General features: G+C 45.4%; 1 protein-coding gene, 2 long non-coding RNA genes and 1 pseudogene across 5 annotated transcripts; 2 read left to right on the forward strand and 2 right to left on the reverse strand.

The window, feature by feature from the left end:
- The first annotated feature begins 607 nt into the window (after positions 1-607).
- On the forward strand, positions 608-81,441 carry ITIH5 (inter-alpha-trypsin inhibitor heavy chain 5). Its single transcript, NM_001102516.1, is given in 14 exon segments — positions 608-757; positions 12,186-12,230; positions 25,581-25,744; positions 26,944-27,045; positions 29,246-29,496; positions 45,451-45,620; positions 46,333-46,449; positions 64,199-64,367; positions 68,877-69,186; positions 69,931-70,496; positions 74,198-74,251; positions 76,220-76,336; positions 78,066-78,443; positions 80,560-81,441. Coding segments are annotated over 14 exon segments (2,823 nt in total). The 5' UTR covers positions 608-667; the 3' UTR covers positions 80,850-81,441.
- On the reverse strand, positions 41,977-42,949 carry LOC107133028 (uncharacterized; annotated as a pseudogene).
- A 4,048-nt stretch (positions 81,442-85,489) lies between the features above and the next one.
- On the reverse strand, positions 85,490-105,710 carry LOC101903501 (uncharacterized). 3 transcript variants are annotated; one of them, XR_009496842.1, is made up of 4 exons: positions 105,624-105,697; positions 100,730-102,240; positions 95,927-96,082; positions 85,490-95,829 (listed from the first exon to the last, which is right to left on the reverse strand). It is a non-coding gene; the product is annotated as an uncharacterized lncRNA (long non-coding RNA). The 3 variants fall into 3 exon arrangements; XR_009496841.1 differs by having other exon boundaries at positions 100,298-102,240; XR_236903.5 differs by lacking the exon at positions 100,730-102,240 and having other exon boundaries at positions 105,624-105,710.
- A 192-nt stretch (positions 105,711-105,902) lies between these two features.
- LOC112449255 (uncharacterized) lies at positions 105,903-110,341 on the forward strand. The gene is made up of 2 exons (XR_003037722.2): positions 105,903-106,665; positions 109,110-110,341. It is a non-coding gene; the product is annotated as an uncharacterized lncRNA (long non-coding RNA).
- The last annotated feature ends 24,974 nt before the right edge of the window (positions 110,342-135,315 follow it).

Consider the following 135,315-nt stretch of genomic DNA (forward strand, 5'->3'; position numbering starts at 1 on the left):
GGAGCGAGGTCTGTATAGCAGGTGAAGGGGGCGGACTGTACATGGAGGGTCAGGTTGGCCCTTACCGTGTCCTCCTGCGACAAGAATGGCGCGAGTTCACGAAGGAGCGGGAGAGGGGCATGCAGGTGGTGGCAGGTGCCCGCAGAGCTGGTTGGAGAAGGCGAGGGAGGGGCGGGGCAGGAGTGGGGTTGCTGAAGGTCCTGGTGGGAAGGCGAAGAGCGATGGGGGGCGAACCGTGCGCTCTGGGCTGGGGGCACCCGGCGTGGATGCAGCGGACCCAGCGCTGGCCTCGCGGGAGTGAAGAGTCTGAAGCCGCGAGGGGTGAGGAGCCGCGACAGGACGCCGGGGGCAGGGCAGGAGGGGCGCAGGGGCCGGAGGGGCTAAGGGGCGGGGCCAGAAGGGGCGGGACCGAATAGGCGTGGGGGCGGGACAGAAGGGGCTAAGGGGCGGCCGGAGGGTTCAGGGGGCGGGGCCGGAAGGTGCAGGGGCGGGACCCGAATAGGCGTGGGGGCGTGGCCGGAGGGCTCAGGGGCGTGGCCGGAGGGCTCAGGGGGCGGGGCGGGGCGCGAGGCGGGGCCGCGCGCGTCTGCAGTTCGGAGCGCAGCCCTGAGTCCCGCGCTGTAACCGCGCGTCCCGCAGCGTCTTGGTGCAGCCGCCCAGCCTCACCATGCTCCCGCTGCTCGGGCTGTGCTTTGCGCTGCCGCTCTGCGCCGGGTTGCTGGAAGAGGCGAGGAGCTGGGAGGACACATCGGATCAAGTAAGTGGAGTTCTAGGGGGCCCCGGGTGGGCCCCGGGCGCCGGCTTCAGTCTCTTCCCACCGCCGCCTTCGGGCGCGTGGCTGCGGGACAGGCTACTGGACGCGAGGGAGGGTGGGATCACCCCCATGTCCTGGCACATCGTCCCCTCTTCTTCTCTCCGTCCCTGGTCTTCTGCTTGGGAGCTTCCCCATCTACTGTTCCCTCGAGGAGAGAGTCTGGATGACGAAGTTTCTTGCAGAATTGTGTCTGCACTTTAAAGTCCTGCGGAACCAAACCTCTTCGGCTCCTGTTACCTGCGCGGGTTTCTGCTGGTTTTGTTCATTTCTGAACCAGAACCCTAAGTTAACTGCAAGGTTCTTTCAGATGCGCCTGTGGGGTAGAGTGTTGGCAGGTTGCTGTTGGTTTCCAGTTGTTCCAGAGAGAGAGCACGTCTAGGAAATGTTCTAAACTCGTGGAAGCTTCCACTTTTCTCATCTGAAAACCGGGAGAACACAGTTTTCATATCTTATTGCTTTAGTAGCTTAAAGATGGCCAAATGATGGGCGGAGGACGAAGAACCAAAGGGTCTCAGTTCCCCTGGTTAATACTCTGTGTATCTGCCAGGATTTTTTAAATGGCTTAACCTCACAAGTGAATGAAACCTGCGAATATGAACTCTCAATACAATGTCTGATGGATAGGAATGCTCTTGAAAGAATATAGAACAGGTTCGCACAAATATCAGTGCATAGACCTTATAGGGAGAAAGGGCTCTGTCCTGATAAACGTAGACGGTGCATTTCTGCATCTTCTGGTGCTGTTTGCACACATGTATTTAAATTGTTTAGCTGAAAGCATGCTTTTGCAGGATGAGAAGAAGAGATAAGACCCCTTTCCCAGTGCCTTGGTTTGAAGGCAGATCTGGAAAACAGAATCTGCCTAAACATCCCATGGTTACTTTCACGTCAACTCTGCCTTAAGGATGTGCTTATCTACAAAATGGAACGATTCTTCTCTTGTAGGACTGCCATGAGGAATAACCCATAAAAATTCCAGGAGGCTGTGTGGTGGAGGAGGAATGTGCAAGCTTGGCATACAGAGAGCAAGGCTGGTCTCTCCTTTGCCCTTTACAGCTGTGTGGCCTGGACAAGCTCCTCTGTGCCTCTCTATGCCTTCTTTTCCTGTCCCTTACAGCAGGGCACACACCTCCTCCTGAGCATACTACAGGATCCAGCTGCTAGTTTGTGTAAAGGACCTCGTATACTGTGGTATATGAAATGGCAGATGTTTTGGTTACGGACAGGGACTTGATGCCGGCTACCAGGGCTCAATTCCTGATTCAGGCGCTTTTCAGCTCCGTAATGCTGAGCATAGTCCTGAGTGCTTCAGTCTCCAATTTTGTACAAAGTGGGAAAGAACAGAGTTATGAGGGTTGGGTAGGTAGTACATCAAAAGTGCTGGGGATGGTCAGCACTTGATGTTGGAGCCCGCTGTTAGGCTTGGGCAGCTGAAGTGCTGAGGGAAGGAATCTAGGGTAAAGATCCGAAAACTTTTTACGGGGCGGAGGGAGAAGATGTCGGGGCGGAGGGAGAAGATGTGGGAAGCACTGAAACAAAGATTCTGTTTATGAGCTAAGAGGAGGGATTAAAGCTCTGACATCTGCAAGTCCAAGTAGGCTTAACACGGAACTTTCCTGCTTGTAAGAACATTGGTTTGGCCCATGTTAATGATTTCATGCTGTCGTCAGCCCAAGGCACCGTTTATTCTTCTGGAAAATGACTAAATCAGGAGAAAACTCTGAATATAAAAGTTTTTGTGAAAATTTGTGATTTTACCTTCTTATCCCTATCCTCTTAAAAAAAAAAAAATTATGTGTATAAGATGTAGGACTTGAGAGCACAGCCTCCAGAACCAGACTTCTGGGTTCGAACCCTGTCTCTGTGCTTACTGGAGCGTTAGTTCACATCTGTGTGAGTGCTAAGTCACTTCGGTCATGTCTGACTCTGCGACCCTATGGTTCGTAAACCACCAGGCTTCTCAGTCCGTGGGCTTCTTCAGGTTTGCATAGTGGAGTGAGTTGCCATGCTCTCCAAACCAGGGATCGAACCTGTGTCTCCTGCATTGTCAGGCAGTTTCTTTATCACTAACGCCACCTGGGAAGCCCTAATTCACATCGAGCCTCTATTTACCCATCTCGAGGATGGGGGTGACTAGATTACTTAATTAAAGGATTTTGAAGAGTAATTAATGTGCTTTGAACAGTGCCTGGCAATGCAGTTAATGCTGTGGTCTCAATCATTATGGCCTTCAAAATTATATGTGAACCATTTTTTAAAATTTGTTTTTATTGTAGTTGAATTACAATACAGTTGTAGTTGTATTAGTTTCTGCTGTATAGCAAAGTGATTCAGTTATATATATGTACATTCTTTAATTTGATTGGGTCACTGTACTGTGACTTATTTGTATTTTACTTTTTTTTTTTTTTTAATCTTTTGGCCACACCACAAGGATCCTAGCTCCCCAACCAGGGGATCGAACCCACACCGCCTGCATTGGCAACACAGTCTTAACCTCTGGACTGCCAAGGAAATCCCATATTCTTCTTCCATATTCTTTTCCATTATGGTTTGTTACAGGGTATTGAATACAATCCCTGTGCTATGCAGTAAGACCCGTTGTATATACATTCTATAGCTAATAGTTCGCATCTGCTAACCCCAAACTCCCAATCCAACCCTCTCCCACCCCCCTCCTCCTTGGCAACCATCAGTCTATTCTCTATATCCCTGACTCTGTTGGTGTTTCATGTAGACAAGTGCATTTGTCATATTTTAATTACACATGTGGTATTTGGTGAACAGCTGTCAGAGCTTTCCAGGTGGCTCGATGGTAAAGAATCTGCCTGCCAAAGTAGGAGATGCAGGAGACTCGGGTTCGATCCCTGAATTGGGAAGATCCCCTGGAGTAAGAAATGGTAGGAATGGCAACCCACTCCAGTATTCTTGCCTGAGGAGTCCCATGGACAGAAGAGCCTGTTGAGCTACAGTCCATGGGATCGCAGAGTCAGACATGACTGAGCAACTGAGCACAAACAATTTTTAGATGTCAGTGAACTTGTGAATTTTAATGTACCTGAATTTGCCTGTTAGCCTGTATTGTAATTCCTATTACTTATCTTTAACTGAAAATATTACTAATATATGCTAGATTCAAGATGCTTCTTCCCCCATGCCTCATCTATAAACAGTATTACCCATAGTGTAATAAACCCATTATCTGCAGTGGTTTTCAAACTTCATCTTGCAGAAGGACACTCAGGGGCTCTTTAAGATTCAGATTCCTGAGCCTTACTCCCATCAGTGTCCATCCACTAGGTTTGGATGGGACCCCGATGGTCCTGATGCGGGCAATGCATGGACCACATTGAGACTGATACAGCTTTGAAAGCATCTTTCAGGAAATTAATATTAAAAAGCAAGTCTTGGTCTTCCCTGGTGACTCAGTGGTAAAGAATCCACCTGCCAGTGCAGGAGATGAGGGTTCCACCCCTGATCCGGGAAGATCCCACATGCTTTGGGCCACAACTGTTGAGCCTGTGCTCTACAGCCTGAAAGTTACAACTACTGAGCCCATGTTCTGGAACTAGTGAAGCCCGCACTCCCTAGAGCCCATGCTCTACCACCAGCGAAGCCAACACAATGAGAAGCCTGCGTACCGCAACTAGAGTCGCCCCTGCTTGCTGAAACTAGAGAAAAAAGCTTGTGCGGCAATGAAGACCCAGCGCAACCATAAATAATTTTTTAAAATAAAATTAGCTACATTTTTTTAAAAAAGCAAATGTCTTGTATAAAATCCATCTTCTTTCAAATTGATATGCTTTATTTAAATAAGGATGGGGCTGCATTCCCATTATTGCAAAAACAGTTTTTAATTTACAGAGTAATAGTAGCTACCAGGTATTGAGTGTTACGGAGAGTTTTCTAGGAGCTCTATGTAAAAATTATAAGAAGTAATAAAGTATATAGTTAACAACATTCCAAGTGGAACCAGGCTGCTTGGGTTCAAATCTGGATCCCGCTGCCTACTGGCTGTGTGTACTTGGGCAAGTAACTTAACATCTCTGGGTCTGTTTCATCATCTGCAAGATAGCATTGTTAATGGTTCCTACCTCATAGGCAGGGGTGGATCTAAATTTTTGAGAGGGGAATCAAGTTTACATAATTGGCAAAGCCTTCTCGACAAAATTCTGTGCTAAAATGAACAGTTATTTATTTTTAATTAATTAATTAATTTTAATTGGAGGCTAATTACTTTACAATATTGTAGTGGTTTTGCCATCCACTGACATGAAGCAGCCATGGGTGTACATCTGTCCCCCATCCTGAACGCCCCTCCCACCTCCCTCCCCATCCCGTCCCTCAGGGTTGTCCCAGTGTACCGGCTTTGAGTGACCTTGAACAGTTGTTTAGAATGATAAATCACAACAAATGACACATTCTGACAAGCAACATAATTTTAGAATCGTTTTTTCTCAGACTTTTTTTTTTTTGTAATTTATTTATTTATGGGTCTTCATTGCTGCTCAGGCTTTTCTCTAGTTTGGTGTGAGGGCTTCTCACTGCAGTGGCTTCTCTTGCTGCAGAGCATGGGCTCCAGAGAACAGGCTCAGTAGTAGTAGCGAACTGGCTTAGTTGCCCTGTGGCACGTGGGATTTTCCTAGACCAGGGATCGAACCCGTGTCTCCTGCACTGGCAGGCAGATTCTTTGCTAATGAGCCACTGCTGCTGCTGCTGCTGCTGCTAAGTCGCATCAGTCGTGTCCAACTCTGTGTGACTCCATAGACAGCAGGCCACCAGGCTCCCCCGTCCCTGGGATTCTCCAGGCAAGAACACTGGAGTGGGTTGCCATTGCCTTCTCCAATGCATGAAAGTGAGAAGTCAAAGTGAAGTTGCTCAGTCGTGTCTGACTTTTCACGACCCCATGGAGTGCAGCCTACCAGGCTCCTCCGTCCATGGGATTTTCCAGGCAAGAGTACTGGAGTGGGGTGCCATTGCCTTCTCCACTGAGCCACTAAGGAAGCCCAGTATCATCATTGTTAAGGGACTGTGCAAGTGAGGGATCCTGACGCTTACCTTTCATCAGCTTCTAAGTAATAATAAACTACTAAATAAAAAATAATCAACCCACTCTGTCAGGTAAAGCACTTATATATATAGTAACACTCAGGTCTCATGAGCCATTTTTATTATTTATGAACAGCCTGGTTGAATCTTTACCACTGCAAGGAAAGCCTCAGCAAGCTTCCTCTCCAGGAGAACCTTGGAAATCCCCCCAGGGGGAGTGATGCGCCCAAGGGGATATTTCAGAGCCTGAATTAGAACCCAAGTGCCCTGAATGCCAAGCTCGGCTCTCAGTGACTCCTCCAAAGACTGCAGCACTTTCATATTTACAACTCGATGTGGTCTGTTTAAGGACGACTTTAACTTTTATCTCCTGGCACACAGATAGTGTTGAGCCTCTGCTTCGGGTAACACATTCATTGCGGTGATCTGTTTGTAAGTCCCTGAACTGAGCATTTCTGCACTTTTAACTTTTGTAATCTACCGCTTTGCATTTGGAAAAACACAGAAAATCAAGACAATTTTTTTTTTAATTCTTTGAAAAATAAAGTCAAGGCAAGATCTTGTGAGCCCCAGACCACTCAATCATATCTCCTTTATGTGCATGGCTGTGATTGTTTCAGTGGAGTTGTAAGGCTGGATGGGGAAGAAGGATATTGTGGGAGAGATTCCAGAGATTGGCTCACTTCTGAACTAGCCGTGTCTGGTTTCTCTGGGGGTGGGACTGGGGAGAAGAGCGGGGAGTCCTAAAAGCTGAGCAATGAGTCCTGTGTGACCTTGTGTTCCTAACACACACTCTCCCAAAGTCCTGGATGCTCTAATGTAAAGGAGCCCTGCCCACATGCTGTCAGAGGTCCAGCTGGAAGTCCTGCAAGCTTTCTCTTTTTAAGTTTTTATTGACTTTATTACCATATTGCTTCTGTTTTACGTTTTGGTTTTTTGGCAATGAGGCACGTGGGATCTCAGCTCCCCAACCAGGGATTGAACCCACACCTCCTGCATTGGAGGTCTTAACCCCTGGACCACCGGGGAAGTCCCCTCGAAGCTTTCAGTATCTAAGGAACAGATGATCGGTTTAGGAAGATGGAGCCATTGGATGGAGACCTGAGCTTTTTTTTTTTTTCCTGCTGGGAGGGTCCGCGACCTCTTCATTATCTTCCCACAAGCCAGGTCCATGTCCCTTGTTTCTCACAGATTGAAAGCAACAGGGTGATTCACCTAAGGCTGGTTGGTTTGGGTTTTGTTATTGTTATCCCGGATGCCTGGAAATTGTTTGAAATTTCAGCCCACCCAACCCCCAACCCAACCCCAGATGAAGTTTCTTCTTCCATTGCTGAGGTTATGGGCAGCGCACATGGTGCGTGGCACGTAGCTGAACAACATGCAGCCCCATTTCTCCCAAAGAAAACTTTTGTGCCGGTGATAGAGAATTCCCGGAATGGGGCTCTTCGAAGACTAACTGTCCTGAGCCCAGGTGATGGGTAGTGTCTCCCGTGCTGTCCAGCCTGTTACCCTGGGATCAGTGTCAGGTCCTGGCCAGGTCTCTGAGGCAGCTGAGGTTCCTGGTCTTGGCTTCAGAATGTCCTCAGGAGATGCAGGCCAATGGTAGATAAATTCCTGGCACAGAGCCCACTAGGAGCTCATGTCTTCAGCCATTTGATGGTGCGTGGCTGAGACTGGCCTCAATGCAGCCACTCCTGGCTCTGTGATGGAACCTAGAGCGACAGAGCTGGTGGCAGAGCTCGGAAGGAATGAGGGCTTGAATCTGGCCTTTCTGTCTCTTGTTCAGTGGACCCAGGTCATGAAAGCACCCATCCCTAAAGGGAATGTGTGTATTGTTCGTATTTCAAATACCCCTCACTCCTCTCCTCCCTTCCCACGCTCTTCCCCATCTGTGGACTTTCTGGAATGCTTTCTCTTCCTTCCTGATCCTGATCCAACCCTGTGATTGATCCTGGGGGGAAAATACCATCTCTTTTATCCAGATGATGAACATTAAGTTGTTTTTCACCTGTGGTTGGACCGTCTGATGGTGGGATAGATGGGGATTCCAGTCCCCCAGCTCTGATGGGGTTATTGCTACATTCTTGGTGCAAAGGCAGTCTTCAGCCACCCATGCACGTTCTGGTAGTAAATGCTGCTTGGTCCATGTGAGTTGAAGAGGCAGATAATGAATGATTTCTCAGCATGGTTCTCATGTTGAACCTGATTCTCTTTAAATTTGTCTTCCCCCTTTATTCCACTCCAACCAACATCCTACACACCAACTTCAAGCCATCCCTCCATCGTAGAGCCTCTTGTGGTCACTTGAGAGTGTAGTGAACTCTTCTTTTTTCCCCCATTGTCTTTGTAACTTATAAAAATTACCTTATCTGGTAAGTTTCCCTGAGTGTATTTTCTTTGAATTTAGGTAGTATGGTCGGTCCTTCATGGCAAAGATTGTGGCTGATACTTGTTATTAAATACTGTGGTCTGGACATCTGTTCTGGCGCTGGAGAAGTAAGCTCAGCCTGGAAGGAGTAGAAAGTCTTATCTGAGCCATCTTTGGGGCCCATGCTCTGAGGTTATTTATTATTCAGAACACTCCTTGACTTTAAGCTGGATTCGGTTACCTGTCCTTAACCCCCACTTCCAGGTTCTTATAGGGGAACAGGAAAGCTCTCAAACAATAAAAGGGGTCAGGAATTCCTAACTAAAAACAATGAAGATGACATGAGTGTCATTTCCACTTCTAATCCTAGCTGGCACCAGGAGTCTCTGTGTACCAGGAAGTTTTGATTCTGGTTTGGTCCATGTCTAAATCTGGACTCGAGTGTTGCCATGGTGATCCCCTGAGCTATCAGATAGCCACCTCAAAAATGAAAAACCAACTTCTCTTGTTCTCCTGAATACTTGTTTATTTTCTTGGAAAACCTATTCTTCAAAGGAGGAGACTTCAAAGAGAATACTTTAGATCAACCAGAGAACATAATACCTGAGCAGGGCCAGGCTTCCCTTCTGACCATGGTTAGTTATTTTAAGTGGTCCCCAGCCGATTCCACAATTTTAGGAAGGGAGAGGCCTGAGATGAACCTGCAGAACTGGTGGAGACCTTGCCCAGGACACTGATTCTAGTTTCTTTTGGACCATTCATATAATTCCACCTCATTTTAGAAATAGAAGCCAGCGGCCTCCTAGTGACAGGTTCTCATTTGGCGTCAGAGCATATGTCAACTGAAATCCTTTACTAATTCTTCCTATTCCACGTTCTGTAGCATAGGAGACTCTACGATGGCTTACAATTGTAATTTACAGTAGCACATATCTATTTTCAGAAGGGATCAGAAGAGGATCATGATTAAACCAGTTTTTTAGTTTACAGAATGGAAATAGCTTTATTGTTTTTTCTATTTGCAAGTGATACAAAACTAAGGTACTACAGAAGGGTTTAAAGAAAAAAAATTCAGACATCCAGAGGTAATTGCCATTAAAATTTGGATGCATTCTACACATACAGACACTTATACTTAAAAAATGAGATCGTTAATGACAGCATTTTGTTACCTGATTTAATCATTCAAAGTGTGTCTGACTGTATCAGTGAGGCCAGGCCAGGCTGAACTGGGGTAAGAACCCCCAAACTGCAATGATTTAAATGACAAACATTTATTTCTTTTTTTAAAAACTTTTTGTTTTGTATTGGAGTATAGCCGATTACGGAGAAGGCAATGGCACCCCACTCCAGTACTCTTGGCCTGGAAAATCCCATGGACGGAGGAGCCCGGTAGGCTGCAGTCCATGGGATCTCGAAGAGTCAGACATGACTGAGCGACTTCACTTTGACTTTTCACTTTCATGCATTGGAGAAGGAAATGGCAACCCACTCCAGTGTTCTTGCCTGGAGAATCCCAGGGACGGGGGAGCCTGGTGGGCTGCTGTCTATGGGGTCGCACAGAGTCAGACACGACTGAAGCGACTTAGCAGCAGCAGCATGGCCGATGAACAATGTTGTAGTAGTTTCAGGTGGACAGCAAAGGGACGCAGCCATGCATATACAGGTATCCATCCTCCCCAAGATCCCCCTCCCATCCAGGCTGCCACATGACATTGAGCAGAGTCCCCTGTGCTATACAGTAGGTCCTTGTTGGTTCTCCATTTTAAATACAGCAGTGTGTACATATCCATCCCAAAGGCTCTAACCATCCCTTCTCTCCATCCTTCTCCCCACTACCTGGCAACCATAAATTAGACGAACGTTTGTTTCTTGCTTGTATGACATCCATCTTGGGGTGTCAGTGGAGCAAGTGTGACCTTAGGCTTGATGGAACAGCAACCTCTCAAATGTTACTACTTACTGTGCAGGTGAGAAAAGGCAGTTCTGGAGAATCTCATACCTTCCGTCGAGTCCTTGGTGGAGAAGTGACAGAGGCCACTTACATTCATAAGTTATTGGCTAGAACCAGTCATGTGGCTCTGTCTTCCCACCAAGGGCCAGGAAGTGCAATCCTTCCAGCAGACAGCTAGAGAAATATTTAGTGAACAGCTCAGAAGTCAGGTAAAACTAACATTTGATGTCAATAAATATAGGTCCATACCATTATTTGTAATAGCTGTATTCTGATTAATCACTGTATCATAATACATTTAACCAAACCACTTTTAAAGGATATGTTAGGCTCTTTCCAAGGATCAACAATTGTTTTAAAAGTTGCAAAGAAGTCTTTTCATGCTTTCATTTTTTTTGGTATTGATATTCCCCTCCCTCCCAATTGATAACTTTTCTGAAAGTAGGATTTCTAAATTAAAAGACCTGCATACTGGTGGGAATATAAAATATTACAGCTAGCTACTTTGCAAACTGGTGTATCTATTTCCCAAAAGTTAAATTTACAATATGACCCAGGAATTCCACTTATAAAGGAAATAAAAACACAGACATCTATGTGAATATCCACGCAAGTTCCACAGTATAAATAATAGCCAAAAGGTGGAAATAACCGTAGAGTCGGACAACTGGGAAGTGGATAAACACAATGTGATGTATGCACACAATAGACTATTATTCAGACGTAAAAAAGAATGAAGTGCTAATAAATCTACAAGATTATGCTAAGTGGAAAGGGCCAATAAAAAATGACCACATATTGTATGATTCCATTTATACGAAATGCCCAGGATGACTAAATACATAGAGACAAAGTAGATTAACTGGTACCTAGGACCAGGGAAAGGCTGGGGTTGGGAAATGACAGGTAAAGCAGGGTTTCTTTGGGGATAAAAATGTTCTAAATTGATTGTGGTGATGGTTTGCCCAGCTCTGTGAATATATTTAAAAAAATTGAATTGTGCACGTTAAAAGAGCAACTTTTATTGTTTGTAAGTTATACCTTACGAAGCTGTTTAAAAAGGTTTGTGTAAAGTCTAAGCATATTTTCCAAGGTTTGGATCGACATTGTCATACTGCCATCCAGGAACGGCAACTTATTACTCACAGCAGTGGAGTCCACACTTCTGTTCTTTAAACAGTGATTTATCTTGAGAAATGGTTGGCAACCAGCTAGGACTTCTACATGAGTCCGGAGGGGCTGGTTAATTATTAGGTGAATTTTTAAACTAAGGATGCTATCACCTCCCCATGCCCCTCCTGTGCCTGTGGGAAAGTATAGCAAATCATCCAGAAAAAACACAGTAAGAAAGTTCAAGGCAAGTTCAGTTTTGCCTGCAGAACTTCCTGGGGTTTTGAGCGGAATGAATGAACCCATCAGAGGCAAGCGGACATGTTTACTCATTGTAACAGACACAACAGCAAAGAGTTGATTTTCAAGCCAAAAATAAATGGAAACCAAATACAAATACTCTTTTTTTTTAAAAGATTTTTCTTTTGATGTGGACCGTTTTTCAGGCCTTTGTTGAATTTGTTACAGTATTGTTTCTGATTTATGTTTTGCTTTTTTGGCTGCAAGGCATATGGAACCCAGCTCCCCGACCCGGGATTGAACCCCAGCTCCCTGCATTGGAAGGTGAAGTCTTGCCCACTGGATGGCCAGGGAAGTCTCTGAATACAGATATTCTAGTGAACTCTGTTCTGATCATTTCATCTGCTCCCCTAACAGATATAAGAACCCTCAGATGAGAAGGTGGTGTGATATTGTGGGTTAAGCAGCCAGCCAGGTCTGAGAAGCATGAATTCTAATCTTGTTCTGGGTGCTTCCTGGTTCAAAGTCAAAACTGCTTCTCAGGTGGTGGATAATCCTTCGTGTGCCTTCATGGGCCTTAACCCTCTTCGTTTAACTAACTCACATGAGAATGATCTCACAATCGTATTTCACGTCTTTCTTCCTTCTAGGTTGGACTCAGGATCCCAAGACAAGTCAGGCTGTTGCAAAGGCTGGTATGTATATTCACATAAATTCTCTTAAAAGTCTGTACCCCTCACGAGTCTGTGGATTTGGAACCAGGTAACAGCTATGCTCGCAGCTACTCCAAACCTTACAGTTGCATGTAGAAGAAATTGAACGTGAAACAGCATAGCTTTTTAAAAAATCTTTATTATGATGATATTGTCATGTTCTTTTTTTTTTTTTTGGCTTCATAACATGGGGGATCCTAGTTCTCTGACCAGGGATTGAACCCTCACCCCTTGCATTGGAAGCATGGAGTCTTATCCCGTTGACCACCACGAAGTCCCCAGTGTAGCTTTTATAAACCTTTCTTTGATAAACTTTTTCTTTAAGTGGATGTTTTTCTGAAAAGAGACCTGATTATTCCGGTAAAAGTATAAGGACAAAGCATGAAATTTTCAAAGACCTTCTTAGAAAAAAGCTAACAGCTAAGTGAACCTTTCCTTTTTTTTAATAATGTTCTTACACAAGAAATAAAGATGGTGTTAGGAAATAAACAGTGAAAGCAGAGTATTCCCATTTGTAGACTGAAGCTTTGTGTGATGGAGGTTGGGCCAGGCTCTCAGTGTATGATGCAGGCTCCCAGATGGAACTTGGGAAGACGTTCAGGATTCTAAGTGTTTATTTGAAATGACCTCAGTCCTTCCTTCCCACGGTGTGTACAGTGATGTATCCAAGTGTGGGGACACGTCTTCAGGCTCTGAGGATACGGAATCCTCTGCACACCCTCAGGGATAAGCCATAAGCCCAAGCTGTTTACTCCCTGCTCCTGGCTGGTGTCTGAATTCCTGCTGAATTGCTCATGACCAATGTCAAAATCATTCCCACCTTTATTTGGACTGGGACTTTGTATTCTCATCATTTTCTGCATGGCTTCCTTTTCCCTGCCCACCCCCATCCTCCCAATCCTGCCTCCCCAAATTTATTACCCTCAGTCTTTTTCTGTTTCTCTGCATGTTCACATAATCATAGGCAGACATATGTGTAAGGTATAGTTCGGGCTGAGGCAGAAAAGAAGGAGAGACGACCTCAACGCAAGTAGGTTACCTTTATTCAGGCAAGGAGGGGCGACAGTCAGCCTAACAACCAGGCTGAGCGCCCAGAGAGATCAGGGAGGCTCCATATTTATAGGGAGGTTTGGGGAAGCGATAAGGAAAACATTAGTCAGGTGGGATGTTTTGGGTATTCTTTAGTTGAGATGGCATTTGTAGTTGGGCAGGGGTGATAAGTCTTCTGGGCAGGTGTAGGAGGTGGAAGGTTTCTGGACAGAGGGTGATAAGTCCCTGATAGATACAACTGGCTTGGAGCCTCAGGGCGGAACCTAAAGTTCGGTTTTGTTTTCTCCAAAGTTAGATGATTCAGCAAGGGCCTTTGAGACTGTTGTTTTCTTTTCTAGGCCCAAAGACTCCTTCAATATGTGAACATAAATGGGGGGCCAGGCGACACCTACACACCTGGTACCTGGTTGGTTTGACCACAAGAGGGGTGCTGAATACTGAGGGGGTCGCCAACCTCTAGGATCTAATGTCTGATGATCTGAGGTGGAGCCGATACAATAATAATAGAAATAAAGTGCACAATAAATATAATGCACTTGAATCATCCTGAAACCATCCCTCAGCCTCCTGGTCCATGGAAGAATTGTCTACCATGAAATGGGTTCCTGGTGCCAAAAAGGTTGGAGACTGCTGCCTTTTTGAGCACAGGGAACTCAATACTCTATAATGACCTATATGGGAATAGCATCTAAAAAAGAGTGGATATATGTATGTATATAACAGCAGAAACTAGCACATCATTGTGAATCAACCATACTTCCATTCAGCTCAGTCGCTCAGTCACGTCTGACTCTGCAACCCCATGGACTACAGCACGCCAGGCTTCCCTGTCCATCACCAACTCCCGGAACTTGCTCAAACTCATGTCCATCAAGTTGGTGATGCCATCCAACCATCTCATCCTCTGTCGTCCCCTTCTCCTCCTGCCTTCAATCTTTCCTAGCATCAGGATCTTTTCAAATGAGTCAGGTCTTTACATCAGGTGGCCAAAGTATTAGAGCTTCAGCATCAGTTCTTCCAATGAATATTCAGGACTGATTTCCTTTAGGATTGACTGGTCAGATCTCCTTGCAGTCCAAGGGAGTCTCAAGAGTCTTCTCCAACACCACAGTTCAAAAGCATCAATTCTTCAGTAAAAATTCATAAAACAGGGAGGAGCCCTTGCTCCAAGAAAGACATAGATGCACATATTCATTCATTCAAGGATTTTGTTGAGTCCTCACTGTCTGCCCAGCACTGTTCAAGGCATTGGGAATCCAGCAATGGACAAACAGGCAAAAGACACTATCTTTCATAGAGCTTGAATTCTAAAGAGGGCAGAGATAGGCAAAGTCTATAAATAAATGGTTAAATGTGTTAGGAATGGAGAAGATAAGTACCACTGAGAAAAAAAAAACAGCAGAGGAAGATGGGGACCCTTGTATATATTTTGAGATTTTTCATATTTGCTATCAGACCGTGTAAATACAGCTGCTGTTCCCTGCATGCTGACCACAGGCCAGGTGTTGTCCTGAGTATCTCTTATGTCCTAGCTCAGCCAAATACAGACACATTTTACAGACAAGAAAACAGAGTCACTTATCCAGGATTACACTTTCCATAAGAGGTGATCGAACATGAGTTTTGAGTCCCAACAGCCTGGCTTCTGAGTTTGTGCTCATCACTAATACACCCAACTGCCTTCTCACCTGAATGCATTTGTTTCTTCTTATTCTCACTCAGCACTGCCTCAGCTGGCCTAGATCTGTCCCTTCTTCTAATGATGAAAAATATACCATGTCGTTGGCACACCATAGCTTATCAAGCATTCTACTCTCGAGCTTTCAGTATGGTTTCAATTTTTTTGGCCTCTGTAAATGCTGCTGCAAGAACCTTTTTGCTTTTTGTCGTAAGTAGATGCTTTTAATTCTGTGGCCAAGATTTTCAATAGGAGGGTTGCTGGATCAAAATGTACATACATTTTTAAAAATTTGGTAGATGTAGTCAGACTAGTTTTTGAATACTCCTAGTACTTTGTCTTAATTCCATTTCTATCAGCAATGACGAACATGCACATTTCCGCCAGCAACAATAGAATTACTCTCTTTGATTTGTCAGTCTCTGAAATACAAAGTGATATCAGTCCTTCAGCGTGTACTCCCCTGACGTATGAGTTTGGATTTTTCTCCATACAGAGTCGTTCTTCCATGAATTGTTTTTCAGGTCCTGCAGCCATTTTTCTACCGTGATTTCTTTTCAAATTTTTCTTATTGCTTAGTCCCTAAGTCACATCCGATTCTTTGCAACTGCCTGCACTGTAGCCCACAAGGCTCCTCTGTCCATGGGATTTCCTAGGTAAGAATACTGGAATGGGTTGCCATTTCCTTCTCCAAGGGATCTTCATGCCCAGGAGTAGAACCCGTGTCTCCTGCATTGGTAGGCGGATTCTTTATGGCTAACCCACCAGAGAAGCCCTCTTTTGTGATTTTTATGTCCTGATTGTCAGTATGGGCTTCCCAAGTGGCGTTAGTGGTAAAGAACCCATCTGCCAAGGCAGGAGACAAAGAGAAATAGGTTTGATCCCGGGTCGGGAAGCTTCCCTGGAGGAGGGCATGGCAACCCATTCCAATATTCTTGCCTGAGAAATCCTGTGGACAGAGGAAGGAGCCTAGCAGGCTACAGTCTACAGAGTCGCAGAGTCGGACATGACTGAAATGACTTGGCATGCACGCACACACTTGTCAGTACGTGGGCGATCTCCGTGTGTTTGGATACTCTGTATTCTGAATTGGAAGAGTTCTTCCCTAAATCTGTCATTTGTCTATTAACTTTGTTTATGAAATATTTGTCGTTATAAAGGCTTTAAGTTCCTGAGTAATAAATAAGTTTATCTTTTCTTATTTTCATTCGTAGTTACAAAGATTTTCTTGACCCTTTGACTTTCATATAATCTCTCAGATTTTTCTCTAGAAATCTAGGAATGTTGAAAGCCTCTCTTTAACAAGTATCATATAAGTTTGTTAATGTTGACTTCATTTACCCATCCAGACAGTACCAGAATGATCTTTCCAGCATGGGTCTGGTGCATCACTCTCTTTTACAAACGTCTTCAGTGGCTTTGTGGCTTCCCTGGCGGCTCAGGGGTAAAGAAGCCGCCTGCCAATGCAGGGAACTTGGGTTTGATCCCCTGGGTCAGGAACATCCCCTGGAAGAGGAAATGGCAACCCACTCCAGTATTCCTGCCTGGAAAATTCCACGGACAGAGGAACCTGGCAGGCTACAGGCCATAGGGTCGCAAAACAGTTGGACATGACTTAGTGACTAAAATGAAAGCAAAAAAATCAGTGACTTTGTATCATGTGTAGGATTAACTATAAAGACGTCTAAGCCCACCCCCCACCCAACCCCCGCTCCGTGATCTGGCTCCTGCCTGGCTCTGTAGCCTTAGTTTACCCAAAGTTCCCTTGTATTTCACGTTCTAGCTGTGCCACACTAATCTGAACGTTCTCTACTCTGATTAATGAAGAGGATGTGGTGGCAACAGCTGGGAATGTCCTATCACTGCCAGCTCATGGACCCGCCCCCCCACCCCCCCCACCCTGGGACATGCTTTGATTTTATTCTGAATTAATTAGATACCCTTTTAAGGAAGCGCTCTGCTATCACAGATACCAACAGTGTTTACCTTTTGAAAAGCAGGAGTATCTTTTTGTTGGAGTCTCCTTGGTGCTTCGCAACTACTGGCCTGGTTTTCCTAGAATAATTCGCTGTCATACTTTAACCTCCCAATGGCAGATTCATGTCTTGGCATCCCCTTTGTAGCAGAGATTCTAAAATTTGCAGCAAAGATTTGTTTTGAGCGGATGTGGTGAGACACGCAGACACAGAAATGACCATCAGGAAGGAGGAGGTTTACATTCACAGGTCCCCAGGGACGAGTGGCATGCAGGGCCACGTGGAGAAGCACCAGGTCACTTGGGGCAGCAGGGTCAGAGGGGAGAGCATGGCCAGGAGCCTTTATTGGGGTTTTTGCAGGAAGGAATTGATGAGTCAGGTTAGGGGTGCCGAGTAACCGTAGGACTGGGTGCTGGTTTAGTCACTCATTGTGTCCAACTCTTTGTGACCCCATGGACTGTAGGACTGGGTAGCTGAAATAATTTTGGCAATCTCTGGGCTACAGCATCTGGCCATGGGGTGATTTGGCACAGGGGGAATATCGGCTGGTGTGCAAGGGCTTGGCAAAGTAGGTGGCTGGGATGGGGGTGGTGCTGTTACTGATTGGTTGTATCTTGAAGCTGTGCTCACAGGGCAACGTTTGCTATCTCCAGGAATCAGCTGACCCTGGGAGGGGCGGAGTAACCTCTCCAAGATCAAATCCCCAAATGCCGGAGCATCAGGAATATAGAAAATACTATAACAACGTAAAATTGATGTCCTGTGAATCAGGCACACAATCCCTACTGCTACCCCAGAAGACAAATGGAAAGGACATACAACAGACCCACCCCACCCCTACTGCCACCAGCATAACTCATAACATACTCAGCAGAAACCCCTACCTCTTCTATTGTATTAAGTTTTTTAAAAAATATTTATTTATTTGGCTGTGTTGGCACCTGGGATTTTTCATTGCAGTGCACAGGCTCAGTTGCCCCTAGGCATGTGGGATCTTAGTTCCCTGACCAGGGATTGAACCCACATCCCCTGCGTTGAAAGGCGAATTCTTAACCACTGGACCACCAGGGAAGTCCTTGTCTTATTAATCTTTAAAATTACACTCAGCCTAAACATTCACTTTTTTTCTTTAGAAGGTAATGTCAATATAGGGCTTCCCTGATGGCCAAGTGGTAAGAATCTGCCTGCAATGCAGGCGATGTGGATTTGATCCCTGGGCCAACAAGCTCCCTTGGAGAAGGAGATGGCAACCCACTCCAGTATTCTTGCCTGGAGAATCCCATGGACAGAGGAGCCTAGTGGGCTATAGTCCACGGGGTCGCAAAGAGTAAGACACAACTTAGTGGCTAAACAACAACAGCAACTATGTCAGTATACACAGCTAATAAAATGTAGTAACAAGCACTTTATAATCTATAAAAGTGACCTATATACTAATATTTGTGTGCTGACTACAATCCCAGTTTTCAGTAATTTAATTTTTCTGTAGTATTTCTAAGTATTAAAACATTACTATTTTTCTTGGTGTTAAAAAAAAAGGGATATAGAAAAGAAGAAAATACAGTCAATTGAGCAGGTAGCATGGTTCTGGCACTTTTACTTCGCTGAGAGCTAGTAATGTATGTATCTGTCTCCCTACTCCCAACACTGGCCATCTTGGTTCATCTTTAAAATTTTTTTTTTTTATTTTTTGGCCACAAAAACATGAGTGAGTCATTTATGTTTTTAAACGACTCACGTGGGCATGCAGAATCTTAGTCCCCGATCAGGGACTGAAACCTCGTCCCCTGCACCGGAAGGTCAGAGTCTTAACCACCAGACCGCCAAAGGAGTTCCATCATGGTTTATCTTAAGAGATTATAGAATTTTTTTTTTTCTGAACAAAGGTGATAATTGCCTGTTGTGTTTCGTCTCTAAATAAAATGAAATATCACGCCATAGAATGTATTACTGCAAATAGGCAATTCAGAGCTGATGACATCCTCTGTCTACAGAGGGGAAATTATTTCCCCAAGGTGGTAAATACAGTCCTCAGGGAGGTGCCGTGTCTGGAGGTCTTCTGCTTCATGTAATAGCAGCATGAACTTTTTCTAGATAAGAAGAAGCATTAAAAAAAAAGAAGCAGCAGCATTGAGGTTTATTAATAGTTAAGATCTCTGGACTTGGGGATTCCCTGGTGGCTCAGATGGTAAAGAGTCTGCCTGCAATGCGGGAGACCCAGATTCAATCCCTGGGCTGGGAAGATCCCCTGGAGAAGGAAATGGCAACCCACTCCAGTATTCTTGCCTGGAGAATTCCATGGACAGAGGAGCCTGGCAGGCTACAGTCCACAGGGTCGAAAAGAGTCAAAAACGGCTGAGCAACTTCAGTTTCCTCTCTGGACTTGGAACCAGCCAACTGCCAAGCTCCATCAAGTGAGGGGAGAGGATGAGGTGGTTTCTGAGGTTCTCTTCCACCTCTGAGATGATTTATTCTAGTGGTTGAGGAAGAATTGTTAGCCCAGAATAAAACAGCAGGAGGATAATCCTCTGGGAAGCGGCCTGGCTTCTGGCACTGCCCGTGGCAGACACTCCCGGTCACCTTTCCAATGGCATCGTGGGTGATTTGGGATGTCTTCTGTGTGGCTTGATCTTAAACGGCTCACATGAGTCACACGGAAACCTCTGATCCCTGACTAATTAAGACCCTCCCTGCCTCAAAACACTTTTCCATCTGTTTAGCTTTTGTAGGAAAAAATAATGAAGAAATGATTATGTCACAGGAAGGCTTGGTTTCTGCCCACATCCCTAAACAAAATACTGAGTCGAATACAAGTATGGAAAGCATGTTGGATTTTTAAGCACTGTGCTTTGGCAGAGGTTGAGGCCACTGTTTTATATCCTTTCTTCTACGACACATTTTTGTAAACCTCTGCCATTCCAGGTTCTGTGCTTGTCTTTGGGGTGGTTCACCCCTCACAATTTTATGTACCTGGCCAATATTCTTCACCCCACGCGCCCTCCTCTCTAACTAAACCGCTCTATTCTTATGCCAGGAATGGGCTCTGGTTTACTCTTGTTTCTACGTCTTTTACATTTCTAGAATTTCTTTTTGTTCTCTTTCACTCCATACAAATTCTATATCTCTTTAAAAAGCTTTTTCTTACTCCTACGGTCTTCACCGTTTTTCTCTTCCTTCTGGACTGTGGAAAGTCTTCTAGCCAATAAATAAATACATATGCCTCCTTGTATCTTCCTGTGTTTCTTCCTATTTTTTTGCGCTTTCTTCCCCCCCCACCCCCCCCCCCCGCCCCCGCCCCGCGCCTTGAGAGAACAGATTGTATGTTAATATTTCTTCCCGATCCATCCTAGAATGTAGAGTTGCACTTAACCAAATACTACTTCTTACCATTTCCTGTTGGGGGGATTTATATTTTTCTTTAATTGTTCGAGATTCAGAAAATTCAGTTTTGTAATTGGTTTTGATTTTGACTCCATGCTGAGAGCTGTGCATGAAAAAAAAAGAAAAAGGTCACGAGCCCTCTTTTCCACGTGTTTGCAGTCCAAGAGGGCAGGGAAAGCTTTCGGGGATGGGGATACAGGAGTGCATAATTGATGTTAATGGATTTTCAGCAGACAGTGCCATCACGGCCAGACAAGGGGTATTCGTGTCAATAACACAGCCTCCTATGGGAAACCAGTAACAAGGCAGGCGCAGAAACACTAAAATAGTTTCTTGAAACTTTTTTCAGCTCATCTCTTGGGGCCATGAGCCATGAACTGTGCTTTGTCACATTTTAGTCGCAGTGAAATTCTAACTGATCATTATCTCATAAATGAGAACAAATCAGTGTGACATCAAAGATAAGTCTCAAGGGTACCGAGTGTAGCCGATCTTTCATTACATCAGAAACAGTACAGGGCAGAGACCTTCTACAAAAGAAGCTCAGCTTTGTTCGGAATGCTAGAACTGTCCTCTGCTTATCAAAGACGTAAACTTAACAAGGGTTTTTTCTATGCTAGTACTCAACTTTTGTGTAAAGAAGTGATAATTGATAAGAAAAAAATGGGTGGGGGGGAATGTCAGAAGATGACACCAGTGCAGAAGGCATTCAGGTCCCTGCCCTGTCTGGAGTGCTCATGATCTGATGGGATGATAACTTTGAGGTTCACAGGTAACTTTTAAATCAGCGTTGTATTTACGATGTTTTGGCAGTTTTGTATTTTACTGGCTGTCTAACAGTGACCGCTGTGAAAGCCTTGAGCGGCCAGCTTCTGCAATCCTTTAACAGAAGAGGCAGGATTAGAAGTTAGGGACTCCCGATTCTTACACTGGGTTTTGTTTAAAGTATCGTTAAGACTTTGACTTTATTTTTTAGAGCAGTTTCAGGTTTAAACCAAAGTTGAGAGAAAAGTGCAGATTTCCTATATACTCCTACCCTGACACAGGCATCACCTCTGCTATCGTCAACATCATTCTCTAGAATGGGACATTTTTAACCAAGATGAACCTGTATTGGCCCATCATAATCACTCAAAGTTTATAGTTTACCTCAGGGTTCACTCTTGGTGGTGTACATTCTATGGGATTGAGCAAGTGTTCAATGACATATATCCATCATTATTGGAGCTTCCCAAGTGGCCCTAGTGGTAAAGAACCCACCTGCCAGTGCAGGAGACGAGGGAGATGTAGGTTCGATCCCTGGGTTGGGAAGATCCCCTGGAGGAGGGCACGGCAACCCTCTCTGGTATTCTTGCCTGGAGTATCCCATGGACAGAGGAGACTGGTGGTCTACAGTCCATAGGGTCGAACAGAGTCGGACACAGCTTAAACGACTTAGCATGCATCCATCATTATCATATCAGAGGAGAAGGGGGCCGTAGAGAATGAGATGGTTATATAGCATCACTGACTCAATGGACATGAATTTGAGATTCCCTGGTGGCTCAGATGGTAAAGAATCCACCTGCAATGAAGGAGACCAGGGTTCGATCCCTGGCTTGGGAAGATTCCCTGGAGAAGGGAGTGGCTCCCCATTCCAGTATTCTTGCCTGGAGAGTTCCATGGACAGAGGAGACTGGTGGGCTCTAATCCACGGGGTCACAAAGAGTTGGGACATGACGTAGCAACTGAACAACAACAACAAAATTGAGTATCTTCACTGCGCTAGAAATCCTGGACTCGAGTGTTCACAGACTGCCCCTCCCTGCAATAGTTGTACTTTTGCCATCTCCAGAACGTTATAGGGTTGGAGTCATACAGTACGTAGCCTTTTCATATGGACTTCTCTCATTTAGGACTATGCATTTATGGTTCTTCTGTGTCTTTTTATGGCTTGATAGCTCATTTCTTTTTACTCTGGATTTCTTAGCTCCCCCTGTGTGACTGGAGGCAAGTACCCTATCCTGATCTTACATTGGTTAAGTGATGGGATTGGACTTGAGTTTCTTCTTTTTTTCTTCATATTTGTCTTTGCAGCTTACACTATAACTTCTTCATTTCAGGGGTGTTTCTAATATGCAGAAGTCTAGTTCCCAAAACAAAACCAGTAAAATGTGTCATGATGAGACAGAGCGTAGAGTTTGGAATAATTAACCCAATATCTAAATGCAGCTCAAGGGCAACTCCCAACTAAAGCAGGGTTGTAAACTCAAACATCTAAAGAGACGAAGAGGGTGTGCAGTTTTTACTGTTGTATCAATTTCTCTCCAGACACCGTGGCGTCATGCAGCAGATTTTGTCCTAAAGAGACCAGATGTACATAAAGAATATTTTGTCATCAGTTATTCCTGATTTCAGGAATAATTTCTTAAAATCCAAAGCTTTATTCCTTACTTTTGGCTTTGCTTTATATTCTTGGATCTCAAAAGAAGACATAATTTTGGTGATTTATTCAAGCCCTCTCAATTTATATTGTTGTTTAGTTGCTAGGTTGTGTCCAACTCTTTGCAACCCCATGGACTATAGCCCACCAGGCTCCTCCGTCCACGGGATTTCCCAGGCAAGACTACTGGAGTGGGTTGCCATTTCCTTCTCCAGGGCATCTTCTCGACCCAGTGGTTGAACCCATGTCTCATTCTTGACAGGCAGTTTCTTTACTACCGAGCCACCTGGGAAGCCCTCTCAATTTAGAGATATTATAAAACTATAGCAGAAATACATGAAGTGTCATCTAGCAATATTAATTTTAAAAAGTGTTTCTCAAACATCAGAGTCCCTTAGAGTGCATGTTGAAACATAGATTGCTGGCCTGGCCCCTGAGATTCTTGCTCTGTGAGTTTGGGGTGGAGTCCGAGAAACTACATTTCTTCTAAAATTTTTTATATTTTAATCAGAGGATAATTGCTTTACAGTGTTAGTTTCTGCTGTACAAGAACGTGAATCAGCTGTATGTATACATATATCCCCTCCCTCTTGAGACTCCCTCCGACCCTCCCGGCCCACCCCTCTTCTCATCACAGAGCACCAAGCTGAGCATCGTGTGCTATTCAGCAGCTCCCACTAGCTGTCTGTTTCACGCGTGGTAGTGTAAATGTGCAGGCTAAGTCGCTTCAGTCGTGTCCGACTCTTTGGGACCCTATGGACTGTAGCCCACCGGGCTCTTCTGTCCATGGGGATTCTCCAGGCAAGAATACTGGAGTCGACTGCCATTTCCTCCTCCAAGGGATCTTCCCAACCCAGGGATCAAACTTGCTTCTCCTGGGTCTCCTGCATTGGCAGGCAGATTCTTTACAGCTGAGCCACCAGGGAAGCCCGGTACAGTATATAGGTCAATGCTAATCTCTCAGTTCATCCCACCTTCCCCTTTACCCACTGTGTCCACAAGTCCCTTCTCTGTGTCTGCATCTCCATTCCTGCCCTGCAGATAGGTCATCAGTACCATTTTTATAGATTCCACATATATGTGTTAAAGTTTCTGCATTTTTAACAAAAGTTTCTGGGTAATACTGTTGTTGCTGATCTGTGGACCATATCTTGAGAACCATTGTTTTGAAATAATTCCTTCTCAGACCAAATGAGAGAACTTCTTTTCTTTTTAGGTGAAAATCTTTCAAATGCAGTTAATTTTTTTTTTCTACTTTAAGTTCAGCCACCGGATGAATAGTCTCCAAAACTCTGCCTTCAACCCCGCCCCTACTCTGGCTTGGCTCAATGCTTGTGATGAAGACACTTTGCTGAAATTATAATACAAAGAGATAGAAGCATATACACGTATTATGGATGCACAGAGATCAGTGAATAATTTTAACCAGCCTTTAAATTTGCACTTTCTAGCCACTGCCCTTTATCAGAAGCTTTAGGGATAAATGTAATTAGCATACACTTTCCTTTTTGGGGGTTCCAATTCCCCAAATACTTTCTTGAGCTCAGTGTTGATTTCATTGTATAATAGTGGGATTGTCATCTGAACGGAAAAACCCCACAGTATCATTTCTCTAAGTGGATATTGAAATTAATTTGGAAGTATGAGAATTTCTTTAGGCATGCTGTGATCTTGTGATCAGTTCAGTGATCCTAGAAATGTGATCTAAAAATTTATAAAAGTGTTATGTGCTTCACATATTTATAAAATCCCAATAATGTATTAAATTCTTTAAGCAAAGTTAACTCTGTTAAATTGGAAAACTTGCATGTGTCTGTTTTTTTTTTTTTTTTACAGTTAAAAAAGTGTTTTTTGAAGTAGATTTACCATGTTGTGTTAGTTACAGGTGTACAGCAAAGTGGTTCAGTTACATACATGCATATATCCGTTCTTTCTCAGATTCTTTTCCCATATAGATTATTAGAGAGTATTGAGTAGAGTTCCCTGTCCTTGTTGATTATCTGTTTTACGCATGTGTGTGTGTGCTAAGGCGCTCAGTCGTGTCCGACTCTTTGTGACCCCATGGACTGTAGCCCTTCAGGCTCCTCTGTCCATGGAATTCTCTAGGCAAAAATACTGGAGTGGGTTGCATGCCCTCCTCTGAGAAAATCTTCCCGACCCCAGGATCGAACCCAGGTCTCCTGCGTCGGCCAGCAGGTTCCTTACCACTAGTGCCTCCTGGGAATCCCTATTTTATACATAGTAGTGTGTATATGTTGGGTTTCCCTGGTGGCTCAGCTGGTAAAGAATCCGCCTGCAATGCGGGAGACCTGGATCCAATCCCTGGGTTGGGAAGGTCCCCCTGAAGAAGGGAAAGGCTGCCCACTTCAGTATGCTGGCCTGGAGAGTTCCATGGACTGTATAGTTCATGGGTTCGCAGAGTTGGACATAGCTGAGCAACTTTCACTTTCATTTTCATGTATATGTTAATCCCAGTCTCTAATTTATCCGTCCTACTGGGTTCATTTCTTAAAGCTGGGCTAAGCGGGTTGTTTCTCTGTCGTGTGCTTGTTCAGCTGTGGTTTTCTTACAAGTGAAGGGGGAAATCACAGGAACTCAGGACAAGACAAAGAAAGAAATCAATCACAAGTTCAAGGACTCCCAAATTGAAGATGATTTTCTCTTACAGAAAAAAAAGACCATCCCTACCCCCAAATGGTTGAATCATGCTTTTGTGGGCTATGTGTGTGGAAAATACTGTGTTTTTTAAAAATTGAAGTATAGCTGATTTACAGTGTTGTGATTCTTTCAAGTGCACAGCATACTGTGTGTTTTGATTCCAACAGAAAACGAAACCCTTGATGACGGAGTTTTCAGTGAAGTCTACCATCATCTCCCGTTATGCCTTCACCACAGTTGCCTGTAGGATGCTCAACAGAGGCTCTGAGGACCAGGAAGTCACGTTTCAGATGCAGATTCCAGCTGCAGCTTTCATCACTAACTTCACTGCGTAGGTGAACCCTGGAATGAAGATTTCTCTGTAGAGTGGTCAGGGGGAGCCTGAGATGCTGTGAGGACCACAGCCTTTGACCCTGAGAATATATAAATTCTCAACCCAAAGGACTGTCCATGGGAAAGAAGGTTGATTCCCTCCACTCTGCCTTCTTCTTTCCATCCCCATTTCCCCCTGCCTCCTTTTTATTATCTCTTCTTTCGTCCCCTTCATTTCCTCTTTCTTTCTCTCCAACAAATGTCTCCCCACCCCGGGCCAGGCACACTTGGGTGATTGGTCTACTTCTTTGAAAAAGATGAGTGTTGTTCTGCTCTAGAAATTCCTCTGGGGAGAAACAAATAAGCAAACAGATGAATAATGAGATTGCCTTCAGACAGTAGTGAGTGCTATAGAGATGACAGGTAGGATTGAGGGGGCTCTTTTAGGTCGGGGAGTTGGAGAGGTGGCTCAGAGGAGTCAGTTTTGAAGCTGACATCTGAAGGACCAGCCAGCATGATAAACCTTTGATAACTAGACACCATATATTTCTTCTTTTCACCTGAACTAAGAGGTAAAGAGATGCAAAATAGGTGTATGGGTTTAATTTTAGGTCTGGGCAGGATTCTAGTTGGTGCATCTTCTTGGAAGTTTGTTTGAGCAGGTCTTCTGTGTCCCTCCTGGAGAATCAGAGACACCATGGGTTGGCTCTTAACACATGGACCTGTTGAAATTTGCCCTCGAACGAAATGAGTGATGCAAGGGTAGTGCCCTAGTCTGGAATGCATTCTCAGTGCATATCCAGGAGGCAAACAAAAATATTTTCTAGGGTTGTCATGGTTATGAGCTCCATGCTTGAGTTTGTCTTGGCAAGCTGGCAGCACAGCTGTCTCTCTTTTTTTCTTTTCAATTAAAGATTTTACTTTGTATTGCGGTATAGCCGATAAACAATGCTGTGATAGTTTCAGGAGAACAGTGAAGGGACTCAGCCATACATATACAAGTATCCATTCTCCCCCAAACTCTCCTCCCTTCCAGGCTGCGACATAACATTGAGCAGAGTCCGCTGTGCTATACACTAGGTCCTTGTTGGTTCTCCAGTTTAAATACAGCAGCATGTACATGTCCCCTCCAAACTCAACTATTCCTCTTCCCATCCCTCCCCCCGACATCCATAAGTTCGTTCTCTTAAGTCAACACAGCTGTCTCTTGTGTTTCAGGCTTATTGGAGACAAGGTGTATCAGGGAGAAATTACAGAGAGAGAAAAGAGAAATGGTGATAAGGTAAAAGAGAAGAGGAATAAAACCATAGAAGATAATGGGTAAGTACCATTGAATTCAAGAATTAAAAGTCCACTACAGCCAAGTGTCAAGTTTTCTACCTCTTTGACTTCTCATCTTGTTTTCACCCTGTTTCAAGGATTTATCTTTTTATTTTTACCATATTAAGAATATATAATATAACTGGTTAACAATATAGTAGCTGAGGGTTTATGATCAAAAACCCACTCACCCCCATCCCCCAGTTCTCATGCCCTAGAAAGATCCACTTCTGATATTTCTGTAGTTTTATGGTAGTTACTTCCCTTATTCTAAATATTATGATTGTTGTTCTTGTTCAGTCACTTAAGTCATGTCCAACTCTTTGCGACCCCATGAACTTCAGCACACCAAGCTTCCCTGTCCTTCACTATCTCCCAGACTTTGCTCAGACTCATGTTCATTGAGTCGGTGGTGCCATTCAACCATCTCATCCTCTGCTGCCCCCTTCTCCTCTTGCCCTCAATCTTTGCCAGCATCAGGGTCTTTTCCAGTGAGTCAGCTCTTCTCATCAGGTGACCAAAGTATTGGAGCTTTATCTTCAGCATAAAAGTCTTTTCAATGAGTATTTCCTTTAGTATTGTCTGTTTTGATCTCCCTACTCTCTGAGGGACTCTCAAGACTCTTCCCCATCACCACAATTTGAAAGCATCAATTCTTCAGCACTCAGCCTTCTTTATGGTCCAACTCTCACATCTGTACATGACTATTGGAAAAACCATAACTTTGACTATAGTCTTGCTTTTTAAAAAATTTCTTGATAAAAATCAGATATTGATTATTGATTCTCTGCTGTGAAGAAAGAGGATTCAGCAGATTTATAATACTCCCACTTCCTCTCTGCATTCCAAATTTTTGTATTATTTCTTTTTCTTCTTCAGTATAAGCAGAGTTATACCATCCTAGATGAGCCCTGATATCTTCAATGGTAGTATTCTCTCTCCTGCATGTCACCCTTTTCTTTTCCTACTTAATCATTTACTTTTGCTTTGTCAGAATTATCAATATTTAAATTCTGATCTGTCATGGTATTTGAATTCTTTGTCTATAAACTGAATCCAAACATTGAAGACCAATAAGTCAATTCACTTTGAATGACTGTAAATAACATTAACTGCAGAGCCACCTAGTATACTGAGATTTGTTTCCTTCTCTGCTAGCCCAGTTGAAAAAAGTATCTCTTCCTTTTGAAGAAAAACGATCACAGGATCTAGAGAAAATAGTGTGGGCTTTATGAGGATTATTATTAATTTTTTTTACATTTCACAAATTGTTCAGAATCATGCCACAGTTCTGTTCAGTTGGATCACAGCATGTATCTGCTTTCCTTTTTTTAAAAAATGTTACTTTATTCATTAATTTATTTTGGCCACGCCTCGTCTGGTATGTGGGATCTCTGTTCCCAGACCAGGGATCAAACTGGCAGCCCTGCGTTGGCAGTGCGGAGTATTAACCACTGGACCACCGGGGAGGGCCCTGTGTGTTTTTCCTTGGGGTCACCTGTGTCAGTCGTCTTCCCCTTTGCCCCCTCGGGTCTGCGTCAGGGAGAAAGAAGTAGAAGGTTTCCGTGGTCTTTGAACTCTCTGCTCTTCAGGATTCCTCGAACCTGTATAACGTTCCTTTAGTGCAGGCGTTTGCTTCTCTTCCCAAAGCTAAATTCTAGTTTTTCTTTATAATATCGACTGAAAAAGTTACGCGCAACCTGGAAGTCGAGGATTATGTTTTCTTGGGGGCATTTTTGAGGACCATAGCCCTGGAGACCATCTCTCAGGTAGCTCTGAGGGACTGTTCCAGAGAAGTAAGGGAGGACTAGGATATGGAGGAGGTTCTACTGAAAAAATAAATGTAGTTGAATATCAGAACATTCCTACTAATCAGAAAAAAATCCAGATGTCTCAGGTGAATGGTTTTAGTGCTTTTCTGTGTATGGGAAGGTGCAAGAGTCTGGGCTCTTTGAAATGAGTCCTTAGGTATGTACCTTAGCTACCTCTAAGTATAACCTATAACTAACTATAGGTCAGGCTCCTATTTCCCTCCATCCTGAAGCCCTTCAGGGTGCATCGTGGGGATGGCTGCAGTGGCTGGTGGCTTGTTGGTAGGGAATGCTGAGGGTTCTCACTGAGAGCGCTTGGCTGGGACCATCTTGGACTTTAGGGTGCCTGGCTTTCTCCGATCCCCCATCGCCTTTTCTCTTCCTTCCAGGGAGAAGGGGACGGAGACATTCAGAGCTTCTGCGGTGCTTCCCAGCAAGGACAAGGCTGCCTTCCTCCTGAGTTACGAGGAGCTCCTGCAGAGACGGCTGGGGAAGTACGAGCACGTGGTCAGCGTGCGACCCCAGCAGCTGGTGGGGCGGCTGACGGTGGAGGTGACCGTGCTGGAGAGGCCAGGCATCGCGGAGCTGGAGGTGCTGGGGCTGCAGAACAGCCGGCAGAGGGGCAGCGGCCGGGGGCCAGGTGAGAGGTGCCGGCAGGTGTGTTCAGGTGTCCCGGTGTTAAAGCCGATGGCGCCCCTGCCGTCCAGGCCCAAGGTGAAGCGAGGATCTGAAGGACAACAGCCAAGCAAAGACAGTGCCCTGTGCATTTTTAAAGAAAATTTATTTATTTGGCTGCATTGGGTCTGGATTACAGTTCAGGGGATCTTTTGCTGTGGCACAGACTCTAGTTGTCCCGAGGCATGTGGGGTCTTAGTTCCCTGATCAGGCAGACACTTTACCATTGGACCACCAGTAAAGTCCCAGCAATGCCTTTTGTTAAAGCCGTGCTCTATCAGGAGACTTTACAATGTTCTCATCATCTCTCACTCTTGTGTCGCTTCTGGGACTCCACCCTTGGTGAGGCATCTAAAATGTTGGGATGGTTATATATACGGACGTGTTTGATAATGTTTGTAGTAGCAAAAGCACTCCTTCATCCTAAATATTCAAGTACATGGATGTGATTAGTAAATTGGGGTTGTAAAAACAATTCGTCATATGATAAAGAAAAAAGAGACACATTTGTATGTACGCTTTAATGTTAAATATCGTAACTGAGAAGTTGACCAAAGACTAGGAAGTCATATAAAATAATCATTTATGGGTGAGGGATGATGGGGTCATTTTCTAATACTGTTTTATTTTACCTTATTTTTAAATACTGTGTTATCAAAACAAACATTTAACATTAACAGAAACATCTAACTAATGTGCTATATTCTTTCTAAAAATAGAGAAAGATATGTACTGGAAATTTGATTTAGACGCAGACATTTGTGTTCATCAGCAGGATCACTTAATTTGAGTTTTTCTCAGATTTTAATTTTTTTAAAGTTAACTAATTGATTAATTTTGGACTGTGCTAGGTCTTCATTGCTTCGTGTGGGCTCTATGTAGTTGTGGTACTTGGATTTCTCTTGTAGATGGTAAACTCTAGGGTGAGCGGACTTCAGTAGTTGCTCCTTGAGGTTTAGTTGCCCCAGAGAATGTAGAATCTTCATTCCGGGTCCAGGCATTGAACCCATGTCCTCTGGGTTGGCAGGCGGGTTCTTAACCACTGGACCACCAAGGAAGTCCCCTTATATTTTAATTTTTTAAGTAGCACTCTTTGCTGAGATGATCATGAAAAATTCAATCTAATTTAATTGCTATATTAACATCAACTAATAGTTTATATTTAATATTCACTTGCATTCGGCCTTATCCTAAATATATCTGTAAGGTCTAACGTCAAGTTGGATAACGATACAGATGTGCCCCCAAAATTGCACCAGGGTTAAAATGACAAGGCTTTGGGGTACCTGTGACCCTGAGGTCAGGGAAAGGCTGAGTGATAAGAGATCGCAGAAAATGCAGAACCTGAATTCAACCCCTGTGACTGCAAGGAGGGTGCAGAGTCGCCCAAGAAGCCTTCTCGTACGAGAATATTTAGGGATGAGTTTGCAAGGAGACGAGAGAAATGCCTTGACATGAGGAATAAGAGAATGTTGTTAATCTTACTTGAGGGGAAAATAGTGAAGACCTGGAGCTGTTAGTGGGAAGAGTAAATGGAATGGAACCTGGTTGCGCCCCCAGCATGCAGTTCAGTGAACGACTCTGGATGAGAGAGGTAGTTTGCTCTCAAAGACTGGAGCGTGGATGCAGGTCTTTGTTAGAAGTTAACTCCAAGCACTGAGTTTGCAGTCCGTCCAGATCTCATCAAAAGTTAAAGATATTGTCAAGAGACCTGACATTCAGAAATGATATGAGATAAAAGACATCATTCTTAGATCATTGAGGTCACTATAGGTAGGGTTAATGGATTTGTGATCAGTTAAGAGTTAATATCCTTGAAAAAAATGACTTGGGCCCTGTGAGATCAGCTTACACATCTGTAAATAGGGATTATAACCGTCTCTCAGGGTCATTGAGAAGCTTTCATGCCAAGTAAAATCTTAATCATCATCATTATTACAATTACCTTCTATTCAGTTTTTCCTCTCCAAATCGTATCTCTCCTATTAGATCATGAATGATTTGGAAACAAGACTTTGTCAGATTAACCTTTGTCATCTTGTATTAGTTTTTTTAAAAAAAATTATCATTTATTTATTTAGCTTCATCCAGTCTTAATTGTGGCATGTGGGATCTTAGTTCCCTGACCAGGGATGGAACCGAGACCGCCTATGTTGGGAGCATGGAGTCTTAGCCAGTAAACCACCAGGAAAGCCCCTCCGTACGGTATCAAACACTATGCCTTTTAAAGAGTAGATAGCTGATTAGGTGTCTGCAAAGTAGAGAAGAAAAGGGAAAAAAGAAACGAAAAAAATACACACCTAAACTAATAACAAAGAATGTTTTAAAATTTCATTTTTTCCTAATCATAATTTATCAGGAAATTATCCCACATGGGAAGGATGGTTATCCTGCTCTAGAAATGAAGTGCCTGTGTGCCCTGCCGGGTTCAGAACCACCAGGACTCTTCCAAGATGTGTCTGTGTGGTGGTGTGTGGGTCATCCTGTAAGGGCTAGGTCTGAATCCTGATGGTTGTTTGTAAAGTTGCTCACTGCTTATCAGCAGGGCCTGTGGGAATCTCTGAGGAATGTTTCCAGACCATTGATCTCCTGGGAATTTGTTTATTTTTAAGAAAATTGTTTTCCTGGCTCTTTGCACCAGACCAGATATCTGGCCTTGCAGAGCGAGAGATCTCACGGGCCGTTCCCTGGGCCAGGTGCGGTGGACTGGGGCCCTTTTTGCTCTTCAGTCCGGTCCAGAGCTCAGCTGCTGCTGTTCCTGCAAAACAGCCGCTGCAGGAAGGAGCCAGAGGCACAGGATGCTGTGATTGTGCCTGGATGTTGTTGCATGTGTTCCAAAAGCACCCGGGCAGAGATGCAGCTAGAAGAGAACTGAGACCCGGACGTGGGCTGCAAGCGTGTGAATGTGGACTGGAGCCAGTGCAGGCCGCTGAGGTCAGACTTCTGGATGTTGTCTGAGCAAATCTCTATCCACTGGACCCTCTGATATTGTTAGGGAAGCAGTTCTAGATAAGAATGACTGTGTGCTAGCTACTAGACTCGGCTTGTGCACACCAGACTTCTAGGACAGCCCTCCCTGGGAGCTTTTGTAAAATACTTAGGGTGTGAGTTCAGATTCCATGTCTCCCCCTAGGTCCATAAAAAGAAGAGAAAGCCTAAAAGCTGTGGAACCTACTTTTGCCTCAGTTTCCTTGTCTGATGTGTTCAGCCCATGGCTATTGAACCATAAATGAATGAACTTTGTCTCAATGTGAAAGCCAATGCTGTGAGACGTAATTTGCAAGTCAAAGCATTCTACTTTCTGGATTATTAAAACAGTTAACTTGTGTGTGTGGTTCAAACTCTAACAGGTTACAAATTGGTGTTCAGTGCAAGACCACACTCCCTCTCTTCCTTCACCCTGCTTCCTTCTCCCTCAGTGACTTGATGATTTGGGGGCTCAATGGAACAAGAGTATTTGAAATTCATTCTTTTCTGGAGCATCCCTGGATGTCTGACGATCTTAAGTTATAACCTGGATAAATATTCCATCTATGTGATTGGTTTAAAGCTGGTTACTTCACTCTCTAGGTTAAAATCTCAAACTTCTTGTGGTCCTGTGGCACCTATTGCCCTTTCCATGATTCAAAAAAAAAAAAAAAAGCAAAACAAAAAACTGGTTGGGGCCATAAAATTTTCTTTTATGATCAGATCCCTGATGGCTCGGAGTAAAATAAAATGAGATAAACAATATTAGAAATAAGGTACCTAAGGGCCTTTTTCATCTCCTTTGGCTTTATATCAGTGATGCTCAAACCTGGCTATACCCTAGAGTCATCTGGAGAGGTTAAAAAAAAAAACAGATGACTGAGTCCTCATTCAAACACTTGAATTAGAATTTACCCAGGTTAAGGCCTTGATAACTGTATTTTGAGGTGTGATATTCTGAGTCTATTCCATGAGAAACTGAAAATTTTATGAGTGCTTTTAATTTATTTATTTGTAATGCTCAAGAATAATGCTCAAAATTTTTCCTACCATTAAACAGATATGGCTCTGTGACTTGCATAGTTTATCCTTTATATTCTTTGCTCATTTCTTTTTAAAAATTTTATTTATTTACTTTTGGCTTTGCTAGATCTTCATTGCTGCGTCTGGCTGTCTCTAGTTGCGGTGGATGGGGTCTGCTCCCTAGTAGGGGGTGTCCGGGTTTCTCGTTGCTGTGGCTTCTCCTGCTGTGGAGCACGGGCTTTAGGCATGCGGGCTTCAGTAGCTGTGGCTCACCGGCTTAGTCGTTCCGGGGCATGTGGGATCTTCCCAAACCAGGGATTGAACCTTTGTTCCCTGCATTGGCAGGCAAATTCTTAACCACTGGACTACCAGGGAAGTCCTGTTCTTTGCTTTTTTTAAAAAAGCAGTTTTATTGAGGCTAAGTTTGCATAGCATAACATTTACTCATTTTAAGTCTTCTAACTCAGTAATTTTTGTACACTTGCAAAGTTGCGCAACCATCAGCCCAATCCAAGTTTAGAACATTCCTATCACCCCGAAAAGCTGTTTGTGCGTCTTTGCAGTCACTCCCTGTTCCAGCCTCAGCCCCAGGCAAACACTAATCCACTTTCTGTCTCTCTTTTCAGACAGCTGCATTTTTCAAAGTACCCCAGGTGGTTTTGACAGTTGGTAAATGTTAGGAGCCTTACTTTGGACCTCCCAGCAGAATGTATGGACATGAACTCTATTAGGATCCTGACCCATAGAAGCAGCTTTTTTTAGATGAATTGTTTTATTCATTTATCTTTAACCATTTTAAAAGTTGAAGTATAGTTAATTTACAGTGTCGTGTCACTTTCAGGTGTACAACAAAGCGATTCAGTTATAGGTACACGTGTATCTATTTCTTCAGATCCTTTCCCCTTATGTACTGTCTGTGCTTAGCCACTCACTCGTGTCTGACTCTTTGCGACCCCATGGACTTTAGCTAGCCAGGCTTCTCTGTCCATTGAATTCTCCAGGAGATAACACTGGAATGGGTTGCCATTCCCTTCTCCAGGAGATCTCCCTGGCCCAGGGATCAAACTGGGGTCTCCTGTATTGCTGGCAAATTTTTTACTGTCTGAGCCACCAGGGAAGCCCATATGTAGTAGTATATGTTAATCCCAAACTCCTAATTTATTTCTTCCCTTACCCCACCTTCCCCGCTTTGGTAACCCTAAATTTGTTTTCCATGTCTGTGGGTGTATTTCTGGTTTGTATGTAAGTTAACTTGTATCTTTTCTGGAAAAAAAAAATTATGCTTTAGGTTTTTAGAACCCATACCCGCGCCACCCCCCCCTCGCCCCGACCCCGCCCCCACCAAGTGCTCTGCAAGGAATGTGTGCTCATTACCCTTTACCTGCCCAGGAACTCAGCCTACAGCGTGCTTTTTAATTGTATCACTCCTAGGTCAGGTTCCCATAAAATAATCCTAAGAACCAAGAAAGCTTCATTAGAAAGAAGAGAAGCACTAGAAACACAGTTTCATTACCTTTGATGTTGGAAGATGAGATTGTTGACTCTGCGGGGGTCTTTGAGGATAAATTAATGACTAGTCTTGAGTCCTGCAAGCTCAAGTCACCTTTGACTGCCGGCTAGACTTGTGTGTATCTACAGTGTCTTGTGTATCCGTAGACACCAGTGAGGAGTTGGTTGAATCTGTTTAAAAATCATATTTTTCTTTTCCTTTGCTTGGTCTGGTAACCTCCTGACCCTGCCATTTGCTGTAATGGCTCTCGGGATTGTAATGGAGGCAACTAGCATGCTGCCTGCCATAGAATGGGTGCTCAGTAAGTATTTGTTAAAAGAATTTAAGAATAAATAACTGTCAGCAATGAAGATGCGATTGGGTTTTCAACACCTTCCTGGTTTGTTGTTGCTCAGTTGCTAAGTTGTGTCCGACTCTTTGTGACCCCATGGACTGACTGTATATAGCATGCCAAGCTTCTCTGTCCTTTACTACTTCTTGGAGATTGCTCAGACTCATGTTCCTTGAGTCAGTGATGCCATCCAACCACCTCATCCTCTGTCACCCCCTGCCTGGTTTAAGTTGGTTAAGTTCTCCAGATCTTGGGTATGGCTCTTATTCTGTTGTGAAGGAGGGATTCGGAGGCAGAGTTTGGTTCCAGAAGACTTGTTTCCAGAATTGCCAGATAAAAGAGGGGATGCTGGGTTTAAATTTGAAACTCCAAGTAAACAACGTGTCCCATGCAGTATCTGAGACATGCTTATCCTAGAAAGTCACTGGTGGTGTATCTGAAATTCAGATGTGATAGGGCATTCTTTTTCTTTGCTAAATCTGGCCACCCTGCGCTATTAAAGCCTGCATTGTGACTAACGGTTCACCCCCAGCTCCGGTTCCCTGCTGCCGTGTGTCCCTCCCCGGGATCCAGTCTCCAGGCTGCAGCTGGAAGGGTATGGCCCCGCTTGGCCTCTGTACCTTTGCCAGGAAGCAATCTGGCTGTTACGTGAGGGTTTCCAACATTGTTCGGTGCAGAAATCACTGATGTATGAATCATTTGGCTCCAAGTCGGGTCTGTTTTGTTTTGTTTTTAATGCTAATAGGAGGACCCACGCTATCTCGTCTGGTCATCGGCTGTAGCTGGGTGGGGGTCAGCTGTGAACAGGATGGCTCGGAGCCACCCGGGAGGGTGACCTTCTCTTTCACTTAATACTTGTAAGCATCCTCCTCTTCTTCAGGATGGCTCACTCTGCTTCTTCCTTTTCCCTGCTGTGTTAGTTTGCTATACGAGGTGGGATGTTGTCCGGGCAAATGGAACTGTCTGCCACAGGTGTGACTGAAACCAGAGGTGGAAGCATGTGCCATGATTTGACTAGAGCACTGCCACACCCATCAAAACACTTTCAAGATGGTCCTCTTGAAGGGCCCCTCCGTCCACCTGCCCGAGTATGTGCTGACCTGTTGAGCCGTGTCCACGTTAAACGTTCCAAGAGCTCACAGTGAGTCCTCACCGTGTTCCTGCTCTGTGCTACGATGTCCACGGCCCTTGTCATGGCCCTTGAAGAACTTAGAGTGGGCAGTTTTTAAAAATTCACAAAAGTGTTTTTCTTTAATTGACATGCATTTGATTTGCAACGCTGCGTTAGTTTCAGGTGTACGACGAAGTGATTCAGTTTACGTATACACGTATCTGTTCTTTTTCAGGGACTTCCCCAGTGGCTCACTGGTAAAGAATCCACCTGTCATGCAGGAACCATAGGAGATATGGGTCTGATCCCCGAGTCGGGAAGATCTCCTGGAGGAGGACATGGCAACCCATTCTAGTATCCTTGCTGTGGACAGAGGAGCCTGGCAGGCTATGGTCCATGGGGTCACAAAGAGTCGGACATAACTGAAGTGACTTAGCATGCACGGAACCTTCTTTTCCAGATTCTTTTCCATATAGTTTATTACCGAATATTAAGCAGAGATCCTTTTTGATTATTATTTTATATATATTGTTGCTATTTAGTCATTAAGTCGCATTTAACTCTTTTGCAACCCTGTGGACTGTACCGGCCAGGCTCCTCTGTCTGTGGGATTTTCCAGGCAAGAATACTGGAGTGGGTTGCTATTTCCTCCTCCAGGGGAAGCTTCCTGAACCAGGGATCAAACTCGCATCTCCTGCATTGCAAGCAAATTCTTTACTGTTGAGCCGTCGGAGACACCCCATTTTATAGTATATATGTTAATCTCAAAAGCCTGATTTATCCCTCTCCCCGTTCCTCTTTGGTAACCATAAATTTGTTTTCTATGTCTGATTTGATATTTATATATGATGCAAAATGATGATCACAGTAAACCTAGGTGACATCCCTCACAGTTACAGAATTTGTGTGTATGTGTGAGATGAGAACTTTTAAGATTGGCTTCCTTGCTGCTGCTGCTGCTGCTGCTGCTAAGTCGCTTCAGTCGTGTCCGACTCTGTGCGACCCCAGAGACGGCAGCCCATCAGGCTCCCCCGTCCCTGGGATTCTCCAGGCAAGAGCACTACTGTATTATTAACCTTAGTCACCATGGCGTAATTATATCCCCATCACCTTTTCTGTTAACACTCTGCCGATTGGCCTGAATTTGTCTTTTTTCGATGAAGGAGGGTAGTTGCCCAATTCTTCATTCCCTCTGTTGAAGAAATCTCCCCACTGGAGCCCAGGTGAGCAGGTGACATAAACAAACACAGGCAGTTTGACCTCTTTTCCAAGGGGAAATGAGGTGTTTGGAAATGCTTTTGTAAAATCCCCGGGTGTTGGCTGCTTTTCCCTGACAGTGGGCGAACCCAAGGCCCACAGGAAACAGAGGCCAGGAAATCCCCCATCAGTTGACCGAAAGGGGAGTAGCATTCAACTGATGCCCTTGACTGTGGTTCTTTGCTGTACACCTTTAGACACTGTGCATAGCAACTGGCTTTCCTTTCCTCCCATGTGGTCGTCTAGGAGGGGAATGTTTGTCTGTAAATAACATCCTGTTCTTTTCACCCTTTATGCAAAATAAACAATGTCTTATCAGTACAAGATAGAATCGGTGGGGAAAATAGGAGTTTTTAAAAATTATTTGTTTATGTGGCTGTGCTGGGTCTTAGTCATGTCGCATGGAATCTTTAGCTGCAGCTCTCAGACTCTTGGCTGTGGCATGTGGGATCCAGTTCCCCGACCAGGACTCGAACCCCAGGCCCCATGCGTTGGGAGTCTTCGTCACTGGGCCGCCAGGGAAGTCCCAAGAACAGGAATATTTCATACCACTTGTATGTGTGGTTCTGTGCCTTAAGAGGGCTCCTTGGAGAATCTGGTGAAAGCTATAGACATCTGTCCCGAAAAAGGTATACATGTACCGTTTCATGCCAAATTCTGTATGTAATTTCAGGGAACTCTTGAGAAACCACTGCCTCCACAACCTTTACAAAGGTTATTCCCTATATGTGAAGTGAAAGTGAAAGTTGCTCAGTCGTGTATGTGTCCATGGAATTTTCCAGGCCAGAATACTGGAGTGGGCAGCCTTTCCCTTCTCTAGGGGATCTTTCCAACCCAGGGGTCAAACCAAGGTCTCCCACATTGCAGGCAGATTCTTTACCAGCTGAGCCACAAGGGAAGCCCAAGAATACTGGAGTGGGTAGCCTATCCCTTCTCCAGGGGATCTTTCCAACCCAGGAATCGAACCCAGGGTCTCCTACATTGCAGGCAGATTCTTTACCAGCAAAGCCAGACATTGTTGAATTCCCTGTTATGGATGTTCCACATGATGTGCCTTTTTTTCCTCCCAATAATGAATATTTTTTTTACTAAGTTTTCAGTGGTATAGAGAAACCTGCTATTGGAAAATGTAAACTATATGTTACCAAAATGTCTTTTTTTTCTTGTGAGTTGCCTTTCATCCTAGACAGAATAACAAAGTGCTTCTTGAGGGAAAGAGGCTGGGGGCTAGTATGTATTGAGCATTCATTGTGTGTCTGGTGGGATTTCCTTAGTGGCTCAGACAGTAAAGAATTCACCTGCAATGCAGGAGCCACGGGTTCGATCTTTGAGTCAGGAAGATCCCGTGGAGAAGAGAATGGCAACTGGCTCTAGTATATTTGCCTGGGAAACCCCATGGACAGAAACCCCCTGGCAGGCTACAGTCCAGGGGGTTGCAAAGAGTCTGACACGACTTAGCAACAGCACCATCCTTAGTTCCTTTTAGATGTGATGTCATTTAATTCTGACCATGATTCTATGATGTGGATTTGAAAGATGTGGAACTAAGGCTCAGAGATGATAAGTCAGTCTTTTGAGTCTATCAAACCCTGGAGCCCACTTCCCTTGATATTGTATGGGTTCTAAAAAACACATATTTTCCAGTTAAAAAATATGGGACTTCAGACAGGAAGAAGGCCTTGTGGGGATGCTGATGACCTGAGAAGCAGGACAGAGTGGGTGGAGACAGACCAGTCGGTGCATCTTCAGGGGCTGCCCTAGAGGCAGTCCTGTGCCCGTGAAGGTCACCTTGCAGGAGATCACTCTTGCTTGGCTGAAAACAGGGAGATGGCATGAGAAGACACAGCTTCCTCCCATTCAAAGTAATCACGAAGTTCACTGCTAGCCCTGACCAAGTGGGTGTGAAGAAGGGCAAGCCAGGATATGTGGGTTCTCATGAGAAAAGTGGGTCAGGTTCTCATTCTCTTGGTCTGCTCCCAACCTGTTCCCTTGCACTCTTCATTATGTTTAGGACACATCCCATGATTGCTGAGGGCCCTGCTAATAAATTAGCTCATTGTGCTTCCGATTTTGTGGCAGGCAGCAGGACCCCTGTTCACGCGGAAGAAAAGCTAAATAGTATTATTCTGCTTTTCGATCTTGGTCAGTCATTAGGGCAGCCTCATTGATTTTTTTCTCTCTCTAATAAAAAGAGGATTTTATGTTCTACAAATACTTCTCTGGAATTTTTCCCAGTGGGCCTTTATATTTTTTTTTTTGATAGGTAGTGGAAAATTCTTTGGGTCACATTGACTGTCTGATACTTAGTGGGTGGAGGTCAACCTCAGGAACTGGGCTTCTTGGTGAATAACCCGGTTGGGGATCAACCCACTCTTTGAGCACATAAAAGAAGCCCATTTATAGGAATCTCATGAATTTTCATCACGCACTAGCAAACATCAGAGGTCAGTAGGAAACTAAAATAATAATACACTATCCTTTCTCATGGCTTATATCAAAGAGGCTAGTCAAATTGATTATGAAGAGAGAAATTATACTTTTTAATCCTTGGTGCTTTCATTCAACTATGAATGGTATTAATTCAGGGTAATTGTAAAGACCATTTCAACAAGAAAGACTTGGAACATGAAATGGTAGGTACATCCTGACAGTGTTGTTGTTCAGTCACTCAGTCGTGTCCGACTCTTTGCCACCCCATGGACTGTGCGTGCCAGGCTTCCCTGTCCTTCACCGTCTCCTGGAGCTTGCTCAAACTCACGTGCATCGAGTCAATGATACCATCTAACTATCTCATCCTCTATCGCCCCCTTCTTCTGCCTTCAGTGTTTCTAGCATCAGGATCTTTTCTAATGAGTTGGTTTTTTGCATCAAGTGGCCAAAGTATTGGAGCTTCAGCTTCAGCATCAGTCCTTCCAGTGAACATTCAGGGTTGATTTCCTTTACAATTGATTGGTTTGTTCTCCTTCACAGTGTAAAGAGAATAAAATCTCATTTGTGTCAACTTTGAAGGTTAGAGAGAATCTAGTGCCGCCCGCTCACAAAGGCACACCACCACTGTCTGTGCAGGAGCCAGAATCACCTGGGAAGCCTTGTGAAAATATGGATCCCTGGGTCCCACCTGCAGGGTTTCTGGGACGAGCCCAAGAACTTGTATTTCTAGCAAGTTCCCAGGTGATGGCTGCTGGTCCAAAACCACAGTAGAGCTGGTCTGTATCACCTGGCAGATGACGAACTCATCTAGGGTTTGCTAGAGCACTGCTAGAGAGACGAGTTGTGAAACTGCCTCTGCCAACAGGACATCTTTCTTAGAGCTGAGGGATGCGGAGGGCTTCCCTGGTGGCTCAGTTGGTAAAGAATCTGCCTGCCAAGCAGCAGACTGCCTGCAGTGCAGGAGACCTGGGTTCAGATCCCTGCGTCAGAAAGATTCCCCGGAGAAGAAAATAGCAACTCACTGGAGTTGGACTCAGTCCAATTCCCCAGAGAAGAAAATGGCAACTCACTCCAGTGAGTTGCCTGGAAAATTCCATGGACTGAGGAGCCTGGTGGCTACAGTCCATGGGGTCACAAAGTCGGACACAACTGAGCATGCACACTTAGGGACGCTGCACAAGGAAATGTTTCCCTGGTCCTCGTTCTGCCAGCTAGTACACTGTGTAATGCCACCAAGTATTACCCTGAGTGTATAAACGGCCACACAAAAAGATTTACCCTAAGGCAGAGGTCCACTTGACAAATAATACTATGTTCCATCCTGGGAGTTACTATTCAGTCTCTTGTGCTATGCAACTTTCAGCAAGTTTAAATTTTTTTTAAAAAATTGGGGTATGCATAGAATAAAGTGTATAAACCTTATGTGTGTAGCTTAAGGAAGTTTTACATATATACACACACACACACACACATATATATATATACACATATATATACACACACACACCTAGCAGTTACTTTCAAGTCAACACGTAGAGTATTTTCAGCACCCCACAAGGTCCCCTTATCCTCTTTCCCAGTCAGTGTTTACCCTCCCCAAAGGAACCAGTATGCACTTCCTTTTTTTTTTTTCCTCCAACAGATTTATTTCTTTCAAGGAATGGATTTTGAAAAGAAAAACCATGGGGCAGACAGGCATGAAATAGATGTAAGCTGTTCTGCCCATTGCTTTATAATCCCAGCACACTAGTACAGAGAATGCCCGGTACAGAACACAATAAAGGGTCAGAGATGGAGGGGTTCCCTTAGGCAGGGCTGAAGACTTCAGTCTCTGGAATTTGGAGTTGAGGCTGCAGTCCCGGTTTTTGGATGGACCACTGGGTGTGTGGTACAGTCCATGCTTTTAACCAGATTTGAACAGAACGGCCACTTGGCCCGGGTAGAAGTGGATGAAGTGTTCGGTGTCATGTGTCACATAACTCGTTCCTCCCCATGATGCAGCACCAGATGGGGGTGTGCTTCTTGCCACACTCCTTCTTGATATGGGCCTCGATGCCCTTCTGCATATTATATATCTCCAGTGCCTGAGTAGCAAGTCCTCCGAGTCCTGTCGCATCTCCTCTGACATGTCAGCATTCTTGATCACGGCCTTTGGGTCACCAAGAAGCAGGGGCTGGCCGGCTGCGACGGTCCCTGCGGGAGGGGTTGGTGAGGCTCCCACCCGCGGAGAGGGGCCCCAGTATGCTCTTTCGACCACTGTGAGTTTTGCCTGCTCCTGAGCTTCGTGTAAGTGGGAATAGTGAATACTTTCTTCTGTATCTTATGTTTTCACTCAAAATGACTCTGATTCAACCGTGTTGCCAGTAGCAATTGTCCTTTCCTCTTCCTTGCATAGAGTGTCCCAAGTGTGACACGATGTATTATTTCATGCCTGTTCACATCTATTCACTGTCACTTCGATTTTGTACCTGTTTCTGGTTGATGATAATGTTAGCAAGCATGACTGTTCCCCATGAATCAGAATGGTGCTAAGTACATCACATCACCACCATGTCAAGAGTGAGTTTGGTAGACCACAAATCCATTGTACCGATGAGATAACTAGGGCTCAGTAACCTGCCCCAAATCTCATAGAGAACAGGTGGACCCGGTATCAAGTGCAGGTCCGTGTGACCCTCCTGTGATCTCAAGTGCTTAGCTAGGGTATTTTCATACCTCTCACTCTTGGTGCCTGACCAGTAATCATCCGTGAGAGACGACTCCAGAGAACACAGGCTGGTACTCTTCATGGTCCCCTGGAGAGTTTCCCAGCACCTTTTTCTCATGAGCAGTTCTGTTGGAAGTATTCTCATACCTACACCTGACTTTCTGCAAGAACAGACTTCCCTGTTTACTACCTCTCTGGTCAGTCCTGAAATTCCTGCCCTTGGTAAGTATTAAAAATAGAAGAATCAGTTCTGCCTTGTGGTTCCTGGTAAGGTTACACCTAAATGGTGTCTTAAAATTAATTGTCTCTTTTGGTGAAGGAAATGTTTAAAGTTCCTTTGGCTTTTGTCTAATAAGTCCTTAGCAGAAGGAAGTTTATTCTTAGACACAAATTACCATGGGCAAATGATGCCTCATTTCCTTTTTTGTTTTGCTAATTAAGGATGGAAAATTGTTGGTCAGCTTACTCCATGGTATCAACTTGAATAGACTTAAAAAGAGAATCTGATGCTTTGCAGCAATTTCAAGCCAGCCTTTGATTCAGTATCTGGATTAAAAGTCTCCACATACTGATGTTTAGGAATTCCTCATTTTCCTATTCTTCATAATGCATGCAAATCTCCAAAAGCTAGTTGCTCAACATATAGACACAGTTTTGATTGGATTTACAAAGGTGGGTAGTCTGTGAAATAATTCTCCATAGTGTGTCTTACTGAAAGAAATGAAAGTTAGGAGGAAAACGAGATTGTTCTTTACTTAGTATATCATCTCACTCGTTTTTCTTAAATCACAGAAAAAAATCATTTATCTCTTCCTCTTTCTGGAATTTTAATTTACATCCTAAGTTTCGTGCTGGGGAAGGCTTTGGGCAGTGTTTTTTTAAAAGAGTCATAAACCTTCTGGACAAGCAGCACGTAATGAGCGCCAAATGATTGATGGAGGAAAAGCACCCCTTATGGAAGAATTGCGTATGGAAGGAATGAGAGAATCAGAAACCGCCGTTTTGCGACTCTGATGAAACACTGAACAAACATCATCAGTGACTGATAAATCTGTTAAGGGAAAGACTGATGAGGAATTTCATCATGGGCGATCAGAACCGTCCAGCGCTCTTACTGAAACTAAAAGCAGACAACTCGATATTGCGTACTACCTGATGTGGTAAAGAAGTAAGGACTCAGCATCACCAGGAGTGTTCTTGTCCACAGCACTGAACCTGAATCTAACCAGCCTCCAGCTCTACCCTCCGAACACAAGGAGATGCAGGGGACTGAGCTGTGAGCCTCAAGCTTGACTGAGCATTAGATCACGGGGGGAATTGGAAAGACCCGACACCCTGACTGTGTCCCAGAACAGTTAAATGAGCTCTTGGCCTGGGCATTGGCACGTTTTCTGCTCCCTGTGACACTACGTTCAAGCCAGAGTTGGGGACCAGGAGAGCAGGGGACCAAAAGACAGGACAGAAAAACCGTCATGACGTACAGAACGTGAGAAGCTCCACGGAAGACAGAACCGGCGTTTTACAAGATGTGTGTGTAGCACTAGTAAAAGGGTAGAGAGAGGACATTTGTGGATTAAGAGAGATTTCAGAAATATCGGTCAAATGTGATGTAGGGACTTTCTTACGATCCTGAGTCAAACAAAGCTGCCATTCTAGGACATTTTCCAGAGAATCAGGAAACTTTAAATACAAGCTGAGTATCTGATGATATTAAAGCACAAAGCATTAACTTTGTTACATTTGATACCAGTTTTGTGGTTACGCTGAAAAAAGTTCTTGTAGAGATACATAAAGAAGTATTTGGGGCTTCCCAGGTGGCCCTCGTGGTAAAGAACCCATCTACCAATGCAGGAGACTTAAGAGATGTGGGTTCAGTCGCTGGGTCAGGAAGACCCCCTGGAGGAGGAAATGGCAACCCGCTCCAGTATTCTTGCCTGGAGAATCCCATGGACAGAGGAGCCTGGTGGGCTATAGTCCATTGGGTCACAAAGAGTCAGACACGGCTGAAGTATTTTTGTGCTTCACAAATGCACTCACGCACAAAGAAGCATTTATGGCTGAAGCATGATGCCTCATATTTGTTTTAAAATTCTAGCAAAAAAATGGTGAGAGGGAGATTTCCCTGGTAGTCCACTGACTTAAGACTCTGTGTTGCCAATACAGGGGGCGCAGGTTCCATCCCTGGTCAGGGAACTAAGATCCCACATGCCATGTGGTACATCCAAAGGATTAAAAACAAATGGTGAGAGGATCCATAAAAACAGATAAAATAAAACTGGTGAAATGTTGATAATTGTTGGGTCGGATGATGGTTCCATGAGAGTTCACTTTACTATTTTCTCTCCTTTTGTGTGTTTTTTAAAACTCTTGTAAGAAAGGATTTAGAAGAAGACATAGAGATGAAATGCAAGTTAACATATCTCATGCATTGAGATATATTATCAGTACAAAGTTTTGGGAGTTCATCTGAAATGCAGACCTGAAATAAAGGCTAACTTTCTGTGTCCATGCAAAATAGATCTTGTTTCTTTTCAGAAAAAGTTATAGGTTCAGTTATTCATTATGTTTCTATCTTGCCTACAGATGATTCTGGGCCACCTCCTTCTACTGTTATCAACCAAAATGAAACTTTTGCCAAAGTTGTTTTTAAGCCTAGTGTGGTCCAGCAAGCCAAGATCGCCCAGAATGGCATTTTGGGAGATTTCATCGTTAGATATGATGTCAATAGGGAACAGAGCATTGGGGACATCCAGGTAATGGGTTTGTTGTTGCTGTTTCTCATTAGTTCCATGACACTTTTAGTTAGACCCAGAATGAGGGATTTCAGTACTCACCTGAGAGAGTGAGAACTACCGAGTCTTAGGAAATCTGTTTTAACACCAAATGTGTCTCCGAGTCCACCAGGGATGTTCTCTTGCTAGAGGCTGGGGATATCTATTTCCTGCTTCAGTAATCTGGAGGCAAATGAAACCTATAACCTAATTTTCCCTGAGGTGCTTTAGATGAAATTAGAACTTAGTCTGTCTTTTTAATTTAGAGAAACTGGCCCATGACTCAATTTCCTGTAAGTCATATTTGTCCAGAGACAGGGTAGGATTATCAAAATGTATTAACGTGCATCCAGCATGCAGGCAATCTTTATGTCGGAACATGAAAGATGCTTAGGAAAAAAACAGATCATGCAGGAAGCAGGATTCTTGAGTGACAAGGGTCGAGAAGAGATGAATGATTTAAGTTGAGTCAGTGTAATCGATATATTTTTAAGGAATGATTTTACCCTTATCCAAATTAAATTAGCAAGTAGTTGGAGGAATCAGGACCATGGATGCTTTTGCTCTGGCGTCTGGCCCGAGACTCTGTTTCATGCTGTCTTTGACTTTTAGACGTTCCGTGGAATCTCCATTTTGGTTTGTTTTGCTACCTAACCTGGGCACTATCCGTTTTGCTTTCTCTTCCCTCCACCAGGTTCTAGACGGCTATTTTGTGCACTATTTTGCCCCCAAAGACCTTCCGCCTTTACCTAAGAACGTGGTGTTTGTGCTTGACAGCAGTGCCTCCATGGTGGGAACCAAACTCCGCCAGGTGAGTCCAGGCTTCTTTTTCCTCTTTCATGTTCGTCCAGGACAGCGATGTTCTCGGTGAACAGGATTCAACTGACGTGAAATGTCTGCTTTACCATTCATCTGTCCCTGCCTGTGGGGAACATTCCTGAACAGGTTCAGGGAAGCCACTGACATGAACTGTCATTTCAGCATGGGGGTTTTAGGAGAGCAGAGGGCTGCAGAAACACCTTGAAATAAAGGGAACTGGGGGATAATGCGAGTGAGATAAGAATACAATGAGGAGGCCACTGAATAGCACCATTGTGGATGGAATAATTCTGTTCAGTGATGGTGTCCATTGAGAATAACAAAATAAAGTCATTGGCAGCCGCTTGGCCTATGATTAGAACCAAAGACCTGTGTCTCAATAATTCAGGACTCCCTGGTAGCTTAGCTGGTAAAGAATCCTCCTGCAATGCAGGAGACCCTGGTTTGATTCCTGGGTCGAGAAGATCCCTTGGAGAAGGGATAGGCGGTATACCCATTCCAGTATTCTTGGGCTTTCCTGATGGCTCAGACAGTAAAAGAATCCACCTGCAATGTGGAAGACCTGGGTTCGATCCCTGGGTTGGGAAGATCCCCTGGAGGAGGGCATGACAACCCACTCCAGTATTCTTACCTGGAGAATCCCCATGGACAGAGGAGCCTGGCGGGCTACAGTCCATGGGGTCACAAAGAGTTGGACATGACTGAGTGACTAAGTACAGCACAGCACAATTCAGGACTCATATTCTCACAGTACTTAGGAAGAATCTTAACATTCTAGGGATGGGGGACATTAAGGGGACATGTAGTCTATGCTGAAAAATTAAGTTATCACCTGAATGCAGCCATTTACATTTTTTTTCACAAACCACAGGAAAAGGCTATGCCTTGTTTTACTCTGATATCAGAAATGTCATAAATTTGCATTTATATTTCCAACTTACAGAGTGGAAAACAGAAAGCACTGCAGGTTGCCATACCAACAAATATCTCAATGGTCAACAAAAAATTAGGCCTCTTAGATTTTCTTTCTCAATTCATTATCCGTTTTTATCAATTAACAATAAATATGTGGTCTGATGAGTAAAACAGCATCTCATACCTCCTACAGACCCTCTGTCCCCCCTGTTTTCCCCTTTAAGTGCCCCTCTACATAGAATTGAATTTGATCTTAGTTCATAAACCCTTGCAAATATTTTCTCTCAGTTATCAGTTTGTAGTTACTTTGGCCATTTATATGTAAATATTTAGTTTACACATTTTTTAACGTGTCATATATGTGTATATATGTACTTTGTTTCAATGTGCTGCATGGTTGTTCAGATCTTAGTTCTCCAGACGCAGATTGAACCTGGGTCCCCTGAATTGGAAGCCCAGAGTCTTAACCACTGGACCACCAAGGAATTCCCACTATAACATACTGATCTTTTTTCCATGATGTCTGATTTTGCCCCACCCCAATATAGTGAATGAAGAAGGCAATGACACCCCACTCCAGTGTTCTTGCCTGGAGAATCCCAGGGATGGAGGAGCCTGGTGGGCTGCCATCTATGGGGCTGCATAGAGTCAGGCACGACTGAAATGACTTAGCAGCAGCAATATAGTGAAAACTACATTCCAAAATCTGATGCAAGGATTTGCTTTAGCCCTTTTTTTTTTTTTTTTTTTTGAAGGATAGATAAGTATAATTTCTAACTGGCATTAGTGGAGGATACTCTCTAAGCCAGATTTTCGTCATTCTTCAGCATTGCATTCTTGTAGTCAGCCTGCCAACTCCTTCGTCTCCTATTTTTTTTTTTTTTTTTTTGCCTGTGCTGGGTCTTCGTTGCTATGCTCGGGTTTTTTCTAGATGCGGTGATGGAGGCTGCTCTTTGTTGTGGTGTGTGGGCTTCTCATTGCAGCAGCTTCTCTTGTTACAGAGCACAGGCTCAGCAGTTGGGGCCCGTGGTCTTCATTGCTCTGCAGCATGTTCTGTCTTCCCGGAGCAGGGACCACAGCTGTGTCCCCTGCACTGGCAGGCAGATGCTTCTCCACTGAACCACCAGGGAAGTCCCTAGAGCATCTTCAGTATGCTGAGGCATTTCACTAAGGGTATTACATGGATTGTTGAATTAAGGGATGTTTTATCTTTATAATAATTTGGTTGTCATCCCCATTTTACTGATGGAGAGACTGGGGCTTTGCAGGGGCAGATAACACAGCTAGTACATGGCAGGTCCAGGCTTTTAAGCCAGGTCTGACCCTGAAGGCCATGAATCAAACCAAGATACTGTGGAGTCTCAGAGCGAGTAACACAGTGATGAAGCACTATCCTCGTGGGCAGTCAAAGGCGTGCAGGTGCCTACAAGGTCAATGCCTTGATGTTTCAAGACTCCATGGCAGAGGCTGCATCTCAGGAGGAGGGATTTCCTTGCCAAGAGCAGAGCAAGGATAGATGTCACCCTGTTTGTTATCCTCCCCTCCCACTTCGTTCTTGGATTCGTCGTTGTTTAGTCACTAAGCTGTGTCTGACTCTGCGACCCAGGGGACTGTAGCCTACCAGGCTCCTCTGTCCATGGCATTTTCCAGGCAAGAACACTGCAGTGGGGCTTCATTCTGGGGTAGGAAACTCCATTCCTTGCGAGGCACTGAGCATCTGGCCTGCACTCTTGCTGGCTTTTAAACCACAGCATGGCCTCTTTCCAGGGAGAACCACCCTAGACCAGCAAACACATGTCAGAAGCCTCCAGGAAATTTCTAAAGCCTGTGGCTACCTTAAGTGGTTTTGAAAACCATTGAGTCTTTGAGCAGCTCTCAGCTTCTCTAAGGCCACAGCCCTGAGTGAGCAGCTTAGCTGGCTCTGAGTGGAGTCTGTACACACTATCACATTCCCTGGAAGAGGAAAATTTGCCCCAAGCAAAGGGCTTTCGTGATGTGTCTACAGGCTTGGCAACACCAAACATTTGGAATGGGTCCCTTGAATGCTGTGAAGACCATGAAGCGTCTTTCTTGCATTCTTATCCAAATGTTCTTGGCTCCCTTCATCTTTGATGGGCCTGAGATGTTTCACTGTAATTATCACAATCTCAGGCACATAGTTGCTACTGAGTAAGTACTTGAACAATTGATCTGTAAGGAATTGTAAGGATCATTTGAGTTGAAAATGTGTTCTTTTTTTTTTTCAATTTTTAAAAAAATGTATTTGGTTGCATCAGGTCTTGGTTAGTTGCCCCATGGCATGTGGGATCTTAGTTCCCCGAACAGGGATTGAACCAGCGTCCCCTACAATGGAAGGCAGATTCTTTACCACTGGACTATCTGGGAAGTCCCCTGAAAATGTGTTCTTATTCAAGGGTCTATCAGTAACCTGGAGCAACCAAAGCTGTGTGCATTTGGCATCTTCCGGTTCTGTCCTGATCCTGGTAGGAGTGTGAGCCTAGAAGCCAGGACTTCACCAGCCTGGGGGCAGCTTCAGCATACACTGCAGCCGTCGATGCCGGGGTCAGCTCCATGTTCTCTCCACGTGCTCTTCTGCTGAGTCAGGCAGGGTTTCTGCCTCCCAGCTTGAGTTTGTAAAACTTAGTGAGACAGGAGGTCTGAAGAGAAACAAAAAAACGGTGAGCAGGGTAAATCTTTTTTGATTCTTTCTAGTTGCCTGCTAAAGACACTGACACAAGCAAACATACGTGTGCTTGGGAGTTTGAAGGCTTGTTGTTCAGTCTCTCAGTCACTTCTGACTCTCTGTGACCCCATGGGCTGCAGCACACCAGGCCTCCCTGTCCATCACCCACTCCCAGAGCTTGCTCAAACTCATGTCCATCGAGTGGGTGATGCCATCCAACCGTCTCATCCTGTCATCCCCTTCTCCTCCCGCCTTCAATCTTTCCCAGCATCAGGGTCTTTTCCAGTGACTCAGTTCTTTGCATCAGGTGACCAAAGTATTGAAACTTCACCTTCAGAATCAGTCCTTCCAATGAATATTCAGGGTTGATTTCCTTTAGGATTGACTGGTTTGATCTTGAGTCCAAGGGACTCTCAAGAGTCTTCTCCAGTGCTACAATTTGAAAGCATCAATTTTTTGGCGCTCAGCCTTCTTTATGGTCTAACTCTCACATCCATACATGAGTACTGGAAAACCATAGCTTTGACTAGATGGACCTTTAAGTGATGTCTCTGCTTTTTAATACGCTGCCCAGGTTTGTCATAGGTTTTCTTCCAAGGAACAAGTGTCTTTTAATTTCATGGCTTTAGTCACCATCAGCCCAAGAAAATAAAATCTGTCACTGTTTCCTTTTTTTCCCCATCTATTTGCCATGAAGTGATGGAACCGGATGCCATGACCTTAGTTTTTTGAATGTTGAGTTTTAAGCTAACTTTTTCACTCTCCTCTTTCACATTTATCAAGAGGCACTTTATTTCTTCTTTGTTTTCTGCCATTGAGGAGGGGGGGTATCATCTGCATATCTGAGGTTATTGAAATTTCTTATAGCTAATAGATGTCTATTAAATACAGTTTCCATTGACAAGGTCTATACATTCTTTCCTTTCTTTCCCCTAATCTATATAATTTCCCCAGTGGCTCAGCAGGTAAAGAATCCACCTGTAATACAGGAGACACAAGAGATGCAGCTTCAGTCGCTGGATTGGGAAGATCCCCTGGGGTAGGAAATGACAACCCACTCCAGTATTCTTGCCTGGGAAATCCCATGGACAGAGGAGCCTGGTGGGCTACAGTCTACAGGGTTGCAAAGAGGCGGATGGAACTGAGCACTTGGGACGTTCAGTATAATTTCTATCACTTTTGCCCTCACATTTGCCGTTGGCTAAGGGACCCACCTTGGTGACCAAGCAGTGGCTAATATATCAGTTTCCAGATGTCTTTCACAATGCAACTTTCTGCGGACCTGTTCCCAGGTTTATTCCCGTAATCGGTGCCATTCTGTGCCAATCCTCGACTCCAGTGTGGCTTTGGAAGCTTGTCATCCTTTTTCTGCTTAATGTAGTCAACAGTTTTGAGGGTAAAGAACAAGCATAGGGGTTCTTTTTTTATTGAAGCATAGTTGGTTTACAATGTTGTGCCAATCTCTGCTCTACCGCAAAGCAACTCAGTTATACACATGTAGACGTTTCTTATACTCTTTTCCATCATGGTTTATCACAGGATATTGATGACAGCTCCCTGTGCTACACAGTAGGACCGTGTTGTTTATCCCTTCTCAATGTAATAGTCTGCATCTACCAACCCCAAACTCCCAGGACAAGCACAGTGTTTCTTATCTGTGATTCTCAAAGTAAAATGAGGGCAAATGTGAGCTAGTGGATTGGAGAACCAGCATCTGAATTTCATTTGCACTTCCTTCATGGGCTTACTTCACCCTCCAAAACCTCACTTTCTTCTTCTCTGTGCAAAATTGGGCTTCCAAGTGCTGTTTGAACATTTTATGTGTAACCTTACAGGCAAGTAGTCCATGAGCTCCATAAATTTGGGAACCATCTTGGTTTTGATCATTAAAGTACACATTTCCAGCTCCTAGCACTGTACCTGGTAATGATTTTTGCCGAAAAACCCACGAGCCCATAAATTATGAACTGTAACTTTTTAAAGGCACAGTAGCTTTAGCCCCTGAGTGACCAGCACATACCCAGCACTCTAAGGATTTTGCATACAAATCTGTTCATTTCAGCTGCCAGCCAGCAGAATAGTCATGGTTATCCCTGCTTCATAGATGAGATGATGAGGGGCAGGAAGGTGATAATCAGTTCAGTTCAGTCACTCAGTCGTGTCCAACTCTTTGTGACCCCATGAATTGCAGCACTCCAAGCCTTCCTGTCCATCACAAACTCCTGGAGTTCACTCAGACTCACATCCATCGAGTCAGTGATGCCATCCAGCCATCTCATCCTCTGCCTTCCCCTTCTCCTCCTGCCCCCAATCCCTCCCAGCATCAGAGTCTTTTCCAAGGAGTCAACTCTTCACATGAGGTGGCCAAAGTACTGGAGTTTCAGCTTCAGCATCATTCCCTCCAAAGAAATCCCAGGACTGATCTCCTTCAGAATGGACTGGTTGGATCTCCTTGCAGTCCAAGGGACTCTCAAGAGTCTTCTCCAACACCACAGTTCAAAAGCATCAATTCTTCGGCGCTCAGTCTTCTTCACAGTCCAACTCTCACATCCATACATGACCACAGGAAAAGCCATAGCCCTGACTAGACGGACCTTTGTTGGCAAAGTAATGTCTCTGCTTTTGAATATGCTGTCTAGGTTGGTCATAACTTTCCTTCCAAGAAGTAAGTGTCTTTTAATTTCATGGCTCTAGTCACTATCTGCAGTGATAATAGTGCACCAAAATACATCAAGTTTCAAGTAGAAAAGTTTGGAGTCGAGCTCAGTCCACCCCACTCTGAAGCTCTTCACCAAACATTCTTCACTGCATCATCAGATATAACCTCAGACCAGCTCTCAAGCTTTTAAGCTTTACCTGTTCTCTTCCTTTCTTCTTTTTATAAATTATAGTTCATTTGCAATGTTGTGTTAGTTTCAGGTGTACAGCAAAGTAATTCAGTTACACCCACACATACACTGGAGAAGGGAATGGCAACCCACTCCAGTATTCTTGCCTGGAGAATCCCACGGACAGAGGAGCCTGGTGAACTACAACCCATGGGGTTGCAAAGAGTTGGACATGACTGAGCTACTGAGCACACGTGCATGCACAAATACACATATATATTTATTTTTCCTCAGATTCTTTTGCCTTTAAGGTTATTACAAAATACTGAGTGTAGTTCCCTGTCCTTATTGATTCTTTTATTTATAGTACCTGTTGCTTTTATTTGTTGATTTGGCTGTGCTGAATCTTAGTTGTGGCACATGGGATCTTTAGTTGCAGCATGCGAACTCTTAGTTGAGGCATGTGGGGTCTAGTTCCCTGACCAGGGATCAAACTCGAGCCCCCTGCATTGGGAGCACAGAGTCGTAGCCACTGGACCACCAGGGAAGTCCCTTTAGTACCTGTTCTTATGCCAAGTGAGGAGATCTCTTGAATGCTGCGCACCGCCAGTGACACGGTTGGAAGAGAGAACTCCCTGCACAAATGCAGGCGGGGCGGCACAAAGGAGGGAGGCAAGCACACGCGCCAGAGGAGATCTCGTCTAAGAAACTTGTAGAGTCTCAGGAGCAGGCACTGTGTGGCTGTCTTGCAGATGAAAAATGGACAATATAAGATTTGGATCCTCCTGCCTCTGAAAGCATAGCTTCAGTTCCTAACACAGTGTCCAGCTTCCCTCTTTCCAGTTTTCCAGGACAGGGGTCAGCAAACATTTTCTAAAAAATGACAGGTCAGTGAATGTTAAGCTTTGCAGCCTGTCGTGATGACTCAACCCTGCTGTTGTAGCACAAAGGCAGCTGCTGCAACGTGCAAAGACATGGGTGTGTCCTGTTCCCATAAAACAACACTTATTAAAAACAGAGAGCAGCCTGGATTTGGCCCCCAGGCCGTGGCTGGTGGACTCCTGGCTATAGTGACGGCTAATTGGTGCTGGCTAGAAATACTGTTTCAATTTATAAATACTATTTATTCTCATCCCCTGAGCTGCCCTTGTCCAAACAGTACCTCCAGCAAGCATGTGACTTAGAAATATATTGCAAAACAGAAGTCTGGGCCTTGGGGCCATGGACAGAAGGCAGCGGGGAAATCTGGTGTCTTCTGGCTCAAACTCAGAAAAATGAGAAAATAAATGATGGATAAAGGGCAAAATATTTTTACCCTGGGCCACTCATGAAAACTTGGACTTCTTGTTTCCAAAAAAAAAATTTGCTCTTCAACAAAATCATAAAGAAAATGTTAAAAAAATTGGAGGTACCCATTTTTAAAAAGGGCTTCCCTGGTAGCTGGTAAAGAATCCACCTGCAATGTAGGAGACCCTGGTTCGATTCCTGGGTTGGGAAGATCTCCTGGAGAAGGGAACAGCTATCCACTCCAATATTCTTGGGCTTCCCTCGTGGCTCAGCTGGTAAAGAATCTGCCTGCAATGCGGGAGACCTGGGTTCGATCCCTGGGTTGGGAAGATCCCCTGGAGAAGGGAACAGCTATCCACTCCAGTATTCTGACTTGGAGAATCCCCATGGATAAAGGAGCCTGGTAGGCTACAGTCCATGGATCACAAAGAGTTGGACAAGACTGAGCAACTAAGCACATTTTTTAAAAATGTTGAAACAGTGAAGATTGAGCCAAACTAGGTCATGTTTAAAAACTTTTGAGGGGCACTTCCCTGGTGGCTCAGTGGTAAAGAATCTGCCTGCCAATGTAGGGGACGTGGGTTCAATCCCTGGTCGGGGAAGAACCCACATTTGTGGAGCAACTAAGCCCATGAGCCACAACTATTGAGCCAACCTCTAGAGCCTGTGCTCTGCAACAAGAGAAGCCATAGCAGTGAGAAGCCTGTGCATCTCAAGTAGAGAGTAGCCCCCTCTGCCTGCAACTAGAGAAAGCCCACGCACAGCAGCGAACCCAGCGCAATTAAAAATAAAAATGAGTTTTGAGGATCTCTAAATGAAGGTACTGTGTGGTTATCGTGGGAAGGAAAAAGGAACAATACAGAGCTTTGAGTTCTCTTGCATTGTCTGTTCAGAGTGCAGGCCTGGCAGACGGCATCAGGAAGCATGGTCATCCCATAACCAAGAGCCTTACTTGCCCTTCCTGGTGTCCTGACCTTGCCCGTAAGTTTCTCCAGTGGGCATTGCCATCAGCCAACTTTCTCTGTAAAGGGCTAGAAGTATATGCTACAAGTCAAAATGAGATAACCTCTGTCGGTCAAAGAGGATTGAATGAGATGAGAAATGTGGAAGTGGTTATCAGAGTGCCTGCGAGTGTTGTTATTGTTGGATTGCATCTGTTTGGTGGCTGCTGGAAGCTGCAAAGAGGGTGCAGTTCCTAAGAGCTGCCTGGGCCTGACGTAACAGCCACCTCGCTCTCTTGCTTAGGACCCCACGCTCCCCCAGGCTGGCATCCTGGCTTTGACTCCAGACTTCAATTCTCCAAAGTTGAACATCACGTTGATTATGTACTGTGGGAGAGGTACAAGGCGGGGGGATGCAAAGATGAACAGACAGAGCCTTTTTTCCCAAGCGGTCCAGAGAAAAAGAAAAAGTCATGGAGAAAACTGTATGCAAGGTGCTCCCTGGGATAGACGCGAATGTAGGATCCGGTCACAGAGTAACCGGGGTGCTGGTCAGATTTCTCAGGGTGGAGCAGGGGCAACCAGGGCTTCCTAGGGGAGGGGAGAGTGAGTGAGTCTTTCCAAAATTAATTCAATGGATGGGGCAAGAAGGGAGACCGAGAACATTCTTGTTTTGGCCACCCTTCAGCATGCGGGATCTTAGTAGGGAACGAACCTGTGTCTCCTGCAGTGAAAGCAGGAGAATATATTTTTAATATTTTTATAATAAGCAGGTTAGAGGTGGACCCCTAGCCTCCAGACCGCCAAGGAAGCCCCTCTCTTTCCCTGTATGTATGATCCTCCCATGCTGAAGTGCCGTGTGTTGTTCTTCCGTAACCATTCCATTGTTTCACTCTGACCGTGGCTCGTTCAGAGCCTCCCCAAATCTTTGTGTCTTGTCCTTTATGTTCGTCAAGGCACATCCCTGGGGGTTTGCAATGAGTAGCCTAGGTGGATCTCTGCCAGGAACACAGGAGTCACGAGAACTCACATATAAGGGAAAGTTGAATGGGGCGAGGGGCGGTAAGAGAGTCAGATACCCCAAAAATCTGTAGACTGAAACGGGCAGGGCTCCAGAATCCAGGCATGCAGTTAGGCGATGTAGATTTCAGACCCTGGACAGCACTGGGGACCAAGCTCCATGCTGTCAGGCAGCAGCGTGTGAGCACGCGGGCGAAGCACGCCAGCTGCAAGGGTCCGTGGCCTGGGGGAACCTTGTCTTGATCAGCATCCTCTTGTCCACTGACTGTTTGAGCAGGAAGCCGCACCTGGGGATGACTATCTGTAGCCCATGACCACCTGGATGCAGGTGGTGAGACTAATTTCTTTCCCAGAATAAGAGATTTGGCATCAGCCTTGTGAGCAGATCCTGATAACTGCAAACCTCCCATGTGAAGAGAAGTGGAAAATATCATCTCTTTCAAGTCTTGAGTTATTTCTACATCAAGCAAGAGAAATCGATGTCCTTAATACATGATAAAGAATCAAAGAAATATTGTTGGCAAAGAACTTTTTACAAACATGTACCATGACATTATTAGGTAAATACTTGGTACATTTGTCAGAGCAAAGTCAAAACATTTGGTGATGGATTGTAACAATAACCAGAGCCTTCATATGAGAGAGACTTTGCTTCTCAAGTTAGAATAACATTAATCCAAACACAGACTAATAAAGTATAGTTATGTTTATATTGCAAAAGATAATGTAACATCTAAATATATTCAGACTTTTTTATTTAGCCAGAATTTAGTTAGAAATTATTCTCTTTTAGAACCAGTCCTAACGGAGAAGGCAATGGCACCCCACTCCAGTACTCTTGCCTGGAAAATCCCATGGACAGAGGAGCCTGGTAGGCAGCAGTCCATGGGGTCACTAAGAGTCGGACACTACTGAGTGACTTCACTTTCACTTTTCACTTTCTTGCATTGGAGAAGGAAATGGCAACACACTCCAGTGTTCTTGCCTGAAGAATCCCATGGACAGAGGAGCCTGGTAGGTTACAGTCCATGGGATCACAAACAGTTGGACACAACTGAAGCAACTTAGCACACACACACATGCCCAGTTCATTTCACAGTCGCTCAGTTGTGTCTGACTCTTTGCATGCCAGGCTTCCCTGTCCATCACCAACTCCCAGAGCCTGTTCAAACTCATGTCCATAGAGTCGGTGGACATCCAGCAATCCAATCATCTCATCCTCTGTCTTCCCCTTCTCCTCCCATCATCAATCTTTCCCAGCATTAGGGTCTTCTCTAAGGAGTCAGTTTGTCGCATCAGGTAGCCAAAGTATTGAAGTTTCAGCTTCAGCATCAGTCCTTCCAATGAATATTCAGGACTGATTTCCTTTAGGATGGACTGGTTTGATCTCCTTGCAGTCCAAGGGACTCTCAAGAGTCTTCAACACCACAGTTCAAAAGCATCAATTCTTTGGCACTCAGCTTTCTTTATAGTCCAACTCTCACATCCATAAATGACTACTGGAAAAACCATAGCTTTGACTAGATGGACCTTTGTTGGCAAAGTAATGTCTCTGCTTTTTAATATGCTGTCTAGGTTGGTCATAACTTTTCTTTCATGAAGCAAGTGTCTTTTAATTTCATGGCTGCAGTCACAATCTACAGTGATTTGGGAGCCCCCCAAAATAAAATCTGTTACGGTTTCCATTGTTTCCCCAATTTGCCAGGAAGTGATGGGACGGGATACCACGATCTTAGTTTTTTGAATGTTGAGTTTTAAGTCAGCTTTTTCACTCTCCTCTTTCACTTTCATCAAGAGGCTCTTTAGTTCTTCTTCGCTTTCTTCCATAAGGGTGCATGCAAACTGTTTTAAAATATTGGAAGATCTGATGACTTCTAGCCCCAGTTTTCCAATGATGCAAAGAAAGCTTCTGAATTTCTGCTCTTTCTCTAAAAAGAATACTTTGGCCAGCAGAAAAATAGTTTTTGTTTTTTTTCAACCAGTTCCTTGTATTGGTCATAGACACCTTTTGACGTTTTATGTTTCTTGTATTACAGGTTTCACTTTTTATTTTTAATGTAAATTATATAATGTGTTTCACTTTGGGAGTCACGACACAGGCGACAGCAGGGCACCAGGCTTTGTGTAATCAGTGTTTTCCTTTATGAGTCCTTATAACCTCTTGGACTGTGCTTACTTTGTCATCACTAGGGTGATGTTTTTTAATGTTTGAGGTTCTTCTCTGAAACCAATCTGTTGCTAGATTTTTCTGGAACACATAATGATATGGACACGAATATATTATGGAGAAATGGTCTTTCTCACTCAATTTATTGCCTTGCTGGTAAAGATGGGATTTAAAAAAAATTACTTGGTGGGTCAGTCTGGATATGATTTCAAAAAACTTCAAACCATTGAAAGGCCTGTAGCATGTCCAAGTACGGTTACGCTGCCTTTTATGGAATGCATGCTTGTGCCCTTGAAATGCCAGTCTTGGAATACCCCCACTGAAGCGTCATCGGTGCCCAGGGCCCCGCAGCAACTGGCTGGCTCAGCATGGCTGCCCTGGTTTTAGCCCTGACGGTGACTGCAGGGTGACGTGGGTGGATGTCTGTGGAGGGTGCAGAGAGACGCCGAGGTGCTGGACATCTCCATCCTTCTCAGTGACGGCTTAGACAGGTAGTTTGAGGTTGCAGGGAGGGCCTGACATTGCAAACTTTGATGGGATCACTGACTCTTGTCTGTCCTTCCAGTAGCGGGACTCCATTGCCAGTCCTGGGGATGGAGCGCTCCCCCTGCTGGCCACAAGAGGGACTGCACTGCACAGGAGGACAGTCGCACATCTCTTTCTGGTCCCCACCTGGGTCCCTTATCTCCACCCACCTGCGAAGGGAGAAGGCCCACTTGTGTCCAGTTGCCGATGGGTGTGTTCCCCTTCCCGGTATTACCTCTCAGAAACTTAGGGGGTTCTAGGGTACTTCTCTGTTGAGCACAATTCTCTGTCGTGGCTCGAGCCAGACTTTTAGAAGTTCTTAGCTTTCTTTTGCTTTTGATGAGAAGACTCACAGAGGATTTTCTCTTGGGTTCATCCAGAAGGAATGTGTGGAAAGGGAAAATGTCAGCTCCTCAGCAAACATTTTAGAATGGGGTGAGCGAGAGGACTGCTTCGGAGCACAACAGGGCCGTTCTGCTGAAAGCTTGGCATATCTGGTGTCTAAGACCCTTGACCTTGGATTTCCTCTATGATGTCATGGGCTCGTAACCACCCAGGGACTGGGGTACAAAAACCTTTTGTGTCAGATTTGGTTCCTGGTGTGGGCGGTTCGGCAGGGACACAGAAAGATTTGAGGAGAGTCAGCGGGTACCCCGATGGAGTGGGTGGGCAGCTGGGTTTTCCATGGGCTCCACTGATGGGTCACCCTAATGGTCTTCTCTCCTTGGGGAACGTCTCAGAGTGAGTGATTCAAAACGTGTGTAGCTGGAACACTCACCCCCTCGAGGGCTGAGCCAAGAGCCTGCAGCTGCTCGGGCTCAGTTTTGTAGGGAAGGGAAAGGAAGGTCCATCTTGTCTCTAGGCTGGCTTAACACAGGGGCTCTGAGCCCGCCAGACAGAGCAGTTCCCAGAAACTTCCCGCCCTGGGAGCAGCCCTAACAGGGAGACAGTAAGCGTGTAAAAGGGGCTGCACATCCCGGGGCCCAGCCCTGCCCCTTTCCTGACAGACACCGCCAGGGAAGGTTGCACAGTTCCTTTTCCTGAAGACCCACTAGACCAAGAGTGACCATCGCCAGCCAAGTTGGATGAACAGAGAATCTGAAACCGAGAGCTCCTTTTTATTTATTTACATTCTCCTTGCTCCTAAAAGAACTTAAGTGGACAGAGATGAAAAGGCTTACTTAATAATAAACCAGAGGCAGAGCTGGAATTAACTTCTAAGACATTGTTTTCAGAGGAAATACTTTCCCCCCTCCTTTCAACCCGAGGGACATACCTACAAGCAGAAGGATTCCTCACTAGCGAGCTGTTTCAAGGAGCCAGTCATCCCAATTCTCTTTGTTTCTACGAGGCTCAGATTAAAGGGAATCTTGTCTGAATGCTTCGTGCAGGCCAGGGTGCTTCTTTACTGTCTGAATAATGAGAAGTATTTCCTTTTCCTCTCTCCATTGTATTTGTGTGCCTTTTGTATCTCCCTTCAGTTCAGACACAACTTGGAACATCGTAAGGAGCCCTTCTGGGGACGTGTAGAGGCTGGTGTTTGCCGAGTGCCCTTTGGGGTCACCAAGGAGTGGATATGACCAGTCAGTGCCTCCAGGGTAGCTCAGGCCTTTGAACCAGCTTGCACCGTCCATTCTTACCTTTCTGGGCTTCCACTGATCATTCTTGAGGCTTCCCTGGTGGCTCAGATGGTAAAGCGTCTGCCTGCAATGCAGGAGACCCGGGTTCGATTTCTGGATCGGGAAAATCCCCTGGAGAAGGAAATGGCAATCCACTCCAGCATTCTTGCCTGGAAAATCCCATGGACGGAGGAGCCTGATAGGCTACAGTCTATGGGGTCGCAAAGAGTTGGACACGACTGAGCAACTTCACTTTCCTTTCCTTTCCTTTCTGATCTTTCTAGAATATGCTTACCTTGGTCTCTAGGGTATACTCTTGGGAAAAGCCTGCCCAGGTTTCTGTCTGTCTTCAGCATATAAACACAGGGTGCAGAAACACCAGCTGAAGCCACCTCACATTCCCTCTTCTATCTGGGCAACCACCTTCCTCCTGCCTGTTCAGCCTTCTGCAGAACGCAGAGCACCCCAGACCTCGCTGGTCGGAGCTCAGGAAGGGTTAATGAGTGGTGGTGGCTCCAGGCAGTGTCCGCCCCCGCCCCTTGGAATAAGGACCCAGAGACCAGCGCAAAGGTCCCGAGGCAACTGAAAGTGGAACTCCCAGGAGCCAGCAGGTCTGCCTGCCCCAGTGTTCCTGAGGACAAGTCAGAGCTGTGCCCTTACAAGGTCATCAGAAGCCCTTCATTGCTGAGCTCAGGGGAGGAGGGTGGAGAGACTTAAGGACTGCTCCTAAAGCAGAGAATCCTTTACGATGCGGGAAAACAGCAGCCAAGAAGCCAGGCCAGCCCCTCTTGAGGGCTTGAGCTCGCTATTTAAGGATCCCTAGGGATGCCAGCCACTAAACAAACAGCAGCCTTCTGAGGAGATTCCCCAGGCCCCAGCCTGCACCCTGGGGGGCCCTGCCAGCTCTGAGCCCCAGCAGCGGGAACATATCCTAGTGGCTGCCTTAGCAGCGGGCCCCCAACTGTACCGTCCCAGGGACGGCCTCGGCTTGCGGGTCCTGTCTGTCACCACCCAGCTGTGGACCTTCAGGCTTCCCAGAGGTCCAGCCTCTCGGATGGGGAACGATGCTGAGCCCATCTTTGCTCACACTGGGGTCGTGCTGGCTCTGAGCGGCTGGAAGGGTGAGGGGTCAAGGTGGGGCCAGCTTCCTGGAGTTCCGTCAGCGACGCGCTCAGGGCCCTCCACCTACATCTGTTTATTGTCTCGATCTGATCTATTCATTCTTGCTTTAATGCTGTCCGTCCTTCAGCTGTGTTTCCTGCACATCACCCTTCTCAATGTTCTGTCTTAGCTTCTCAGGGATGGGGGCTGTGTCTCCCCTCCTCCCTTTGTATTCACTCAGTAGAATTCTCCCCCTCTCTCTCCCTCTTTTTCTCTCAATTACTCATTCAGCAGCTATTTACTGACAGCCCACAATGTGCCAACTGTTGTGTTGGGAGGGCAGGGAGGAAACAAGGGGGCAGCTGTTTTGAGGAGTCTGGTGTCACAGATGGACAGTCTTCCCAGCACTCACTTTTATCTGCAAGCCTGTTTCAAGAATCTGCCACGCGGGCAGGCTTAGCTGGGTATGACCCAAGAGTGACGGAACAGAAAAAGCTCCTGCAGAGCTTTTTCAGAGACGTGGGGCTGAGTTGGACCGTCCAGTGAATGCACAAATATGTCATCACATTCTCTCTATCGACGCTGGGAAGGCAGGGGTCGGGGTGCCGGCTTGAAAGGACAGAGGAGCGAGTGAACCCAGGACGGAAGGACGAGGAGGGGGCAGCAGGCACGCCTACTGTGGGACAGAGCATCCATCAAGGGAACGGCAGATGCAGAGGTCCTGGCAAGGGCAAGGGCTGGAAGAAATGACGACACTGCCGTGTCATGAGTGCCAGAAAAGTGTGTGTGTGCCACGTGAAAGAGGATCTCAGAGAAGGGGGCTGTTGTGTCTTTTTTTTTTTGTCACTTGCTTTCCCCCGAGTTGTACTGAGGTACAGTTGATATACAGCACTGTAGGTTTAAGGTGTGCAGTGTAATGTTTTTTAAATATTTATTTAAATTGTATTTTGTTTTTGATCGGAGGGTGATTGCAATATTGTGATGGTTTCTGCTGTGCATCCACATGGATAGGCCAGAGGCATGTCCCCTCCCTCTAGAGCCCACCTCCCATCCCATCCCACCCCTCTTGATTGTCCCAGGGGACTGGCTTTGGGTTCCCTGTGTTGCATACAACAAATTCCCACTGGCGATCTATGTTACATGTGGTAACATATGACCTTCTTGGCTTCTTTCCAGGATGTCCTCCCTTGTATTTCAAGTTACCCAGGTCCTTCGGGCCTCTTCCTCAGATCCCCTCTGTTCTCTGAAACGCCTTCTCACGTCACTGCAGCCCACGGTGCTTCGTTCTCTCTTAAAATCCAGCGGTAGTTCTGATTCGCACCCTTCCTCTGTCATTCACGAATCGTCCTTGTGTTCTTTCATCTTCTGAACTTCTCTCTAGGGTGTGTCAGGAGTTCTCTGCCCTGCGTGATAAGAAAATAGATGGAGGGACGTCCCTGGTGGTCCAGTGGGTAAGAGTCCACCTGCCAATGCAGGGGGCACATGTTCAATCCCTGTTCAGGGAACTGGGATCCCACGTGCTTCAGGGCAACCAGGTCCTTGCTCCTCAACTGTAGAAAGCCCAAGTGCCTCAACGAAGACCCAGCACAACCAAAAAAAATAATAGATGGAACCTGCCTTCACTGGAGGAAGGGAAAGAGACATGGAGTGGACTATAGTCGAGACAGGGACGCACTTACTCTATAAGTACGTTGAGGGCACTGCTAGCCTAGAGGACAGAAGGTCCACTCTCTTTAGAGGAGCCAGAAAATGTTTCAAAACAGAATATAGCGCATTAGCTGGGTTTTGAAGAATGACTAAGGACTTGTCAGATGAAACAGGGGCATAAGGCAGCAGGGAAGAACACCCCAGGTCTCGAGAACAGCAGTCGTGAAGTTCCAGAGGCTTAAGGCTTGATGTATGTGGATCAGAGCAGACAGGACATTTCGTATATGAAAAACATTCGTGTTTTATATAAAGTTGTAAAACACGTTGTTGTTTAGTTGCTCAGTCTTGGCCAACTCATTTGTGACCCAATGAATCGTAGCCCGCCAGGCTCCTCTGTCCATGGGATTCTCGAGGCAAGAATACTGGAGTGGGTTGCCATTTCTTCCTCCAGGAGATCTTCCCAATCCAGGGGTCAAACTCAAATCTCCTGCACTGCAGGCAGATTCTTTCCCACTGAGCCACTGGACTGCAAGGAGATCCAACCAGTCCATTCTGAAGGACATCAGCCCTGGGATTTCTTTGGAAGGAATGATGCTAAAGCTGAAACTCCAGTACTTTGGCCACCTCATGCGAAGAGTTGACTCATTGGAAAAGACTCTGATGCTGGGAGGGATTGGGGGCAGGAGGAGAAGGGGACAACAGAGGATGAGATGGCTGGATGGCATCTCTGACTCAATGGACGTGAGTCTGAGTGAACTCCGGGAGTTGGTGATGGACAGGGAGGCCTGGCGTGCTGCGATTCATGGGGTCGCAAAGAGTCGGACATGACTGAGGACTGAACTGAACTGAACCGAGGTGATAAAGTTCCTTGACATTTATCCAAGTCCCTTTACAGAGCAGGCACTCCATTATAACCCTGGGATTGTCCCCAGTGTGCAGTTTCCAAGCCAGGGGATGTGTAGACTCATGCAATGGGACATGACTGGCCTTGCTTTTGTGTTTGCCTAGACCAAGGATGCCCTTTTCACAATTCTGCATGACCTGCGACCCCAGGACCATTTCAATATCGTTGGGTTTTCCAACCGGATCAAAGTGTGGAAGGACCATTTGGTGTCAGTTACTCCCAATAGCATCAGAGATGGCAAAGTCTACATCCACCACATGTCGCCGAGCGGAGGTAAGTACGTCCTGCTTTGCCTGTTTGCTGAAACACGATACAGGGATTTGAAAGTTGACACTGATCATAGGAAAGGAGATAACAGGTGAGCACTTTCCCCGGGAGCTTGCTTCTCCTTTTCTGGGCACCGAACTAAGATGGTCAAATAAGTTACGGGGGAAATACCTGATAGGTTTTGGAGCCTTTCCTGGTTTATCTCACGGATCCCAAACAATGCAGCTCTTTTTGTAAACCGATTTTCGGGGCCAGGAGTGAAAGCCAAGTGGCTGATTCAGTGCTTTGTGTGCTTGAGTGTGAGAACCTTAAGGCAGCAGATGGAGCCGCCCCCCTGAGCTGTCGGTCCTCCTGGACTACGGTGGCCTGGGAGATGCTCTAGGTGGAAAGGCAGTGGAGCCGCCCCCCTGAGCTGTCGGTCCTCCTGGACTACGGTGGCCTGGGAGATGCTCTAGGTGGAAAGGCCTGGGAGATGCTCTAGGTGGAAAGGCAGTGGAGCCTTTGCAGCCTCGCCTGGGGGCGGTGCCAAGGTAAGGGCGCAGGCGAGGGGAAAGGCCAGAAAGAGCTCTGAGATGATCTGAGACTCAGGACAGCGTGTTACCACCTGTGCTGGCTGTCAGTGCCGTCAACCCTGGGCCCAGATCTTACTCCCACTGTCAACTCGTCCTGAGGACAGTGGGCGCCTGGCCGAAGCTCAGTATCGGCATGTTGACTGGACCTTTACCATCCTTCCTAGAGGCCCGTAGAGACACTGTCTCCTGGGGGATTCAGGTGATTCTGCTTTCGAGATCTGGAGACAGAAAACACCCAGTTCTGTCCATCCTCTTCTGTCTGAGTTTCTCATCACTCATGTTGGTTATTTTCCCTCCAAGGCAAAGCTCTGGTTTCCCAAATGACCTTTGTTTGGAACTTGATCTTGTGTGAATGGAATTTTGATTTATGGATACAATGGGATTTCCTACCAGTTTCCACAACAGTGTGATCTAGAAATTGTTTTACTGGTTGAAGCGAGAAATGAAAGTTTAGAGTTAATATTTTAGTGATGATCCTTGGAAGGAAGTTGGGAAGTCTCTGAGGAAAAAGACTTCCCTTAATCTTTGTTTAGCCTGTAGTTCCTGGAGCCAACTCAATGGAAAAGACCCTGATGCTGGGAAAGATTGAAGGCGGGAGGAGAAGGGGACGACAGGATCATATGGTGCATGGCATCACTGACTCAAAGGACATGAGTCTGAGCAAACTCCAGGAGATGGTGAAGGACAGGGAAGCCTGGCATGCTGCAGTCCCTGGGATTGCAAGGAGCTGGACACGACTTAGCGACTGAGCAACAACTTGGCATAGCTCCTGACATACAGCACCCACTTAAAGAATATGCATTAAAAGGAGTTTATTTTAAAGATGCTGCTTACTATTAGAATGCTATGTGTGTGCTGGGGAGAGCAGGATAAAGCTTTAGAAAACAGGTAATGCGTATTATGCCCTTTTGGAATCTAAATCTTAGAAACCACACTGGTTTCCTTTTTTTTTTTTGTCTCAGCATTTCATTAACCCAACCCTCTGCAGATGAACAGAAAATTAATGTTCTCTCCTCATCAGGAGATGAGCATGGATTTCTGAAGCCAGACTGCCTGGATTTAAATCCAGCCCCACCAGCTATGAGGCATTTAATCTCTCTCTACCTCCTTTTCTTCATCTGTATAATGAGGATAATGGACTTTTTTTTAGGATGAGTTAAAATATATTTAAAGTACTTAGAACAGTGGCCTCACACAGGAGGTCTTCTCTAGCTGTCAGATATGGCCATTTTGGGCTTCCCTGGTAGCTCAGCTGGTAAAGGATCCACCTGCAATGTGGGAGACCTGAGTTCGATCCCTGGGTTGGGAAGATCCCCCCGAGGAGGGCATGGCAGCCCACTCCAGCATTCCTGCCTGGAGAATCCCCATGGACAGTCTGGCAGGTTTTGCAAAGAGCTGGACACGACTGAGCGACTAAGCACACACACACATGGCCACTTTTACCCAAATAGTCCCTCTTGCTGGTGCACTGTGGCCCTTTAATATCCCTGGGGGAGCTCTCAGTGGGATGGTTGGGGCGGCTCCATGGGAACTCTCCCGTTGTTTTTTCACTTTTTGTTTTTATTTGGCTGCACCAGGACTTACTTGCATCACGAGGCATCGTTTAGTTGTGGTATGCCAACTCTTGGTGTTGGCATGTGGGATCTAGTTCACCACCCAGAGATTAAAGCGGGCCTCCTGCCTCGGGAGCCTGGAGTCTTAGCCTCTGGACCGCCGGGGAAGGCCCAGCCCCCGCTGCCCACCCCCGCTGTTAAGTGTGCAGGAGATGCCTCAGCTTAACAGAGATTCGATGCCAAGCCCTGCTGTGCCTGGCGTGAGAAAAGCTAAGCACATCCTTTGCCTGGGGCTGTCCCTGGCTTTGAGAGATTTGGCATCATCGCTTAAGTTCTGGATCAAAGAGGAAATAAACACCTGCCTTCTGGTCCACGTGCACACCTTCAGAGGCGATGAAGCTAGGTGAGGCATCCAGAGAGGCAAGCGGGCCGAACCCAGAGAAGTGCTGTGTGCTGTCTCAGCTGTAAGTTTCCCTTACGTGTGGACCATGTGTGCATCTTAGAACGAATTAGTGATGCGTTCGCACAGTCACAGACATCTATATTTTTAGCCAGAAATTCTGGAGGATGTGAAGCAATGGGGGAAATTTTCTGGTTCAATCAAATACGGTAGATTTTGCAGGGAGATTAAAAAGCACGCCAGTCAGGTGGCAGGATGGTGGTAGTGGGTACACAGCTTTATACATTTACTAAAAATCATTAACTGTGTACTGAAAATGAGTGAAATATTTGGTCTGTCAAGAAGACCACTTAAAAAACTAACCCCTGGGGTCAGAAAAAGGAAATGGGTGTTCATGTCTGCTATCAGAACTCTCGACTTTTCTTGGTAATAATAGAGCAGCTGCAACAGAGTTGAACGAAACTCTTAGGATCTAGAAGCTTCGTGTTGGCTGGGAGATTTAACTTCCACACGCCATCTATCTCACCTTACCCCAAGCAAAAAACCTGTCCAGCACCCGCGGCAGGCAGGGTCCCCTGACTTGAATCAGAGCGGCTAGTGACAAGCATGTCTGAATTAGAAATGGCAGCAGTGGTGGGAGGCATAAACTGGACAGCCTTCGCTTAGTGGGGTCCTTGTGGACAGGGGAGACCCTGAAGAGGCAGGAAGCCAGAAAGGCGATGCCAGCAATAAGAAAAAAATGAGTGAGTTCTCTAATCCTCGTCCTCCAGCCCCAGGCCATACATGACATCCCCACGAAGGTCTCCACATTCCCACCTCCACACTCGGTGCTCCCTGCTTCCCTTTGGGGTGCATTCTTTCTCCAAGTCCCTGCACCCAACACCCTCCTGCCTTTGCAAAGCAATTCTCCGAAAGAGGTGCAGGTCGGCCATGCTAAGGGAATGGAGACCCCTAAGCTGAGGCACCATCAGAGACCCTCATGTGTGCTCAGTCACTCAGTCTTTGTCCTGCCCTGTGACCCCGTGGACTGTAGCCCACCAGGCTCCTCTTTCCATGGAGTTCTCCAGGCAAGAATACTGGAGTGGGTTGCCGTTTCCTCCTTTAGGGGATCTTCCTGAATCAGGGATCAAACCCATGTCTCCTGCATTGCAGGCAGATTCTTTTTTTTTTTTTTTAATTTTAATTGGAGGCTAATTACTCTACAATATTGTAGTGGTTTTGCCATACACCGACATGAATCAGCCATGGGTGTACATGTGTTCCCCATCCTGAACCCCCTCCCACCTCCCTCCCCGTCCCACCCGTCAGGGTAATCTCAGTGCACCGGCCCTGAGCACCCTGTCTCATGCATCGAACCTGGACTGGCGATCTGTTTCACATATTATAATATACATGTTTCAGTGCCACTCTCTCAAATCATCCCACCCTCGCTTTCTCCCACAGAGTCCAAAAGTCTGTTCTTTACATCTGTGTCTCTTTTGCTGTTTCATGTATAGGGTCATCGTTACCATCTTTCTAAATTCCATATATATGCGTTAATATACTGTCTTGGTATTTTTCTTTCTGACTTACTTCACTCTGTATAATAGGCTCCAGTTTCATCCACCTCATTAGAACTGATTCAAATGCATTCTTTTTAATGGCTGAGTAATATTCCATGGTGTATATGTACCACAGCTTTCTTATCCATTTGTCTGCTGATGGACATCTAGGTTGCTTCCGTGTCCCGGCTATTATAAAGAGTGTGCAGGCGGATTCTTTACCCACTGAGCCACCTGGGACGCCCATCAGACACGTTCAGGACGAGGTTATATAACTCTGCACCTTTCCTGTGCATCTGCGGAGTTTCTAGGCTGCCTGTGTGGCCTGGAGTGAGTGCAGGGGGCTGCTCTCCCCACCTGTCAGCCCTGCAGGTGCATGGGAGGGGTGTGAAGATGTGTCCAGGTGAGGGAGGCAGCGAGCCTCCAGCATCGTGTTCTGTGTCCCGCAGGCACGGACATCAACGGGGCCCTGCAGAGGGGCATCCAGCTGCTCAACGACTACGTGGCCCACAACGACATTGAGGACCGAAGCGTGTCCCTCGTGGTCTTCCTGACGGACGGGAAGCCCACTGTCGGGGAGACCCACACCCTCAAGATCCTCAACAACACCCGGGAGGCCGCCCGGGGCCGTGTCTGCATCTTCACTGTGGGCATCGGGGCCGACGTGGACTTCAAGCTGCTGGAGAAGCTGTCCCTGGAGAACTGCGGGCTCACGCGGCGAGTCCACGAAGACCACGACGCCCGCGCCCAGCTCATCGGGTCCGTGGTCTGCCTGTGTCCTCAGGGCGAGGGGAGGGCAGGGGTAGGCTCAGTGGGAGGCCTGGACGTGAGGCTGGACCCCGAATCTGATCTATGCGTCTTAAAATCAGGCTGATCTGGGTTCACATTCTGGCCCTGCCTCATGTCTTCAGGCCTTAAGACCCTCTGTGCCTCAGCCTTCTCTCCTGTGACAGGAGGATTCTGGCCGGATGATAGAATTTAATGAGAAAAACCACGTGACGTATTGGCAGGACTGTTAGGGATTCTTAAAATTATATTCTGTGAAGACTTGTTAAGATGGATTAGGCTAGGTAAGAAGGAGTATGCATAGTCACGGAATATGCAGCAGTGTCTATACCCGTCTGAAGGTCAGTGTCTTCCAGCATCTAAATACTGAAGGTGGATTACCCTCATTCACACTGTGTTACTCCAGAAGCAAAACTGAGACCAGTGGGTGGAACTTGCAGAAAGGAAAATTGTGATTTACTGCCAGAAGCTCCCTGGTCCTCCTCAGAGCAGTGGACAAGAGACGAGGGAGCTTGTGGAGTAGTGAGTTCCCCATCACCAGTGGTATTCAAGCCTCTGCTGCATGGCCTCCTGTCTGAAATGTTCTGGGTGGAATGTTGGACTTGGCTGCTTCTAAGATCAGAACTGCCTCCCCAACAGCCCATGGTTTCCTCTAAGCCCTGTCCTGCTTGCCGCCTGGGCAGTCCCTGATTCTCCCCCTCCATTCCTCCTCTCCAGGTTCTACGATGAGATCAGGACCCCACTCCTCTCCGACATCCGCGTGGATTATCCTCCCAGCTTGGTGGAGCGTGCCACCAGGACACTGTTCCCCAACTATTTCAACGGCTCGGAGATCGTAATCGCAGGGAAGCTGGTGGACAGGGCAATGGACCGGCTGCACGTGGAGGTCACGGCCAGCAACAGTAAGAAGTTTGTGGTGCTCAAGAAGGACGTGCCCGTGGAGCCCCGGAAGGTGGGGATCGACGTCTCGCAGAGCCCCAGGCCCAGGGGGCGCGGCCAGGAGGAGCCCAACCACCTGGAACGTCTCTGGAGCTACCTGACCCTGAAGGAGCTGCTGAGTGCCTGGCTGCAGAGCATCGAGGAGCCAGAAAGGGAGCGGCTGAGGCAGGAGGCCCAGGCTCTGGCCGTGAACCACCACTTCCTCATCCCTTTCACATCCATGACACTAAAGTCAGCACCGCGGACAGAGGCCCCAGAGGCCGCTTACGGCATGTCCAGCACGTCCATGGCCACTGGACCCGAAACGGTGATGCAGAGCCTGCGGGGCACACACCTGCAGCCAGGTGAGCGCATATGGGGCTCAGTGTGGGGACCCGCATGGCCCTTTCTGGCTGCTTTTTCAGGCCAAGGTCATCTCTTTTATTTTCTTGTGTCGTAATTTTTATAAACAATGTTCTATTCCTGCAGCTCCTAGCCAACAGTGGATTAGCTTGTGTGTGTGTTGTTATAAACCGTGGGTCACTATAGAGTTCAAGAAGGTAAAGTCAGTCTATCGATAAATCATCAATATTGAGTGCCTACAGGAAGGAACAGACAAGTAAACAAATATTCATTTTTAAGTGCCTTTCTATATATTTTTAAAAGATTTTATTTATTTTATTTTTTGGGCTGTGGTGGGTCTTCCCACTACAACTTCTTCTGGGTTTTCCCAGAAAACCATTGCTGCACATGGGTTTTCTCTAGTTGGGGAGAGTGGGGGCTCCTCTCCAGCTGCAGCGTGCAGGCTTGTTTGCAGTGGTTTCTCTTGGGGAGCACAGGCTCTAGGGCACACAGCCTTCAGTACTTGCCACACGTGGGCTCAGTAGTTGTGGCTCCTGGGCTCTGGAGCACAGGCTCAGGAGTTTAGCACATGAACTTAGTTGCTCCACGGCCTGGGGGATCCTTCCCAATCAGGGCTCAAAGCGGTTTCCCCTGCATTTCAAGTCTAATTTTTATCCAGGGGACCACCAGGGAAGCCCACCTTTCTATATTTTTAAATACTTCAGTTATGTAATTTGATGCATATGCTTGATTTTATATAGATAAAAATAAGTTATATGATAAAATTTTATAGGTAAAATAAAATGAAATTTTACTATATATTGTATTTTATTGTTTAGTCACTCAGTTGTGCCCAGCTCTTTGTGAGCCCATAGACTGCAGCATGCCAGGCTTCCCTGTCCTTCACTATCTCCCAGAGTTTGCTCAAACTCATGTTCATTGAGCCGGTGATGCCAGCCAACCATCTCATCCTCTGGCACCCCTTCTCCTCCTGCCCTCAATCTTTCCCAGCATCAGGGTCTTTTCCAATGAGTCAGCTCTTCTTATCAGGTGGCCAAAGTATTGGAGCTTCAGCATCAGTCCTTCCAATGAATGTTCAGGGTTGATTTCCTTTAGGATTGACTGGTTTGATCTCTTTGCTGTCCAGGGGACTCTCAAGAGTCTTCTCCAACACCACAATTTGAAAGCATCAATTCTTTGGCACTCAGCCTTCTTTATGGTCCAACTCTCTCACCTATACATGACTACTGGAAAAACAATAGCTTTGACTATACAGACCTTTTTCAACAAAGTGAAGTCTGCTTTTTAATACGTTGTCTAGGTTTATCATAGCCCGTGTCTTGTATATTTTATGAATGTTACTTCTCATGTTTTTATTAAAATTGTATTTTTAAAATTTTAATGATTTTGTTTACAATGAAATAAATGAAATTTTATTTTATTATAGATATTATTTAAATTATACAGGAGAAATTAAGTTCTTCTGTATAAGAGAATCCAGAGTTGAAACAGAAATTTTTTATTATCTGTCCCAGTGCCATTTTTCAGGGGAAATTAGTAGAAACAAGAACGAGAGGGACTTCCCTGGTGCTCCAGTGATTAAAAATCCGCTTTCCATGCGAAGAGCACAGGTTCAATCCCTGATCAGGAAACTAAGATTCCAACATGCCTCGAGGTGCAGCCAAAAAAAAAAAGAATGGGAAAACGGCAGGAAAAGTAATTCAACCAAAGCAAAGGGTTATATTTCAGTAATATCTGCTTGTGGAAAACAGCACTCTTTTCATATGTGACGTTTTTATTAGCTTCCTGCCAGGTTCACATGTCCTGAGGTGAGGGAACTGACGTGAACCCGGCCTCGCGCGATCCTCAGATTCTAAACTCTGAGAATCACCTGGGCGTCGTGGAGAGAGCACAACCTTAGGATCCAGACCATTTCAGCTCGTGGCTCCTCCTCGCCAGTTGTGGCCTGGGGCAGGCTTCTGAACTTCTCTGAGCTTCTGTTCTCTCACCTGTAAAATGTAGATAGTGGTGTCTTTCCTGAAGGGCTGTTGCAAGGATTAATGTGCAGCATCTTAAGTACAGAATGAGTGTTCTACACATGTTAGATACCCTCTCCCATGAGGAGTGCAGAACTAGAAATTTATCGAAAAGTGCAGAGCCTGATGTAGAGGTGAAAAATGCTACATTGCGTTTTTAGAAAGAGTGGAGCTTGTCTTGGCAAACCTAGAACAATATTCATTCTGGTGAAAAGGATGAATAAGTAAGTTGCATGGTGCTGTGAGTTCATGCCTCAAGATCTGTGCCACATCCAGGGAAAATGGGTTTGAGTAACATCTTGATTTGATGTTAGTAACTCAAATTTCTGCAGCTTCGGGAGATAGCAAACTCATAAACGACACAGGACTCAGAGAGCCAAGAACACATATGAGGAATAACCAACTGATTGAGCAAAAGGCTCGTTAGATGTAAAATTTTCCTGAAGCATCAGTTAGTACTCAGACAATTTCCTCCTTTTGTTTAAAGCTCTGATGATTTTTTAATTTTAAGATTTTTTTTGAGTGTCCGTGACAGTTTAAGGCTCCCAAAGCAGGCATCCAGACTGAGATGTCATTTCTCCCGTGTGGTTGACCTGATTCAGCCCATGTCCTGCTTATGAGGGGTCAGTTAGAGAAGGGAGCACTTAGAAACATTCAGATACTGTGATCTTCATTTTCTGGGTGCAAAGATCAATGAAACACAAGCATCAGAGGAGCATAATCTTGTTAATACAGACAGCTTGAAACAAGATATTAATTTTATTTTATTGACAGAAAGTAATTTACTTTTGGGTTATTTTTTAATATTTATTTTTGCTGCTGCTTTGTGAATTGTGTTTACACTCATGGCTCTAGACCTGGATTGCCATGATATCTTTTTCTTTTACATTTTTGTATCCTTTGGTTGTTGTAAAGTGCTATTTTATAAAAAAAAAAAAAAAGTTAAATAAAAGTTACCATCATAACCATTTTTCCATTCTTTTTTTAAATTGAAGTGTATTTGATTTACAATGTGGGGTTGCTTTCTGCTGAACAGCAAAGTGATTCGGTTATACATAGTTCAATCCAGTTCAGTCGCACATATACATTCTTTATTTTTAGTCTTTTCCGTGATGGTTTATTATAGGATATTGAATATAGTTCTCTGTGCTATTCGGTAGGGCCTTGTTGCTTTTCCATTTTATTTGTAAAAGCTTACATTTGCTTTTACAACCTCCCACCATCCCTCCCCCGACCCCCTCCCTCTTGGCACCCCCCATTCTGGCCTCTACATTGTAACCATTTTTAAGTGTACAGCTCAGTAGTGTCCAGTATATTCACATCATTGTGAGACAGATCTCCAGAACTTTTTCATCTTGCAAATCTAAAACTCTGTCCTCATTAAACAATTCTACTTTCCCCTTCCCCCATAACTATAGAATATTTTCTGCATTTTTTTCCTATCATATGCACAGAAATCACAGGCAAGAAGAATATTATTTAATTTATAAAGAAATAAAATAGTTTCCCCTCCTTATGTTACACCTTCCCTCTGTGTTGGGAGGCCAAGCTCCTCCTGTAAAACCAATGTTTTTAAATGGTCACAAATGTATGTGAAAGCTGTATTTGACTCATCTCAACTCTCTATACCTCTCACTTCCTCCTCTTTAATAAATAACAATGGTGGGTCTCTTCTTTCTCCTCTCTAGGACCTGCTGTCAAGAAACCATACAACCCAAGGATTAAAATCTCCAAAACATCAGGTAAAGGAAAGAATAAGCTTGTGTGTGATTGAGAGTTGAGATATTTAGGACTAAGATGACCAGGAATTCCCTGAAGCCAGTTAGATCACCTCATAGAACAAGATGTGAGGACCTATATTTATAGGTCAAGTCTGCAGCCTGGGGGCAGTTCTCAAAATCCCGATTGTCATTACACCATCACCTAAACTCCACAGATAACACAGTCCTTAGGACCCTAGCAGGAGCCCTGGTAGAAGGATGGATTGGACAGAGGCATGCGTTCATTATGACTGAGTTGAAAAGACATTTGTTTTTAGAGATCTGAAGTATGCTCGCGTCCAGCTTCTGGTGTTACAGTTATCTGCCACAGTGCACACTTTTTAAACATTATTATTCTATTATTTTCATAATCCTTGGCTTTAGAAGGAAAGAGCAGATAACGATACCATAAAATTTCCCTTGGCCAGCTTTCTGGGATTACAATAAAAATCTGGATGGAATAATGACCCACTGGCTGGGTTTTATTCTTCAAATGTACACATCTGCCTTTGTAAGCCTTCCTTATTGCCCTGCTGCTGATGTACTGGGCATGCGGGTTCACAGAGCCAGGGAGTCTGGAGATTAGCTCTGGGTAGAGGAAACACATCGTCCCCGGTGGGTAGGGTGTCATTCCTTTGAGCACACACGCGTTATGGAATGCAAGAAAACTTTCCTCTTGGATACTGAGCAGAGTAATGACTTCCAGACCTCTCCTCTCCTCTTTTGGAGCAAGCAACATCTTCCCTTGTAAAGGAATTTGGAAGATTTGAGTACAAATGATGTGGTATGAGCACAAGACACTCTCAGAGAATCGTCACGTAGTTATATGTGTGCCCACAGAGCACCAAAAGTATGCACTTTTATCTCCACTGGTTGTCATCTTCTCATCTACAGAAGACCAGTACCTTGTATGTCTTTATTACATTGTCCTTCACTCGATGCTTAAGGCAGTTTACAGTGAGATCAACCAGATTCTTTCAGAGGCCCCTCTAAGTCAGGCTGGGAACAGAAGGGGTTTCTCAGCAGCTCCTCCAAGACCCTTAACTGGCTCATAGCTTGAAAACACTGAACTCCTGGTCCACCACCCCTCACCATATACGAATGGTGGAATATATACGTATACAGGAAACTCAGTCCTGTACATGCATACATGTGTACACATGAAGTAGAGGGGAATTCGGAAACATGTTGTGTTTGGTGTAGAGAGAGAAACGAACCCTCCACTCTTGTGGGAAAAGAGAACTGATGTAGACTCTTGGGAAATAGTTTGTACAGTGAGAGGCAAGACCGTCCGTCTGTAGCAGAGGTGAAAATGAGGGAACAGGCGAGGAGCAGGGGCCAGCCAAGCTTTGTGGTCTTATCTGCGGACAGAATTTTGAGAACAGTAAAGTCAGTGGAACCCAGAGGAGGAGTTGCCATGGTCACTGCTGACTGGCCTCCTGCTGACTGTGTCCTTCACTTGTCACCAGCTCTAAACTGGGCTCAGTCATTGCCACTCACGCAAGGGCTCTGTCCGACTGGCTCTGGGAACGTCTCTAGGGCCGTGGCTCTCCAGAGACAGGACAGGAAGTTCTTATCCACATCACTTAACTAGGCTGGCCTAAGCGTGACAGAAGGGGTTAGGAGCAGCCACAGAGGGAATTGAAGAATGTGGACTCAGTCGTCGTGGGGGTGTAGGCTGAGGCCCCGCTTACCCCTGCAGCTCAGTTGACTGCAGTGTCATCACAGGAGCGTTGGATTTGAATTTAGGGGACCTGCATTCAAATATTTACTTTCCACAAGCTACCTGTGTAACCGCTGCATCGCTTCATCTCCCAGGCATCTTCCTCATGTTGACACGGAGTAAGTCAACAACACAAGAGAAAATACGAAAAGAGTGCTTACACAGGGAAGGTGCCCAATAAATGTCTCTTCTTTCTTTTCTCTCCCGTTCTTGCCCTGGCCTGGCAGCGGATGGAGACCCCCACTTTGTCGTGGATTTCCCCTTGAGCAACCTCACGGTCTGTTTCAACATCGATGGAGAACCTGGGCACATCCTGAGGCTGGTCTCTGATCATGCGGACTCTGGTGAGTTCTGCCTAGAAAGTAGAAGATCTTGCGTTTGTGGACTAGAAATAAATAAATCCTAATATTTGCATTTTACCCCACTCCTCATGGTGTCATGGCATCTGGTCCCATCACTTCATGGCAAATACATGGGGAAACAGTGGAAACAGTGACAAACTTTGTTTGGGGGCTCCCAAATCACCACAGCTGGTGACTGTGGCCATGAAATTAAAAGACGCTTGCTCCTTGGAAGAAAAGCTACGACCAACCAAGACAGTATATTAAAAAGCAGAGACATTATTTTGCCAACAAAGGTCTGTCTAGTCAAAGCTATGGTTTTTCCAGTAGCCATGTATGGATGCGAGAATTGGACTATAAAGAAAGCTGAGCACCAAAGAATTGATGCTTTTGAACTGTGGTGTTGGAGAAGACTCTTGAGAGTCCCTTGGACGGCAAGGAGATCAAACCAGTCCATCCTAAAGGAATTGAGTCCTGAATATTCATTGGAAGGACTGATGCTGAAGCTGAAACTCCAATACTTTGGCCACCTGATGGGAAGAGCCGACTCATTTGAAAAGACCCTGATGCTGGGAAAGATTGAGGGCAGGAGGAGAAGGGGACGACAGAGGATGAGATGGTTGGATGGCATCACTGACTCAATGAACATGAGTTTGAGTAAACTCTGGGAGTTGGTGATGGACAGGGAGGCCTGGCGTGCTGCAGTCCATGCAGTCGCAAAGAGTCGGACACGACTGAGTGACTGAACTGAACCGAATCTTTGCATTTTACCCCACTGCTCATGGTGTCCCGGGGTCTTCAAATCAGGAGTAGTGGAAACTAGTGGATCAGAAATACTGTGTCAGGGCCACATGAGAGTTTTTGGAACAAAAGCGGACAAACATGTCAACCCCCTTTTATTTTCTATTTTTTAACTTTTTTTTCACTTTTAAATTTTTATCAGAGTATAGTTGATTTACAATGCTGTTTTAGTTTCAAGTGTACAGCAACATGAATCAGTTCTACATATACATATATCCACTCTTTTTCTCTTTTAGATGCTTTTCCCATATGTTGTTGTTCAGTCACTAAGTCGTGCCTGTCCTTCATTATCTCCCAGAGCTTGCTCAAACTCATATTCACTGAGTTGGTAACGCCATCCAACCATCTCATCCTCTGTCATCCCCTTCTCCTCCTGCCCTCAATCTTTCCCAGCATCAGGGCCTTTTCCAATGAGTCAGCTCTTCCCATCAGGTGGCCAAAGTATTGGAGCTTCAGCTTTAGTAGCAGTCCTTCCGATGAATATTCAGGGTTGATTTGCTTTCTGATTGACTGGTTGGATCTCCTTGCAGTCCAAGGGACTCTCAAGAGTCTTCTCCAGCACCACAGTTCAAAAGCATCAATTCTTTGGTGCCTAGCCTACTTTGGGCTTCTGTTTCCCATATAGGTCATTACAGATTATTGAGCAGAGTTCCCTGTCCCTGTGCTCTGCAATAGGTCCTTGTTGATTATCTGTTTTATATATAGTAGTGTGTATATTTTACATCAGCTTCTTCTACCCAGGACATTGGTCAAAAATCAGTTACACCTTCATGCATGTGTTCATTCATTCACTACGCACTGAGTGGTCCCTGCATGAGAGCAGAAGTTCTTGGTTCTAGAAACACAGGAGAAGGAAATTCTAACGAGATCCCTTCATGTGGCAGTGGGGGCAGTTTGTCTAACCGCTGCTCTCTTCCCCTCTGCCTTTGAGGTGTGACGGTGAACGGAGAGTTGATTGGGGCCCCTGCTCCTCCAAACGGCCACAAGAAACAGCGCACGTACTTCCGTACCATCACCATCCTCGTCAACAAGCCGGAGAGATCTTACCTGGAGATCACACCCAGCAGGGTCATCGTGGATGGTGGGGACAGACTGGTCCTCCCCTGCAACCAGAGCGCGGTTGTGGGGCGCCGGGGGCTGGAGGTGTCCGTGTCTGCCAATGCCAGTGTCACCGTCAGCATCCAGGGCACCGTGGCCTTTGTCGTCCTCCTCCACCTCTACAAAAAGCCAGCCCCTTACCAGCGCAACCACCTGGGCTTCTACATCGCCAACGGCCAAGGCCTCTCCAGCAACTGCCATGGCCTGTTAGGTAGGTGGCTGATTCCCATGCCCGTCACAGTTCGGTTTCCCAAGGTGAACCTGATGCTGTCCACGCCTTGACTTGGCTGAGAAATTCCACAGAAATGTGGTCTCCTTTTTAAATTTATATTTTGGCTGTGCTGGGTCTTTGGGCTTTTCTCTAGTGGCAAGCGGACGCTGCTCTCCAGTTGCGGCGTTGCTCAGGCTTCTCACTGTGGTGACTTCCCTCGCCGTGGAGCACGGGCCCTGGGCACGTGGGCTTCAGTAGTTGTCGAACATGGACTTGGTTGCACCGAGGCATGTGGGATCTTCCCAGACCACAGATCAAACCTGTGTTGCCTGCGTTGGCAGGAGGATTTTTAACCGCTGGAGCACTAGGGAAGTCCAGGAATGTGGTCTTTATGTAGCTTATGAAAAGCCTATTTCTTTCTCTCTCTTTTTTTTTTTTCTTTTTAACAGTTTTTTTGTGACTTGCCTGGTGGCTCAGACAGTAAAGAATCTGCCTGCAATGCAGGAGACCCAGGTTCAGTCCCTGGATTGGGAAGATCCCCTGGAGAAGGCAGTGGCTTCCCACTCCAGTAGTCTCACCTGGAGAATTCCATGGACAGAGTTGCCGCAAATGGCAAAATTTCGTTCTTTTTAATGGCTGAGTAGTATTCCATTGTATATACACCCCATTCTATTATATATACATCTTCTTTATCCATTCATCAGGTGATGGACACTCAGGTTGCTTGTCTATCTTGGCAGTTGTAAATAGTACTGCTGTGAACTTTGGGGTGCACGTATCTCTTCAAATTAGTGTGAAAAGTGCATTTCTTGTTTCATGACTACTTTGTAGAGTAGGAATGAACTTTACTAATTTTTACGCACCTTCAGGGAAAAGGAGCAAAGAAATGGGGCATCCTTCTCTTCATCCTTCTCTGGTTCTTTACTCTCAGGGAGACCATGCAAACACAGGGCAGCCCACGGCCCAGCACCCGGTGGGCCCGCTCTGCCTGGCTTCCCACCACGTGCCATTTCATGTGGGCCCTTTGCCCACAAGTAAGGAGGGAGCCGCTGCCAGGGCTGGGTTTAGAAAGCAGGATTTCCTGGCGCTCGAGCTGGATGTCTCAGTGCAGCCTGCCTGCCAAGTGTGAGCTCCTCTCATGGACGCAGAGCTCGGGTCCCTCGGCCTTTGTGATGTCCTAGCTTAACCTGGAGAATTCTGACACTGCTTCCCACACCCACTAAGTGCACGCACAGACGAGGTCCCCAGGCGGGAGGAGGGCGGGGAAGACTGGACCCTCCTTCTCTATTTGTTCACCCCCATCTCGTCCTCCTGCCTCAGTAGGAGACTGGGTATCTGTGTTTTTATTTTATAATTTTTAAATGTTTATTTTTGGCTGCGTTGGGTCTTCGTTGCTGCTTGGGCTTTTCTCTAGTTACAGTGAGCAGGGGCTACTCACTAGTTGCAGTGCTCAGGCTTCTGATTGCAATGGTTTCCCTTGTGGCCGAGCACAGGCTGTAGGGAGAGTGGGCTACGGGAGTTGCGGCTCCCGGGCTTTAGAGCACAGGCTCAATAGTTGTGGAGCACAGGCTTACTTGGTCCGAGGTATGTGGGATCTTCCTGGATCCGGGATTAAACCAATGTCTCCTGCATCGGCAGGCGGATTCTTTACCACTGAGCCACCAGGGAAGCCCCTGGTTTTGTTTATTTAAATATTTATTTAGCTGCACCAGGTCTTAATGGCAGCATTTGGGATCTAGTTCCCTGACCAGGGATCGACCCCAGGCTCCCTGCATTGGGAGCGCGGAGTCTTAGCTGCTAGACCACCAGGGATGCCCCCCGCCCCCCGGGAATCTGTTTGCAGGCGGGTCATCTTTCCTGTGTTGGCTCCCAGAAGTGGAGGCTGAGATGAGCCTCAGGTCTCTCCTCCCTACATCCCTCCGGACACTGGTGCAGGTGCCTCTGGGGGGGTCCAGCCCAGGATCGCAGGCCTCACCTTGACAATGATGTCATAATCTCCTTCCTCTGGGTCACACCTGGGCATATGTCGGTCACCAGCCCCCAAATCAAAATTAGATGTTGTTCAACCGCATTGCTTGCGCTTGACCTAGACCTGATGTCTTTTGTGCCCTCTCAGGTCAATTCCTGAACCAGGAGGCCAGACTCATAGGGCTCAGCAAGAGCCCTGCCCATCCTCCGGTTCCCGAGGCAGGAGAGAGGTCTGAGGCCGTCCTTGAGGTGAAAGGTCGCCAGGTCCCGGTGGTCTGGAAGCAGAGGAGGATCTACAACGGGGAGGAGCAGGTGGACTGCTGGTTTGCCCGGAACAACGCTGCCGGCCTGATCGACGGGGAGTACAAGGGCTACCTGGCGGCCCATCCTTTCGACTCCGAGACCGCCTTCGGCCCGGGCCTCTCCCAGGGACTCTGACAGCAGCAGCCGTGACGCAGGAGTGCATGGCAGGGGACCCCGTGGTCTGGTTCTTGGCTGGTAGCCAGCACCCTGACCTCAGCCCTAGTGGCGGGGAGGTCTGCCATCTGCTTGAAATGAGAGTGGGGTCAGGACCTTGAAGGGAGGATGGGATTTTCCCCCTCTCCTCCCCCTCCCTCATCTCCAGTAGTGAAAGATGGTGGCACCAAGGGACCAGTCACAGCTAAAAGCAAGTCTCTATCTTGTCCCAGCTGGCTTGTCCATCTCATCGCTGACCCTAAGGTGACTGATGAAGGAAGGTCTGGTCTGTTTTCTTTGTGGAAATGGCCAAGTTTGGGCACTCTTCTCTGCGCCTCATACTAATGCTTAGGGATCTCTCCTCCTAGCCTGGCTGCGTCCTCCAGACATGTGGCCAACCTCTGCCTCAGGGGAGCCTTTCCCTGGCCTCACCACCCCCTGGTATTGCACACAGCACGCAGACCGGATCATTGTAAACCACTTGACCTGGCTTTAGCAGAGGATTTTCTTCTGCCGTGATGTCTTGCCCTTGAAAATTTGTTTTCATTTAAAAAAAATCAATTCAAAATAGAAACGCTGCATTCCAGATACCAACATTCCTCTAACAGGCTCTGTAAACCCCTTGTCTTTTGCTGGTGAGATTCTATTTATTCCGGAAAGCTGATAATACACAGCGCGGCCCACGTGGGAGTATTTCACTGGCCCGTCTCGGAGCTGGAGTGCCGGCCAGCTGCATGATGAATCTTCCACTTGGCTCTTCCAGCCTGGTCCTGCTTCCAGCCTGGTTCGCTCGAGGTCCCCAGGAGGTGATGAGGCAGGCTCCGGCAGAACTGGGAGGGGGAGGGATTGGATCAGCACAGAGCCGACCTACAGGGATCAAACTCTCAGCAGGAAGTATGGACGATGGACTTACAGATCTAAGGGGCCCACATCCCAGACCGAGAGGCTGGAAGTCAGTATGAGCGAGGGGCTGGGGACAGATCTGATTCTGTCAGGACAGGTTACAATCAGGGGTTGGGGGTGATCTCAGAAGTCAGTGACGTCACCCTCCTCAGGGGAGCTGTGAAGCCTGCTGCGTCATCAAGGGGCTGGGAGGTGGGTAGTGGTCTTGGGATCTCTTTTCTTGCCCCCAGCTTGTGCTCTGCTTGGTCTTCTCTGGACCACAGAGGTCATCCTGTAAGTCTGACCCTCACAGCAGTTGGAGCACACATGGACACAGAGGGCCTGCCAGCCAACAGCGAGGGAGGAAAGACTTGGGTCAGAGAAATGGAATATCTTAATGGCAGACTGAATAGAATAAAGGCTTTTGTGCTGGTTTCATGGAGGTCCCGTCCAGGAGGGAGTGACTCTAGAACTTCCGTGCCATGTGGAAGCCGGAAGCACTTGGAGAGAAATCAGAGTTAAGAAAATTGTTTATCATCTTGGCCCTCCCGTGGGAAACATGTGAGCAGCAAATTGACCTGCCCGTGTTTCTGTGGACCAGGCGACTGCAGGAGGTGAAGGTAGTGCCGGGCTGAGCCGGGGGCTGGGGGCTGGGGGCGGTGGTCGGTTGTGTCTCAGAGTCTCCGTGCCTCTCCACTCTGGGAACCCACCAGACCAGAGCAGGCAGCTGTTATTTTTGACTCAACTCAGCTGCCTATTGTCGTGCCCGCGGTGTGAGCGCACCAGTCCAGGCTGCCGACAGCTGATTCCATATTTCAGAGGGAGAGAAGGAGCAGGAGGCGGGCCAGCAGGGGCCTGGGCAGGCTCTGCAGGGTCCTTCCTGTTCTGTAGACCTCAGCCCCAGCTGGGCAGACGACCCTGTGGCCCCAGGGTTGTGTTCCAGGCTCTGTGTTCCAGGCGTGGCCTCAGCTGCAGACAAGACGAGAAGCTATTCCTTCAGGACTAGCTACTACAATGAGACGCCCCTCCCTTACTCTCCTATTCAGGGGAAAAAAAAAAATCCATTTTGTAAAAGTATTAGGTTAAACTTTCATTTTAACATTTTTACTTTAGACATATCCCACTTTTCTTTCTTCTCTTCCATTGTATATTTTTTTTTTTTTTTTTGCAAAAAGTATGTACCAGGACATTTTCTGTTTCAGCCAGAGACTATGAGATTTATGGGCCCCCAACTCCACACCAAAGTCATACTTCAGGTTTTTTTTTCTTTTAAACTTGATTGAAAAAATGTCATATTTTCTGTTGGTCAGGTGTGTCGTGAAGAGCAAGATCTTTTCAAATAAACTTAAGCCCCCTATGTACAAACGAGTTCCATCCTGAGAGGGCATTTGTAAGTCCAGTTTGTTCATCAGTCCAGGTGAGTCCGACAAAGTTAGCCCAGGTACCCAACCTACATAGTCGGCTGTATAGGACTGTACTGTAATAGATTTATAATGCTTTTCATGCAAATAATACATAAAAAACAAACACAAAAAATAAAGCAACTATACTCCAATAAAATTAATTTTAAAACTAATTTTTAAAGAAATGAGACATTTTTAATCTTACAGAATAGTACCTTGAAAAGCACAGTAGTACAGCTGGCATACAGAAGCACGTGTGAATCTTTGAAGGCACACAAGCTCACAACTTGCAGGTCTGTATGTAGAGGACTTACTGTAAATGCAGTGGCAAGGAGGGATTCTGTTCTGGGGGGGACATGGAGGCAGGTGGGCGGTTTCCCCCACATCATACAAGACCTAGAGCAGGACCAGGCTGAGTCTCCAGAATGCATTCATTAGCTTCACAATATCGTTGTCTGGACAATCATTTATTGTCCTTGAGCATGTAAAAATAAGTTGGGGTCAGGGATACTCAATGAGCAGTTCAATGAGCTTGAGAAGTCTGTTGTGATAATGAGGGTTTAAACCTCAAGTTACGACATCACTAATGTCCATGAGTCCTAACTGTTGCTAGGCTGGGCTCTCTAGAAAGTATCCACCCCTGGGTTCCTAATCCCCACCCTCATCTGAAAAAGAGAGGCATCTCCATGTGTTGTCTTTAAGGGTCTCCAGTACTGTTGCCCGCAAAATCCCATGGATGGAGGAGCCTGGTAGGCTGCAGTCCATGGGGTCGCTAAGAGTCGAACACGACTGAGTGACTTCACTTTCAGTTTCCACTTGCATTGGAGAAGGAAATGGCAACCCACTCCAGTGTTCTTGCCTGGAGAATCTCATGGATGGAGAAGCCTGGTAGGCTGCAGTCCCTGGGGTCGCACAGAGTCGGACACGACTGAAGTGACTTAGTAGTAGTAGTAGATGTAGTTTCACATTCCCTGAATAAAACGGACTGAAGTTCTGTACTCATTAGATGCTTTTTCTTCTGTTTGCCTTTTCGCTGGTTTACTAGTTTAGGATCCAGGACATATGTGTCAGGAGGACAACCCTTCCTGAACCTCCATCACCCTGGGGAGCATTAGTGCTGGTCTCTGGAATGGGAGAGATCATCTCTGTTTCTATCAGATGACACATTAGATCCTTAGTTGAATCATGTGTCCCCGCAGGTGGACTAGGGACAGGTTTCGTTTTCTTTACATTTGAATCTTGACTGTGCTGAATGCTATGGGCAGAAAGTCTGTGTCCCTCCAAATTCATATGCTGAAGCCTAAATCAAACCCCAGGGTGATGGCACTAGGAGGTGGGGCGCTGGGGAAGGAAGGGGGGATGCTGGAGGGCGGGAGGACGGGGCCCTTGTGATGGGATTGGTGGCTGGTGGTTTAGTCGCTCAGTTGCGCCCGACCCTTGTGATCCCATGGACTGTAGCCCACCAGGCTCCTCTGTCCATGGGATTCTCCAGCCAAGGGTACTGGAGTGGGTTGCCATTTCCTTCTCCAGGGGATCTTCCCGGGCCAGGGATCGAACCTGAGTCTCTTGCATTGAAGACAGATTTTTTACCAGAGCCACCAGGGAAGCCCTTTGTGACGGGATTAGTGAGACATGAGATGATTTTTCTGTTCTCCACCCTGTGAGCACTAGAAGGAACACCTTCTAAAATCAAGAACTGGGCTCTCATCAGACACCGAGTCAGCTGGCACCTTGATCTTGGATTTCCCAGCCTCCAAAATTGGGAGAAATAAATGTCAGTTGTCTAAGCCACATTGTCTATGGCATTCTTTCTTTTTTTTTTTAAGATGTATTTGTTTATTTTTGGCTGTGCATGTTCTTCATTGCTGCGAGCAGGCTTTCTCTAGTTGTGGCAAGCGGGGTCTCCCTTCACTGTGGTGTGCGGGCTTCTCACCGTGGTAGTTTCTCTTGTTGCGGAGCACAGGGTCTGGGGCGTGTGGGCTTCAGTAGCTGCAGCTTGGGAGCTCTAGAGCACAGGCTCAGTAGTTGCGGTGCATGGGCTTCGTTGCTCTGAGGCATGTGGGATCTTCCCAGCTCGGGGATCGGACCGTGTCACCTGCATTGGCAGGTGGATCTTCAACCACTAGGGAAGCCCCTATGGTGTTCTTGATAGAGCAACCTGAGCTGACTGAGACGCTGACTCATTTAAGATGCGAATTCCTTTTCTTTCCTTCAAGCTGCCCTGAATGTATACAAACAATGTTATTACTAAATCCACAGGACTCTTGGAACCATTCATGCACGATCCAACTAAAGTAAACAGCAAATAAAACAACACAGCTAAGCAAACACTTAGAATTGTGACTTTAAATATTTATTCTGTTCAGTTTGAAATAACAAGTAGGGCACGAGCTAGTTCACCTTCAAGAAGCATTTTCCTTCCACAAAAAATTTGTAAAATTATAACATCTAAAAACAAACAACACCCTGGTGTATTTGTTTTGAGGGGAAATGACTAGAGAGAATAAAACTTGTTGATTCTAACCACACTGTTTGTAAGAATTTCTGAATTCCATAGAAATATATGTAAATCGAGCAAGTGACTTGACGCTGGAAGAATCATGTGGAAACAGGGCAACCTGCTATATGGAACAGCCAATGTATATCAGCCATCTCTGACCTTTTATAAAACAGTCAAATTCATAGAGAAGTGCCTTAAGCGTCAGTCCCTTACCTTCCAGGGGTGTGGGCATCCCAACCCTTTTATCGCCTTCTTGGGTCATTCGCCTGCCCAAATTGCCCATCACCTTGCTCAGTACTTCTAACACTGGCTCAGGGCATTTGTCGATTGTGGTTCTGGCATTGCTACCTCCAGTTCCTGAGGTCCTGCCAGATCTTGCTTAGATGTTAGATTCTGAATCCGAACCAGAGCAGACCTACCGAAGGAGTGAGACATCACTGGGAGGCTGTGTTAAACAGAAAACCAGCCAACTCCTTATCTCAAGCGCATGAAATCAACCTCTCCCAGCTTTGGCTCCGGCTTCGTCTCTAATGAAGGGACTGAACAAGGTAACATGCTCAGATCCCATAATCTTTATCTTCTGACGGCTTGGAAATCCTGCCAGAGAACTCTGCAGAGGCCCAGTTGTGAAGGGAGGAAGGAGGTGGGGAAAACATTCCAAAGATGGAGTGTATTCAGCTGCAAGGAAGAAGTGCATATTCAGAGGCTCCCACAGGAAATATCTTTTCTGTAATGTTAAGCAGCTGGGGACAGCTTATGACCTGAAGTCATCTTCATACTCCGTTCAGTTTCAGTCAGTTTTGACCGGTGCCCTGTAGATTCGGGAGTTACTGAGACCCCATGGTGGATGATGCTGGGTGAACCTGCAGACTCCTCTCTCCCTGCAGCCCTACTGGGTCTGTCTCCAGCCCTGCATCCTTCACTTGTGGCCCCAGGTATCGATGCACCGGGAAATCACAGAGTTCTGCCATAGGTCCCTTCAACCAGCCGGTTCCTGCTGGCCTTTAGCAAAACTTAATCTGTTTTCCTTGAAGCGCATCGGCCTCCATGGCGCCTGTGTTCTGCTTCAGCTTTCTAGACTTCCTCACTCCACAGTTCTCCACAGAAATTTGCCCCCTTTTATGCCAAGGAAACTGTATCGGGTGCTCCCTCCGTTATTGCTGTGTCTCATCACATCTCCATCTCCCCATGTAATGGTCCGCCTTCTTCTGGGCTCCATTCTTCTCGCTCCCTCCGCGCACTTGTCTCAGTGACTCCTTGTCTTTCTAGAATCTCTAGACTCTTACTCCCAGAGGCTCTTCCCTCTTGGGCACCCTTCCAGAAGTCTCCTCCAGTGCTTGTCGCTGGCCGGGCTCCGCGGGGCTTCCTGCTGGTCTCTTATTTCACTGTCAAGCTTGTGCTAGAGGTCAGTGTTTGAATCCTCTTTTATTAAGATTTTTTTTAAATTTGTTACAATATTACTTCTGTTTTGTGTTTTGGTTTTTTGGCCACGAGGCATGTGGGATCTTAGCCCTCCGACCAGGGATCCAACCTGCACCCCTGTGTTGGAAGACGAGGTCTTAACCACTGGACCACTGGGAAGTCCTGAACCCTCTTTTACACCTCCTGGAGTTCCCTTTCACTTTTCACTTTCATGCATCAGAGAAGGAAATGGCAACCCACTCCAGTGTTCTTGCCTGGAGAATCCAAGGGACGGGGGAGCCTGGTGGGCTGCCATCTCTGGGGTCGCACAGATTTGGACACGACTGAAGCGACTTAGCAGCAGCAGCAGCAGTCTGTTGCTTGTCATCAAATTTAACTTCTGTCTTCACCACATTCAGTAAACCTTGTCTTACATGTCACGTTACTGCTTCTGATGTCCAGTTCCTGTGATGGGTATCTCCAGACTCTCCCATGTGACCATGTCGACCTCTTCCTCTTTTTTAAAATGTTAGATCCCATTGTTTCTCTTAGCTGATTAGAATTTCTTCCTAGTCTCCTTTGCTACTTGTCTTTCCTCCTACCAACCTGTGGATGTTCCCCAAGGTCATACTGGTCCTTTTTAATTTTTTTTTCTGTTTTTTGGCCAAGCCATGTGGCTTTCTCTGACCAGCAATCAGACCCTTTGCAGTGGCCCTGCAGTGGACGTGCAGAGTCCTTAACCCCAGGACCACCAGGCAAGTCCCCATACTGGTCCTTTATAGTCCCCACTCCCCGTTCACAGTCTCACTTCTTGGTCTCAGCATCTGACCTGACGTGGAAATTGAGAACACTTCCCTTCTGTTATTCTGGCATCAGCTCAAATTCAGGAGTAAAAACAAACTTTCCATGTTCAAAGTGGTTGGTGGTTTAGTCACTAAGTCTTATCTGACTCTTTTCAACATGATGGACTGTAGCTCACCAGGCTCCTCCGTCCATGGGATTTCCCAGGCAAGAATACTTGAGTGGGTTGCCATTTCCTCCTCCAAGGGAGCTTCCCAACCCAGAGATTGAACCCACATCTGCATTGCAGGCAGATTCTTTACCAACTGGGCCATCAAGGAAGCCATATTCAAAGTGTCTGTATATATATTAGAGAGATTTGAGATTTGGAAGGACGGGAAGAAGTTCTGGCACAATATTTTAAAATTTTGATTGTTGCAAATAAAGGTGGAAAGGTCTATGTGTGTTCATGTGTGCGTGTGTGTGTGTGTGTGTGTGTGTCTTTGGTACATTTCCTAGACCAATTCAACATTTATTTTTATTGACACAGAGTTCTTCCTGAAAATTCTCTGTTAACCATATTATTTTTTCAAAACAACAGCTGTGTTTGTGTAAGAGAAGACTCCATGTCCTGATTGCTCACTGGGAATGTCTACATATAAAAAGATGAAAATCGCAGGTCCTAAGTTTATCAATGCATCAATTAAGTCACTTCATTGTAGTATAAGTACAAAATGCATCCTAAATGTGTATGATTTTTTGAAATGAATACACTTTGTTTGAAATGTATGGGGTGATGTAGAAAATACAGCATTGCAGATAACTTGAGTGTGAATAAATGTCTGTATGGTAGACACACACTGCTCCATCTGGGACATTTCCTGCCCAAAGTCTTCTCAGGCGCTAGGATCCTTCCTCCTGAAGATAACATAACCCATCTACCTGTTATGGAATGTTATAAAGGAAACAAACTTTCCAGGGGAGAGCAGAAACAGTATGTCTGAAGGCTCAGCTCCAACCTAAAGTGTATTTGCTTTTGGAAAAGGCTGGATTCTAGGAATATTCTATAAACTAAATGTTCTCCTAAGTTGGAAGTAACTATTTATCCTTTTGATCTCTTCACTGGCCTGGCCTAGAAAATTTAATAAGACTTTAAGACCTTGTGATGAAAATATAGGATAAAATTGTGTATATTATTGAAAGACAATAACACTTTAAATTGTTCCTGAAAATTTCCCAGAAGAGAAAATGCTTCAAAGCAAGTACATTCACTTATTCATTCGTTGGACTCATGGAAGTGGGCGCTAACCATATGGAGGGGACAGAGGGCCCTCCCTAGCCTGCCCTAGAGATAACTTTGTATGTAATTAGTTACAAACACAGGCAGCAGTCTGCCCTTAAAAGATTCAGGGAAAAAATGCGGGTGGAAAGGGGTTTAAAAAGAAGACACCTGGGTAGAAGAGGTGCTGGCATTCGATCTGGGTTGTACAGAACAGGTGAGGAAAGAAGGGGGAAACGTCTAGGAGTATTTTATACAATAACATTCATAATAAAAACATTATAAAGGCAAGGAAATAAATTGTGTAAAGGAACTAAAATTTCAGGGAGATGGCCTGACCAGCCCTCATCACAGCGCTAATATCTGGGCTTAGTCTGGATGCAGGAACTCTGCTCTTCTCATGATCCTGAGATGCTCTGGACCAATCGGGAGCAGCTTCCACAGACGGCCAGGACGCTGGACCACGGGAGCAGGATCCCACCTGTGTGTATCGGCTGAGCATCACAGGGCAAGAAGTAAGGCTGGGGAAGGGGGGCTCTTCTACATGTCTCTGAATGCTCTGGTTTCAAGGTTGCTTTTTCTCTCTAAAAGCCGGTGTCCCTTTCATGGAAAGGGCTTTTCACGGCTTTTGCCGCCGGTCTGGGCTTGAAGTGGGCTGGGAATTATATGGGCTGGAGATACAGGGTTGCTCCAAGTTCATCTTTCTCTCTGTTCTTTAGAAACGACATCTTAGAAAATATCTCGCAGTCAAGTAGCTCCCTGAAACAAATTGCCCTCTGTGCGAAGGTCATAGACACACATCTGGGGAGTTGGGGCGAGGAGAGCCCTCTGGAGAGGGGGTCCCGCCCCACCCCCCAGCCACTTAAATTGACAGAAATGGAGACAGGACTCATGTATACATCTGGTGGCTGTTAAATGTCACTCGTCTTCCTTGGGAGAGGCGCAGACAATGCAGCCCTTGACGTGATTAATGAGCCTGGTGGAGAGAGACTCAGGCTGAGGCGGTGGAAGCACTGGGAACCTCCCTTTTCTCTGTCAGACACTCAGCGGCATGCCCACAGAGGCGATAAGCAAGGCTGACACGCAGAGAGGAAGAAACCAAAGAGCCGACACAGACTCAGATCAGAGTCTGTGGCTGGAGAAGTAGACTGTGGGAGGTGCTCTCCTGGGAGTACTCCCCCGGCCCGGAGGTCAAAGACCTGGGAAGGAAGTCTCCCAGGTCCCTGCCCAACCTCACGTGCACATCCTTCATCAGGCGGATCACGTGGGCCATGAACAATTGGATGAGGCTCTCCGCAGGTCCTGCTGGCAAGCGCTGGCTTCTCTTTCCACCTCGCCCCCTCTTGCTTCTCTGCCCGTTGCCTGGGTTACTCCCCCCCACCCCCACCACACGGCCTGAGACCCATGAGGGCATTTAGGTCCTATCGCCACTGCCTGATCCGCTTGCCCATGCCCATCGTCACCCATAGCTGTTTCTGCTACGGGCACCTCCGTCCTAGAGTCCGGAGGACGAGTGGGGAAAGGCTGGAGAAGTGTGGCTGCAACTTGCCACTCATTAGAGAACCAAAAGCCTCTTGACAGGTCACAACAGCTAGATTTTTCTTTCATTTTACTTTTATGAATTTAAGGAAATGGCAACCCACTCCAGTGTTCTTGCCTGGAGAATCCCAGGGACGGGGGAGCCTGGTGGGCTGTCATCTATGGGGTCGCACAGAGTTGGACACGAGTAATGCGACTTAGCAGCAGCAGCAGCATTCACAGAAATTCGAAGTTGCATGTACAGGATGTTACCGCTTTCTAATAACAATAAAGATACTAAGAAACAATAGATAATTAGTAACAATATATTGTTACTAATAACAATAGATAATTAGTAACAATAGATAATACATAGTACAATAGATTATTAGTAACAATATCTATTGTTACTAATAACAATAGATACTAAGAACTGGCCATCTTTTCTTTAGATACTACTAAAGAACCATCATGGACGGAGGAGCCTGGTAGGCTTCAGTCCATGGGGTCGCAAAGAGTCGGACACGACTGAGCGACTTCACTTTCACTTTTCACTTTCATGCATTGGAGAAGGAAATGGCAACCCACTCCAGTGTTCTTGCCTGGAGAGTCCCACAGACGGGGGAGCCTGGTGGGCTGCCATCTATGGGTTGCGCAGAGTCGGACACGACTGAAGCAACTTAGCAGTAGCAGCAGCAGCAAAGGACCATCAGAGGACTTTCAGTGGCTTGAGACTTTGCTTTTCAGTGCAGGGGGTACGGGTTCAATCCCTGGTCGGGAAGCTAAGATCCCACATGCCTCGAGGCCAAAAACCAAAACATAAAACAAGCAATACTGTAAGAAATTCAATACAGACTTTTAAAATGGTCCACATTGGGGGAAAAAAAAAGACCTAAAAAAAGAAAACAGCCACCAAGGGCATATTAATTAATACCTCAGTTTACAGCTGTTATTAATGAAACGAGTGATGTATTATGTCATGTATATTCACATAGAAATCTGTCTAACATACATGCAATTAAAAACCAAGTGGATCAATAGCCTGTACAGAATAAGCCTACAGATCACACACCTTCATGTTTAACATCTTTGGAGTCAAGGGCACTTCTGAGCACGTGATCAAATAGGAAAGCTAAAATATGAAATCTGTTTCCCTCCCCCTCTCCAAAAAAAAAGAAGCTCACTTCTAGGTTAATGTTTTACTAAAGCTCTTCAAAGCAGAAGGCCGCTTGCAGTCACGTGCAAGTGTCAAACTCCAGTCAAGCCTGAGTGCCTGGTGCTCTGATTTCACCCTGATTCATCCAGGACGGGTCCTTAAATGACCCTCCCTACCCTGGTCTGCTCCCAACTGCCGGTCCCTTTGAGGGAGCAGTGCTTAATTCTAGAGAAAAAAAAGTATCAAATATAACTACTGATGCTCAAAGGAGACAATATAAGTTTTGAATCACAAAATCCAATTTTTATATTATGAAAAGTCTTTCATTTTTCTGGTTAACAGCAGTTACTATTAGTCGGAGTTAATATTGAGCCAAGATGCGCCAGTATGACAAACCCCTGCTGTGGGCTGGGGGGGGGGGCATTGAAGAGACTGATAAATAATGGATATTAAGGATTTTGAATGTCAAATTGTACTTACAGACCCTTTTGTTGTATTCTCTTTTATCTACAATGTTAAGTTGTTGTTCAGTCGCTAAGTCATCTCCGACTCTGCCACCCCATGAACTGCAGCACGCCAAGCTTCCCTGTCCTTCACTACCTCCCAGAGCTTGCTCAAACTCATGTCCACTGACTCACTGATGCCATCCAACCATCTCATCCTCTGTTGCCCCCTTCTCCTCCTGCCTTCAATCCTTCCCAGCATCAGGGCCTTTTCCAATGAGTTGGATCTTCGCATCAGGTGGCCCAACTATTGGAGCTTCAGCTTCAGCATCAGTCCTTCCAGTGAATATTCAGGGTTGATTTCCTTTAGGACGGACTGGTTTGATCTCCTTGCTAATGTCATAACTGGCTAAAAATAAATTGAATAAATAAAAATATCAAAGAAAAAAAACAAAAACAAACAAAGAAAAATACTTAGAATTGTGTTTTCCCACCAGCTCTGCAACTCCTTTCCTCCGTGGGACTTTCACATTTAGACTAAAGGTTCCCAAGCCCTCTCTGCAAGGTCAAGAGAGGGGAGCCTGTTCTTTCTTGCTTCTGGGGTCACGGTGGAAGCTGAGAACCGCCGACCCGCCCTTGGCCACAGAGTCTGGGAGGCCCGGCGGCGTTCTCACCCCCAGCAGGAGCCAGGCTGGGCTCCCCTGCCCGACGGCTCGGGTTTCCGCTGAACTGACTGCAGAAAGGCGAGAAGAGCCTCGAGCAGGTCCCGCAGAGCCGGGGTCCCCGCGCGGGAGGTCCCGGGGGCCGCTGCTGTGGAAAGAATGAGGCTTATTATGCGCGGAGACGAGGGGGCGGCGAGGTGTCCAGCGGAGCAAACGGTTGAAACCCAAGTCGCACGGATGCTGGCAGCGCGGCGCCTGCTGTGAGACAGTCAGATGAACCCTGATAAACCCCGGGCACTTTCCCCACCCCCGCCTGCTCCCCGCCTGGCCCGGAAACTTTAGCATCACAGGGAGAGCAGACAGCCGGAGGGATGGGCGAGGCAGGCTGCTGGGGGTCCAGGGAGGGGCTTTCTGCACTTCCAGAGGGGCAGCGAGAGGCTGACTGTGCTCAGGTCAGGCTGCTCAGCGCTGGTCTGGTGACAAATGGGGTCTGCGGGGCTGGTGGGGGTGTGGGGAGAGCGCATGGCCAGGAAGGACCCTGCTGGAGGGGGAGCAGAAGGGCCGGAGTCCAGAAGGGCTGCGCTGGAACCACAGTAGGTGACCAGAGGCTGGAAGGGAGGCCAGTGAGAAGCCCGCCTAAGAAACACCCCAGGGTTCTTTTTCTAGGCCTGGAGATGGGGCGGCCGCCCTGCTGGGTAAAACCAGTACTTGTGTGCTTGATCCCCAAGTCTTCAGTATCCATGCACAACAAGGTGACTGTACCTAATACCACTGAATTATACATTTAAAAATGGGCAAATGTAGAAGACCTACCAAGTTATCCAGAAATCCCACTTCTGGGTTTGTAGCTGTGAGTAGATAAATAAAATGTGATACTCACACACACACACACACACACACACACAGGATTATTCTTCTGCCCTGAACAAGAAGGAAATCTTGTATTTGCAACAACATGGTCAAACCTGGAGAGCTAAGTGAAATGAGCCAGGCAAAGAAAGATAAATACTGCATGGTATTATTTACACGTGGAATCGAAAAAAAAGTTTTCATAGAAACAGAAAGTAGAAAAGTGGTTGCCAGGGACAGAGGTAGCTGGGGGCTGGAGGCAGGAAATTGGGAAAGTTGGGTAAAGGTACAAATTTTCAGCTATAAGATGAATAAAGTCTGAGGATCTAATGTGTAAAATGGTGACTATAGTTGATAACATTGTATCATATAATTGAAATTTGCTGAAAAGTAAAATTTGTGCTAAAAAGTGATCAAAACAGAGACTTGAAGAGATATTAGTACTCTAAAGCATTATTTACAATAAACCAGAGATGGCAGCCACCAGAGTGTTCATTGATGGATGAATGGATGAGTGGCCCGCCCATTTCCTAGAATAAGATTCAGCCTTTGAAAAGGACATCCTGATACTGGCTGCAACAGGGATGAACCTTGAGGACCCTGCTGCTGCTGCTGCTAAGTCGCTTCAGTCGTGTCCGACTCTGTGCGACCCATAGACGGCAGCCCTCCAGGCTCCCCCGTCCCTGGGACTCTCCAGGCAAGAACACTGGAGTGGGCTGCCATTTCCTTCTCCAGTGCATGAAAGTGAAAAGTGAAAGGGAAGTCGCTCAGTCGTATCTGACTCTTAGCGACCCCATGGACTGCAACCTACCCAGCTCCTCCGTCCATGGCATTTTCCAGGCAAGAGTACTGGAGTGGGTTGCCATTGAGGACCTTAGGCCGAGTGAAATAAAACAGCCACGAGAAGACAAATACTGTAGAGTCCACTTATATGACGTATGGAAAATAAAATCATAGGAAGAGAAAGTAGCTTGGTGATTACCGGGGTCTGGGAAAGGGGAAGAGGGGCGGGGACTGCTGTTTAATGCGTCCAGAGTGTCCTAGTGTGTACAGAAAGCCCTGGAGATAGGCATCAAACACTGACCTGTATTCAACGGCGTAGAACTGCACACTTAAAGGTGACTAAGGTGGCCAATTTCATGTCATGTGTTTTTTTAATAGGCTAGACTTAGAGCAATTTTAGGTTCACAGCCAAGTGGAGAGAAGGTTCAGGGATTCCCCACAGACTTGCTGCCCCCTATACCATCGCCTCCCCCACAATCAGCGCCCCCACCAGAGCGGGACACTTGTTACAACTGATGACCCCTCACCAAATATCGTCACCCAAAGTGCTGCGTCGTTTTTGCTGCAATTAAAAAAAAAATAGTGAGCACAACATTGATAGAAAAACCTGACAAATTGCCCAATGAGAGAATTGTAGACAAAACATTTGTGGACATGGATGTAAAACTTTTCAATAATGTTGGCTAAGAGACTCTAACTACGTTAAAAGAATAACATACAAACCAAATGGTAAATGTTACGTTCTCTGTACTTTACCACAATTAAAAAAAAACCAGCCTTGAGTGGTTTACTTTCCAACCTGAAGAACAAAACCCTGTGGGGCTCCAAAGAGGGGAGGCCGGCTGGGCATCAAGGCCAGGCCACGACTGTGGGACGTCCCAGACGGGCGCCAGGATGCACTGGATCCTGGTTAGCGGCACAGCCGGCTGGGGACGGGGTGAGGCCCGGGGGCTCACAGGCTCCTAGATGTCTGTGACTCAGGGTTTAGCTCAGCCAATCACTGGCAAATATCTGCAGGTGAAAAGGTAGCCCAGGTCCCTCAGGACAGGAGCCTTCGGTACCAACAAGAGGGTTGGGTACCAACGAAAAGATTCTTGAAAAGAAGGAAGCAAAAAGAAAAAGCACAAATGGAATACAGAGCCTAAAATATGTTAGTTTTAATTATAAAAAGAAATACCTAGCTTCTCTGTAGGGTGGGATGTGGTCAACTGATTCCTCTCTCTTCCCTCCTTTTTTCTTCCCTCTTCCTCCTTCTTCTACCTCTTCTTCTTCTCCTCCTGCTATTCACCACATGCATCCTTTATATCTGCTCCCATGTTTCATGTCACAAAAGTGTTTATACATAAGCCATACAGCATATATATATAAATTAAATATATACACACATATATTTAATTTCCTACCTGAAGACATGCTCAGGTTGACACACTCCAGGGATCATGTGACTGATTGAAGGATGGACTGTGTTGATGCAAGGCAGGCGCTGTGTCCATCACCTCCTTTTCCCATCTACACACCCAGGACACTTACTGGCCTCTCTCACGGCAAGAAGGTAAACCCTGAAGACAGAAACCTTTCTAAAATGACCAGAATTTATTGTAATTCAAAGTAATCAAAATGGACCACTGTTCATACCATTGCTTCAACAATTTTACATCATTTTTTTTTTTCAAAGAAGGAGGAAGTTACTAGGTTGAGGTGGGTTTGTGAGATAAGTAGTAGAACACTCCAAAATTACTTCTAAAATTATTGCAAGGGACATCCCTGGTTGTCCAGTGGTTAAGACTCCGAGCTTCCAGTGCAGAGGGCACAAGTTAGATTCCTAGTCAAGGAACTAAGATCCTACATGCTGCATGATATGGCCCATAAACAAAATAAAATAAATGCAAATATATTCAGCTTTCTAGTCTTTTATTAAAGTTGCCAACTGTTGAGAAGGACTTTGCTTCACTTGTGGGTAGCTGGCAATAGATAATGCGTGTAAAAGTGCTTTGTTCTTTGGGAGACATTGCATTAACTTCCTCACTGGAAGAGCATCGAAAGGAACATTCCATGATACAGGTTCTCCAAGAGGAGGAGTGGGATGGGGGAGAGATTTGAGAGGACATAGTGCAAAATGCCCCTCTGTGCTCCCGTTGGCCTTTGGGCTGGAAGTCCTCCATTTTCAATTACAAACAAAGCACAACTGTTATCTGATTGCAAAATAATACACATTCACTGTTAAAAAAAGAAAAGAAGAGAGAATACCTTGGAAAATAAGACCACAAAGGATCCATTTCTTTTTGATTTTTAAAATCTTTTTGGGGTCCTTTAAGGGGAAAATACTTTCAAAAGAGATTTTTTCCCAGGAGTTTATCTAGAAGGAATAAAACACCTCTTCTGACACTTTAGGTAAGCCATGCCAGTAAACAACAGGAAAGTGTATTATCTGAAGTAAGATTCAGGCTCTTTAGCCAAAATTGAGAAAAAGGATTGGGTCTCCATAGTCCTGTATTATTGGATTTTTTTGGTTGTGACAAAGTGTGGGAGGGATCCTGTCCCTCTCCTATGAATGTCTCTCTGACCCTCAAGAAAGACGAGGTGACAAATTGAGAAGAGCAATCAGTGCACACCAAAAGACCTCTGGGCTGTAACTGACCACGTGGCCTCAGGAAGATCCACAAAGATCCTCTAAAGTTTCCTCCTGGGTAAAATGGAGATCTTAGTGACTACCTCCCAGTGGTTGAGAAGAGTCAAGGAGCTGATGCACAGAGAGAATCTGGGGCTGTAGGTGGCATATACTAAATATTCAAAAAAGATAGTTACATATCCAATAAACAGCCAAGAAACTGGATTTTTCTACAAAGCAACCCCCCTTGAAATTATGATGCTGAAGCTCCGATATTTTGGCCACCTGATGCAAAGCACCAACTCATCGGAAAAGACCCAGATGCTGGGAAAGATTGAGGGCGGGAGGACAAGGGGACGACAGAGGATGAAATGGTTAGAATATCATCACTGACTCAATAAACATGAATTTGAGCAAACTCTGGGAGATAATGAAGGACATGGGAGCCTGGCATGCTGCAGTTCATGGGGTTGCAAAATGTCAGACACGACTTAGTGACTGAACAATGACAACAAAGTTAGAATACTGGTTCTGACACTAGTTTTTATAAATAAGACAAGAAAGACTTGGGTTTACCCAAGAAGTGGCCTTAGGACAGTTAGGACTTCTCTGTAGCTCAAATGGTAAAAAATCTGCCTGTGATTCAGGAGACCAGGGTTCAATCCCTAGGTTGGGAAGATCCTCTGGAGAAGGGAATGGCAATCCACTCCAGTGTTCTTGACTGGAGAATCCCATGGACAGAGGAGCCTGGCAGGCTACAGTTCATGGGGTCGCAAAGAGTTGGACATGACTGAGGGACTAACACACACACAGGGAGTGGCCAGCTGTCTCCTAAGTGATCTTTTTTTTCCTGTTTACTTGGCTTCTAATGCCATGAGCCTGCCTGGTTGCCATGAGACTCTTGGGCTTTGCAGGGTATGTGGGAAATCTCATCATGTTTCTATCTTTCTGCTCTGCTGGGAGTAAAAAGTGTGCAATGCCCTGGACTATATGCCACAGAGTTAGAAGGCGCCTCTCCAAGGATGAGAGTGAATACTGCACTCCTGCCCTGAATTCTAGGGCAGACACTTTATCCCCACACATTGTTCAAAAGGCGACTCCTGCCAGCCGGAGAAAACAAGAGTGCGGTTAACAGGACTAAGCTGACCCTTTGTCTACTAATCGGCGGCTGAAACCAATCCCCTCTGACGCTGTAACTGACAAAAGTGGAATGGATAGGACCCCTGCTACCTGCGCTGAACTTGCCACTGACCTCACCCTTTCTATCATATAAGCAACGACACTGAACATCTGTCTCGGTTTTGTTCTTATGGTGCTGGTGATTTAGTCGCTGAGTTGTGTCCAATTCTTTTGAGACCCCATGAACTGTAGCCTGCCAGGCTCCTCTGTCCATGAGATTTCCCAGGTAAGAATATTGGAGTGGGATTCTTTACCCCTGAGCCACCAGGGAAGTCCCTGTTCTTATAGTTGTAATGCCTCCACAAAACCCCTGCTTATTTCTCATATGCAGCCCTGAGACTTCCTGATTTTGTTGTATGGTGTCTTTGACAGCTCTGGCCATCATTACAAACTACAGTAGACTAAGGGGCTTAACCAGCAGGCACTTATTTCTCACAGTTCTGGAGGCTGGAGCTCCCAGATCTAGGTGCTGGCCAATTTGGACCCTAGTGAACACCCACTTCCTGGCTTGCAGACTGCAACCTCCTTGCTATGTCTTCATATGAAGGACAGAGAGCGAGAGAGAGCTCTCTGGTGTCACCCTTTTTAGGGCGTTAATCCAATTAAATCAAGGCTCCAGCCTCATGACATGAAATCCTTTTTTACTTCAGAGGCTGGAGGTGAGGGCTTCAGCACTGGAAATCTGTGCAGACACAATTGAGTCTATTGCATGTTGTTATAACTTAGTGTCTACATTCCTAGATCCATGCCATTAATGAAAAGGTAATCAGACCACATTCTAGGCAACTAACCATGGGAAGAAAGTCTTCAGGAAAGAATGAGGAAGCTTGGGTTCCTGTCTTGTCCACAAAAACTAGAAAACCTTTAGGCAGGTCTTAGACACAGGTTCCACTAGATTTCCTTAACCTTGGATGGATACCACTAGTGCGGCAATTAGTGTTTTAAGAGTTCTACAAGCTGACAACACTGTTAAGGTTTGACCCTGTTTGTTAAGAGGGATGCGTACATGCTCAGTCATATCTGACTCTTTACAACCCCATGAACTGTAGCCCGCCAGTCTCCTTTGTCCGTGGAATTTCCCAAGTAAGAATATTGGAGTGGGTTGCCATTTCCTCCTCCAGGGATCTTCCCACCCCAGGGATCAAACCCTCATCTTCTTTGTTTCTTGCATTGGACTCTAGCACTGAGTCACCTGGGGGAGTACCTTAGGAAGTGGTCAGAACTCTAAGCAAGCCTTGGTCAAGAGCCAGGAAATGAGCATCAAGGTGACCTGGCTTTTCCCGCAGAGCTGTGAACTTCATTTGGGCAGCTCCTGAACACTGGAGACCCACTTGTGTTTCCTCACTATTAGGAAACATGATGGAAAAATCATTATTAGCATACGGTTGACAATTATATGGGCTTCCCTGGTAGCTCAGATGGTAAAGAGTCAGCCTGGAATGCAGGAGACTCCGGTTTGATTCCTGGGTTGGGAAGATCCCCTGGAGGAGGGCATGGCAACCCACTCCAGTGTCCTTGCCTGGAGAATCCCCATGGACAGAGGAGCCTGGCTACAGGCTACAGTTCATGGGGTTGCAAATAATTGGACATGACTGAGCACATACACACAATTATATATGGCCAAGGGAGGAGGGACACTTTGGGGACAGTTGCTTGAAATCAACTCTCAATTTTTCAAGTGGAGATCACAGAGCTAAGTCATGAATCTGTAAAATCCTCCCAGCCTCAAGGGGACTCTGCGGAGGTTTATTTTCTGCCCAATAAGTGTTTGGCCAAAGCTGTTTTAAGATGCAAGCAGAGGGCCAGGTTCTGTTCCCCTGGAGGACCAGAGAAATGGCTCAGGTGTGAGAGGCAGGTTGGACAACTATCATCAGTTCTTGAACAGCCTAGAGTTGGCCAGACCGAAACCTGACCCTGGCTCCTGACCTCGCCACTCCTGTGAACAGCACCCCCACAGAACTGCCAGGAATGTCCCCCGAATTCTTACCTTGGTCCAGCCCAGGAAGAGTAGAACCAGGCTGGTGGCCACCTGCTCAGACACCACGGTCAGCAAGCCTGGCTCAGAGAGAGTCACCTGAAGGACAGGATGAGCCCAACGGGAGCCACTAATACCCACCCAGGAGACATCCGCGGGAATCACACTGGGCAGGCTGTTCAGCAAAACTTTTGGTGAGTCCTAAGTTCAACTTTTTCTGTTTTAAATTGGAGTACAGTTGCTTTACAATACTGTGTTAGTTCCTGCTGTTCAGTGACGTGAATTAGCTATTAATATATGTGCACATATATGCCCTATACATTCCCTCTTTTCTGGGTGTCCTTCCCATGTAGATCACCACGAAGTGTCGAATAGAGTTCCCTGTGTTATACACTATGTTCTCATTAGTTATCTATTTTATATATAGTGTCTGTAGCGTCATACCTTTTTGCCTTTTCATACTGTTCATGGCGTTCGCAAGGCAAGAATACTGAAGTGGTTTGGCATTCCCTTCTCCAGTGGACCACATGTTGTCAAAAGACTGAACGCTGAAGAATTGAGCTTTTGAGTTGTGGTGTTGGAGAAGACTCTTGAGAGTCCCTTGGACTGCAAGGAGATCCAACCAGTCCATTCTGAAGGAGATCAGTCCTGGGTGTTCATTGGAAGGACTGATGCTGAAGCTGAACCTCCAATACTTTGGCCACCTGATGCAAAGAGTTGACTCATTGGACAAGAACCTGATGCTGGAAAAGATTGAAGGCAGGAGGAGAAGGGGATGACAGAGGATGAGATGGATGGATGGCATCACCGACTCAATGGACGTGAGTTTGAGTGAACTCCAGGAGTTGGTGATGGACAGGGAGGCCTGGTGTGATGCTGTTCATGGGGTCGCAAAGAGTCGGACACGACTGAGCTACTGAACAATAACCAATATGTGTCATCCCAGTCTCCCAGTTCATCCCACCCCTCCCCTGTTGTTGTCCATTCGTTTGTTCTCTGTGTCTCTATTTCTGCTTTGCAAATAGGTTCATCTATGCCATTTTTTTAGTTTCCATTCAGTTCAGTTCAGTCGCTCAGTCGTGTCCGACTCTATGCGCTAATATACGAATTTGTTTTTGTCTTCTTATTTCATTCTGTATGACAGTTTCTAAGTCCATCCAACGTCTCTGCAGATGACTGAGCCATCACTGCTTCTGAGCTTTGGAAATTTAATGGCCAGTGCCACCTGGTGTTCAACACCGATATTCCCCCTTCTACAGTCAGCAAACCACAGCGCAGCAGGAACAATACCTTCCCACTGACCCAGAAAGTCAGGAGGCCTAAGCGGCCGTGGCATTGCGTCCTATTTTCCCAAATGCTCTGGTTTGGCTGGGATTACTTTCTCTTCCCCTCGATGTTAGAATACTCCATCAGGGCGACATGCCAGGGACCTCCTTCTCCCCGTTGCTGTTGCTGGTCCCCAGAATCTGAGGCAGGTGGCTTCCTAGTAGCTGCCACAGCTCTGCACGCACCTGTTTTCTGTGGAACTGAATCCCGCATGACACCGGGTTTTGTCCTCATGGCTCCAGAGTACACGGCACGGTGACTTACGGTATGTGGGAGGTGATTAATACACATGGATTGAGTGAAAGAACACAGAGAGACTGTGGGTAAGACTGATGTTAAATCTGATCATTTTTCTTTTCATTACTATGTTTCTCCATTAGTGGAAAGAAGCCAGAGCCTGCTTGCTTTTGCTTTTTTTTTGTCTCCTTTCTTCCGCCCTTCCTCCAGTTTCCCTCCGCATCATCTTCCCACCTGATCTGCACATAATCCTGAATGCATTCTACCATCGTTTCCCAAACAGACGGACACATGCCACCATTCTTTTAGGTCTTATACACATAAAGCAATAATGCAGTGTTGAAGGGTGAGAAAGTTACTCCCCATCCGATTCTCTTCCAATCTTTTTGATTCTGACAATGAAAAAGAGAAGGAACTAGATCACATTACGCTGCCATTAACACCTCTCAAATATCCATGTTAACAAAGAAATCACAAGCAACCATCACAAGGAAAACCAACAGCAGGCAATAATATCCTTTTGTAGCTGAAAAAGTTCTATTGCCAAACACGGAAGACTAATCTGTTTTCAATGTTGATGTTCTTCGCAAATTAAGTCCATAAAGTTTTCTGAGTCAACTTAAGGGAAAACATTAAGTAAATCATTGTAAAGACAGTACCAGTTTATGGCAAGAAAAACAGGACGGTGGCAGATGGTATGGGCATGACTTAGCTTTGGGAACCAGATAACCAGCTATCTCGTCCTTCCTCTCGCTGCCTTTCTGCACATCCTCCTGGTGTGCCTTTCAGGGCTTGCTCAGCCATTTCAGAAAAGGTTAGGATACCAGTGGGAAGGTCTATGCAGAGGTGGGCCTCACTCAGACGAACAAGTTCCCCATCAATACATGATTTCTGCCCAGCATCTTGCATCAGCGAGGCCAGCCTGTGGACCACAGTGAAAAATTCAACCCCTCTTTAGTTTTCCCTGGGGCTCACTCACTTTGCAGCAAGACTCGTGAGCCAGGCTCAGCTTTGTAGAATCTCATTCATCAGAATCACTTTAAGGCTAACAAGCTGGCCCCTCTGCCCGGGCCCCGTGTGGGCAGATCAGATGTCTAGGGGCTGGCGATGCCGGCGAGATCGACAGAGGAACATGTGGTGACTAAAGGTCTCAGGAAAGAACCAGGGGTTTCCATTATCCTTGGCTTTCGGGGTAATGCAATCTGAAAATCAATTCTCATTAAAAACAAGTGATACTAAGACCTCTGACAGGTTACATCTTAAGTGATAATTAAAAGCATATTTCCTGACGCTTAGCTGAGATGAAATGCATCCCTATTTATGCCACAGAGGGGGTCTCAGGCTAAGACCCTATGGACAGTCACTCGCTGCCCCAGGAAGCCTCACAGTTCCTGGAGTGTCATTCATTATTTTAATCTGATTTTCTTTGCTTAAGTGAAATGGAATCTGGCACTGGAACTTTCTCTCCAGTTTCACCAACAATCCTTAAAAAGCAATTGAGATCGTGCTAAACCAAGGAAGAAAGACTTATTTTGCACAAATGAAGTCTTTAGTGCAATGAGTGGGTGGACTTTATGAATTACCAACAGCACTCCGCTAAGCTTTATTCTTGTTGTTGCTCAGTTACTAAGTTAAGACCGACTCTTTGCAACCCCATGGACTGCAGCACGCCAGGCTTTCCTATCCTTCACCATCTCCCAGAGCTTGCTCAAACTCGTGTCCATTGAATCAGTGATGCCATCCAACCATCTCATTGTCTGTCGCCCCCTTCTCCTCTTGCCTTCAAATTTTCCTGGCATCAGGGTCTTTTCCAAAGGGCTGGCTCTTCTCATCAGATGGTCAAAGTATTGGAGCTTCAGCTTCAGCATCAGGCCTTCCAGTGAATATTCAGGGCTGATTTCCTTTCAAGCTTTATAAACCTTCCTCAATCAATAAAAGGCGACATGGCGACTGAAATGCAAAACTCTTTATTTGTAGGATCTCAGCATCGAAGGCCCTGAAGTGAGCAGTGGGGTGACAGAGGGCTCAGACTTTCAGGAAAGTAGGAGAATACTTACTGCTGATAATAGTTACTGACTTGGCCCTTTGGTATCAAGATATTGAATTTTATCTCAAAAACTATTGTGAAAAATGGGAATGTTCACAATCTATTTCTTCTGAATTGGATTTGCAGGTTATCAAAACATATCGTGAAGGCACAGGAATAAGCCACCATGTCAAAAGGACAAAAACATGTCCATCATACATGGTTGCAAATCCAGGGACTTCCTGGCGGTCCCGTGGTTAAGACTTTGCCTTCCGATGCAGGGGGTGTGGGTTTGTTCCCTGGTCAGGGAGCTATAAGATCCCAAAGGCCTCACAGCCAAAAAACCAAAACATAAAACAGAAGCAGTATCGCAACAAATTCATTAAAGACTTTAGAAAAGGATCCAAATTAAAAAAGTATCTTAAACAGAACCACAGTGAGAGACTGTCTCACACCTATTGGGATGGCTATTATCAAAACAACAACCCCCACCACAACAAAAAGCAAGTGTTGGCAGGGGTGCGGAGGATTTGGACGCTCACACACAGTGGGAACGCAATATGGTATCAGATCAGATCAGTCGCTCAGTCATGTCCGACTCTTTGCGACCCCATGAATCGCAGCACGCCAGGCCTCCCTGTCCATCACCAACTCCCGGAGTTGTGTGGCAATATGGTATAGCCTCTACGAAAAACAGTATGGAGGCTCCTCAAAAACAGCCTGAGAAGGGGGTGCCTGTCCCTGGTGGCTCAGCTGGTAAAGAATCCACCTGCAATGCGGGAGACCTGGGTTTGATCCCTGGGTTGGGAAGATCCCCTGGAGGAGGGCATGGCAACCCACTCAGTATTCTGGCCTGGAGAATCCCATGGACAGAGGAGCCTGGCGCCCTGCAGTCCATGAGGTCACAAAGAGTCGGACAGGACTGAGCGACTAAGCACAGCCCGTGAGAGCAGCGGTGGAAGTGGCCGCGGGGTGACCTGTCTTCACAGATGCCCCTTGGTCTGCTGAGTCACCAGCAGGAAGACCCCTCTCAGCCCAAGGCAATGTTGTTTCTGGTTCTGAGTAAATGCAGTTAGTGAGTTTTGTTGCCTGGATACTTGCTACTCTGATAAAACTGGTGATTTAAGTAAGGTCGGAGCCCACATGCAGATTCCAAGCTGCCTCGCCATGCTCCAATTACGACAGGAGGAATCCTCTTTTCAGTGACATAGACAAGCCTCAGATGGCGGTGTTTTGCCATTGCCAAGAAACAGAAAGCTCTCCTTAAACTTGAGTTTGGATTACGTCCTCTTATACCTCCCTGTGTAAAACATAGCTAGTGGGACAGCTTGGTGCCCTGTGATGACCTAGAGAAGTGAGATCAGGGTGGGTGGGAGGGAGGCTCAAGCCGGAGGGGATATATGTATACATATAGCTGATTCCTGTGGCTGTACAGCAGGCGTTAACACAACACTGTAAAGCAATTATCCCCCAATTAAATGAATAGAAACAGTAATAAAATTAAAGAACAAATTATGTTCCTGAAATCTTTTTTGTTCTTTGGTAGAAAAGCCTCAAACCTTGAGCTGTGGAAGTTAGCCATTGCCTGCCGTCTAGTCATCAGCTCCCTGCCTGCTTCTCATCTTTTGTTTTCTCACCCTGCTCTCTGCAGCTGCCTGGATCTCATGGACATGCAACCCCTGCAGCTGAGACACTCAGCCCTCCCCACAAAGAAAAGGAAAGAAGGGAGAGAGTCAATGCATTCAATACCTTCCGTTCAACCCCGTGTCTTTCTCCATGATCGTCTCCTTTCGATCTTGAGCCTGTGCTTCTGTACAAGCCTGGCTTGAGCCGGAGTTAAACTTTCACACACAAAGCTCAGCATAGCAATCCCCAAGGGCCCTTGAGCCATCTCCAGCCTGACTAGCATCATGCAGGGAAAACCATCCAAATCGGCTTGCCCAGAAAGCAGGAAGACTGTGTTATGGAAACACTGCCTGGTGTCATGGTAACGGAATGGACAGCATCCTCCACGCCTGCCTCCGTGGCCGGCAGGATGTGTGTCTAAGACAGGAGGGCAGAGGACCAGCCATATTCAGAATCAATCTTATTTTAAGGAGGAATTAAGTCTCCATGGCCTTTGGATGATGAACAACTGCAACCCCAAGGGCCGTATCTACAGAGATAATCATGGGCCACAAAGAAATAAGACTTGATTCAGTTCAGCCTGCATCTGAATATAATATACAGTTTTATCCTTACACAAGGGGGAGAATTTATGTCAGACTTTCATCCTGTTCTTTCTATATGGTCTTATTGAGTGCTCACCACCAGCTACCCACGCACACACTATTTGCACGGGGTCGTAGGACACGCCATGTGGGTCTCTCCCAAGAGAGCAACTGTCTCAGCACTCAGGTGTTATCCTCAAAAGTGAACTTCAATATTTGCTTTAAAAAATATAGAGGGAGTGAAATGGTTGTCTAGCCTACTAGCATAAACAGTTTCTCACTGTTTAATCAATCACATAGCTGATAATTGTCAACTAAGGATGCAAAAAAAAAAAAAAAAAATGCTATCCATGAATAGATAGTTGGTATAAACTTGCATCATCTGTGAACCTAATGTGCTTCCAGGACAAATTTCCCTGCTGCAAACTGGCATGTGCTTCAGGCAATACAGAGACATTGTGGAATTAGACAAATACTTGTCCTGATTAAACAAGTGATCGGGACAGTGAACCGACCAACACAAAAGCAACGCAGGATATTCCAAGCCAGAAAGAGCTGAATTGTGGACGATCCACTGTTGGGTAAGTAGCGTGATCACTCCATTGCTATACAACTCATTCGAGACGCGCCCCACCCCCAACTTCTTGCCTCCAGGGTGCCTATCATGGGAGAAACAGACACATCTCACTTCTAACCAGGACACACCCTCCGGGTCCCAAGGAGGGCGGTCCTGCCTGCCCCTCTGCCAAGAATGTTACTGAAGACAGCTGGGAGCAGGGTTATTAAGCAAAGAGATGGGAGGAGAACAAACATAAATTCTCTCCCCTTGGGCTTTCAGATTAAGAATGATGCATAGCCTCCCATTGGTAGAAAAAACTAAGCCTCAATAAGTCCTTGGAAATTACTTGTGAAAGTTCATAGGCTTGGCCTCAGGTGGAGCTGGAGGATGTTGCTGGAAGAATTTTAAACTTCTAAGGAGAAGGCTCTTTAGAATGCCGAGGCTCACCGTCACTGACTTCCCCAAGTCCAACCAGCGTGCACGTGACCTGACAGTGACTCGAATCCCACCCACTCCCAGTTTTGGGAGCAACTTGAAGTAGTCATTTCTTCCACCCTCTCGCCATCTGGTCTCCTCCTGCACAAAGGGAGTCAGTGAGGAGCGCTGCCCCCCCCCAACCCGCCCCCAGATTCCATTAATTCTGACCCCTCCCAGCTTCTTTCTACCACCCCCAGAATTACACGCCTAGCGCTTTTCATGCTTAATTCTAAGCAGTCGTGAAACATCAGACTTCCCAGCCCCCAAAGTACAAAGCCAGGACAACACGAAAATCAGAGAAGCTAGAAGACAAATTTGACATTTGTTTTCTTTCTTTGAAGAACAACCCAGCACTCAGACGAGATGTCACATTTTTCAATAGGTCATGGGGCTGCGGTTTTCTTCCATGTCGTGTGTAGCCCATGGAGACCAACTTTGGAGTGAGCTAATAAATGTATAATCTAGCCAAGGACCAGTTGTTGCATGCCCGCTCTGTGTTCCTCAGTGTAAGAGGTGCCACAGTGCGTGCATGTAGCTGAGAGGTACATGCACACACGGGGGCATCAGCTTATCACGAAGCAAGTCTGTGCAGGGGTCTGTCGGTGATTGAGAGGGTACACAAGCTTTCAGAAAGGCAGGGGAGGTGGTGTGGCATTTTCCCAAGTCTTTATAACTTTCTAGAAGGCCACTTTCACAGCCAGTTGAACCAGTGTGACAAAGTCTGAGTGGGTATCCATTGAGCTCAGGGAGACGACCACAAATTAGCCAAGCTCCGGTCAGGGATAAAGCTGGAAATGCTGTCTAAAAAGTGCTCCCGTCATACGGAGTAAAATTAAAAGTAGATTCGTCTCTTTTAGTGCAAATCTTATCACAAAGAAGGACCAGGCTGACGTAGGGGGAGAGCAGGGTGCAACACACGCCTCGTGCTATGGTGGACAGAGCTGAACTCGCGGACTCCCCGCCGAGATGGCAGGTGGCTTTCTGATGATGACAGCCCTGCAGTGCCTCGGTGGTCATTTCTGCACTGTGACTTTGGGAGAAGTTCCTGGAGTTTCTTCAATGTCAGTTCAGCCTAGAACTTCTTCAATTTCTTCAGTCCCATTGAGGATGCTGGGAGTCATGTAACCTAGTGATAAATCCTCTGCTTAAACTCACCAGAGCATACTTTGTTCTTTGCCAGGGAACCCTGTCCAATGTGGAAACTCTCCAAACTCCTGCTGTTAATGGGACACTGGAGTCTCAGGGATCCCACAGAGAACTTTCTGTGAAGACCCACAGTAGGAGAGAAAAGAAGCTCTGAGCAAAGAGCAAGCTGACCCCAGTGTCTCTTTCTCTGTTGCAGGGACTAAACCCTCCTGAGCTGGATTTCTTCTGTTTCTCATTGTGTTCTCCAAACGTCAGTAGGAATAATCCTGATATCCCACTAGCCAGGACACTAATTTCACTCTAGCCCCTATGAGTTGCATTCCCACAGTGGCCCCTAAGACAAAATTTACTGGGTAATTAAGCAAAGAGGAAAGGAAAGGAAACAGGAGGTGCTAAAGCCCACTCTGTAGGCGCTGACCATCACGAAAGGCCCATAGGTGGGAAACACGGCTTTCCTTTCACTGGCCTAAAAAAAAAAATCCAAGGCTTTATATCCACGGCCAGTTCTGCTATGGCAATCCCATTTTATTGAAATGATCCTGTTTTTTCCCACAGTTCTTTGGCTAAAAAACACAAACACCACCCTTTCCAGGGGACAGAAGCTTGGTCTCTGCCCTTGTGGATGATTCTTTGCTGGACATTGTTCTTCCCTGATGAGGTGTGAGCTCCACCAACAGGAATCAGAGAGGGCATTGCAGCTTGTTCTATGGCAACCCACTCCAGTGCTCTTGCCTAGAAAATCCTGCGGACAGAGGAGCCTGGTGCAGGCTACTGTCCATGGGGTCGCAAAGAGTCGGCCACGACTGAGTGACTTCACTTTCTTTCTTTCTTTTCTATTCCCAGGCCCCGGCGCAGTGCCTGCACGTGGTAGAGACTAGGCAGAGATGTGTCGAAAGAAACAAGCGAATGAATGAATGCACTTAAAAAGAGAGAGGGCCAAGCCAGTGATACGCTTAGGGACAAACAGAAAAGGAGGGGAGCTTGCGTCCAACACGGCAGGAGATCCAGCTGTCTGTGTTTCTCAGAAATCCGTCAGCCAAGGGCAGAGACTAAAGAACGTCTGTTCGGCTCCGGCCCCAGCACAGGGTCTCGTGGGCAGTGATAGACACCAGGCAGTGATCAGTCCAATCAAGGGCTGCTGTGCTACCCTGTCTCATTTCTGACAACCACCGTCTCTCCAACAGTTTTCAAAGAAACTGACCAACCCACTGTCATAGATCAGAGGCAAAATGCGATGCAGCCTATCCAGTAAAAATGAATTGAGCTGTTTTCCCAAAGACGTGTTCATTGAATATGAAATGCTATCAGTAGAAGAAACGAGGATGGAAGAAAAGGAGACGCTCATCACCATGACATCAGGTTTTCCTGCTGAAAAAGTGCCCTGATTGGCTCAGAAAAACTGAATGTCCATCCTAGAGTCACTCAGCATGGCTCATTGCCAACCAGAGCCCATTTCAGGTGTGCAGCAATTTGTGATGATTACGTGCGTTATGCATATTTATTTGTAGACAAAATCCAGTTAATTACGGTTGCAAAGACAATGGCACATTTTAGAGCACCCTGTATGGGCACAGAGATTAGGGTCTTGTTCTACAAGATGTTACAGGGAGATGTTGGTGAGGTACATGAAAAAGGCTCCTATTATTTGTTTTCATGTTTCACAGAACAGAGGAACAGGTTTCTTTATGCATTACCATTTATTGTATGATTATAGTCTACTCTGTACTGTTTCTCTGTACTTTGCAAATGTATTTACTTCTACGCTATTCATGTGGGTGAATTTTAGAAATGAATGAGATGGACATGAAATACAAATATTTACAGTTCTTTATACATTATAATGTTTGCCCCAATTACTTCAATGAAAGAATTAAGTGACAGCATTAATATTTTATTTATGTTCACAATAACTCTGACCATAAGTCATCCACTTGATTTTTTCATAAGGAGGAAATTATGGAGACTTTAAGAAACATCCTCAGACTAATCAGTTGGATAAACAAGAAATCCAGAAAACATCCATATACCCAAACCCATGGCGTTTTTGAAATAAGCTGAAGTTAAAGAAAGTCAAATGTATTTCTGAAGTCATTTTATGCTTTTTGGGTAAATGTTTAGGTTTATCTCATTTGACTCTCATGTGTGGTAGGTAAAAGGAATAACAACATATTTTGTGCAGGAGGTTATTATATAAACTGAGAAAAAATACCCCCAAATGGGTCCTGTTTGGAATATCCAGGAGAAAAAAGCAGCATGATGACAAGTTAACACTAGGGAAAACTCTCTGGGCACTGGGAGCTTCCACGTTCTTTAGATAGACATTAAAAGTGGTCAGATCAGACCAGAATCTCCAAGAGTGTCTTTCATCCTTTGGTTCCTTAAAGTGTTCCACTAGAAGTGAAGGCAGAAGAAAAATCAGAATTCCACCACAATATTTTCAGATTCACCAAGATGGGAAAAGTTGTAAACAAGGATATGAAAAAGAGAGACCTGAGCCTACCCTGTAACTGTATGAAGTCTTTTTTCTTATTGCTATCAATCACGAGACCTAAACCTTTGAAGCCATCTCCACATCTCCCCCGAGGGGCATTTGCATAAACCTCCCCGGGCACTGAGGGTCCCCCTGGGGCCTGATCAGTTTCAGCAAAAATATTTGAAGCATGTGGCATTGTAATCAAGCGAGCCCATTGTATGTACAGCGGTCCATAAAACAACAAAGCTGTTGTTTGGTGGAATCTTTTTTAAAAGCAGAAGCACTAGATGGACCTGGTCTTAATTAATCATTCTCATTTTTAAAGTGGCTTCTTCAGGGCACTTAGGCAGACTTGAGGGTTGCATAAGTCACTGACTATATATCTAAGACCTCTAGAGAAGACAAGAGCATTTTCTACTGTGACCTCAAGTTGAATATTTTAATTTATGGATGGAAGGGCCAAAACACTATCAGTTATGCCCTCCCATCAAAGTAGCCTGTCTTCCTCCAAGAGTTCACCCTGCAGAGCATGCTTGGGTCAGAGAACAGTGCTCACAGGACCACACCAGCTCCGCACCCCGAGGAAGTGCCCCAAGATCTCAGCCATTTCCAGGCAGGATAAGCGCTGTGTTTATTCTTGTGCTTCTGAATTCTTACTCAGCTTTGTTGCTGCAGAGAAAGGCCCTCCTGCTCCCCCAACACTGCCCACCTTCTCTGTGGATGGAGCTCACAGCTGTCCCAACTCTGACGTGTTCCTGCAGTATCCAGCCAGGGCATCCCAAACCAGAGGAGGATCCACATCTCACTTCACCAAAAATATGCAAATAGGATTTCTCTATGATGTCAATTAAAAAATTACTTGTGCCTTTCCTTTGGATTACCTTTGTAATAAGGTAAAGTAAACTGAAGTATAAAATCTGTCGAACCGTCTTCCCGGAGAAGGCAATGGCACCCGACTCCAGTACTCTTGCTTGGAAAATCCCATGGACGGAGGAGCCTGGTAGGCTGCAGTCCATGGGGTCGCTAAGAATCGGACACGACTGAGCGACTTCACTTTCACCTTTCACTTTCATGCATTGGAGAAGGAGATGGCAACCCACTCCAGTGTTCTTGCCTGGAGAATCCCAGGGACGGAGGAGCCTGGTGGGCTGCCGTCTATGGGATCGCACAGAGTTGGACACGACTGAGGCGAATTAGCAGCTTAGCAGCAGCAACCGTCTTCCGCTTATCTATCCACCCACCAGTCGTATCTATCATCTCTCTACTGATCTCTGTGTCCATAGTCCGTCCATCCATCCATCTAATCTGCTGTGTGTGTGTGCTCACTTGTTTCCTACTCTTTTGCAACCCTGTGGATTGTAGCCCCTCAGGCTCTCCTGTCCGTGGGATTCTCCAGGCAAGAATACTGCAGTGGGGTGCCATGCCCTCCTGCAGGGATCCTCCCTGATCTATTAATATCAATCATCTCTCTCTCTCCCTGTCTCTTTTTCACCTCTTTGGTTAAATAAAATGGACACTGTCAACTCTTCCAATGATGCCACAGAGGGTAGAAATCTCACCCCCACCTCCCCACACCCTTCCTCCTCCTTCAACTTCAAAAATTAAATCAGTTTTGGAAAGCACCCTGGATGAGTGCATTTAGACAGCTTGGACCAAGTCTGCCCAACAAATAACAAATACGGTAAAGGTACCTCGGATGGAGGAAGGCGGGGAGCAGAGAAGGGAGCCCCAGGCAGCGGACTAACGCTGTGAGTCTGAACGGGACGGGGGCAGCGGCCTGTTTGTCCGAATTCTTCCCCAAACGTGTCCCAGGCGCCTTCCTGAGAAGCTAAGAGGTGACGGGTCGTAATGTTGATGTTAATGCAAGTGGACGCACCACGGGGTGGTCTGGGCAGAGCTGTCACCCCGCATCTCATCAGCCCGGTGGTCCAGTAGCAGGGAGCCCCCCTCCCCACCTTGGGGACCCCCGCCCCCACCTCCAGGTGGAGAGGTGGTCCTGAGCTCAGAGGTAATCACAGCCCGCCAAGGACAAGTCTGGTTCTTTGTGAATCTGGAATAATCAGATCATTATTTTAATAATAAACTTTTAGGCAGAAATCAAACCCACATTGTAAAGCAATTATCCTTCAATTAAAAATAAATTTAAAAAAAAACTGTGAGATGAAACTTTGAAAAGAAAAAAAAGAGAAATTAAGTAGCAGACTGTTCTGGTCCTTGGTCACAGAAAAACCAGAGCCTAATTAGAGAAGGGGACAGAAGGAAGCAAAAGAGCCGCGAGGCAAGAGCCGGGCACCCAAGGTCAAGGCGGGGACAGGACAGAAGGCCCAGCTCAGCCTGCTGTTGGAGCTGCCAAGACACCCCTGCATGGAAATGTCTGTTCCACATGCCAACGTGCCCTCGGAGCTCAAACCCAGCGAAAGACCTGGAAACGTGAGCGCCGTTCACAGGCAAGACATAAAATGTTTCTCAACGTGGCTTGATGACTTCCAGATGAGGACAGGCTCACAGGAGGAGTCACTGCTCTCACCCAGCATGGGAACCCAACCCTGCAGGCCTCGTGGGCAGTCAGGGGAAGTAAACACTAGGCCGCGATTTCCAGGCAACTGCAGTATTTATTGAATATGAGAGAGAGTGTCCCATGTCCCACGCACTTTCCCCTCCTTGGTGCCTTCTGTCCATTTGCATTGTCTGGGCTTTGTTACAAAATCCCCTCACATCGGTTGCTTAGCACACTGAGCCTTGCAGCTAGGAGATTGGGACCTTCATAGGCACTTTATAGTCAAAGTGATCTTTATTTAATTTACTTTTTAATGAATACAGTGTTTCTAAGGAAATCTTGCCCTCTAGCTTTCTAGTCTCAAAACTGGATTCAACCCCTGGAAGGGCTGCAGGCTGTTGGATAAACAGACAGATGGGGCCATCTAGTGGATGACTGTCATGAGGCTCCCTGACTCCAAGGAAAAATGTAGTACAAGAGGAGGAAGTAGCGACAGACTATTTTCTTTGGCTCCAAGATCACTGCTGATGGTGACCGCAGCCATGAAATTAAAAGATGCTTGCTCCTTAGAAGAAAATTTATGACAAACCTAGACAGCGTATTAAAAAGCAGAGACATCACTTTGCCAACAAAGGTCCATATAGTCAAAGCTACGGTTTTTCCAGCAGTCGTGGATGTGCGAGTTGGATCATAAAGAAGGTTGAGCACCGAAGAACTGATACTTTTGAACTGTGGTGTTGGAGAAGATTCTTGAGAGTTCCTTGGACTGCAAGGAGATCAAACCAGTCAATCCAAAAATAAATGAACCCTGAATATTTATTGAAAGGAATGATGCTGAAGTTGAAGTTGTACTCCTTTAGCCACCTGATGCAAAGAGCCAACTCATTGGAAAAGACCTTGAAGCTGGGAAAGATTGAAGGCAGGAGAAGAAAGGGGTGACAGAGGACGAGATGGTTGGATGGCATCACTAACTCAATGGATATGAATTTGAGCAGGCTCTGGGAGATGGTGAAGGACAGGGAAGCCTGGAGTGCTGCCGTCCATGGGTTCGAAACAAGTCGGACGAGGCTTAGCGACTGAATTACAACCAACAAAGAGGAAGAAAGGATGATGTATTTTCTCTCGTGGCAGAAGATGACACTCATGGCTGTATTTTTTTCACTGTGAATAGATTTCCCATTTCATTTCTCTGAGGTACAGTTATATTCTTCAGATCATTTATAGGTACAACTTCTCTCCATAAAAGACGAGGACTCACAGTACAGCCCGTTGTCTCAGTAAGGTGACGTGAATAGCTCCAGTAGACTTTAATCCACTTGTTACAAAACTAGGAAACAGCCAATTCTAACCTTCTCCGTCATTACCACGGGGGACGTGGGAGGCTGGAGAGCAGAGAAAGGGTCCACGCTCCTGACACAGACCCTGTGGTCTCTCCTTTGGTCTAAGAGAGGATTTTTGAAGGTAACAGTGCAGTGGTCTTTCCAGACTTGGAAGCACAGAAGTAGAGTTCATCATGTTTTTATTGACATTATAAACTGATCAAATTCCTAAGACCATAACTTGGAAAATACCTGTGACCAATGACTTGATTTTTGTGTCTTCCCGAAAATAAGAGAAATCCATGTGCCCGGATGAAAATCGACCTTCTATTCAAGGTGTGTGTCTGAGATTCATTTCCAAATCACAGAAATAACCCTGACAAGATGGAAAGTCTTGCCTGAGATGTTGCCTCTGAAGTTCATTTATAGAAGCAGACTCAAAATGAGCTCCAAAGAGAATACATAAACAGAGCCCCAAGGCCCACTTTCTCACCCCCAGACGATTTGACAGTGATAACAGTGGAAGCTTGGTCTGGGGCTGAAAGGCAACCTAAAGAAGTAGATTTTGATAGCACCTCGACTCTATGAATTTATGCCCTGACTCATTTCAAAAGTAGACTGAAGGGAGCTATCTTACTTTTTTCTTCCAGGCTGATGTGGCTTGGCAACATGTGTACCAATGAACTCATGTAGTTTTGGAGACAACCCACAGCAGTATGTTGTTTGGGATAAGGAATTAGAGAGGTTAAAGGGTTTGCCTGAAGTCACTCGGCACCAGCTCAGCAAGACTTCTCCCTGTTACTTTCAGGGCTTTTCTTTTTTTTTGGCCACGCCTCAGAGCTAGTGGGATCTTAGTTCCTAGTCCAGGCACTGAGCTCCCCACCCTCAGCAGTGAGAGCACAGAATCCTAACCACTTGACTGCCAGGGAATACCCTTCGGAGGCTTTTGAGATAAAACATTATACTTCCTGGGAGCAGAGCATGATAAAGTTGAAAGTGTTAGTCACTCAGTCATGTCCGACTCTTTTCGATCCAATGGACTATAGCCCGCCAGGCTCCTCTGTCCATGAAACTTTCCAGGCAAGAACACTGGAGTGGGTTTCCATTTCCTTCTCCAATGCATGAAAGTGAAAAGTGAAAGGGAAGTCGCTCAGTCGTGTCCGACTCTTCGAAACCCCATGGACTGCAGCCTACCAGGCTCCTCCGTCCATGGGATATTCCAGGCAAGAATACTGGAGTGGGTAGCCAATCCCTTCTCCAGGGGATCTTCCCAACCTAGGGGTTGAACCTGGGTCTCCTGCATTGCAGGCAGATTCTTTACTGTCTGAGCCACCAGGGAAGCCCAGGAGCTCCCCTAAAGATCTTATTGTCTGGTTAGTGGAAAAAGGATTTGTCTGAGAGGTTCCCTCAACCTGGTTTGTGGGTGGGATAAAATACAGGTTTGTAAGTGGTCCTGGAAGGCGATTAAGCACCAGTGCTGAGTGATCTGCCAATGGCAAGTGGCCGGTTAGCACCTGACTGGCGATGCGGTGATGGAGGGCACAGCATGACACAGAAGGTAATGACGCGTTGCCTTGTGAAGCAGAGCTGGCCACACCTCATTAGATTAAAAAGAGTTATCAAGACACAGTAATTATCAGAGACCGTAAAACTGCTGTATTAAGATGAAAAAGCCAGTATCAAAGGGAAATAATTAACTGCTTCCCAGGGCATCTGATGAGCTACTTGGTCCAGGAATCAGACTCCGAGAGACTGCACAGGGGGGTGGGGCGGGGGGGGGGGGCGGGAAGGGGGTGCTTCTGCTCGGTGGGGCTTCAGGCAACATTAGTCATTTTAGGCCAGACCTTTTTTTCCTTTCAGTTGATTTTTATGGTGGTAAAATGGACATAATGGGAAATTTGCCATCTTAACCTTTTTTGAGTGTACACTTCAGCGGCAATAAGTACATTCATCATGTTGTACAGTCATCACCACCATCCTTCTCAAGAAGGCTATCACCTTGCAAAACTGAAACTCTTCCCCGTTGAAACACAACTCCTCATCCTCCTCCCCAGCCCCTGGCCACCACCATGGTACTTTCAGTCTCTGAAGCTGACTCTGCTGTTGTTGTTTTCAATCACCAAGTCATGTCTGACTCTTTGTGACCCCATGGACTGCAGCAGATCAGGCTTCCCTGTCCTTCGCTATCTCCCGGAGTTTGCCAAGTTCATGTCCATTGAATTGGTGATGCGCTAGGAACTGCATGTGAATGGAAGCATGCAGCATTTGTTTTTATGTTTTTATCACTGTCTTATTTCACTTATTTCAAGATTCATCTGTGTTGTAAGAGGTATCAGATCTTCTTTCCTTTCTAAGACTGAATCATATTCCATGGTATGGATAAACCACATTTTGTCCACCCATTTATCTGTTGACAGACATCTGGGTTGCTTCCATCTATTGCCTGGATAATGTGTACAAATATCTGTTCAAGACTGTGTTTTCATACTCAATATCCTGTGATAAGCCTTATCGAGAAGAATATTAAAAAGAATATATATTCATAAATGAATTTATAAATTCATAAATGAAAATATATTCATAAATGAATTACTTTGCTGTACAGCAGAAATGAACAGAACATTGTACATCAGCTCTACTTCAATCAAAAAAAATTAGCAAGAGAATCAGGAAAAAGAAGACATTGCTTTCAATTCTTTTGGCTCTATATCTGGAAATAGGTTTGCAGGGTCATGTGGTAGTTCTATTTTTGATATTTTGAGGAACCACCAAACTGTAGGATTGGCCAAAATGTTCCCCCAGTATTGGTCATTCAGGAGGTGACCAGTAAATACATTAATTAAACAGGATTGAAGTTTCTACCACTACAAGAAGACCTTGATTTTTTTCCTGTGGATTTGTTACTTTAGATTGCCGTGCGCAGCTGGAGTCCATTTAATTGGGTATGATTCAGTGACTACTGCAGCTATAGTAATGTGATTCATTTTGCAGATGGGGGAGACAGAAGGAAACTTTTCAGCATATACTATAGTTTGCCTTATTTTCTACAGGTCAGATGTACTCAATCTCTGTATTTATTCAATTTCTGCCAGTATTTTTCCTGGAGACATTTTATACACTTAATCTCAGTCAAGATTCAAAACTGGTGAACAGAAAGGGAAAAAGGAGGAAAAGGGGAGGAAAAGGCGGTGTAAAGTGGCACCAGGTCCACCTGATTTGGTAGCTTAACTGTAGAGCAAAAAAGAGGGTTTATAACATCTTTTATTTGCTCGGTAAAGAGAGAAAAAAGAGACCTATAATCACCTTCCCCAAAGAGAAGCAATTTTTAAAAGATTGCAGGCCCCAGGATATTCATGATTATGTGTAAATTCATTTCACAAAAGGATTTTCTTAAGACCAATAAATGTAGCATGTTAATTCTGTACCGAAGGAGTCACAAAGAGATGTTCAGGAGGAGAGCAGGTAGGTTGATGTCTCCATCTCCCCAGACTGGTAGAAAAAATTTTTTTAACTTTTTATTTTATACTGGGGTATAGCCAAATAACAAAAAATGTGATAGTTTCAGGTGGACAGCAAAGGGACTCAGCCGTACATACATATACACATATCCATTCTCCCCCAAACTCCCCTCCCATCCAGGCTGCCACATAACATTGAGCAGAGTCCCCTGTGCTATATAGTAGGTGATTGTCCATTTAAAATATAGCAGTGTGTACATCAGACTGGTAGAGGTTTTGATCTACAAAGGTGACAGTTCAGAAATTTGAGTATTTTAAAAACCTGGGTGCTCACTATTTCAAATGAAGGCCTTAGTTTAATTCAAGTCATCTAGCTACTATCAGCTAAGAAAGTGGAAAAACAAACAAACTCTTATATTGTCAACAAGTCAAATCTTTTAAATTAATATTTAGCGCAGTGACTCTTATCCTTTTGGAATTCTGGCTTCCTTTTAATAATGAGATGAAAACTCTGATATTTTCCCACAGGTTAACAAAAGTTACAAGTATAGACAGACATGGCTCAGACAGTAAAGAATCTGCCTGCAATGCAGGAGACCTGGATTCGATTCCTGGGTTGGGAAGATCCCCTGGAGAAGGGAAAGACTGCCCACTCCGGTATTCTCGCCTGGAGAATTCCATAGATAGAAGAGCCTGGGGGATACAGTCCATGAGGTCACAAAGAGTGACTAACACTTTCACTTTTTCAGTTTCATAGACAGACACACGGAGTCTTTTTAACACTATTCAGAGGATTTAGAACCATTTTATACTATTATATATACTATATATAATAGTATATATATATTATATTATACTATATATATTATATATACTATATATGTTATATATATATGAAGGGAATATATATATATAATATTATACTATATATATTATATATACTATGTATGTATATATATGTGTATATGTATATATATATATATATATATATATATATGAAGGGAAAGCTCCTTAAGTGGAGTCCATTCTCTCCAGGTTACAAAATGCTCATCTAGAAATATCCAGAAAGAAGACAGCAAAGGAATTCATATTTCATTCTGTTGTTTAAAATATATCAGGAGTTGATTACAAATAAAGAGTGGTAAGGTTTCATGCAAAGCAAAATGCATTTAATGCAATATATTTATTCTAGGACTTGTGTGCAAAATTTTCATCTTTGAGTGGATAAAATAATTTGATGTTTGAAGCAGAACAAATGAATGGAGTATGTATCTCATAAACATTGAAGAGAAAACAAAGCAGCTTTGAATTTAACACTTTATGCTCAATGTTTTAGAAAAATCAGCTTGAAAATTTGGAACCACTATTGCTTAAAAAAAAAATGGAACTTCAGAAAATGACCCTCTTCATCCCTTATATGAGACAAATCAAGGGGTAACACTCCCCACGTAGGAAAGGCATGAAATATAAAGTTTGAAGAGCTACAGTTTACTGGTGACTCCCACTTTTTTCCTTACAAATCTCCTCAGCCTATATATTTTCCCCTGTTACAAATTACAATGTAGCTTCAGCCATCTCAATGTAGCTTCGGCCATCTCCGACTCTTTGTGAGCCTACGGATGGTACAGAGGAATACTGCTCAGCTATAAAAAAAGAATGAAATAATGCCATTTGCAGCAACATGGATCCACCCAGAGATGGCCAGACTAAGTAAGTCAGAAACAGAAAGGCGAACAACATATGATATAACATATATGTGGAATCAAAAATATGATGCAAATAACTTACTAAACAGAAATAGACTCACAGATATAGAAAACAAACTTACAGTTACCAAAGGGGAAAAGATGGGGGGAGGGACAAATTAGGAGTTTGGGATTAATAGATACAGACTACTATATTTAAAATAGATAACCAACAAGGTCCTACTGTGTAGCACAGGGAACTATACTCAATAGCTTGTAATAACATGTTATATAATGGAAAAGAAACTATACTTCAATAAAAGTTGAAAAAACCCTTCATTGCTTTGTGCCTAAGCTCAGTTCAGTAGCTCAGTTATGTCCAACTCTTTGTGACCCCATGGACTGTAGGCTTCCCTGCCCATTACCAACTTCCGGGGCTTACTCAAACTCATGTCCATAGAGTTGGTGATGCCATCCAACCATCTTATCCTCTGTCGTCCCCTTCTCCTCCTGCCTTCAATCTTTCCCAGCATTAGGGTCTTTTCCAATGAGTCAGTTCTTCCCATCAGGTGGCCAAAGTATTGGAATTTCAGCTTCAGCATCAGTCCTTCCAATGAACATTCAGGACTGATTTCCTTTAGGATTGACAGGTTGGATCTCCTTGCAGTCCAAGGGACTCTCAAGAGTCTTTTCCAACACCACAGTTCAAAAGCATCAATTCTTTGGCGTTCAGCTTTCTTTATGGTCCAACTCTCATATCCATATCTGACTACTGGAAAAACCATAGCTTTGACTAAACGGACCTTTGTTGGCAAAGTAATGTCTCTGCTTTTAAATATGCTTTCTAGGTTGGTCATAGCTTTTCTTCCTAGGACCAAGCGTCTTTTAATTTCATGGCTACAGTCATCATCTACAGGAATTTTGGAGCCCCCCAAAATTAAGTCTCTCACTGTTTCCACTGTTTCCCCATCTATTTGCCATGAAGTGATGGGACCAGATGCCGTGATCTTAGTTTTCTGAATGTTGAGTTTTAAGCCAACTTTTTCACTCTCCTCTTCACTTTCATCAAGAGGCTCTTTAGTTCTTCTTCGCTTTCTGCCATAAGGGTGGTGTCATCTGTATATCTGAGGTTATTGATGTTTCTCCTGGCAATCTTGATTCCAGCTTGTGCTTCACCCAGCCCAGTGTTTCTCATGATGTACTCTGGATATAAATTAAATAAGCACAGTGACAATATACAGCCTTGACGTACTCCTTTCCCATTTTGGAACTAATCGAGTTCTAACTGTTGCTTCTTGACCTGCATACAGGTCTCTCAAGAGGCAGGTCAGGTGGTCTGGTATTCCCATCTCTTGAAGAATTTCCTAGTTTGTTGTGATCCACACAGTCAAAGGCTTTGGTGTAGTCAATAAAGCAGAAGTAGATGTTTTCCTGGAACTCTTTTGCTTTTTCGATGATCCAGTGGATGTTGGCATTTTGATCTCTGGTTCCTCTCCCTTTTCCAAATCCAGCTTGAACATACTTTACCCATAGACAAAATGAGAGCCCAGACAAGTACTACAGTTACAGCATGAGGTGAATGTATACAAAAATACTCTGATGCTTCTTGGCAAGTAATTTTTCACGTTTTAGATGAGGAATTATTGACCAGTTCTCTTGGGTACCATGGTCACAATTGATATGAAAGTTCAGTTTGGAAGGAGAAATAGCCCCACAAATGTGGCTCCTTTGAGGCAGAATTAAGCTTAAAAGCCCGAGGCTCTGAAGATAATTATTCTGTGTAGAATCTCATTTTCTTAATCATAACAGGCATCTCCAAATCTTGTCTTTGAGGGTGTTAATCATTTGAAAGGAACCATAAAAGCACTCAGAAGGGAGGAGAAGAATGTATAGAACAGTATTTTGGACTCTGTGGGAGAGGGAGAGGGTGGGATGATTTGGGAGAATGGCATTGAAATATGTATAATATCATATATGAAACGAGTCGCCAGTCCAGGTTCGATGCACGATACTGGATGCTTGGGGCTGGTGCACTGGGACGACCCAGAGGGATGGTATGGGGAGGGAGGAGGGAGGAGGGTTCAGGATGGGGAACACATGTATACCTGTGGCAGATTCATTTTGATATATGGCAAAACCAATACAATATTGTAAAGTTAAATAAAATAGAATTACAAAAAAATAGGAACTAAAAAAAAAAAGAAACAAGGAGGGAAGGACTTACCTGGTGGCCAGAGGCTAAGATTCCCAGCTCCCAATGCAGGGGGCCTGGGTTCGATTCCTGATCAGGGAACTAGATCTCACATGCCTCAACTAAGGCTCAGCACAGCCAAATAAATAAACACTTTAAGAAAAGAAAGGAGAGGAGAGGTGCCCCCACAGTGTTCTAAACTCCCTACAGCCTGAGAAAACAGGACTGTGGGTAGGAGATGACTTTCTTCCCTCCTGTTGGGTAAGGCAGCACAGTCGTGCCTGAGCTCTGAAATGAGCTGCCGAGAGGTCAGTGATGTGCACAGCGCCTCCGCTGAGCCGTGTGGCCGCGCTGCCCTATTGCAAAACAGAGTCCTGAACCTTGATCTTTAAAGGGACTCAAGGTGAAAGGCGTGGCCACCATGGCTCACAGTCTTAGCAAAGGAAACGAAAAGGATAGAAAGTAGGCTGAGCTCTCATTTGCTTGAGAATCACTTAAAAAATTACCAGCACGATTCCGTATCCATTGTCCTGTCTGGCTTCTTATTAGGATGGTGGAAAAATGGGTGGAGTGAACAGATAGCATCTCTGCCTCCCAGGAGACAACAATATTGACTAAGACTAAGAAAGCAAATAGTATCAGATAACCTACTAAAATAAAGCAGGGAAAGTCATTATGCTTTTACTTTATTGATCTGGGCCCTGGCTAGTGGGGGAAAAAAACAAGTTACATTGTTGATGGTGGAGATCTCTAAGGTTCTAACAACATGATATTTAAAAAGAGGTGTATTTATCAGCAGTAAGAAACAAGACATTGTATTGAACAGTCTGGGGACATGCTGAACACCCAGCCAACAATGGAGAGGAGGGAAAACCATTTGCTTTTAATTGTTGGACATGGTGTCTGAAGAGATAACCATTTCAAATACGTTTTTATATTAGCAGCATCCTTTAAGCAGGTTTTGAGAATGGAGTCCAGCTCAGTCTTGTTCACTATTCTCTACCAAACTTATTAAAAATTCATAAATAAATGAATGGCATCTAATAAGAGAAAACTTAAATGTTAACATACTATGATAATTGTGCTAATTTATGTCATTACTGCAGAATAGAAAAACATGAAGAAATGCAAGAGTTAATTTCCTGGTATATATACACATACACATATATATACATACGTAAATATACACACAAGACTTCCCTGATGGCTCAGCAGGTAAAGAATCTGCCTGTAATGCAGGAGACGCAGGAGATACGGTTTGATTCCTGGGTAGAGAAGATTCTCTGGAGGAGGAAATGACCACCCACTCCAGTATTCTTGCCTTGAGAATCCCCATGGACAGAGAAGCCTGGTGGGCTACAGCCCAATGGGTCATAAAATGTCGGACACAACTGAGTGACTTAGCACAAAATTGCTTTAAATTCACTCAGTATGGTAAATTTCAGTGTATGTTTTTATTTTTGTTTCAAGATATTTTTGTACTTATATTTTCTATTTTGCAGCTCAAACTTCTCTTATTGCCAGATTTTACTGGTTGACCTTCTCTGAGATCCTTACACCACCACGAAATCTAAGGCTATGACAAACAAACACGAAAGGAAGACACAGATCTTCAGCACCCAAAGGCTACCAACAGGAGGCCTGGGGTGTTGCTAGTGGGGCTTCAGATGCCCACTTTATATCGAAAGCAACACTCCAGTTGTTCAGTTGCTAAGTTGCTTCCGACTGCAACCCCATGGACTGCAGCACGCCAGGCTTCCCTGTCCTTCATTATCTCCCAGAGTTTGCTCAGATTCGTGTCCACTGAGTTGGTGATGCTATCCAACCGTCTCATCCTCTGTTGCTCTCTTATCCTGCAGCCGGTCCAAAGCTCAGCTCTTCTAGGTAGGACCAAACCTCCAGGGTGGGGGCAAGTGGCCTGGAGAAGGAAGACGGGGATCTCATCACTCCTCGGGGTCCCTATACTGCCTCACTCCTGTCTTTGGCACCCTGCGGACTCCGAGGACCCTGGCCTGCCCCACAGGCCCCGAGACTCTGCTCAGGAGATGTGGGCTTCTTATTTCCACACAGCCTCGGGCTCATGAGTACAGGTGTTAGGGTTCCTCCACCTGCGCCTTACAGAGAGATGGACACGGGCTTCACAGTCTGACCCTCTGCACCCTGGGCCTGGTATACTGGGCAGGTACAGGTGAATCCAGCACTGCCCATCTTCCATCCTCTCTTCCCTGGTGGAGAGCAGGGAATGCCTCATGCCCCACAGATGATCCGATTCCACATTTAGTGGGATGTGAGCACAGCGAGCCTTGCCAGCTGCCCTGGAGCCTTACAAGAGAAGACGTGACTTGTGCCATCAGAGAATGTGTCATCTAGTGAGACTTTTACAAACAATGTGGTTGGACAATGAAGGAGCATCTTCTGCCCTGAGCCAGAAGCCTGATGCTCCATGCAGGGAAGAGGAGGTCCTGCCCTCAGAGACTTGACAATGTAATGAACCAAGGATAAATTATAGGGGACTTCCCTGGCAGTCCAGGGGTTAAAATATTGCCTTACAAAGCAGGGGAGGTGGGTTTGATCCCTGGTCAGAGAGCCAAGATCCCACATGCTTTATGGCCAGAACACCAAAACATAAAACAGAAGAAACATTGTAACAAATTCAGTAAGACTTTAAAAATGGTCCACATCAAAAAAACTCTTAAAAAAGAATAAGTCATAGCACAACATTGTTATGGAAACTAACACAATATTGTTCATCAGCTATGCTTCCATATAAAATAAAAACAAACAAAAAAGGTCAATGGGTAACGTCTCAGTCAAAGGAAATACTGACTTGAGACAAACAGAAACCCAAGTCTTGGTCTAACATGAGCAGAACTGGTATCACACTTTGGAACTGAATTACTTCACTGAATAAAGGGCTCAGAACTAAAGGGCCATTCTCACCCACAGGGCAGAGCTGCTTAACGATACCCCGTGGAGGGTCCCAAGGCAATAGTCAACAGGAAATTCCTATGGGCGCAAACCAGCTGTGCACCAGCCCTCAGGCAGGTCTACAGCCCAACTGCTCTCTCGATTTTCTGCTTTGCAATCTAGTGCCACTGGGATGATGACCCGGGGAGGGGGAGGGGAAATTGGGGGGTGGTGCTTTGACATCTTTCAAGATGGATAAAACAATTACTTATAATACAAATCAATCACTTAGGGGAGAGAGAATCTCATGCCTCGGGGAATCTTTCTTTTCTCCCCCCCTTTTCTTTTCCAACTTTCCTTCGCTGTCACAACTTTCCATCTATATTTCAAGACTTTAATAACGTCTTTAGAGTAACAAGCAGGTCAAAGACTTGAGGAAACATATGCCAATCCTACTTAGCACATTTCCCTCCCCACCATCCCCATCCAACCCAACCATCTGCTGCTCTGTCAGCCCAAGTATTTATAGCCTCTTGCTTTTGCCTCATTACTGGGGCCCTGGAGTCTAGCTTTCTCTCCCCCACCCCGAAGAAATAACAGGACAGAGTTAACTTCTAATCATTGGACCATTTCCTTCCATTTCAGACCTTAAGACCAAGTTAATCTTGCAAAGTCGTGACTGAGATCTGGTCAATAATTTGCCATGTATTCAGCCTGCAAAGAACAAAAATCACTTCTGACTTTTCTCATTCTCTCAGATGGAACTCAATAGCCATAATTCAGTAGAATAGGGTATATTAAGCCATAGGCATTCAATCCCATTTTTTAAAAGCTGGCTTTTATTCACAGTTTGGGATGTCATATTATTGACCTAGAAAATCACAGGACTAAGAACAAGAGACGTGAACACTTGCAACAACAAGTGTAATCAGATCTATTCATCCTGGTCGAACTGGAAAGCTCTCCTCTCTCAAGAGGAAATCATGGACTGACCCAGAGATTGTGAGTCTGTGGTTTTTTGTAGTAAACTTTCCAAGCATCCGTTTCTTCATTCACATCACAAACCAAGTTGATGGACTCAGAATACTTGATAAAGGGAGGCTTTTGGTTTAACCCTTTCTTTTGATGGAATCCTGCAAGTCCAAGCATTTTCTCACCATCCACAGGTTCTTTATCCTTTGAACCAAGGGAAACTTGCGAAATAGCACCCCAACACTGCCCATCCTGCTGTCACGCAACTGTCACCCTAATCCTAAAGCAAATCTGGCCAAGAGCTCCTACAACTTGGGAACATGGTTGCCAACAGCCAAGTCTGAGTTGGGACTCAGAATAAACTCACAGACTGATTTTCTGAATTTGGGTTTAAAGTACCAGGCCTCCCAAGGAAGATAAACCAGAACTCTGCATTTACACGTCAAGGTTGCTGGAGGTGCCTACAGACAGGAGGGCTTATAAGGGGACCCCAGATGGTCCCAAAGCACTTCACTATTGCAGCTGCAGGGTGGGGTCATAGTGAAGGCTATGAGGAGAGGGGTGTAGCCGGGAGGAGGGTCCTCAGGGCTGGCTGTTTTGCAAAACGCCCCTTTTGCCATCCACCTGCGTGGAGAGGGAGTCACTCAGACCCCAGGGCACAGGCATACCTTCCGCATGGGACAGTGAGGGTTAGAGATCTAAGACTCCGGAAAGGAGTGTGTAATAACGCTGCAAGGAAGTGTTTTCTTGTGCCCACAGATCAAGGTCCTTACAGCCAAAATGCTACTTCAGAAGGGCCTTTCTTGGACTTCTCTGGCGGTCCACTGGTTAAGACTTTGCCTTCCAATGCAGGGGGTGCTGTTTCAATGGTTGGGGAGCTTATATCCCACATGCTTTGTGGCCCAAAAAACCAAAACATAAAACAGAAGCACTACTGTAACAAATAAAGACTTGTTTTTACGGCCTTTTCTATTTACCACCTTGTGCAAGATTGCGTGGAAGGTCATGGTCTTCAGAAAACGTTTCTGTGTTGGATGTCTCTCTGAGACTTGTCACCACCCCATCCCTACCTCACCCACCTGATAAAACCCGGGATTCGTGGAGGGCTTGCCCTGAGCAGATGCAGAGTCAGTTGTCCAGTCCTGTGGATCCACAGGGAGTCCCTCTGCTACAAAGCCCCCCACAAAGAAAGAGAGAACCTGGCAAAGTGGATGGAACTCAGAACTGGAATTTCGGAATTTGAGTTCTAACACCAGAAAGTCACCTGCATCTTTATGCCCAGGTCTCAATAAATGAGGAAATGGGGGCCAATCATCTTTGGGTCCTTTCCTGCTCCAAGATCCTGGACATCTTGGCCTTCCGTTTCCCTCCCTTGTCTCCAGGTTAAAAGCACATGGCTGTAAGAGGGTGGCCTCATAATGTATTTTTCAGAGCTTACATTTCACTGTGACTTATTTTTAGAATTGTGATGAAATAAAGCTGTGAAATCTTCATTTCTGGCTTATCACTGATAATGCAGATAACTTGGCAAAGGACGGCTGATTTTTTTTTTCATCTTCTGCAAAGTGAGGGCTCTCCTTCAAAGGCCTGCTCACGTGGTTTGCAGAAGACTGCAGCCTTTGCTGCAGAAACACAGAAGGATAATGACCAGGTCTTCTGTAGGCTCTCTCATCTTGGTTTCCATTCATGCGAGGCTGATTTCAAAGCAAACTTGTGAAAACAAGTCTATTCCACTGAGCCTCAGCTAGGCTACACACTACACTTTTTAAATAGGAAATCCCCGCATCTGGGCGTTTATGTTTTCTGTGGTATCTGGAAACTTCGCTTGAGAAAGAACCCTCTGACTCTTTCTGTAGTCCTCTCAAGTTCCAAAATAATGATACGTAGAAGGTATTCTGAAGGGCTTCCATCAGTCAAGGGCACGGAGTTCTGCAAATCTAGCGCTAGGAGGGCAGATAGAACCATTGGCTGATTGCCAATAGATTTGTGCTCTTTTCCTCTGTAACTCACAGGCCTGGAAATTCTGACAGTGTCAGCAGCTCAGTGGTTTTCTAAGTAGCTGCCCCCTCGCCTGTTTGAAATGCTTCTCGCTGGCTGGTGAAGCTTTAGAACCTGGCAATTTCTTGCTTCCCTGGTTTGTAATAATTAAGACATTCCTGCTGAGTTTAAATCAGCTCGAGGAACAAAAACACACACTCCCAGAAGAGGAGGTCCGAACAGCGTGCCTTACGTCTCTTGCAGCATGATATAAGGAAATAAGTACTTGACTTGGGAAGTAAATTTAAATGTCTTTGGGAGAATCACCTTACCTCTTTGAGCCTTAGTTTTGTCATTTCTAAGATGGTGATGCAAATATCAATCTTGCTGTTTTGTTGGGAAGTTTAAGATCTAAAGTGTAAAAATATAACATCTTGTAAGTTGTCCCTCCAATATTGGATATTTTATTGTTTGGGGTGATTTCATTTTTGTAGGTAATATTTAGACCAAACTATCTCATAGCTGATAAATTCTTCAGTCCAAAGACAGCAGGGTCCACCTTGCATTGCCTCAAGGGGGAAAATGCAATTAAGTGCTTAACATTTTTCCACTTCAAATATAAAATGAAAGAGGTCTTTATTAATCCAATTTTCATTTATTAATCTTTGCGTCAGTAAATACTTGTTTTGTAATTTTTTATGAGTTCTGTGTGGATCAGACTCCTTTTTTCCTTCTTTCTGTCTTTAAAATTTTTTTCCTAAGCACTGTTTATCCATATTTTATTTTTGAATGTGAAAATATAATAGAGGAAGTAAAACCCAAAGATAGCAGGGTCACCTTGGATCTTGTGGGCCTTCTGGACCTAGAACTTCACGTTCTTGGTAACCAGCAGGGTCTCTTCCCTTTGGTTATGGGGGGCAAGCATGTGGGAGCAAGAATGGTTACCTTATTAGGGGTCAAAGCCAATCACATGGAAGGCTTAAGTCCACAGTCCTTCTGTGTAACAAGGAATCATCCTACTGTGGTCTCTGTTTGATAGCTAGAGTTAGTTACATAAAGACCTTCATCTTCATCCCTGATATCCTCCGTCATGGAACTGGGACATTACATGACCAGCAATAATATTCTACCACTTGCTATCTCATATTTGTAAATGTGGCTTTCTTTTTTTATTTTTTGGCCATGCTTCACAGCATGTGGGATTTCAGTTCCCTGACCAGGGATCAAACCCGTACCTCCTGCATTGGAAGCACGGAATCTTAACCACTGGACCACCAGGGGAGTCCCTTGTCTCTGTCTTTTCATTGATCTCCCTGTCCTGCTTTGTTGTATGTCTTACTTGGTCAACTTTTTCTCCTTCTATCTGTGTGTTTTTCCATATCTAGCTTGTCTCCACACGTACTTGTTTCTAACTCCTTTTGTTCTATTACTGATCCAAAATGTACAACTAAAATCCTTTTTTAAAATTATTTTTTCTAGTTAAAGATGGCAGGTGAATTTCATGCACGTATCTCTGCTGCTGCTGCTGCTGCTGCTGCTGCTGCTAAGTCGCTTCAGTCGTGTCCAACTCTGTGCGACCCCATAGACGGCAGCCCACTAGGCTCCTCTGTCCCTGGGATTCTCCAGGCAAGAATACTGGCGTGGGTTGCCATTTTCTTCTTCAATGCATGAAAGTGAAAAGTGAAAGTGAAGTTGCTCAGTTGTGCCCGACTCTTAGCGACCGCATAGACTGGAGCCTACCAGGCTCCTCCGTCCATGGGATTTTCCATGCAAGAGTACTGGAGTGTGGTGCCATTGCCTTCTCCAGCATGCATCTCTAGTCTCTCCTAAAACTTCAAGCAACTCAAAGAAGGTTATGAAAAAGCAAACGATCATCATAAAATATAAATCCACACAGATAAGGAGAACAGAAGGAGAGGCAATGGAGGGGGAATTTGCAAGCTGGAAGTAGAAGGTATCTCTTCGGTAGAAAGAAGTACAGATCTAAGATTCTAAGCCAGCATTTAGAGAAGCCAAGAAGCAAAATGCTCACACTGCTGCTTCATGATTTTTCTGGAAATGCGAAATTAATTCTAAGAGAAACTGTTGAAAGTCATTGTTTGTGTGGAGCAGGAGACTCTTCAAGTTATTTACATGCATAACTTTAATAAAAATAAAAATGAAAGGGAAAAAGCATCAGGGGAGAAATATTAATTATAATACTTCTCAAGCAAAGATTGTTTTTAAAAAATGAAAACTCTTTCTTAAATTAAGTTGCACTTTCCTTATGTGACATGAATATCCTTCCCCTGTAGAAGAGTCTCAATAGAAAAAGATATTCCTAGTGCCAAAAATAACACAACTAAATCTAAGCTTAATAACTATGCTAATAGCTATGGTGTCTTTGTTGAGGTAATACATACATACAATAAAATACACCCATTTAAACTTCATTTGATTTGTATCTGTGCAACTTCTAGTGCGATCAAGATAACGGGGCATTTCCATCACACCTAATGGGCTCCGTCTCAGACAACTGCTACGTGAAGCTCCAGGTAACCACTGCCCACTTTCTGTCACGTTAGGTTTGTCTCTTCCAGAGTTTCATAGACACAAAGTGACATACACACAGTATATACTCTTGTGTCTGGCTTCCTTCTGATGCACTTAATGTGTGTTGCTGTTTCATGCCTCAATAGCCCGTTCCTTTTATTACTGAAGACTGTCCCACAGTAGGAGGGATTCCCAGGGGGCGCTAGTGGTAAAGAACCCGCCTGCCAATGCAGGAGATGTAAGAGACATGGGTTTGATCTCTGGGTCAGGAAGATCCCCTGGAGGAGGGCATGGCTACTCACTCCAGTATTCTTGCCTGGAGAATCCCATGGACAGAGGAGCCTGGTGCGCTAAGGTCCGTGGGGTCACGAAGAGCTAGACACGACTGAAGCGACTTAGCATGTACATGCACACGCATCCCACGGCATGAATACACTGTAATTTGTTTATCTAAGATTGAAGCTTTTTTTGTAAAACTTGAGACAGTTAATTTTTTCAGTTTCTCAAGCCTCTAGATGACAAGCTCTTTCTTTCCACCAGCACACTCTCTCCTTGGTCAATTGTCAAAAAGGGAAAACAGGTCTGACAGCGCCGCGTGAGGTTCTTCTAGGTAACCCAGCTCTGTTGCTTAGCAACAGCAGAATAACTGTATTAGTTTAGTGGATTCTGAACAAAAAGATAATTATCTTTTATCCCAAGATAGATAAAAGATGATGTGATTTTAAGTAACGTGGGGGGAAAAATAAAAAACATGCGAATGGAAAAGAAAACACATCTAGAAAATAAAGGCATCCTGCTGACACCTAAACTCACACTACTGAGCCCCAACATCTGTGCTATAGGAAACCAAGGGATCCTCCCTTATATTAAATATCATGGTATAGGCACTGATGTGGGCAAAATCTTCTAAAAGGCAGAAACAAATGATGCCAGAAATAATTATAATTGATAACCAAAACAAAGAGAAACACATTAACCTTAATTAGCATTAATCCAAAAAATCCACATAAAGTAAATGAGGAATTTTGTCCTGTATATCTGCCTCTTCTGAGAAGGAAACAATTCCATCACAGGCTATTCTGCACCCCTTAGTGAGGAACTGCATTCCATAGGAAAGGTGCTGACTGGTATTTGTTCACCTGGTTCCTTAACATCAAAAAGAATGGCATTCATTTTGCGGGTGATGTTACTGACAGAAGTTTTTTTCAAACTTCCCCTGGAGTTTTGCCAACTCTACACCACTACTTCCTCCTCATTATCCGTCACTCCCTCCCCGCACACCACCACCCCCAAAATGATAAAATCTGGCAGAAATAGCTCTGCTGAAAATCATGGATTTAACGAGCAGAATATCCCCCAGCTATTTAATGGCAAGTGTTTAATAATCAATCGGAGATCAGTTTCACTTAGTTTTACAGGGTTGAGAGGGAGACAGAAATGCTTCGCCACCATTTCTGAGCTGTCCCTGGAGCGGGTCCCCACTTGCCTCCCAACGACAGATTTCTTGGTTTAAATCACGCCCCGAGGGGATGGCCATGAAACTCTGGTCGTGCAGTTCTCTGTCAGTGCCTGGGCATCTGGTGAAGGACAGCTTTGCGGTTTCATTTATTTGAGGGGTGGAGTTGACCACCAAATAGTTGGGTTCACATCCCCCCTTTTCTTGAGTGGTGAGGCTTGAGTTTTCCCGTCACTGTGCTACATTGAAGCCTTCAGAGGAAAGGGGCTAGGGAAATACACCTTCCAGAGCTGCTGTGCTCTTTATTTTCAGCCTAATTAAAATATTCTGGTCATGTCTGGTTTTGTGTTTGTTATTTTAGTTTTTAATCAGATGATAATTGCTTTACAATGTAGCGTCCGTCCCTGCTGTACAATGAAGTGAATCAGCTCCAAGTATAGACACATTCCCCCTCGCCTTCCAGAGCCTTCATCCCTTCCCAGCCAGCCCCCCTCTAGGCCATCAGAGCACCGAGCTGAGTTCCCTGTGCTGCACGGCAGCGCCCCACTGGCCATCTATTCTGCACAGGGCAGTGTAAGTATGTCAATGCCACTCTCTCAATTCGTCCTCCTCTCTCCTTCCCCCACTGTAATGGACGAGACGTCCACTTGTGGTTGGAATCATGTGTTCTAGGAGAGCCCACCGAGGCAGATAAACAGGAAGGCAGGCCCTGCCAAAGAGCTTGTAAAACACATCCTGGGGCCCCATACGATTCATGAAAATCTCACCGACACGCAAAGCGAGCAGAGCCACTGCTGCCATGGGGCTGAGACACCGTCACTTCTGAGTGACGAGCCTACAGTGTCTCACTCCCTGTTGTGATGCTTCGTGGCTCTGGTGTCTGCTCAGGGGAGATTTATCAGTTCAAACAGACTGGATGGAAAGGTCCAGCTTTGCCCATTAACAGATCCTGGCCCACAACTGCCCCTGTTTACAGACACTTACTGAAATGGATTCTCCTTGCAGATAAGAGACTCTGAAAGAATGTGTCCGTATCTCTATATTTCAAAATACATAAAACAAGAGCCAGATTTCAGATTGTTCCTTTCTTAAAGCGAAGTATAGCTGGTTTACAGTGTTGTGTTAGTTTCTAACGTACAGCAAATTGACTCTGTTATGTACACACACACACACACACACACACACATACTTTTTTAATGTTCCTTCCCATTATGGCTACCCCAGGACACTGAGTATAGTTCCCTGGCCTATACAGTAAGGTCGCTTCATTCTTAACTTAGTGCTGTCAAGGGATATATAATGGTGAGAGGAAAATATCAGAGCAGTGTCCTCTGAAATTCCGATTTGGGGTCAGCAGCGGCTGAGTTCCATCTCATCTACTCATCTTCGTCTTTCTGAGTTTTGTTTTCTTTTTTTTTAAAAAAATTGTACAGACAAATAGTTGATTTACAATGTTGTCTTAGTTTTAGGTGTACAGCAAAGTGAATCAGTTATGCATACGCATACATCCACTCCTTTTTAGAGTCTTTTCCCATATAGCTCATTACAGAGTATTGAATAGAGTTCCCTGTGCTATACAACAGGTCTTTATTAGTTATCTATTTTATATATGAGAAAGTGTTAGTCACTCAGTCGTGTCCAACTCTTTGTGACCCCATGGACTGTAGCCCGCCAGGATCCTCTGTCCATGGAATTCTCCAGGCAAGAATACTGGAGTGGGTTGCCATGCACTCCTCCAGGGGATCTTCCCAAGCCAGAGATCGAACCCGGGTCTCCTGCCTTGCAGGCAGATTCCTTACTATCTGAGCTACCAGGGAAGCCTATGTTATATAGAGAAGTATGTATATGTCACTCCGTTTTCCAGTTTATCCCTCCTCCCATTTTCCCCTTGGTAACCATCTGCAAAACTAAGGAGCTCGTTTCCCCTTTTCCAAGAAGAGGACAGCTAATGCCGCTTTGATCCAGCAAGTGGCTCCAGTGGCCCCCGTGGCCGGAACTAACTGTGTTTGCAGAAGCCATTAGCTGTGAATTAAGGGCGCATCTGATCTTCCGGAAGGTGTAGCTCATGGGTTCCTATCTGTGAACCTTGATCTGTTTTGCACACTTGCGGGTAATTTATAAATCAACCCTACCAGTCCTGCCAAGAGGAAGTCTATAACAAAAGAGATGTGCTCGGTCCACCTGGAAATGCTTTTATTTGGGAGAAAAGCAAAGCATACACTTCAAATAGAAATAAGCTGAGGCTGCAGAGAGCATCTTCCTGCAGCTCTATGACATCAGGAAGGATGCACAGCCTTTCTGAAAAGCACACATTATTGAGAAGCCACATCTCTCAGTTTTCAATAGGGGCCTGGGTCTCATGCAATAACCAGGGCATGGAATTGCAACACATCTGTAGGAATTCTTACATAAAATCAATTAGCCAGCACTTCTGACTCTGATGCAAAAGGCCTGGTTACCCACCTGGTGAAAGCACCTTTGTAAGGAGAATATGAACATACCAGCTGAAGGCACTCTTACTAAGATGTGTATTTTTATGCTTGAATTGCAAGCATTCAGTGCTCAGTTTTAAACTTGGCTGGGCTGGATGCTGCCCATGATGACTGATGTGAGATCCACAGGCCATCTGTCAATTTAAAAGTTGTACCCCATCACCCACCTGAGGCTAGATTTGACCCTTTTTGATATTTTCACTTATTCCTGTTATTTCCAACATCCTAGCTTCTTCACTCATTGGCTGTGTGACCACAGTAAGTGGCTAGGCCTCTCTGAGCTTCTGTTTCCTCATCTATAAATTGGGGTTATAATCTCTATTTCCAACACAGAACACCTCGCAAAAGCTAGTTTGAAACATACCGCTGACAGTGGGTTTCAGCCTCCTCTCTTCCCCTCCTGCCCCTCTCCGCACTCTCTCCTATATCTTGTTACTGAACAGCTCCTCTGACTTCTGATGCATTTTACTTCTCTCTCTAGCACAAAACCAAAAAAAAAGAGAGATAAGAATAATCATGTGAATTACGGGCTGCAGACTTCTGTGGCTAACAATTCCACTCTAGGGACATTTCTGAACAGAAGCCAGGTCGATGATGAAGTCTGGAGTCCACTAGATGACAACATTTCACATTCAAATGAGAATTATTCTTACTACATGAAGGATGGGTGATAGAGTGAATTTTCTCATCATTGTCTCCAATAAGTTTTATCTACAGGTACTAGTGGAAAGATAAAAGTCTTTGCCACCTGAGTTACTCAATATTTTCTTGTCTTACTTTAGCCCTAGTAATTTTTAAGGGCTTAAAATAATATGGGTCAATGTAACCAGGGGGGAAATTTTTAAAAATAAATTTAATCTGAGATAAAACTCCTGCTTTGTTTTCCTGTGGAAAGAATTTTTTATGATTGGTAACTTTTGGTCTGCCTAAACAGTTGGAAAAGAGTTTAGTAATGGATTTTGTCTTTCACATTGCTTTGTGTCTCCGTTTTATGTCACCTAGGTATTTGATTTCCAAATGCTATGTATTTCATAATTTTTTTTCCAATGTGCCCACTTAAAAATGAAAGTATGGAGGGTTCAGGATGGGG

The sequence above is a fragment of the Bos taurus genome, chromosome 13, assembly GCF_002263795.3.
Source record: "Bos taurus isolate L1 Dominette 01449 registration number 42190680 breed Hereford chromosome 13, ARS-UCD2.0, whole genome shotgun sequence".
In the NCBI taxonomy this organism is placed as follows: domain Eukaryota; kingdom Metazoa; phylum Chordata; class Mammalia; order Artiodactyla; family Bovidae; genus Bos; species Bos taurus.